General features: G+C 49.0%; 1 protein-coding gene and 2 long non-coding RNA genes across 4 annotated transcripts; 2 read left to right on the forward strand and 1 right to left on the reverse strand.

The window, feature by feature from the left end:
• Positions 1 to 17,760: 17,760 nt before the first annotated feature.
• FAM78B (family with sequence similarity 78 member B) lies at positions 17,761 to 106,292 on the forward strand. 2 transcript variants are annotated; one of them, XM_038586212.1, is made up of 3 exons: positions 17,761 to 18,067; positions 93,156 to 94,090; positions 103,165 to 106,292. In XM_038586212.1, the coding sequence occupies exons 1-2, from the start codon at positions 17,805 to 17,807 to the stop codon at positions 93,676 to 93,678; spliced, it is 786 nt and encodes a 261-aa protein (XP_038442140.1). In that variant the 5' UTR covers positions 17,761 to 17,804; the 3' UTR covers positions 93,679 to 94,090; positions 103,165 to 106,292. The 2 variants fall into 2 exon arrangements, with proteins under 2 accessions (XP_038442140.1, XP_038442139.1); XM_038586211.1 differs by having other exon boundaries at positions 93,156 to 94,086.
• On the reverse strand, positions 38,618 to 55,455 carry LOC111094470. The gene is made up of 3 exons (XR_005385748.1): positions 55,179 to 55,455; positions 47,299 to 47,507; positions 38,618 to 44,573 (listed from the first exon to the last, which is right to left on the reverse strand). It is a non-coding gene; the product is annotated as an uncharacterized LOC111094470 (long non-coding RNA).
• Positions 46,969 to 57,664, forward strand: LOC119868054. The gene is made up of 3 exons (XR_005385749.1): positions 46,969 to 49,512; positions 53,362 to 53,556; positions 56,066 to 57,664. It is a non-coding gene; the product is annotated as an uncharacterized LOC119868054 (long non-coding RNA).
• Positions 106,293 to 143,656: the final 37,364 nt, after the last annotated feature.

Raw genomic sequence — 143,656 nt, forward strand, 5'->3', positions numbered from 1 at the left:
AACTATACTTCAATAAAAATATGCATTTTTTTGAAAATTGTGTTTTTAGCCATAGCAAAAAAGGGGGGGGGGAAGAAAAGAAGAAAAGAAAAGAAAAAAGAAAAAAAAGAAAAGAAAAGAAAAGAAAAGAAAAGAAAAGAAAAGAAAAAACTGCTGTTTCCTTCCCTGAAAAGAGATGTCATGGCCTGAAACAATCCTTTCTCTCTCCCTCTCTCTCATTTTTTTTCCAAATAATTTCCTCACCCCACCCTCCTTCCTGTAAACACCTTCCATTTCAGGCAACTCCTCAGAGTATCTCTCTACTTGCTGGGTGGGATGCTGCCCAGTTCATAAATTGCTTAATAAAGCCAATTAGATCTTCAAATGTACTCAGCTGAATTTTGTTTTTAACAGTATGTTTGGAGTGCACACGTTGCAAGGAAGCTTCCAGAAGCGAGATTTGTGCTCACTCCTCCCAGGGTGGTTTAGGACCTGCTCGCTCATTCTGACCCAGCTCCTGTGGGGAAATCACACCTGAGGACAGAACAAGAGAGTCCCACTTTCGTTCACATAAGCCAGAAGTGTTAGCCCTAGGTTTTTCAATCAGGTTTTCAGGTACACATAACAGAACCCCCTTCAGCTGCCATAAGCAGGAAAAGAATAGATTAAAGAATACTGGGTAACTCAGAAAATGTCTGGGAGGGTGAGAGGGCTAGGTCTAGGGGCCACATGACCCGCCCAGGTCAGACTAGAGCCATACTGTGGATGGCTTCTGAGGAGATGCTGCTGGGGGACCTGACAGCACACAGTTCACACTCCCGACCCTGGAGGCCCCAAACTCTGCTGCCCCCAGCAGCCAAGTGCCCCTAGGTTTCCCTCAACAGAAAGCAGTTTCCAGCACCTGCTGCCAGAACTTGGATCTGTGAATAAATCCCAGCTACAAGGAAGGCTGGAAAGACTTTCCCTCTGGGGAGGGAAGGCTTGTGTTGCAGGAAATACCCCAAGCATAAAAGGGGTTTAGGGCATGTGATTAGGAAACAGACAAATATTAGCACTAGAGGGCTACCATGTGAAGAAGAAGCTGGAATTAAGTGCTCTCTTCCTCCTGGGCTTTGTGAGTCAAGGATTTTGCAGACATTACCACTTTTTACTTTGTGCTATAGTTCTTTTCCTCAGATTGGAAAACCCCCTGTGGCAAGTGAGATGTCATTGTCGGTTTGGGGTGCCACATTGTTGATGCCACACACCCAGGAGGAGCTCATCAATGTGTCTGTCTCCAATGACAACTCTAGAACTCTCTGTGCTTACTTGTTCAGAGAGTACTTGTTCAGAAAGTACTTACCGTGTGTCCTGATCCGTGTTAGTCACTGCAGCTGAGTCAGCAGATGTGCTAAGCACATGGGTACCCACACCTTGTAGTCCCTGGGACTTCTATACAAAGTGCGCAGGGATGACACCTGACGTTTGTCATCACTGTGGTCACCTATCATCCTTATAGGAACAATCACAGTTTTCCCTGGGAAAGAGGCCTTCCTTCATCATCCAGGGAGGAGAGAGCCTCCTTTGGCAGGGCCACCCTGGCTGCACCTTCTTGGCATTGGTTTCTACAGACACTGCCTCAAGAGAAAGAAACCAGAAGGAAGAAGTACTGGGTTCCAAGGACATATAAGAAAAGCACCTTGTAGGTCACCTAGTCTTTGAAGTGAGGATTCTAGGCCTGGGGGAGAAGCTTAGCCATCTGATAACTCTGTTTCAATCTGTCTTTCTGAGAGGAATGCTGAAGGATGCTCAACCATCCATGCCACCGGTTCTCCTGCGGCCCAGGGAGCTGCCCGGCTCTTATTCCTCACCCCAGCAGAGCCGCTCCACCCAAAAGATCTGAATTACTATAGGGAAAGAAAGTCATTTATCACAACTCTGCCACAGAGTTCATCATAATCCCAAAGGGCAAAAGTGAGGCCCTGGGCAGATGGCTTCACTTCTCAGTCTTGAGTTTTTGTGTTGAGGGGTTAGGAGGCCCCGTGGGGTTATGGCCTGTTTCCCTGGAAACACAGGCAGAAATAGTCTTCAAGGAAGCCAAGCAAATCCACTGTGACCAGGGGCCCAGGCCCGACACTCTTTGCAGACTTCAATAACTTCCAGTAGATTTGAGCGAGTGCGTTCACTGGAATCAAGGGTAAGGTCAATGCCCCAGCTCCCAGTGATAGTGGGGACTTCTATATCTTGCTTGAGTTAAGCTTTCAGAAGGGTAGAGTGTGGATTTCTGATTTGAGGCAGTGTAGAACCAGTTATACAGATTTTAGGCATTTTGAGATTAGTCTCTTGCTCCTTACCATACGCCAGGTGTTCATGCTCTAGGTTTTCATGACCATGGCACTATTTCTTTGGATCTGAGCTTCTTAAAAGTCAAGTCTTTAAACAATCTCATTTTAAGTTATTTCATGTCTACTTCAGCTTCCAAATAAGACAGAGTCAAAATGACTGAAGTTACTCTCCCTCCTTGAAACAGCTAAAAAACTGGACAAAGTGTATGAAACAAGAGGTTTCAGACATTGGACAACAGGCTGTAAGGGACAGGGTTCCCTGAGACAGGAGGAACAAATGAAGAAGCCCGATGGTGTCCCTGATTGATGTCTGGAAAGAGTTTCCGGGATATAGAACAAAGAGAAGAGACCCAGGCAAAGAGTCTCCCTGAATTGAGAGATGCAATTGGGAGATTAAGGAACCCAAGACAGCTAGAGTTCACAGAATCAAGTGTCAGTGGAAACAGACCTGCACAGAGAGAAAACTGCAGATATCTTCAGAGTGTTCCCTTAGAATCTTTGGCTGAATACCGATTAGTGCTTACACGTGAGGAATCTAGCTAAAGCAGAAGAAAGATCCACCAGAAGAGAGAAGGAGAAATAATTCTCAAAACTCACATAGAGCAGGGAATAGTTTGCAACAATTAGAGTGAAGAAACTTGAAATATGTGGAATATCGGAAAGCAAATTTGAAAGACGATTGCCAGACTATCTCTACACAAAAAACTATCTGGTATCACTCAACAAAGTTCAAAAGCAAGCCTCAAAAGGACCATGCTGTTTTTTCTTAACTGCATTCCCAGGACAGAGCACAAAGGCATGTAATGGAGTATCAATAATTCAGCACCCAAAAACATAAAATGTAAATTTATCAGGCATACAGATGAGAAAATATGTATAATCTCTCACGAGGAGAAAAATCAATCAATAGAAACAGACCCAGAAATGGTGTAGATGAAAGAATCATTAAGTAAAGGCAGTTAAACAACTATTATAAATATACTCTATATACTCAAGAAGATAGCACAAATCATGAGCCTGATAAAGAGAGACATGAAAGATATTTTTAAAAGATCCAAATTGAACTTTTATGGGTGAAAAAAAGCACTTAAGATGGAAAAAAATACAACTTAGATGAAATGGTACAAATTCCTTAAAAGGTATAATCTACCAAAGCTCTACTGCAAAGAAGTAGATAACCTGAACTGTCTGAAAGCTATTAAAGGCATTGATTTTGTTAAAAAAGATCTTTCAATGAAGAAAATTCCAGGCCCAGAACACTGCTCTGGCAAATTCCACCAAACATTTAAGGAAGAAGTAATACCAATTTGACACAAACTCTCCCCCCAAATTGAAGAAGAGCACGGTAGGCAGAATAATGGTTTCCACAGATGCCCGTGTCCTAATCCCTGGAACCAATGGATGTGCTACCTCACATGGCAAAAGGGATTTTGCAGATGTGACCAGACTATGGGTCTTGAGATGGAGAGATTACCCTGCATTATCCTGGTGGGCCTAGTATAATCACAAGAGTGCTTGCAAGTAAAAGAGAGAGGCAGGAGGATTAAAATAAGAGATTGGAAAATGCTGTAAGATCTCTTGGCTTTGAAGAAGGAAGACGACGCTGTGAGCCAAGGAATGTGGCAGTCTCTGGAAGCCAGAAAAGGCAGGGAAACCAACTCTCCCAGAGCCCCCTGCAGGAAGTCAGCCCTGCCAATACCCTGATGTTAGCCCAGTAAGATCCACTGTGGACTTCTGACCTCTAGAAATGTGAGATAATAAATTTTCATTGTTTCAAACCATTAAATCCGTGTTCATTAGTTCAGCAGCAAGAGAAAAATAATACGGGGAACACTTCCAACTCATCCTGTGAAGCCTATATTATCTTGATCCCAAAACCAGATGATGACATTACAATAAGCCACAGAATATTGACACTTTAGGTCATTATCAAATTTAAGCAAATCTACTCTAACCATATATAAAGAAGATAATTCCTCCTGACCCAATAGTTTTACCCAGGAAAGCTATTATGGCTCAATATTCCATTGTTTTTCCAACCTGCTCCAAATCCCTTTAATAGATCTGGCCTCCAGCAACCCATCCTATCTCATCCTCCACCTTTCCCCATTCCACTCTTCACTCTGGATTTATCTGCATCAGCCTTCTTGGCATTTCCTAAATATATAAAGTATCTCTGTATGCTCAGGCCTTTGCTCATGCTATTGCCCTGAAAACACTGTCCTCTCTAGTCTTCTCGCAGGGGACACTTATTCACCCTTCACATCCTAGAACAGATCTCTTCCTGTGCTCCGAGGAACCTTCCTCTTTGAACCTCAGGCTCTTCCACCCCATCTTCACCATCTCCCCACAGCACTCTAGGGGGCCTGTCTTATAGAACCTCACCTTCTGTTATAATTCTTTCTTTCCTCCCAGACTGTGAGTTCCATCAGGGCAAGAATGGTGTCCAATTCATCTTTGAATCCTCAATACTTAGCACAGTGCCTGCCACGTGTGAGGCCCTTCATAAATTACTGATCAATAGACACTTTAATAGAGAATAGTTGACGGTCACTTGAGACACAGCCTAGTGTTCTGTGGCACAGAGGGAACTAGTGCACAAGGAAGAAATGAGCCTCAGAGATTGGAAGGGTTCCAAAAAGAAACACATTGTCTTTCCACTCAACATTACATCATCTAATGGACATGTGTTCAGAGCCCTACCACGTTGAAGCATTTATACATATGATATTCTTCTTGAGGGCCATAAGGAAGATGTGATTAAGCCCATTTTTCCAGCAGGAAACTGAATCTGAGGAAGGATAAATTATTCACCCAGGATTATGGAGTGAGATAGCGGCAGGGCAGTGAGATCCAGTCCCAGGTGGCTCGCAGTACCCCATGTTGTCTGCTCCTCTGAGCATATGCCACAGTTGCCCACCCTGACCTGAAGGAAGAGAAAATTAGTAGGGTCCTGTTGCTGGAGTGTAGGCATTCCACCTGCAGGTCTGAGCTGCTGTGCTCTGGATGATTTCCACTGTAGGTTAAGATGCTGGAGGTCTCCCCAGCCTGTCAGCAGCCCTGGTTACCCCATGACCTTTAGACCTTCTAGATATTGCTCTTATCTCTAGCAAAGCACTTAGAACACTAAAAAAAAATGGAAAAGAGAGTATGTTTGAATTGAACATAAGTAGGAACAGCCCAGTGAGCTTCTCCATTTTACATCTTAGAAACCAGGGAATCACCCAGATACAGTCAGCCTGCTCCACAGCCATGGCATCTTCCACCTTGGGGTGTTGGGGGTCACCCACCATTCTAATATACCTGAGAGTGGTCCCTTTATTCTCACTTGACATGTATTTTCTCACACTAACTTCCCTAGTTGGTCTTTTGGTTTTTACCATGTGTGCTCATATATCTTCAACTTTACATATTCTGCTCAGCTACGTCCTCGTCCCCATGAAACTCAGGTAATGTAGGTAAAACCTCTTTTGCTTTTATCTCTACTTCTCACCTTGGGAATCTCCTTTCCATCCCCTCTTTTCAGGTCCCATCACTCTATGTAGAAAAGGAGCTGAATTCCTTCCCACTGTTCATTCATTTTTTTGTATGTCTAATGTAGTATTCTAATCTCTTCCTCTCTGAGGAGAAAATGGCTTAGTCTCCTTATACCTCTGCAGAATTATTCTGTTGTGCATTCATTTTATTTTGTTGATTGTTTATTTATTTGAAAGAGAGAAAGAGCACAAGCACAAGCATGAGCGAGATGGAGAAGGAGAAGCAGAAGCAGACTCCTCCTGGAGCAGGAAGCCCGAGGCAGGGCTCAACCCCAGGACCCCAGGATCATGATCTGAGCCCAAAGGCAGATTCTCAACCAATTGAGTCATCTAGGCACCCCTATTTTGCATTCATTTTAGTTACTACCATAGCATGCTCAGAAAGATGCTCTCCCTAGGGAGTGGCTCTTTATCTTCAACAACCAAAGAATAAACAATAGCCCTTGTGTGATGCTTTCCAGATTGGAAATTGAGTCACAAAATTTAGAGGCACAAGCAGAGAGGGCTTTAAGTCCCTATAGTAGTTGCAGTGGTGGTGGTAACAATATCTGATGAGGACAAAGCCTTTCATACTCTCTGACTGCTGGCACTCCTCAACTCTTAACAACCATGTAAGTAAGCAGGGCAGTCTCCAACAATATTAAAACAAGTGCTTACTCCAATGGTAAATGCTCACAAATATTTCTGCCCTGGCGTTGTGTTTATTTTTACCCTTTTGCATGTGACCTGGCATTCTCAGGTCTTCCTTCTTCTTGAGAAAGACTGGATTAGCTCAAATGTTTAACCCATGCCCTCAGAAAGTTCATTCACTCTTGCAAGATTTCAAAGCCTCCTCCGACTCTGACTTCATGTTACTCCTCAACTGCTGCTCTCCACAATAACTCATACAGTTGTCTGCCTTGTAATCCACCCACATATGGAGCTCAGCATTATTTTTTTAATTCACATACACACACACATACACACACACAGTCTTCATAAATAAGGGAGGCTCCGTTAAGGGTTTGGGGACACAGAAGAATGGGTCTTTTACATGAAAAAAATTAACATGAATGAACCTTTTAAAATTGGATATTAGATTTCCCTGTTCTAATGGGTGGATCTCCCTAGCCATCTTGGTAGGCCCTCCACTCTTTCCTTCTCTGTCTTCTCTTCCTATCCCCCAAATTTACATTCATTTTTGTGCAGAAACCAACCAACATCTTTTTACCAGGTCTCAAGCTCCTTGTCGAATTCTCATCTTCTTCCCCAAGCAGTTTATGAAGGTATTTCCCAGAACAAAAACAGGAGGAAATCTGGAGTCAGTCCTGAAGATTGGCTTTTTGGAATTACCAATACAAGCAAGGAAACTGAAGTTCAAAGGCTTTATGTAACCTGCCCAAGGTCAGTGAGTTGATATCACTTCCAATCTTCCATTAACTGAAACACACAAAGCCTCAGAGACATAACTTTCCAATAAAGCTCACTGTGCCAGGCTGTGAGCTTATTTTAAGATACAATCAATTGTACTTCGAACATTTTAGGGAAACAGTATGGTCCTCTTCACCCAGCTCCATGGAGGGGGTGCTGTGAAATGAAATTATGATGTGTGGCCTGCTCGATGCTTGTCTCATGTTGCTACAGGATTGTGGGTGTTGCCAACTGCCTCAGGAAGTGTAAACACTAATGTTATTTTGCTTCCACTGTGTGTGGTTCTTACTGAGAGATACAGATAGAATTAGTTTCTATTCCAGTAAACACAATACCCAATTTAAAGAGATTCTCAGGCTTTCTCCTTCCTTTTTGTACTGTTTTCTTCCTATACTGCTCATTCCCTTTATTATAATGTGATTTGGACTTGCTTTCCATTCATAAATCAATAGTTTCCAGCAGTAATAAATACAAGTACTCATTCCACTGGTAAATGCTCACAGAAATGTGTGCCCTCGTGTGTGTTTATTTAGCCTGGACTGAGGCCCAGGTTGAATTTTCTGAGTAAACACAACCACACGCTAGAGTTCCTTACACAGTCACTCCCTGGGGATCCTCATGCCAGCTCCTCACCACCTCCTGCTGTATCTCTAGACACATGTCTGCACCTCACATTGGATAGGGCAATCCAGGAGGGGTAGGACTTGGAGCTTAACATGAAAATCCCAAAGAAGGAGCGCCTAGATGGCTCAGTAGCTGAGTGTCTGCCTTTGGCTCAGGGTGTGATCCTGGGGTCCTGGGTCCCACATCGGGTTCCCTACAGGGAGCCTGCTTCTGCCTATGTCTCTGCCTCTCTCTGTGTGTCTCTCATGAATGAATGAATAAAGTCTTAAAAAAAAAAGAAAGAAAAAAATCCCACATTGCTGAGAGAAACATGTCTGGTCCTCCAGGTACAGCACAGTGTCAGGAAGGCCTGACCTCAGGACGATAGAAGCTCCTGAAGTGACACATGCATCCTGGGAGGAGGCAAAGCTGTAACAAAGCAGAGAGCAGGATGGAAGTCTGTGAGCAAGTACCAGGTTCAGTCATCAAGGCAGAGTTCAGGGATCCTCTCCTACCCCTGGGGCTGAGGGACTACTGCTGACATAGGGCAGCAACTCTAGAAGGACTGGGATACTGGGCAGGTTACCAAAACGAGGCTCCCAACTCATCCCATGAAGATTTGTGAATCTGCCACATATGTGTCAGATACTGCTCTGACGCCTGGGAAAACAGCGATAAAATTAAACATGGTTCCCACATTCATGGAGTTTATAATCTAACAAGGAGGAGAGATCATAATAAAATAAACACAGAAGTGGTTAAGTAACTCCTATTGTGAGAAGGGCTGTGAGGAAGCGGTAGAGGGGCTGTCCAAATGCACAACAGTGAGTCCTCGCTGGACCTGGGTGGTCACAAGCACTGCTGAGGGGGTTGGACATTTAGGTTGAGTCCCAAGGACTCATGCATTTGCTACGTGAATGGCACCCAAGTGAGAGAAAAGGTAAATGCTGAGCCTTCATGCATTTGATGTTTATATTCTGGGAACCACAGTAAGCATTTGGGATACATTAATGAACAAAAAGGTAAAGATCCTTGTCCTCATGGAGCTGGCACTTTTATGGGATGTGGGGTAGAAACTATGTAGGCCTCAATGTGGCTCCATGTGATGGGGAGAACTGCAGATCATGCTACAGGGTAGGAAGGGGCCAAATTACAAAGCCTTCTTCATCCCCAGGGAGGAGCCTCACATCCCGGTATTTTGTGTCTCCCGCGTACAATACCTGCCTGATGGCTGTTGCTCAGCCCACGGATGAATGAATGAAACAATACACAAATGGACGAATGGCTTCGGACAGGCCAGGGAACAAGGACAAGGGTGTTTTGGAAAGAGAATTCTCAGTATAATGTCAAAGAAGGGATTGAGTGAGACAGGAAACCAGCTAGAAGTTGCAATTGTCTAGTTCAATGATGGCCATGCAGGTTTGCTTATTTACTTACTTATACATTTGTATATGTGAGCACCATGGCACTGATTGATAGGTCCATTAATACACCACACACAAAAATAGAAATTTTGGGGCACCTGGGTGGCTCAGTCGGTAGAGTGTCTGACTTTTGATTTCTTTTGATTTCAGATCAGGTCATGAGATCGAGCTCCACATCTGCCTCTGTGCTCAGAGCAGAGTCTGTTGTTCCTTCCCCTTGCTCCTCCTCCTGTGCTTTCTCTCTCTCTCTCTCTCTCTCTCTCTCTCTCACTTTCTCTCTCTCAAATACATAAATAAATAAATAAACACATACATACATAAACTCTTCTTAAAAATAGAAATTTTAACAGGAAAAGCAGAAAACAGAAATTCCATTATTTTCTTCCTCTGCTCCAGTGGAGATCATTTTGGAGACCTGCGCACTAGACACTGTGGGTGGATGGTGGAGGTGGTGGAGATGAAGAACATTAGCGCCCACGAGGAACCAGCGGTGGTTCTGCCCTCCACACGGCAGTGCGAGAGCGGGGCAGCCAGCCCTGGGGAAGAGTACCCGCCCATACACACTGACCCTGAGATGCTGCCCCAACACCCTACATCAAAACTCCACACTCGGACCCATGTGGAGGAATGAAACATGCCTCATCCAACATCAGTCTGTGCCTGGCAGATAACCCAATGGTGAGGTAAGAAGGAAGGAGAGGGGAAGGTGTCTAGAAGAAATGTGACTGAATCCAGAAAAAATCCAGAGAAGGTGACGCCTTTTGCTGAGGGTGTTCACTGGCCTGGGTCTACCTGCAAGTGGGTACCCTCATGCGTGCAACCAATGTACGGCCTATCCCCTCCAGTCTTGAAACCAAAACAGAAAATGGAGAGGCTAAAAAGCCAGGAGCCCAACCACAGTGATGATCTGTCCCCTCCTGAAGTTCCTACAGGCAGGGATTATGTTTAATCCATCTGCGCAGGTTGACCCTGGCATCCTCTAGAATGGTGCCAATGCTCACTGCCATTTACTGAACACCTACCATGCACTGAGCATTGCATGAGATTTACATTTAATTAATGTTCACAGCAGCCCCACGAAGTAGACATTGTGTTCTCTCTAATCCCATTTGATAGACACAGAAAATGAAGCTAAGGGACACTGAAATTTTGCAGCTAGTTCTGGTCTAAACAGAGATTAGAACCCAGGCATGTCTGACTCCAGCTGCGTTAGTGCTTCACTGTACCTCCCTCAGCCTCATATAGACCATGGGAGCTGCAGGCCCTGGTCCCAGCTTCCCTCTCTGGCTTCCTCAAACCCCATGCCCATATCCCGATGTACTATGTCCCACTGCCTCCTAAACACCATCCTTTCCATCATGCTTCATGAACTTGGATGCCAATGCTGAGGGTCCTCAGATCCCATTTTGAGTAACAAGGACTTAGAAACTCACTACAGATGCAGAGTCTCAAGCCCACCCAGACCTACTGAATCAAATCTGCATTTGATCAAGATCCTCAGGGGGTGCCTATGTATAATTTGAGAAGCACTGGTCTCAACCTGAAATGCCCTTTCTCTTACTCCTCACCAGGCTACCTTTTACTCAACATCACTTGAGCATTTACCATGTACCAGGCACTGTGCCTACAACCAAGGAGACAAAGTCGAATTAAATAGGAGACACAAACTCAAGATGATGATAATGTAGTCATGGGAGAGGCATGTAAGTAAATAGTATTTTTAAAAGTGTGAGTGCTATGAACAAAGTAGGAACAGGATGGAGGATCTCATATGCCTCACTGTCTCCAAGCAGCATCATAATACCAGGCACCAGGAAAAGGCTTAATGATATTTCTGGAAGAAAGTAAAGGAGGGAAGGTAATGCAGAGAAAGGGAGGGAGGGAGAAATGAGAGAAGGAAGGAATTACACTAAGCTATAGTTTCTAAAACGACAACTCAAACAAGACGCTTCCATCGGTGACTTCCCCACTCGAACACTTGGATACCCTGATGTCAAGGTTGCCATAGCCCCCAACCCACCAGACTATCCCCTTTTCCTCTTCTCATGTTACCCACTTGGAAAATGGTGTTTTCATTCTTTTTTTTTTTTTTTTTTGGTGTTTTCATTCTAAGTAGTTAGTCTAATAATCTTAGATTTCTCCTTGACTCTTCCTTCTCCTTTGCTCTTTTGATAAAGCCATTCTAAAATCTTGTTATTCTGTTCATTCATGTGTGAGTTACTCAGTATCCAGTGTGTGCTCTGCGTAGGAGTTCAGGGGTGAAAAAGATCATTTCTGGCTGAAGTGCTCACAGTTTCTATGAGTCAGAGGGTCACAGTGTGTGGGCAGGCAGAGATCTGAATCTCGGCCCAGCCACTTACTAGTTTGACCTGGGGGCAGTCCCTTACTCTCTTTGCACCACCAGCCATAGAGGAGGATCGCACCAACTCAGACTCATCTAAGGACTCAGTGAGACATACACGGTTGCCGCCATCATTATCATCGTCATGGAGCAGGGTGGGCTTTGAACACGCAGTCAAGGACTGAGCTTAAAGAAAGATAGGGATTTGGAAAGGATGAAGCCCTGTTGAGAGAATGGCAAGTCATCTGCTCAGGCTGAGGCCTAGGGTATTTTGGAAGCAGAGACTAAGAAGTCTCAAAATGCTGCTTGGGGTGACATCATGGAGCACTTCAACACCAACCCATGAGACCCCTGGTGAATCTGCAACAAGAAGACACTGGAAGTTTCTACAATAGGGAGAATCATGATTAAAATTTGCTTTTCCCTTGATGTGTTGGATGCTAGTAGCAAAGCTGGAGAGGGAAGAGCCTTCAGCCAGAAGTGGGGTAGTCAGGAGGAGACACTGGCTTGCAGGGAGAGAGGTGCCAATTCACTGAGATAAAGAAGATGGCAGTACTTCTGAATGGAAACTACTAGATGGATGAATGCGCTCTCCTTGAATTGAGGAAATGTTTGGGCTGGAGGGACCAACATGGAAGACGTCCATGGAAAATAATAGTTAAAACCAGCAGCATGGGTAAATGCCCTGAGTGAGTTCATGTAGAGGAGGAGAAACCTTTGGGGAGACAGGGACGCAAGAGGTGTCTGAGAGGCTAGGAGGAGAGTTGTGAGATCAAAAAAAGAGAAGGGAAGTAAACCCTACAGATAAGGACCGAGAAAAAGACTTTGAATATGGCAGACACAGGCTTCAGTGACCTCCAACATGATGGCTGAGGAACTAGGGCATCCTTCTTCACAGTCTTTGTAGCCTAAGGTAATGTGATACTGTTGGGAAAGGCTTGATAGATATTGGCTACGTGAAGCAGCTGTCGCATCTCGGGCTGAGTGCCTTCTGCAAAGAGTCCATGGCTACGGTCCACCTCGTGTCAAGCTTAGCCTGCTCTGGAAGAGAAATTGGTTACTCTGACTTGAAATGGTGGAAGCTGGAGCTCACACCCAAAAAGCAGAGTTGTTTCTTTAACTCTGAACTCTTGCACCTGGAGGATTCATTTACCCTCTTGCCTGTCTTCAGGACATCTAAGCTAGGTGGAAATTAATCCCCATTTTTTACAGCTCCAGAGGCAACAACTTGTGGTTGTCTGTTCTACAGTTTCTGAAAACTCTGGCCAAGGTCAACTCGAAAATAGGCCCTGGTAACCCAGAGTTTCTAAAAAGCACGCTTGACAAATTAAGTAATGAGTCAACCAGTAGGAAAAATAAAGTCAGAGATCGCCCCACTTCTGGAAATTCTGAGCATGGGGTCATCGGAGGCTGAGGGAGTGGACTGTAGAGGAGGTGCAGAGGCCAGCATCCCGGAGAGTGTGCTCTGGGGCTCTAACTTGGGGGAACTGAGGGTCTCTGTCATGTACAAGACCATCAAAAGCATGACATACAAAGAAGCATTTGTGCTGTGCCCCGAGAGTAAACTCGAATGAGCTTATTCACAAGGAATGATTGTCATCAACGTCTTGTCAGTGAAGTCTTTCCCTTTCTTGGTGCCTAGAATGGATAACCCATGAACTGGTGTATAGTGCTCAGAGACAAAGGGTATCGCTTTCCACTGAGAAGGTGGATGGTGAGGAAAGTGGAAAGACAAAGAAGTACCACGCAGGAAGAATTAGGACAGAAATATATGCTCACTGGAGGGAAGATGACAGAGCTCAGAGTTAAGTTATGGTAGATAATATTTTATCGTATTAAAAAATAATTTTAATCATTCTAACATTTGTTGAGCAGCTCCTAGGTGGCAGGCCCTAGGCTGGGCAAGGACATGGCGGATCTCCTTCAGTGAAGCTGGTCACTCTGGAGGTGTGACCAGCTTCACTGAAGGAGATCCGCCTGAGCATTCGACTGTGAAATGGCACAAAAGGGGCTAAGAGAGGCAGGTAAATGATGCTCATGGGGCAGGGACTCTCACTATACCAGGAAAGAAAGAGGAACTTGGGAGAAAGAAAGAGGAATTCTTCCTTGGGAGAGGAATTTGGGAAAGAAAGAGGAACAGCGTAGAGACCTCGCAGCACTTTGAGGACTTGCATTCATGCTCCGTGGAGTAGTCCATTGGCCTTTGCAGACTGAATACTCGTGGATGAACAGTCTCCACTGAGTGGTCTGAAAGGTCCCCATCATGAGGTAATTGTTGAGACACAATTTGAATGGCCTGCCAGGGTGGTGGAGTGCACTTGCAGCCACTTAGCTAGTGAATGGACCACACCCAATGCTTCGCATTCATGTCACCGCACGGCTTAGCTCTTCTCTTCTCCTTGACATCTGTGTAGTAATTCTCCTACTGTGGCTAACATTTCTTTTTTCTTTGCAGAGCCAGGGAAATGTGGAGTTAATAAGGTCCAGATGTAATGAAGTAAGAGTTTATTTTAATGGCAAAATTTATTTAAGTCGCTTTAGAAATCACCTTGGTCCCATATTTATAGAACCATTAAGAGTCTAAGAGGATCCCTTACATTTTTCACACTTTACTGCTTTTGATAGTGGAAATGATATGTCATGGTGACATTCATGATTTTGGAGACTCATGAAGGTCATGGATGAACCCTTTGAGAATGTCAAGGGTCCAGGTCTATGAATAATGAGTTATATTTTACTAGCACTTGACTGGCTATAACAAGGCCTTGTTTTAAGTTTGGAAAGAAGGTATATTCTCCTCTATATGCTTTCCTATAACTTGGAGAAGGCTGCTGTTGCTCTGCCCTGTTTATGGAGGCTCAGCATGTGCTACCAGAAGATGAAGGATGCTACCTGTCCACAACACTACAGCCTGACGAGTCATTCAAACCAACAATGATTAACTTAATTCCCCCAATTGAGTGCTTTTCTCTTAGTCTATTTCCTGGGGCCTCAAACCACTGAAACTCAAACTCTGGCCCCCTCCCCAAAATACCCTCCATGCACCTCCAACTTAGCATACCAACACACCACCTCAATCTGCTTCCAATTCAGTCTCGTTTTGACTATTAGAATCAAATGTATTTATTTGAAGCCAGGAAATTCAGAGTTGGCCAGACTCTTTCCCCAACATCTAATCAGTTACCAAGTAAATAGATTTTTACCTCTTAAAAGACTCTCAAATGCAGCCAGGCCTCTCCAGCCCCATGGCACCACCCCAGCTCGAGGCGCATTGTGACGGTCATCACAATATCCTGACCCCCTGCCTCTAAACTGTCCTTGCTCTGTCCTCCAAAACGATACCAGGTAATTTTTCTCAAAATGCAAATCTTGCACTCTCCGGCTTCCCCTGAAGATCAAGACAGGTTCTGTCAATAACTGGTTCCTGGCCAGTGATTCAGATGCCCACGGTCTGTACAGACCACTGAGAAACACCTTGACCGTGAGCTGTTTATCAACCTGAACACGCCACGGTCTTTCATACCTCCACGCATTTTGCATTTGCCAGACTCTTGTCTTACACTGCCCGAACACTCTCCTTTCCCTGGAGAGCCTCTTTCAGTACCTTCAGCATCCAATTCAAACGTCAGTACTCCGAGAGAGCCACGTACGTGTGTGTCTCTCAGTGGCTGCCTATCTGGCCTCCCCCAGTCCTGGATACACACCGCTATCGAAGTATGTGTCACAGTTTACACTAACAACTTGTGAACAGGTTTGTCTTCAGTGATCCGTGACTCCTGCTCATCTCTGAATCCTAGTACGTCGTAGCACAATGCTTGGCTCCTGCCAGGAAGTCCGTGAGTGAGTGTTTCCTGAATAAAAGGACCAGTGACGGAGATCTGTAGCTCTGTGGTAAAATGACAGAAGCATATCATCAAAGGGCAAAAACTGCTTTTTGGTTAACTATAAAGTGAATCAAGGTGCCAGAGAAGTTAAAACAAGGATGAAGAATGCTTTTATCTCAACCGATTTTTAAATTACTCATCACATCTGTCCTGGCTGAAGACTAGCTGTAGTCAGCCTCCTGCAGCCTGTTAGTTGGAGTGTTTCTCACTTGGGCACCGGATCCTGCAAATGTTCAATGATCACAGAAGAAATACTTAAAGAAAACCTATTGGCTTTTAAATGTAAAAAGATGCCCCGTAAAGGGCCTTTGTTAAAAAACCTTTCTGTTTGGTACATTAGACGGCAATATCAGACACATGACTTGGGTCATACTGTACACAACATCCAGTATCTATGGTGGCAGTTTCTGCAGGAGTGACAGTGAGGCTGTTCTTTCTTTACTCCTTCATTCATTCACAGACAACAGGCTGGTCAGCCCCGACACCCTGTGCTCTGGAGAAGCAAAGACCAGACTGGGCCCCGGAGATCCCAGGCTTCCTACGAGGAAGGTGGCTTACTACAAACCGGTGTCCCGGGCTTGCATCATTAAGCGGTTACCGTTTTGCTGTTTTGTTTTATTTTTTTGTTTTTGTTTTTTGCAGTATTGTCATTCTAGTAATCTAGTCTTTTTTTAAAAAATTTTTATTGGAGTTCAGTTAAGCGGTTACTTTTTATTTTATTTTTTTATAAATTTATTTTTCATTGGTGTTCAATTTGCCAACATAGAGAATAACACCCAGTGCTCATCCCGTCAAGGGCCCACCTCAGTCCAGCCTGGTTCCACTGAATATTCTCCAGTTCCCCTGATACTTAGCAGGTCACAGGTTACCTTGGGTGACATGGGGGGGGGGCGGTGGGGGCTAGCATTCTAATGCAGCTAGCCGGTCATGCACAGCCCTCCTGCAGGACGCAGCTCCCTGTTCATGCACAGCCCTCCTGCAGGACGCAGCTCCCTGTTCATGCACAGCCCTCCTGCAGGACGCAGCTCCCTGTTCATGCACAGCCCTCCTGCAGGACGCAGCTCCCTGTTGGGGGGGGGGGGGGGTAAGCCCACCTCGGCTCTGACTCCCCGGTGTGTGGGATTCTGCTGAAAGAGCATTTTCTAAGAAGGAGAGGATCTGGATGAAGGTAGGCGAGGAGTAAAAGCTGAGCTGGGGGGGCCACAACCAAAACTCCTGACATTTCGGTGACGTGGGGCGGGGTGGGGTGGGGGTGTTCTCTGGGCACCCTCCCTACGTAGGGGTAGGGCGCTTGCAGGAAAAGCTCCCACAGCAGATCCGGCGCATTCCGAGCCACCGCTGGAGGCTTCCTCAAGACAGGGTAGCAGGGGAGCCTAACTCTAACCCCACAAGCCACGTGACTAGCGCCCGGCCTGCCCGAGACGCGGCCGCCCTCCCCGACCCCGCGCAGCCCCGCCCCGCGCCGCGCCTCCCCACGTGCAGGGCCGCACCCCGGCGCCCGCGGCCCTTTAAACACCCCCACCCTTGCACCGCCCCCCCCCCCCCGCCGCCCGGACGGCAGCCGGAGAGGGACAAAACTCCTGGCGTTCGGCCAGCGCCCTCCGCGGACCGCGTCCCGGGCCGCCCGGCCCGCGGGGCCCTCCTCCCGCGGCCGCGGCCCCCTGGCGCCCCCACCGGCCCGCGGCGGCCGGGCCCGGGAGTGCGGGGCGGGGCCGGCGGCCGCGCGGGTCTCCGCCGCCGCCTCCGCCTGCCGCTCGGGCCGCCCGCTCGCCCGCCGCTGGGTGCGCTGCACGCGGGGGGCAGCCGCGGTGCAGAGGTTCATGCAGCGGCGGCGGCGGCGGCGGCTGCTGCTGCTGCTGCTGCTGCCGCCGCGGAGGCAGACCGACCGGGCGCCGTCGCCGCCGCCGCCGCCGCCGCCCTCCCCCGGCTCCATGCCGCCGCCGCCTCCTCCCCGGCGAGGGGCGGGGGGCTCCGGCCCCGGGTGGGCTCCGCTCCGCGCAGCGCCGCTGCCCGCTCTGCCCTCGGCGGGGGCGCCCGCCGCCTCCTAGGAGCGCACGCTCGGCGCGCCCTGCCCGAGAGAGGGGGCGGGCGTGGGCGGGCGGCGGGCGGCGGGGACCCCGCGCGGCGGCCGGAGGAGGGGGCTTCCCCGGAGGATGCCCGGCGGCGGCGGCGGCGGCGGCGGCGGCGCCCGGCTCCCAGGCGCGAGCTGAGCCGGCCCGGGAGCGGCGTGACGGGCGCCCCCGGCCGCCCGCGCGGGCCCCCGCGCTGCCCCACGCCGCGCCGCGCCGGCGCCGGGCGGCAGGATGGGCTGTATCCAAAGCATCACCTGCAAGGCGCGGATCCGGCGCGAGAACATCGTGGTGTACGATGTGTGCGCCACCATCGACCAGTGCCCCACGCGCATCGAGGAGACCTCGCCCATCGTCCTGCGCTACAAGACCCCCTACTTCAAAGCCTCGGCCCGCGTGGTCATGCCCCCCATCCCCCGCCACGAGACCTGGGTGGTGGGCTGGATCCAGGCGTGCAACCAGATGGAGTTCTTCAACACCTACAGCGACCTGGGCATGTAAGCGACCGGCGGCGCGGAGCCGGAGCGGGGTCCCCGGCCCTGGCCCCGCGTCTCCTCCCCACCGCGACCCTCCTCCTCCCCGGCTCCTTCCTAGCGCTCGCCCCATCCTCTTTCTAAACCTTCCTCCCGCCTCCTCTTCCACTTCCCTCCTCCCTGCGCTTTTGTTTCAGTGACAGGGCGGGTGTAGGGAGGCTCCTCGCGAAGGCATCTTCTCGTGGTTTGCTCCCGACTCCCCGTGAACGCGAGGAGGACGGTGCGCGGCGGCGAGAGCGCGGCGGGGAGGGCTCGAGACACGGGCGTGGGGGCGGCTGGCGAGCGCTGCGAGGTTTCGGGGCGCCGTCTGGGCTTGATGGGGCTGCCGGGGGCGAGTGCGGGGTGACTGCGGAGAGAGGAGCGCAGCGGAGTGCCGGGGGCGCACGGGCTGGTGCCGTGCGTCCTTTGGAGAAGCCCCGGAGGGCTCGCGGGAGACGGCCCCGGGCATCCGGGCGGGACTTGCTGGTTCTGTCCGGGTCCCCAGGCCGGGGAGCCTGCAGGCGCTTCCTTTCGGAGCCGCGCACCCGGCGGAGCCGCTCCCTGGCCCGGCGCCCTCTGGCCGAGCGCGCGGCGGTGGGGAGCGCGAAGGCACCTTGTGCGCGCGCGGCCTGGGGGCTGGCGCCGCGCGGGGTTTTCCTTGTGCTCCGGGGAAGTACGCGTCTCCTGGCTGTCCGGGGTCCTCACTCGCTCCAGAACTTTACGAGCTGCGGCGCTGGGAGGGATTCCCCGGCGCGCCCCCCCGGCGAGTCCAGGCGGCGAGCTGGGAGCTCTCCAACTTCTTTCAGCAGCGCCGCTCGGTGCGCGCGGGGCTGGGCGGCTGCGGGGAGACCCGGCATCTCGGCGACCCGGAGCCCGCAGCCTGTCCCTTCCAGGACTTTTTAGTTACTCACTTTTTTTTTTTCTTTTTTAAACTCCCTGCCACCCTCCTTGCAGAAGCCCACTCTCAGCAGTCGGCGACTACAGTGGCTAAAAGGTTTGGGGGGGGGGGGGGCGCTGCGTTCTCCCTGGGTTAGCGTTGATCTAGAGCACCCTAATTAGCCCACAGCCTATAGAGGAAACCCATTTCTGGAAATCCGGCCTCATTTCATTTATTAACGGAAGACTCTAGAGCTCCCAAGGTTCATCCGTTGAATATATGGGGCAAGGGAGTTTCTCTTTCGAAAGGCCAAAGTATCTTTTTAATGGCAGTTTTGCACGCTTTTTATTGCACTCTGTGAGCATGTAAGTTAACACTAGTCATAGGTGCTAAAAGAAATCTTGACAGGTTGTTTTGTCCTTGTCCCCCCCCCCCCACTTCCCCCTAAAGGAGTTGGAACTTTCCTCTTCAAGCATAAAAAAAGCTCAGTGCAGGAGAAAGCTCTTTCCCAGTGAAGATGTGTGAGAGCCTAGTTGCTTCCTATGTGACTGTTTGCTGTGTTATCTTTCTGGAAGACAGCTGATTGTAAGAAATGGGGGACATGTTATTTTGGGTGAATCATGCCGTTTAAAAAACAGACACACCCTCCAAAGGATGATTACATCTGCACACATGGGACTCTCAAAGCTGTCTTTTACAAACCCATTATTTCCCATGGAGTCCGGAGAAAGCCCCAGACCAGGCAAAAGCCTTCCCTTTTGTCTCCCTGCCCTGGCCCTGGTGGCCGCTTGCACCTCGCCTGGGTGGGTCAGGGTGGGGACCCTGCAGAGGATGCTGGGAGGGACCTAGCAGAAACAGCCAGGCCTCAATGTTGCTTCGTGTCCCTTGTGAATCAGTAAGTCAAAAACAAATACATAGATCATTTCTTTCCGTAAAAGAAAATTTATTCTACCTCAGTTAAAAGCCAAGCTGAGAATCAAACAGACACAGTAGTTGAACTTCCTTAAATCTGTGGGTGAGTGTGTCCACAGCGGAACCAACTTTAATGGGCATGAACTGGTGTTGGATCTGAGGGGCACTTGCTCTCTGACTGAATTCTTGCCTTTGGGGCTTGGAAAAGAGGTTTGCTTTTAAACTGCCACTATCTGGGATCCCTGGGTGGCGCAGCGGTTTGGTGCCTGCCTTTGGCCCGGGGCGCGATCCTGGAGACCCGGGATCGAATCCCACATCGGGCTCCCGGTGCATGGAGCCTGCTTCTCCCTCTGCCTGTGTCTCTGCCTCTCTCTCTCTCTCTCTCTGTGACTATCATGGGTAAGTAAAAATTAAAAAAAATTAAAAAAAAAAATAAAAAAAAACTGCCACTATCTGTATTTTAAGATTCTTGGTGTTCATACTGATGCAGAGAAGCAAAATAGTGCCCAAGAAATCATGAAGCTTTTATTGTAGATCTGTGTCCAGAGTCCACCTGTCTTCATGGTTGCAACAATTTCTATGTTTAAGGATACCTTGGAACCCAAATTTGATTGAACCAATTTCCACAAAAATGTTTATGCCCTGAAAACTTAGCCAGAGCGGACTTTTTAATGAGATGTGATAGTGCATAAAAGTCATCACAGTCTGTTAGTTATTATCCACTTTAGCCAGTATCGTGAGTTGGGGGGGGGGGGGAACCCACTGCAAGTTGAATTTTCATCCTGCTGCAATGCTCTTGTTACATGAAGCATGAAATGATCCCTAGTATAGGTTAGAAAGCTGCCTTTTTAACATTTTAAAAGGGACTGCCAGGGGAAACCCACAATTTAAAATGGCAATAAACTTCTAGTGACAAGTTTAAAAGAAAACATGAGCTTTTGTGGTTTAAAGTTTCAACATTTCCAAGAAGGAGTAGGTTTCTGAAGGAGCATTTGAAATAGTTGGTGACCATGATGGCCAGAGCTTAATTTGAACTTGAACTCAAGTGACCTGGAACATCTTCATATGATTGCATAGAACCCAGGCTGGCGAATACTTACGTCATCTACTTATTTCTCCTTTGGCCCTGGTGTACCCCGCTGATGCAGCCGTGATGCAAGTCTTCATCTTTCAGGAATGAAGGGCCTCTGGTTTCTTTCAGTCATCCCATCAATAAACAAATATTTATCAAGCGCCTCTCTCTGATACGGGCGCCAGCAAAGAAAGCAAAGGACCCAACAGGCAGCTTCAGTGTTCCTCAGTGTAGGGAGGAAGGACACGTGCAGAACAAGCCATTGCTCCCAAAGTGGTGTAGGAGAGATTGCTGGAGAGACTGAAGGAGGGGGGAGGGGGGCGAGGAGGAGGAACAGGGGCAGGAAGGTGGGGTTTTCTAGAGGCAGAAGGCCTGGAGCTGGATGTGAGGATTGGATAAGGTTCAGCAAGACAGCGAGGGGGACTAGTTCCAGAGGGGAAAGAACAGCAAATATAAGGAGGCAGGAAAATATAAGGTGTTATAAGAGAGCGTAGGTAGGCCTTGTGGAGCTTTCAAGTAGGAGAGCAGTGGGAGATGAGGTCCGAAAGCGGGCCAGGGTCTGTTGGGAAAGGACTAGGACAAAGAGAAGGGAAGGCTGAGATCAGGTCTCCTGAACCAGACAGTGTCGAGAGGCTCTTGATACTTTATTCATACCTCTGGGGCGTGCGGGGGTGTTTCAACAGAGACGTAAACCTCTGTGATGGGACACTTCGGAGTGCTACAGCATGCCACCCGAGAGGTTTGAACAAAGAATGGGGTTCATGTGTCAAGATGAATGAGGTGAAGCTGGGGTCAGGGGTAGAATGGCAATGGCTAAAGCTCCTCTCCACGCCAGCCCACGTACATCATCTTCTGGAACTATAAGGAGATTGTGGTCAACCCAGGGCTGGGACAACCTTGGCCTGAGTGAAACTTGAGGAAGTCAGAGCTCACTCCTGCCTGTCTCTACTCCTCCTTCAGAGCGAATGGTAATGAGGATTTGACTCTACTTACCCACCTTTGTTGCCTGTTCAGTCCAGTCCACGCTGGTTTCTATCCATTCCAGAATTGTTCTGGCTCAGTTTGTGATTTCCATGTTACCAATCCAGCAGATGCTTTTGAGAGACACTTACTCTTTCAGCAGTCTTCCACAGAACCGACAGCTTCTTCCATCTTGAATCACTCCCATCTTTTAGCCTCGTGCTATTCTTCTAGCTGTTTCTCTGCCTTACCTCGGAGTACAGTTCATCAGGACGTTACTCATCTGATCCTCTCCCTGGGTAATTTTATCCATCCCAGTGGCAGTAGAGGCTCTGTGTGATGTGCGGTCACCTGCGGTAGAGGGGTGTGTGCATCTGTGCACAGTTTCCACTTGGCTGTCGCAAAGACATCTCAAGCTTACCATATCCAAACCGGAACTCTTGATTGCCATGACAGCTCCCTCCCCAAATCTGCATCTCCGCCCTTCTTTCCCCATCTTGGTAAAAAGAACACCTCCAGCCCCCCTAGCAGCTCAGGCTGAAACATCTGTGTGTCATGCTAGGTATTTTCCCATGAGTCCAGTTCATCCTCAGACCCTGCTGGTCCCATCTCCAAGACAGCTCTGTAATCCGTCCACCAGTCTGCATCCACTCGTACCCTCCCAGGACAGGTCACCATCAACTGCCACCTGCTCCAACAGAGGATCTCTAGCCAAACCTCCCACCTTCATTTTTGCCCTCCCTCCAGTCTCTTCCCCACACGGCGGCCAAGTGATATTTTAAGAACATAAATGTCATCACTTTCTTGGTTGAACTCTTTTACTGAGTCTTCCATTGTAATCAAGGGGCAATGGAAAGGCCTCTTCCCAATCTCTGAATTTCTATCCTTAAGCCATGTTAGCGAGTTTCTATTTCATAAAAACAAACAAACAAAACAGCTTCATCCCAATTCAGAACTTTTCCTTGTGCCGCTTAATCTGAAATGCTCTTCTTGCCCAGTCTTTTCTAGCACATTCCTGCTTCTTATTCAGGTCTAAACCATTAGCTCCTCAGAGGCCACCTGAATTTCACAGTTTAAATTAGGGTCCTTTTGTTCTCTTGAGCGAGACACTATTCTTTTACTTGTTACAGTTCATAAGAACATAATGGCACATTTATTTAACACCTGACCCTTCTACTAGACTATAAGCCCCATGAAAGCAGATATTATATCTATTTTATTCTCTATGAATAATGCTTAGCTCCCAACAGATATTATCCTAGCAGATACTCCATAAACATTCCGAAAGAAATTAATGAGCCATTTTTTCAGACCTCAAATCAGAGGTCATCTGCAACAAATCATGTCTCGCTTCAAAATCAGCTTTTTTTCTTTTTTTAAGATTTAGTTTTTTTATTAGAGAGAGTACACAGGGAGGGAGGGAAAGAGAGATTCCGGAGCAGACTTGGCGCTGAGCGTGGAGCCCAGTTTGGGGCTCAATTTCGACCTCATAACCCTGAGATCATGACCTAAAACCAAGAGTCAGACAGATGCTTAACCAACTGCATCACCCAGGTGCCCCTCAAAGTCAACTTTTCATTATTACACCTTGGGCTAACCAGACCAAGCCCTTGAACTCTAGACAAACCTGCTGTTGCTCAGCATACATGCAGTTTAACGCTGCTGTGCTTTTGTGTCGTTCCGTTCTGTGTTGTCCCAGCAGCTCCACTGCTCCTCAGCACCGGGCTTCCGTCTTATCACTTGCTCTGCCCCCATGCGGTGACTGCATCAGGAGCAGTGTCCAGCAAACACCGAAGCCTCACTTTCCCGTCACCTGTGACCAGGTGGCACTCAGGGCCTGCCCAAGGAGAGGTAACATAGAGACTGTGTCATAGCGTTGTTCACCTGCATCAGTGACTGCTGGCCTGAATCTCAGGACCGTGGGTGCTTTAGTACCTCACCCCTTAGGGTCATTTCCCCCAAAGCTAGCACTTCCCTTCGTGTTCATCACTGCATGCTGCCTGCATGTTCACTAGAGCTTTGAGTGTGGCCCTCATCGGTCATAGAGATGCCTCTTTTAGACATCTGATGAGCCCCCAAGCCACTTGCATCAATGCCCATCCCCCATTCCCATTACATCCCTGACATGGGGGACTCATGATCTGGAAAGAGCTAGAGCTGCTCTTCACCAGAAGTGTCTGGGACTCCCAATCTAGAGCATCAGATGGGAAACGGAATCCACTTCCCTCATGAGAGTCCTGAGTGCCCTTGAAGGGGAGCTGGCCTAACCTTTTGCCTCTAATCTTCTCCATCTTAGAGAAGTGGAACAGGGAGGATTAGCAGGTCTTATCAGGAAGCATTAAGCTCACTGGAGATAAAGCACAACTCTGGTGCTGGAGGGGGTGGGAACCAGAGGGGCATCAGGGAAAGGGTTACGAGGGGGGTTAAAAATGAAATATGGCTGGTGTAACCTGGATGCACAGGGTGGACAGGGACAGCAGGGTGTCAGTTACCTTCCACTGCGCAGCAGAGGCGAATGTCTTTGGGGTCAGGTCTGCAGATGCTTCATGTTCCAGGCTAAGGGAGAAGGGCTGGCGATTGGGTAGGGACCTGAAGACTGGTGTGGGGCACAAGATCCCAAATATCCCTTACCCTTTGATTTCTATAGCACTTGGATATTGGCTGACCCTCCTCCGTCCCTGTTGATGTGCCCATCTTCCTGAGGAGGAGACTGAGGCTCGGGGAGGTCAGAGGACTGGAGGGCACTTGCATAGCAAGTGGCGGCATAGGGACTGTCTTCTGACCCTGTACCTCGCCTGTCTGTAGGTTTCCGCAGCTTGGGCCAGCTGCAGAGGGGACCGGCTAGCACCCCATTCATATCAGCACTAGGAAACCTAGCGGTTACAGCTGCCAGGGCCTGGGGCATCACTGCTTCTTCAGTGAGGAGAGGCTTGGGGTTGGGATCACCTGGGTAGGTGATTCCATAGCTCCCTTCTGGTCCAGCCACTTGAGCCACAGATAACAGAGGCGCTGCCGTTTCTGATGTGTTAACACTAAATAGGCCCCAGGAAGTGCCCACTATTTATAAATGACTCTCATGAGAAGAGAAATACCATGAAGTCAGTAGCAGGAGAGCATCCTGGTGAACACTCACAGCTAGGCAAGGCCCACGTGGTGCTGGGGTCCCTGGGAGGGGTTGGGGTGCACACACCAGCCGCAGAGAAACCCCCACAGAGTATTGGGCAAGCTGCCTGCTGTGCTCACCGGTCCTCCCCCATCAGTGACATACCCTGGGGTTGTTGCCATGGGTTTTAGAACGAGGGGGGTGGTGTGTCCAAGTGGCAGGAGAATTGCTGGCATCCAGGAAGGATGATAAGGAGATAGTCTGGTAGATGTACTACTGAAAGGCCGCGAGGAGAGGGGGAATGGTGACATGAAGGGTCTGTGTGCTGAGAGCTTTTCCACGGTGGCCCCCCAGGAAATCTCAGCAGCGAGGGGGGGACTCCCATGGCAGCGGGTTCAGTAGCTAGTCCGGGGCCTCAGGTGGCAAGCAGCCCGACCAGGAGTCCAGGCCTCTGGGTACCATGGACGCACTGCTCCTTCTAACCCACTGCCCCAACTCCTAGGAAGAAGGTGCTCCAAAATCACTCCGCAAAATATTGTTGTCCCTCTGTGGTTTGCTAGTCTTTTCCAAAATGGCCCAAGCTATAGTGATTTCTCTGATTTGCGAATTTCCTCACTCCTTTGGAAATGGAGACAGTCATTCTGAGGTTAGGGATGTGGATCTTTCAGAGCTCTGGCTGACGGTGGCAAAGGATGTGAGCAGTGAGAGCCGAGTCTTTGGAGGGGGGAGCAGAGAAGGCAGCCCCCAGCTCTCGGGGACCCCAAGCCAGCCAGTCTGGGCTGCAAGTTTAGCCCTTTGCTGCCTCCTCCAGGAGCTGCCTCGAGGGTCCCATGTCAGCCCTGATGGGCAGCAGGACAGTCACCAGCAGACAGTCACCCAGGCCCCTCAGTTCCTGCACTTCAGAGTCTGTTTGTCCTTCAGACTCTTCAGACAATCGCTGTTTGGACAGATGACCAGGAAGAGAAGGAAGACCCAGTTCTGGTGGCAGGAGGACCTTTGGCTCACTGGACGGACATCCCTCTGGCTCCTGGGAATTCTAGTACTATTATTCCTTTCCCAAGGCCCCCTTGGGCTACTGTGTTAGCCCTGCGGACCCTTCTCCTTCACTGGGTCCTGGGATGCTAGCCAGATGGAAACAGCTGCTCACTGTGCCAGCTGAGGATACCACCGCTGGCTCCCCAGCGCAGGGGCTCAGGTCGGAAGAACCCAGGTCTTCCTGGGTTCGAGCACCAGTCACATGACCTTTGGCAGGTATCTTAACAGTTCAGTGTCTGCTTTGCACACATGTCATTGGGCGATGAGATCTATTCTATCCTATCTCCATCACTGGGGGGTAGAGACTGTGATGGAGTTCTCCAAATTGAAATGTGCTGTCCACACGTTACTGTTATCACTATGGTTATCACTATGGGGCATGACTCTTGTCACTAGAGGATGACTCTCGATGAGCCTCAAGGAACAGAGAGGTCTTGACTGTGGCCCTGTGGCTTCTGGGCAGAAAAGCATTCTGACTCTAAAGATAGGTCCCAGAGGAATCTGCTGCTGCTCTCTGGCCCCACTCGGACCCGGAGGGGAGGCGGAGAAAGTCTGGCTTTTGCACATAGGGATCCAGGGCTACTTTGCACACATACTCGAGGGGGTGAGGGGAGTGGCTACCCCTCATCCCACCCAGAAGCCGCCCTCCCAGGCCTCCTCTGAGCTGTGGGCTCTGTGGGCAGCATCCAGGACCCCGAGTGCTTCCAGTTCCTGGACAGGACACCTGCGACTCAGCCACGTACTCATGGAGACCCCCACCCTGTCCCAGAGCCCTCCTGAGGTGACAGGGTCAATCGGGTGAGTTGCCTAGGACTTGGGGGCGATGCTAGAGTGTGTAAGCCATGCTGTCCTGGCTCAGGAAGGAGCTGTAGCCGTAGACTCTGCAGCCCGGGGAAGACAGACCAACACCTGAAATGATTTGCATCCAAATTATTATTAATATGTCTGCTGTCATGAATATGCTTTATTCTCTCCGTGGAAAGTGATTTTGTCTCTTTATAAGGAGACCTCACATAATTAGCCTGACGACAGTCATGAAACATCATTAGGGCAATGGTTATTCTCATTTAAGGTAGCTAAGCCGAGGCCCGAAGAGGCTAAGGAGTGTGGTCCAGGTGACCAGGTGACCCCAGCAGGCGTGGGGTGGGTCAGGCCCGGCGCCTGGGCCCTGCGGCTCCTGCCCTCTGGCCTCCCCGTGCCAAGTGCACAGTCAGCCAACCCTGGACAGGGCTGCGGACGAGAGCCGTGCCCGTTGAGCACCTCTGGGGCAGCCAGCATTTGCAGCCTCTAAAGAGAGAGCAGATAGGAACCTCTCAATGTATTCAACAGAAGCAACGAGAAATGTGCAGGCTGTCAGATTAAAGTGGAATAAATAAGTCCGTGGTGTCTGATGCCACCTCAGTGGGGGTTCTGTGACAGGCCCGCCTCAGACAGCCTCTGGCCGGTGCCCTCTCCTGGGGCCTGACCTTTCCAAGCTGGCTCTGGGCCTGTGTCAGGCTGCGGCGCTCAGAGGCTGTCAGAGGTCCAGCTAATGGGAAGCAATAAACCCGCATCCTCGGTCAGCGGGCCCTGCAGCATCTTGGGGGGCAGGCGGGCTGGGGAGGTCAGGGCTTCTGGGCGACAGGACTCGGCAAGGTGGGAATGGCCAAACCAGGCCCATGAGATGTTGCTTTGCTCTGGACGTCGGGGAAGGGGACCGGGGTCAGGCACTGGGGTCTGTGGGGACCGAGAGGCTGGAAGAGGATGCAGACAGGCTGGCTCTGAGAGAGCAGGATGCCGCCCTCCTCTCCTCCCTAAGAGCCACCGGCTGAGCCTCCGATCCCAATGGCATCCTCCACACCTGAGGCTGGGGGACTCCATTCAAGACCAGATTTTTTTTTTTAAAGGCCCGCAAATAATTGAGATTCTGTTTCCAACTTTCATGAATCACCTTCACATTTTTAAAGAAATTTGTGTCAGAAAACTGTCTTCGTGGCCTTTGGAGCCTGGGAGCCTGTCTGGTGCTGGGCCCCACGTGCGCTTTAGGGAAGGAGCAGGTATTTGCCTGCCGTCTGTCTCCCCATGAGGCCGCCGTTTGTCAAGCACACATCTTGTGCTAACTGCACCATGTGCACATCTGTGAAGTAGGACCGTTACTTTCCCCACATTTGAGAAGAAACTGAGGCCCTGGAGAGGTGGAGTAACTTCCCTGTCATTACCCAGCTAATCAGTGATACTCAGGATTAGAAACCAGATTTCCAGAGACTCTGACATGATGCTACCTCATGAAGGGGTGAGCGAATGAATGCACCAATGAATGGATAGGGGAGTGTTCGGGATATTGCCTGAGTGCTTGCTTTTGTCCTCACTGAGCAAACCTGGAGAACAAAGGGTTTAATCAGATTGGAAATAGCCAGCCTCCTCGCCTTTCAGCTGGTTTGCTCAGCTGGTCAGGACATGACGTTAATGAGACCAGGGTCTTGGGGTCAGACCCAAGGGACCCTCCTAGCACCTGAGTTAGCATTTGTTACCCTTGGAGCTACCTGGCAAGTGACCACTACCAGCTACCAGTCATAGCAGAGTCTAGACTAAAGAGAAACACCCAGAAAAGTGCAGCTGAATCATCCATAAGTCTCAGGGTGTTAGTACAATGTGGGCCCCCCTCCTTGCTGCTCATCTTACAGACGGCAACACCAAAGCCCCAAGAAGGGCCGTGACACAGCCAGTGAGTGGTACAACCAGGCCACAGACCCAAGTCCTTCTGACTCCGGGCACCTCTAGCCTGGGAAGGAGGCATTGGGTCACCACCGCCCATCTTTTCATCCCTGCCTCCACCGCCCTATTCCCACCTCGCAGAGGGTCCCCCATTTCTGGGCAGGGATGGCCACCTGCCCAAGAGAGGAAGCAGCAGAGAGTACAGGTAGAGCCCGGCCCTCTGCAGCCTGGGGGAGGAGCTCACATCAGCCCAGGGGACGTCTACACAGTTGCCAGGAGCAGAGAGACCAGCCTCCTCCCGGTGTCCATAGACAGTGATGAGCAAGCAAGAAAGGAGAGGGTCTCCCCAGAGATGCCCATCACAGATGGCAGGAAATGGGAGGGCTTGGCAGCCTGAGGGAGGAGGGATGTGTGGGGAACCTGAGACTCTGCCTGGATGCCAGCAACTCAGAATCCCTTCCCCCCACCTCCCAGCCCCCTCGCACCCGGGGACTGATGCCGTACACGGGCTCCCTGGCCCGCTGCCCACACACAGGCAAGGTAGCTACATGGCCCCTGGCGGCTCCAGAAGAAACAAGATCCAAGTGGTGTCAAAGGTGACAGATTGTGAGGGGCTGGGGGCCCTCCCCTGACAGCAGGGCTCAGCTGGGAGGCCCCTATGGAGCAGAACAGATGGGGGAAGTCTGAGAGGGAGATCCTAGCAGCCTGGAGACTCTGTTTCTGTTGTGGCTTTTGGTTGGGTTTCTCCACTTTTTTTTCCCTTTATTATTTTGTTGTCGTTGTTAACTTGAGGCATCATGACCTACGTGTGCTGTCTGCTTACTCTGAAGAAGGGAAGGATAGGGGGAACAGAAGCAAGCCGGGCAAGGCCCATACAGTTTGCCCTTGGTGGGATTTGAGGGGGTCCGCAGGAAGGACTGCAGAGGGGGCAGCGTGTGCCTCCGAGCAGCCTGTCACCTGGGCTGGTCTGGTGGCTCCAAAGCTCTTTCTCCACACCACTGCAGGCTGCCTGTCGTGAGGACTCTGGAAGTTCAGAGCAATGTCAAGTGGTCTGCCCCCTCTTATACGGTCCTGTTCCAGCCTGGTCCTCCCTCTCAGCACTTGCACTGGGGCCCAGCTCTGGCCCAACCTGAGGGAGAGACGCCTTCAAATCTCCTGGCCTAGTTGGGCTCCTCACCGTCGTCCTGTTGGCCTGTGTGGCCTTGTCAAGTCTACCACGTGTTGTGCCATCTCTGCGTCCATGTCCGCATTTCCCTGCCTGGTTTCTGGTCCTCTGCTTATCTCGGGCCACCCACCCTGTCAAGCTGCTGGAATTTACCCAGATGCCTGCCCCTACCCCCACTGTTTTCCTGGGTCCTCCCTGTCAGTCTCCCTCTCTCTCTCTGAGGTAGGGCAGAAAAATGCAGAGGGAGTCCTGGCCAAAAGAGCCATGCTGTCCTTTGCCCTGGGAGCCCTGAGCCACCCTCCTCTTCTTCGTACCCTTGGAGCGTGCACTGGGCTGCCTTCCTCTCATGGAGGATGGGGTGGGGATTTCAAAAGCCACGGAAAGATCTTTATAAAGAAAATTGTTTGTGACTTACAGAGGCAACTAAAGTAGAGTTTTGGAAGTCTGGCAAGGCAACTGAAACTCAGGCAAGATCGGAGGACTGGGGACATCGCATGGTGGGTGGGACAGGGAGGGGACAGATTGATTGTCAAGCCTCCAGGGCCAGGCCACTCACAGAAGTCTGTAGCAGAAGGATGGGGAATGAGAAAAGTTTAAGAAGATGGTTCACTGCCCTGTCCTCTTGGCGACCATCAGGAAGGCCTGGGTATCAAGAGCAGACCCTAAGATGTGGGAAGGAGGACAACTGATGGGTGTGGACAGGGCCCAGGGAAGCCACAGCCAATCAGGTTCCTGCCCAGTGAGGCCAGACAACCTCTCAGAGGTCATCTTTCCAGAGCCTGGAGCCCACAGAGAATCTCACCATCTGGTGCATCCATGGGGCTGCCCAAGACTTTCAGAGATGGAACTGTTGCATAACGAGACAAAGGGTCAGACCTGAGGGTTGTCTAGAAGGGGCCATTGTGCAGATTTGGAGCTAAGGGCCCCTTTCTCCTGCAGATGCCACTGGGTCCTCAGCCTAGAATGGAAGGGGTAATGCAGCATCGGTCCACCTGGTAAGGTTTTCATGGAAACCGTATCTGTCAACCTTGAATCTGCGGATCTGTGCAGATTTTTCCATTAAGCAGCCAGTTCTCTGTAGCCAAATGGTTGAGGGATGGCGGGCCCAGAACTTGAAGCTGAGACACTTGGGCACAGCACCCTCTGGGGATGGATTGTGAACACCTGGATCTTCAGCTGGTTTCCTCTCTACTCACATAGCGCCACAGTTTCTGTGGTTTGTGGCAGTGACTCAGGATGGAGAAGTCATAGGCCAGGTACCCCCACAACCAGACAAGCAACCACGGAGCCCAGAAGAGGAAGTATGCTTCTGGATCAGGAGACAGGTGTGTTTAGGTCTTCACTCCGAGAGAGAAACCCATCCTTACTTGGAGGCTGAGAGGGTTTTTTCTAAGAGGTGCTCTCAGCATCTGGTGCTTCTTGAAACGTCTGGGCATCAGAGTTAGAGTCTAGAATTTCACCTTAGTATTTACAACTTGCCACAGAAAAGGAAAAGCATTTTGGAATGCTTTCATGCTATTCCAAAAGAGCAAAGACATTGAAAAAAAAATATTCTGTTAGAAACATCTCCGCTTAAATGGAAGCAGAGCGACCAGAGAGAAGGAAGTGGGTAGGTGGCGAGGCGGTCTTCGCTGGGACAGGTCAAGGGCTAAGTATATCTAGAGTTCAAGAGCACAGACCTGTTTACAGGGTAGCATCAAACTCTTGAGCTGTTACAGCTCTACCTGCAATCGTTTCCATTCTGGAGGGTTCAGCTTCTGTCCTGCCCTCCCTGTTTGTCAACATTTTGATACACGCATGACCCGGGATGGAACTGAGATGGATCACCCTGACACTTGGCTCCTTGGCAAGAACCAACTTCCATACAAGCTCAGAATCTTAGTTCTGGGGTCACTCCATCCAGCTTCTGAATAGTCACTATTTATTTCCCTAAGATCAAACTTGTTAGTTGTGTTGTGCAAATGTTCCGCGTTCTTGCCAAGTTGTATCTGCTCGATCTATTAGTTACTGAGAAGATGTGTTGAAATTTCTCTCCGTGCTGGTGCGTTCATGACTCTCTTCCTGCAGGGCGCTCAAATTTGCTTTAGATATTTCAAGGCTGAGCCAGCTCACTTCTTTGGTTTTGCTTCATCTTCATTTTGGACCTCTGGGGAATCTGTTTTGCAAGCTCAACCATGGATTCCATGAGAGATTTGTAATGGAGGGTTTTTCAAGATATTTATTTAATTACATTATGACTTCCGTCCTAGGTTCTTTTGTTCCATAACTACAGGCAAAAGTAAGGCAAGAAAAAAATAAGCTTTCAGAGGCTACTTTTTCTGGTCTGAAGGAATATCTTTCAAAGCAAGATATTTTACCCTTTGGTAAAAAGAGCTGAGGCTTCTTAGCACCTCACCATTGGGGAGTGGAGAGAGGAACCAAGGCACAGCGAGGATCTTGGGTTGAGGGAGTCTGGCAAGACCCCTGCCATGCACTGGACACAGGCTTACTGCTGTCTCAGTGACTCAGTGTCTCTGTGGCATCATAGAGATTCTGTGATTCTGTTCAATGACTACGGCGTTGGTCCCCATCGGTACACACTTCAGGGCCCCAAGGTCTGCTTTGACAAGCCAGAATGTTCTGCTGGAGAGGAAGCTGCATTCTTAAGAAGCCTCGAGGCCCTCCCTGAGCACAGCCATCCTCAGCATCCCTCGGTAGCATCAGGAACTCAGAAGGAGTTACAGCAGGTTTCTCCGCTCTTCTCTTTCCCTGGGCCTGACCCCTGAGGCTCATTTTGTACTGGCATTTGGCTTCTGGCAGGTGGTGAGCTTGTTTGCCTCCTTCTCTTCCAGATGGCTCTGAGAAGGACCAACAGGAGGAGGGAGGGGGCGGGGAAGCAAAGCTGTCTGCTGTTTGGAAGGTGGAACCAGGGACCCTTGAGAGGGCACACAACGCCTGGCATTGCCTGCATGCCCCTTGGGCTGGCTCTCTCAGATGTGGGGATGGGGATGAGGATCCCCTGCATCGAGCTACTCTGGGGTGTGGGGATCTCAAGGCAGTTGGGGTCACATAAAACTACAATCCAGTAACAAAAGGCGAGGCTGGAACTGTAGCATTTACCAAACTGCTTTTCCATAGTTACTTCTGCTGAGGCTCAGGCTTAGTCTTTGAGCTCGTGCTCTCATTGTCTGTGGAACAAGGGAGAAAACCAAGGCTCCGGAAACAAGTGATTTGGCAAGTTTACACAGTTAGGAAGTGGCCACACTTGCCACCTGATTCCAAAACGATTGCTCCCTTAAGCAATTGCTAAAAAAGAAATGGCTATTGAACTTTAGAAGCCAGAAAGACCTTGGAGCTCCCCAATCTGACTACTCTATTTCTCAGGTTAAAACAACTGCACAGATGTGCAACGAGGTAAAGGGAATTGTCTACAGTCACACAAATAGCTAAGAGGCAGACCAGCTGAGATCCTTCAAGGATTGAGTTTATTGTAACACATGTCTGTTTTTATCACAATTCAGTGAGTTTAATTTTTTATGCAAACGTTATCATTCCCCCGAGAAACACACTGTGCAATGCAGTGATGGTCGGCAGGAATCACCTAGCCTGGACAGGTGCTATTTTGGGAACATAGGGTCTGAGCCTCCTCTCTCAGCTGGGCCTCCTGGCTCCGAGGGGCAGAATTAGTTGTTTCCTACATTGTGTGCATGTGGTAGCCATCAGAGAGCTGAGCCATACCTTGCCCATGTGACTGTTATGCAGTCATCCATTCCTTCATTGATTCGCTACCTGATAGGCATAGGATGAACGTGACATCCTAGAGCCTTCACACAAATGTATCTCATTACAACTCGCTTCAATTCCTGTCATCTCTGTTAGACACATAAAGAGACGGAGGCTCTTCAAATCATGTGATTTGCCCAAACCAGTGCTAGAACCACAATTGAACACCAGGTTCAAAGGACTCCAAAGCCATGCTTCTGACCACTAGTATCAGTACAGCATTACTAGGACTATTGCTTCACCTAAGAGGAAATTAACCTTAAGATTCCAAGCAGAGGAGGCTGGGAACAGCAAATAATTTGAACACCTGATCACAAAACTATTTATTGCAAACATTCTTACCAAACTGCAAGTACGTGACAGGTAGTCCAGGATTTTTCTGTAAGCCAACAAAACACTCTTTAAAAAAAAATATATCAAGGAGTTGTGCTTTTTATGTTACTAGCTCTTTAGACCCCTCACACCCTACTTTGCATTCAGCTGGGGTTTCCATGTGGTGGAGTTGGGTGAAGCTAGAGATTTGTTGTCATTGTTGTGGATGAAGCATTAAATTTCCAGGCAGAGGGTGCCACGGTGGAGAGGGCATGGGGTTCAGAGCCACCTGTCTCCTGAAACTCACTGCCCTTAACTCCTCTTTGACTGGAGGCCACAAAACATGAAAGCACGGACTCTGAGCCTCCATATGGAGGCTCTGTATGTAGCTCCATATGTAGCTCTTACTAGCTATGTACGGCAATTCAGGCAGTTCAGGTGCCTCTCTAAACCTCTACTCCCCCCATCCATAATGGGGGCACCTACTCCATAAAGTTGTTAGGAAGCGTACATGAGTTAACATTTATAACATGCTTATAACAGTGCCTGATGCATTACAGGCATGCCATGTTTTTGTTTAATGTTTTTAAAAATGGAAGAAGGGCGCCTGGCTGGCTCAGTTTGTTAAGTGTCTAACTCTTGACTTCAGTTCAGGTCATGATCTTAGGGTCATGGATGGAGCAGGCTTTGTGCTCAGCAGGGAGTCTGCTTGAGATTCTCATTCTCTCTCCCTCTGCCCTTCCCTCCTCCCTTCCATTGATGTTCTCTCTCTCTCTCTCTAAAAATAAACAGATCTTTAAAAAACATAAATAAAAATTTTAAAAAATTAAAAAAAATAAAATAAAAAATAAAAAACATAAATACAAATGGGTGAACAAATAACTAAATGGACAAAATATTTGTTGAATACATTTGGACAAAATATTTGTTGAATACATGGTAGATGCCAGGAGCTATGCTAGGAAATCTTTCATACTGTGCAGAAGATCTTGTGGTTGTGTATAAACCCTTCATACAGCTAAATCAGCCAGCTGATGTTATTATGCACCTGGGTGCTTGGCACTCAGCGGGGTCCACTGTGGGCTTTGTAGTCAGGGAGGCCTGCCCAGAGGAGGTGGAACTCAAAAGACTGATAGAGACCACTGAAAGACCACCATAAGTTGTTCTGCACGCAAAATTATACCAGGTCCCTAAAGTGTCCTTACGGGTTCAAACTTGCTCATCCTCGGGACTCTTGTTCCCAGAGAAAGTCTACATGAGTGGGCAACAGCCACAGGAGGACTTCCCATCTAGGCATTGTTATCCTCGCATCATGCCTGCTTTGTTTGAACCCCCAGAACCACAGGGTTCCAGTAAAAGATGCCAGTTGTTACCCTCAATAGAGGCCCTAGGACTGTTCATCTTTACCTCATGCAGAGCCTGCCTTCCCTGTGCTGGTTGTCAGCAAATTTCCCTTCCTCCTGTCCATTGCTGCACTTACTAGGCTGCACTTTGCTCTTTCCTGACCACATCTCCCAGAATGGCTTTCTCTCTGCTCATCAACCCCTGGATCTGGTGTCTCCTAAACCCCAGACCCAGAGCTCAAAGCCCTTGGATTAGATTAAGAGCTCAGAAATTTTAGGAACCCTGATGGCTTTATGTGCATGCTTGACCAGGGATGAGACCTACAGCGACTGAGTAGAGGGGTCATTATCACAATGTCATCAGCTGAGCTCGAGCGCTGAATACTGACGAAGGCAAGGGACCCAAAGCTTCAAAGAGGAAACTCAGGATAACTGCAGGCCCTATGAGCCAAAATGAAATGCATGCTAATGCTCAGGAGGCCGTTTACCTGTGCTGAGATAGGCGGAGATGTCCCCTGAGCCTCATTCCCCGCGATTTGTCCACTTTACTATCCTACGGGCTGTCTGGGTTCTGAATTTGAACATCAACTTAATGTGCCACCCTGACCCAATAATCAATAACTTTAATTCACAGGTACAAAAAGTGATTCAGACAGGATCCTAAATAAACATAATGCTCTGTGGTCCCAGATGTCATAAAACCCTGAGCGGAGAAGCTAGAAATTGGCCCTTGAGGTCAAAAGCCTTTTCAACACAGTGTCCATGGCAGTAACTCTGAAACATCAGTCCATTGTACTAAAGGCCCAGAGCATTCCCATGAATTGCCCTCAGGGAAGATTCTAGACCTTGCAGGCCATGTTAATAATAACCATCCTTCATGTTGGTAACAGAAACTCACAAAGTGCTTTTGCTCATAACATTCCCTCTGCCCTCAACATAGCTGTAAGACAAAGATAGGGAGGTAGGCTCTCCCCTTTATTTTATTTTATTTTTTATTTTTGCAAATGAAGAAACCAAGACCTAGGAGAGTTATGTGACATGTCCAAGGCCAGAAGGCAAGAGATATGTCTAACCAAGCTTCTTCTAACCCATGGTGCACACTTTGTCCACTTTGCCATCCTTCTAGCCCTTGGGTTCTGCATTTGAGCATCAGCTTGATGGGCAGCCACCCAAGAAGAGCCAGTCACCTTTCATTTGGAAAACTTGCATAGATGGGCTCCATTTGGTGCCAAAAATGTGTCTCACTTGAGCTTGTCTTTTGACAATATACAGATCCAAAACGAGCATTTTGCTGACTTTTGCCAAGATAATGCTTTGTGGCCTCTCTTAAAGTCACAAAGCAGCTGAAAGGGGATTTGAGAAAACATCTGACTCATCGTTCCCTCTCCCCCAGGAAACTCAGAAGCAGGTGGGTGTCCTGTACCACACAGGCCCTTCCACACCCCTCCCTTGCCCGTTGAAAAACCTCCTTTCCCTTTGGAAGCCTGAGCAAAGTGCTGATGCCATGGTGGCATCTGGACCCAACCTGCTGAATGCCCTGGTAGGCAAGACACCAGACGCACTCTGGGACAACTCTTTGCCATTCAGACAGGTTAGTGAGACAGGTAGAAACATCCAATATGTCAAGCCTCACCTTGGTTCCATGGTTAGAACACAACTGTGATTTGGAAAAGCGAATGTGCTGGAAACAGTCTTGGTGGAAAAGATGAGAGTCTGAAGTAGGAATGGTGATTCCTGCAGTCCTTGGGCCGCCTGAGTCTGTGGATATCAGACAGGGGTCACCTTCTTCATTCCAGGGCCCTCTAGGGGGCACATCCTTTATGTGGACTTAGATGGATTCAACCACTGGGGGCCCCCTAGCACCTGTCTTTTTTGGCATACTGTGAGAATCAAGGAACTAACGTGTGCCTTGGGCCTTTGAAATGATAGTCAAGCCTAGCAGATGGTGTTGAGCCCTCCTCCTGCCCATCCCATGTCTGGCTTTTTCAAAGAAACTCAAAACTTCTCCTTTACATAGGCAGGAGTTGAAATAGACGATTGCTTTTTTTTATTTTTATTTTTTTTTGGTAGGAAGATGAAGTCCCAGAGCAGCCTCTGGGTGAGGTCAGGGAGGGGAAAAGAGAGAGGGTTTTTTTTTTCCACAAAGAAATGGCAGGTCCCTCCTTCAAGTGCGGGCTCTCCACTTTGATGTCCTCTTTCTCCCTTGAAGCTGGAAATTCTGCCCCGAGGAAAGTTAGTTTACACCTTGTTACTGAAGAAAATAGCTGAAGTTTGAGAGATAAACAGCCGCCCACTGCCTGTCTGTCAAGAGCCGGCACAGCTTCAGATGAATGGGAGACCTCTCTCTGCTCCCCCCTCCGCCGCCCCTTGAGGCTCTGATGCTTGGTGCTGAGGACAGCCAGCTCCTCCTCCCCATCCCTGCCTCCCACCTCCGGGAATTGAGCTAATCCTTTAGGAAATATTTAGTGTTCATAGGCCTCTCTTGCATAGAAGCAGTTTAAGGGTTCTTGTGATCCTGGATTTAAACCCGTCTCTTTCATTTCCTACAAATTTATTGCCATCTGTTGATTTCATTCCTGTGACACCCACATCAAGATCATTCATAAAGAGGAGCAGAACCACTCCCAGACCCTTCCCTTACTCAGCACTTTCACCCCAGCTGAGTGAGCGTGCCTGGGTCTGTGAAAACATACTCTCCCTCCCTGCTCCCTCTCCCCCTCCCGTTCTCCTCCGTCATCCTCTATACAGACACACACACACACACACACACACACACACACACACACACGCACACACACGTTTGACAGACTATCAAGCAGTTTTGAGTTCTGGTGTCCATTTCCTGAGTAATGAGAAGCAGATACTCAACAGTCCCTTTATCCCGTGGGAGCCCTGGATGCTGGACCTGCTGATTTGGTTTCAGGATCTCTGCTCTGCCTTTTGTCAGCTATTTTGCCTCATGTCACTCATTCCTTCGGGAAGTCCCCTTTCTCCTTTATTCTGGTCCAAGGTAAGGTAGCAGGTTGTGTCTCTTCTGTCTTGCAGCCCCTGAGGGCTCCCGCCCACCCTACCCACAGGAGGCTTGGAGGGTTTGGGGAGGAATCGGAGCCCAGCGCTCAGCACAGGCCTGGACTTGGTTCAGGGCTCCACCCGAATTATCGCTGGTGGTGTTTGAGCATCTGCCAATCCTGTCCCTTAACCTAATCTTTCTCACACCTGCCCACCTTCTTCTCTCCACCTGTTCGTCTCCCCAGAGAGCTTGTCTGGCATCCTCCCCCAACCCCAAGTCTGGATGAGGTCTCCCTCCCCGCCCCCTGCCCCCAGCCTCTACCACACATTGATAGCCAGCACGCATGTGTTTCCAGATATTTCATATATCTCAACTCATGTAATTCTCGATCCAACGATCCTGGGAGCTGTTATTATTATGGCCACCTCTAGATGAGGAACTTGAGACAGAGAGAAATTGAAGTATTTGCTCAAGATCACATATCTCTTTAGAGTTGGGATTTGAACTCCTGATCTGGCTTCAGAGTCTGCATTTTCATAACCATTCTGTGTCTTTCATACAGGCTCTGTGGCCTCCTGTACTGTTGATTGAACCATAGCCCTTTCTGGATTGAGCTCCTTGACCTGAGAAGCTGTGTGCTACTCACACTTGAATCCTGGAACTGGCCATGTGGCCCAGCTCCAGGCAGGACCACATCTCTTTGCAGTTAACCCTTCAGCCGGTCCATCCTTCTAGGCCTATGGGACTCTGATTTAAGACTAATCCACTTGATTCAGCCAGTTGCCCACCCATCACTCTACAACAGGCCTAGAATGCCTTCTATTAGTTAGAACCATGGGGTCAGAGACTTAGAAGACAAAACCTCCACCCTTGGGGCACTTGTGTCTTGGTTGAGGAAGTAAACAAGATTATACACAAACCTAGAGTAGGATAATTCCTTAAATAACAAACAAAGCCAGTTTCTTTGATTGATGGTCAGTCCTGACACAGGGCCTCCCCATTGTCCCAGCTGGACTCCAGACCTCTTGAAGAGAGGGACCAAGTAAGTACCTCTCCGTGGGCTCAAGGCTTCTTGCCACCCTGTGTCTTAGCTTCAGTTACATACTCTTCCCAGAGCTGGATGGTAGAGGTGACTCAAAGGAATCAGTCATCTGGGAGATCCCAGGTTGGAAGTGGATTTCTGGGGGCAGAGCCCCAAAATGCTATAGACCTGAGTTCAGGAGACTAGAACCTCCTTTAAGCATAGTCTGACACCACCTCCCCGACAATTACTTTCCATCGTGCAATGTGTCCTACTGAGCTACCTTTGTAGAGATCTCTAGGCCATGGTCCCCTTCCATGCCAGCATGCCTCGGGTCAGAGCAGGACTGGCTGCCACAGTGCCACTGACCCTCACCACCAGTCTGATCAGAGGAGAACTGTGTCCAGAGCAAGGAAACTGGGATGCAGAGAGCACCACAGCTTGGTAGGACCAGCCCAGCACTGGAAGCCTGCCTGTTCCCCCCAGTCTCCACACAATCCAGCCCAGAGCAGTCTCCCTCCTCCAGAGTCCAGGACACTTGCAGACCATGTTTGGCATGTCCAGCTTTGCATCCGTCAGTGCTTGCAAAAGACAATGCTGTCATGGGCTGTGCATCCAGTTGCTGCCAGCTATCTGTGGTTATCCTTTGCCAGGCCCTATGTAGATATGTACCTGTCCTCACCTCCAAGTGGCAACACACTTCCCTCTTCTGTAAAATGGGGCTAAACATGCTTACCTTGTAGAGTTTTTGTGAAGATCCTGCAGCTACTTATCTAACAAACAGTTGTTGAAGACCTATTATGGGCCCAGCTCCCAACACAGAGTAAACAGTCACAACAGCTTTCAGAAAATCTGTCTTTGGGAGTTTCAAAATGATGTGAAAAATGTACAGGTAGAAACACTCCACTGTCTTCCTTCAGTTATTTAAGGCTCCAAGGATGTTCAGAGAGAGGAATGTCTTGCTCAGTCACCAGAGTAAAGCGCACAGAGCAAGCCTCTGGTGTGTTCATGATAGGGCATCGACGATTTATCTCGCTAGGATGTAATTGCACGTTGACTTATCCATTTGTCCCACTGCAGACTCTGAGGGCAGAGACCATCTCCATGCATCTTATGTGTTCTGTTGGGACTACCACAGGTGAGCCCTTTGGGAGTTCTCCATCTGTTTACTGGCCCGGCCCTCTATGTCAGGGGAGCACGGCCCACACGTGAAGACGGCATCCACTTTGGGAGTGCTTCATGCCCCTCTAACGTAGCTGCTTTTGGTTACAAGGTGGCGAGGCAGCCTGGGCTTTGGTGTCCAAAGACCAGATCATAGCCTGTAGAATGACAGCATGGGCTAGCTGGGGAAATTCCAGGTGTCCTCCTTGCTTTGTGATTCTGGAGCACATTCAGAGAACATCCCGAGGTGGCAAAGGATCAGGATATTCTTCAGGTAACGTTCAAGGGACTGTAAGAGCTTAGGGAGGGAGAAGACATGGCAGGTGTCTTGAATTATTTGAGACACCATCATATAGCAGGCAAAAATGTTTAAGCTCTTTTGAAAGACCCCAAAGGCTAGAAACAAAACCAATTATTAATTAATTCAACAAGTATTTATTAAGTACTTGCCACATGCCAAGCACTATTCTAGGCATTGGAGATGCAGTAATGAATAAAATAGACAAAATTCCTCATCCTTGTGGAGTTTACGTTCTAGCTAGTGGAGACAATCGAAACATAAACATGATGGGTGGGAGCTTCTTGGAACCCCAAAATGGGCTGCGTGGGAGCTAGGCAGGTCTCTGTGTTCAAGGATACTTTTAGGACTTATGTGGTTGACTAGACAAGATGAACATCCTAGTTCCTTTCAGCCCTACAATCCTATGAGTCTGAGGCTAGTTAAGATGGGTGATCTCCCTTTTTTTCAGACAACTCTAGGCCGAATCGTGACCTCCACTCTCCAGCAACTCCCATCCTATGAGGAGAGATGAGGCGGGTGCAGGGACTATTTTTATGCGCAACACCAAAAACCACTACTGGAATATGCATGTGGGGAAGGGGAGGTGGTTGCCTTTCCTTGAAGTTGACATGTTGTTGAGCCTGAAGAGAACCACAGAAGATGGGCAACGTGGTTGGACCAATTAGGGTGTCAGGAGGAGGGAAAGACAGGATTGAGAGCAGTGGAAGCTTACTTACTCCTTAGATGGAGACTTTGATGAGGAGGGAGCAGAAGAAGGAGACAAAGGGGAGCCCGCAAGTGGAGACCCAGGACCTCCAGCCCCACTATCCCCAGGCCCTACTGTCATCATCCTCTTTTGAACTGCAGCGTCCCGGGTTCCAGGAACACCGCTCAGTGTGGTGACTAGGTCTGGGACAGCCAATCTGGAGGGCAGGACAGAGGGCTGAGAGGGATATGAGAGGATGCAGCTTCTGGACATCCCCAGAAGCAGCTGCCCCTGGGGAGTCGTCAGGGGGCGGGGGTGCTGCCTCCATTGTTAGCCTTGGTTCTCTTCCGTTCTCCTCCTTCCTGAGCTTCTGCATGTGGGGCTGTGGAGAGAAAGCCACCAGGTGTGGAGCAGATGCAACTGAAGCAGAACCTAGGGCTTCAGACTCCTCGCTTCCCATACTACTACTCTGCATTTTTAGGGCCGCTTCTGCCTTTCAGTGTTTTCATGTCTATTGATAGCAACAGGGTGCAGCAGCAAGAACACGGGCCTGGGAGCTCAGAGTGCTGGGATTCTGGCCTTTTGTTTGATTGCCAGTAATTCTGTGAGATGGAGAAAACAGGGATGATCTCCTCTAATCTGCAAGTGAAGAAACAGAGGCAGGGGAGAACCCATGCATCCACATTTATGGGAACATAACTGGTATTAGGACCTGGACAGCATGACATAGTGAAGACGGTACTGGACTTGTAGTTCAGAGGCCTGGATTCAAATCTCGGCACAGCTACAATCCAGCTGTATAACGTAGAATAGATTAATTTTCTGATGAAATTTATTTAATTGGCTACAAAAGAAATAGGAACACTGGAAAAAGAAAATACAGCCAATGGATGACATCGTGGTGACATAGTGACATCCTGGTCCCATCAGCTCTTACCATGTCTGGGGCTGACATGGCTAATCTATCACAGCACACTGCCCCACTGAGCAGCCCCAGGGTCCTCCTGGCTCTTGTCGTAAGGCCACTGCTGAAAATCGGAGTTGGCATATAAAAGGAACTCCCGTGCCATCTCTCCGCTAGATCTCCAGGTTCCTTTCTGGCCATCCTGGGCATCAGAACCTGTTCTTCCCACCTGCACCCCATGCTCTTTTCACCAGGTCAGACCCTCTCTTTTCTGGAGATTAATGAGAGTAACAGAATGGGAAGATGTAGGTGCACGTCCCTCCTCTTGCTCTTTGTCTCATGTTTCACTACAGTGTCAGGGCCCCTACTGGCCCCTACTGTGTGGTAGTTATGGGGAGTGAAGGGGAGAAAGTCAGCAAACACTTTCCAAGCCGGAGAATGCGATGCAAGTACGACCCCATAGCAGACACTCCGGGGTGCGCCCTGAGCCAGGCGCTGTCCTAAGGCGCAGGGGTGGGCACTGTTCAGTTTGCTCAGGCCAGCACCCTGAGCTCACCACTAGATATCTCCATTGTCTTCCCATACGGAGGCTGAGAAGGGAGCCAGGCCCGTTGATCTGGAACAGACACACCGCCCCGTTTTCGGGCAGGGGAGCCCCGGGGCCAGGGACAGAAGGCAAGACTCATGCTCCGTGAGCTCATTGCTTTTTTTCTTTTGGCAGATCTTCCCGTGGCCCCTTTCCCCCCTTATCCACTCTTTGAAGTCTCTTATTTTGGCTTATTGCTTATCAGCAAAGTCAGGCTGCTGTAAAGAGAGAAAGGTGAGGGTCACGGTTTGTAGTGACCCCGGCAGGAGGGTTGGCAGCAAGGGCAGCAACGGAGCGGAAGGAGGAGGCATGAGGATAGGGCTGTCCTGGTACCCGCACCACCCATCGGCTCTCTGGGGTGGGGGGCGGGGTGAGCACACCCTGAGAGGTCTGCCTCCTCAGCCCCACACCCCTGCCCCTGCGGCCTCCGGCTTTCCATTCCCCGGGCTCTGGGAAGATGAATGTGTCATCTGGAAAACACTCAGCGCTTCTCGGAAAAAAACATGCTGTGAGTTCCGACATTGGTAGAAGACTGAACTCTTATCAAATCTCTGCCTTGCTCTGTGCATCAGGATTCTTACGACCTCGCTCTGTTACATCCTCTGGGTCCTCCGCTAGTTCCCAGCTGGTCCCCTGGACAAGCACATCGCTAGCAAAGTTTGGTGAAGACTGCACTTAGCCCACCTAAAAATCCGGGTGAATGGCAAGTCTCCCTCAAAGGGGCTGTTTGAAAAGATTTACTGCTGAGGCTTTGCCATGTTTCTTCATTTTTCCCCCTCTCCACCTTGTGAGTGCAGGAACCCCTAGGGATTTCTGTGGTCTTGGGAGACTAGATCTCTCCCTAATAGCAAAACCAACTTTCAGAAAAAGGGTTTGGTCTGTACTGACTCTGAAATACCTTGGATGATTAACCTTTGCGCTGTCTTTGCAGAGCACACTCAGAATGTGACTCTTCAGGGGAAAGAGAAACTCATTTAGGCACCGACCACCTCTCCCCTCCCCAGTTGACAGGTGCCTTGGTGTTAAGTGCTGTGTCTGGGCCTGTGCTGGAGAACCCTGGGCCCATGATGGAAATTGTTCTCTTTGGGATTCCCCCTGGCTCGGGTGCCTCTCCATCTCTCTCCTCGGCTGGCCACAGAAGGAGATTCAGACAGTGCCATCCATCTGCCCTTTCTTTGAATCTTCAAGGAGAATGTCTTTACCCAGCATGTCTTATACCATTGGACTGAATAGAAAAGCAATGAAAGCTTATCCCTTATTGATAGTGAAACAGACATGGGGTGATGCATGCTTTCATTATAAGTGGTGATCCAGAAGGATTCAGGTAATGCAACCTGAAGCTCCATCGGGATGGTGTTTCCTTTGCCATCCCATCTCCCAGCCTCAGCTCTTGGAGTCATTCCCAATACACTCTTTGTTCAGAAGTGAAAATTTTGGACTTTGAGAACAAAAGAATGTGTTTTTGAAGATTTCATTGCTGTTACACTGTAGTTGGAGATTATATATCCCTGCCCCTTGGCTGACTTTTTTTCATTTTTCCTCTGGGGCAGCCATAAATCATGTCCACGTAGGTGACTAAAGAAAATTCCTTTAAAAAAAAAAGAAAAGACAATTCTTACCAAAGTAGGTTCTACCTGGAAGTCATTTGGAGAAGGTAAGGCCCGGTAGGTGGCCTGAACTCTTTTAGGGCACTTGTAGGAACCTCAAAATTGACCTAATTAATGTTTTTGCATAGTAATATACCTGTTTTCATTGTAGACTTAATTAGCTTCTTTAAAAATAATTCTTCAGGTGAAAGATGTTAATGACTTCTCATCCTGCCCTGCTGAGCAGAGCCAGAGAACTTGATAGTTTTAGGCCAAATAAAAGGAAGTAGTACTTTACGCTGTAGGTAGTAAATGTGCAAGAATCCTTACTCCAAGAAACAGTATGGGCTGAAATTATAAATAGATTCCAGGAATGAACTTTCAGAGAGTCATGGATGACAGATATAAATGGGGTTATTAAATGGAAGTTAGGGGACATTTCCTAAGTGCTTAAAGTTAACATTCTAGATGTGTCTCCCATATTTTCCCATGATCCTCTGTGATACCACTGTCAAGGGTTCCCTGTAAGGTGGGGTGAATGCTGGTCTGATCTACTGAGGTGTTTTAAATTTTCATCCTCCACTCTTGTTAAGCCAGTTTAACCAGTTTAATCTAATTATTATTATTATTATTATTATTATTATTAATTATTTTATTTTCACATTCTGGTCCCTTTCAATTGGCCACTTCTTCAGAATGCTTTGACATGATTTGGAAAATATAGGGCGTCCTAGAGGCCAGCTATGAGATGGGAAACCCCTGAGCTCTGGTCCTGCCTCTGCCAACTCATTGCCTGACCCTCGGGTGTCACTGTACCTCTCCTGCCTGGTTTATCATATCACGAAGAGAGGGAGTTGGATGCAAGCTCCCCTGAGGTCCCACTGGTGGGAAGATTTAGAAATAAATTCAATATGCACACTCATTCCGGGAGTGCCTGGAATGAAAGAATAGGAGAGGGTGGGGGGACTGCTTTGCCTTATTTTTCAAGAGGGATCAAGTAGAGGACTTCCCCCTTCTGGGGGGAAAGGAGCACCATGGGGACAGCACCAGGAAAGACCTGTCAGCATCAGGGAAACCCTGGTATATTCCTCTTCTTTGAACCTGGTAAAGGAAGTGGGCGACATGCAGGGGTGAGCCTGGTATGTGGGGGTTGTTGGGCAAGTCCAAGTTTGGATGTGGCTCTGTCACCAGCTGAGTCCATCTCTCACTGGTAAGACAAAGATGATAATGTAGAGCTTGTGGGATTGTGGCGAGGTGGCAGTGAGCGGCATGAAGTCTTGTCCAGTTCGCGGCATGAAGTCTCGTCCAGTTCCTAGTATAAAGGGAGTGCTCAGTACATCATAATGCTCACAGAAGGTGGCAGAGGTTCCGAACAGGATGATTAGGGTGGCAAGCTCCTCCACGCCAGTGGCCAGCCAAGAAACAGCAGCCTGCAGCTGTACAGAACCCACTCCAATTAGACAGGCCTGGGGTTTGCATCAGAAACCATTTCTAACCAATACAAATCAGATTTGGTGTTCCACATCATATCCACGGGGTTCTATATTCTTTAAGATTTCTCAGCTTGGTGGATTTATGTTGCTTTAAAGTTGTATACATTCTCCTAAGTCCATAGAGATAGCAGAATCACACCTGTGGGGTTTGGGGACAGATCTCATAGGAGGTAGCGGGTCTTCCAGTCTGGGTCATGTGGCTGTCACCTGCCAGCAGAATTTGTAAATTGCAGGTTTTTTGTTTCACTAAAGATCTTGTGCACACCTCTAGCGTGCATCTTTGGGAAGGTGTAACTCTAAACCTAGAATTCTGAAATAACATGCATTCTCTCCCTAGAATTTGCATAACCTACCCTTGCAGAAGACCGATGGGGGCCCTTGATAGTAGGAGTTTCAGGCACTGCATGCAGCTGCTGGATCAAGGCAGTCAGCTCTGCGAAGCCCTGCCCTTGTTCCCCATGCAGGAGGCCAAGAGAAGAACACAGGTGCAGACTCCAGGAGGTATCCTATCCTCAAAGAGAAGAGGAGGGCCACTTGGCCATTCCCAGAGTCAGCAATGCCTCCTGCCCTGCCAAGATCCTGCCAGGTTCACACACACACAATTCGTACCTCCGCTCATCGTTGGCAGTGCAAGTTCTCCAACAAATTCCCAGCACTGCTGGTGACCTGAGATCGGCCCCAGAGATTGTTTCCATATCCCAGAAGGTATAAGTAGCACTGTGGACACCCCTACAAACTTCTCTTACTGCTTTCGCCATGGTTCACGCAGGAAAGCCGGCGGATACCACAACGCATACCACAACGCATTATTTGATCACACTAATAAGCTGGCATGGTAACTTGAGCCACTGCTTATCTAGTAATACTTCCGGGCAGTTAGCAACCAAGTGAACCACCTGGTTCGCATGGTTGATGCAATATATATATATATGAAATATATTTTATATATTTATATAAATGTATGTAATATATATATATAAATATATTAGAGTGGTTCCTTTATGGAAGGCAACTAGAAGCAAGAACTTGGTCGACTTCATCCTAACATGAGAGTCCTTGTCTAATTAAGTAGAACAATTTGGCAGGAGGGAACAACCGTGAGGTCAAGAATCCTACTACACTGGAGCGGTGGGGGGGGATCTCCTGCTGCTGTACCTTATGGTGGTACCCGGGAAAAGAGGTGACATATGGGAAAGCCCTTTGTCACGAGGGCTGACGTTCACCAGCCACTTACCGTGCGCAGACCCTGTGGCAGGCAAGTTACAGTCATCTCGCTTCATCCTCAACTACTACCCCGCCAAGGGAAGTAGGAGTAGGAGTATGCCCCCGTGACAGGTGAGGGAACGGCCACGTGAAATTTCAATGACTTGTCCAAGGTCACGCTGTTCAGTTGCGGTGACAGATTTTGGATGTCGGTCAACAGCCAGTGTTGCAGTCCTCACCCTGTTGAGTGTCGGGGGTAGAGCAGAGATCCTGAATTATGCCCTCTAAGTAGCCAAGTGAGAACAGAAAACCCAAGCAGCTTCCAGTTATACACGTGAACTGCTTCACCCCCACGTAACACAACGGTCATGATAACACTGAACATCCCATATTCGTTTTATGAGAAGTTTTATTTAATAGCGACAGCTACTACGTGCCCGGGCTTCACAGCCTGTTGCTCTCACTGTAGAGACATCTGCTAACAAATTTTAGAACCTGGAGAAGACCGTCCATAGGTGAGTGATTATGGCCTTCCTGACTTTCAGCCTCGGATTGAAGGAGTCTTTCTCAACCGAAGTCGACGGCTCTGATCGGAGCACAAGTGATGCCTGTCACTGTCGCTGGGAGGCTGAGGTCTTCTGCATCCAGCTGAATGTCTCCTGTGATGTGGGGCTGAGTTTTTCCAAGTCCTGCCTCCCATCCTAGGCAGCCATGCTGCTGAGGCTCAGGCCCTGTAATCAGCACACAGCCACCACCTTTGCATTTTCCTTCATCAGACATAGAGGATCTTGGAGGTATCCGGTTAGGAACTTCTTGAACATGCTTTAGCAATCACACAGCTTACCCCTGATCCCAGTGACATGGAACTTCATGTGATTTTATACTGTTGTCCTCACATTGTGCCCAAATCTGCCCAATGTTGTCTTCTCCAGGAATTCAGCTGTGTCCACTGGAGCCCCCAAGATAATCTTGCCAGGCGGCCCTGCAGGCACTTTCTGAAGTGCTTGTGCCCCCAGATGCCCACTGCCCATCAGTCTTCTTCAACCCCTTTCCATCCCATTGCTTCCCCACAGATGGCAGGTTCTGGGACATGGGCCCAAATACTCAGAAAAAGTGGCATCTGTGTCTGTTGGGCCCCTCCTCCTCCGTGCCAGCATGCTGCCCTTCTGCTCTCTTGAGTCAAGGAATCTAGTAACCACGGCGTCATGTGGGGTTTCCCAGCATGGCATTCCCACCACTGGATGCCGACTCACCATGGGCTGCTTCTCAGGCTTCATCACCATGCTTAGAGTGAGGAAAGCCAATCTGGATGCTCTTGGGTCTCAGCAAAGCCACTGCGTCGTCGAGGGCTTAGCTCTCCAGGGACAGGAAAGGGAGGAGGTAGCTTCCTTTCCCTGACTCGCTTCCCAGCATGGCCCCGTGGAGTCGCTTCAGTGCCAGAGCAGTCTGGCTCTGCCTACTAGGATGAGGATTCGCTGCCCACTGGACCTCTTGTTTGGCTTTCCACTGTCTTGTGTAATTTAGAGGGACTCTAAAAAAGCATCCTAGCTCCGGAGAGGGGTTGATGGGCCAAATTGTTTGACCTTGCCCACATCCCTGCGATCACTTTAACATCTACCAGGCTTAGTAGCAGCAGTCTCAGTTGGGTCCGGTGCTTTTGAGTTTGTGCCGTGGTGTCTGTCTATGCAGATAAGTCAGGAGAAGGGACACAGCTGGGAATCAAGGAGCCAGGGGGTAGATCTATTTCTGCTACTTAAATAGCTGTGTTATCTTGGGAGAGTCGCCTGCCATGTTTGTGCCTCAGTTTCTTTAGCCCCATCATGGGGTTAATAGTGCCTATTTTACAATAGTTCAGGGTTTCTAAACAGGAGCCTTATGGACACTTTGGCTTGAATGATTCTTTGTTGTGGGGGCTGTGAATTGTAGGGTGGTTAGCCCCCTCCTGGGCCTCTACCCACTAGATGCTAGTAGCACCTCCCCATTGTGACAACCTGAAGCATCTACAGACATTGCCATGTGTCCCCTGGGGGGCAACATCGCCCCCCAGCTGGGAGCCACTGCATTAGCTCCTAGGATTACTGGGATACACAGAATAACCACCGGTGTAAATGCAGACCATCCTGGTGCCACCATCAGCATCCGTTAGCATTTTGGTCTTCTCTGCTCTGACCATAATTATGCAGAAGCAGAAAGAAGAAACCGCGTATTCTAAGCCAGGCCCCTGTGTGATCCAGCAGGAAATGTGGTATGTCTGTCTGTGCTTTACCTTCGTGCAGTTCAAGTGTCTTTCTTTTCATGTGTGTAGTATCTACTGTGTGTGAAGTGAAGAGCCGAAAAGATGAGGAGCAGTGCCTGTTTTCATGGGTGATAAATTCTAGTGGGAGGAATTTTTCAGCAGAGAAGTGACTGGAATGCAGAGCTCCCTTACCTGAGACCAGGAAGAGGTGCTCAGATGGCAGAGAGGAAACACTTCATGGGAGAGCTGATGTTGGGGATGGGCCCTGGGGGTTGAGTAGGATTTCAGCAGGCAGGTGTGGGACAGCAGACACGGGACAGCGCAGCCGGCAGGTGTTCTGAGCACAGGGAGCAGTGTGATGCTCCTCAGGGCAGAGAACCACAGAGGATGAGAGGACGAGGCAGCCAGAGATGAGACCTGGTGGCCAGCTTCTGAAGGCTCTGCACATCAGCTGTGCCAGCTGCCCTTAATGTTGAGAGTGGGGAGCTATGGGAGGTGTCTGAGCAGTGGAGTGGTGCAGTCAGAGCCGTGTTTCAAGCATTTGGTGGCAGTGTCTGGAGTAGACCGGAGTGAGGGGAAGCCGAGAACCAGATGCCTCGTGGCCTGAATGAGAGTGATGGCCGTGGGAGTGGGGAGCAGAGGGCGAACGAAGGAAGAGGGACAGGGAAGCAGCAGGACTGGTGACTGGTGAGGGAGGGTGGGGAGGAGGCAGAGGGACAAAAATGTGGACTCTGGATCCCTGACAAAGATGAGGCCGTTAATAGAACAGGAGGGACAGAGGAAGGACCAGGAATCAGGAACCGTGGGCCCTGGCGAGGCGCCGGGGAAGAGCATTAATCATGTGAGTTTGCCAGAGGCTTCCACTCCCGTGCCTGGGCCGGGCTCACACGCTTCCTGTGGGAAAAAGCACGTGCTTGTTTGCTCAGGGCTTTGTTTTCTTCAGTGGGGATGGGCTTCTCAAATCTATTTATAATGTTTTTAGGGACTATTTACGTGACCCTCAAAAAATAACATTCGGTGAGAGAAAAAGAGAAGAGGTTCAGTCTGGGGCCTTCGTCCCTGTGCAAAGCACCTTTTTGTAAGCAGAAAGAATCAGAGTTTGGAATTAACTAAGTTAACAGCAGGAACAGAATCGCATGCGGAGCATGTGCCATATGCTGTTTTTTCCGAATATTCTAACAATACACCAGGACGCCCTGAGTCTATATACACTGTCGTGTGCCCACAGCAAGCACTCTGAGCCCGAATTGGTACCGCTGGGCTTCCTGCCACTGCTCACACCACCAGGCAGGAAAAAGGAGCTGGGACTCTTGGAGCACGAGCAGGGTATCCCTACCAAAGGCTTCTGCCCTCCAGGGCCACCTCAGCCACATTTGCATCGTGTCCTCTCCGCAGGTGACCCGATTGGTGTATTTTTCCTCCCTTGGACTTTGCTTTACCCCTCCCTAGGCTTTTTATCATTTTGTTCCAGCTCTCTGTAATTATCACGTTGATCCTTAAATGTGTCCAAGGAGGGGCAATCAAAGCGATGGCTCCCAGGACACCCATCCATCATCCATCCTACATACATTTTTAGTCATTAATATTTATCTGCTAACCAGCCACAGGGATGCTGTGTGCTTCTCTGGGGCCACCACAGGGGAGAAGGCGGTCTTGGCTGACAGCCCTGGCCCAGGTTTGCTCCCAGTGGGAAAACAGGAGAGGCCCAAGGACCAGGTCCCCCAGGCTCTGGCTCGTGGATGTGGGCGGTGGGATCCTGCTGGAAACCACCTCTGCTCTGTTCTCCAGCTGATACCTGAAAACAGTGGCTTCCGTGTGTGTAGCTTTCCACAATTGAATGAACTTTTTCATCAGTATGAGCCCAGGCTGTTGCTGTGACGGAAACTAGCGTGGGTATTAAGCCCATATTTCAGGGAAGACTGGGGTGCACAGAGGTACATGACTTGCCTGATACACTTTTGGTGGCAGCAAATTCCATTGCACTATTAGTAACAACAGTAACAACCACTTATCGAGCACCTATTGCGTATCCAATGCTTTGAGCAGAACTCTGCGTGCATCCAGCAGGGCTCCAGCTGATGGAAGAGGAATAGTAGAGACTCAAGACTGGGGGCCTCCGGGGCACCAGATCCCGGCCCTCAGGGAGGACAGTGCGCTTGCCGTGTGTGGGGACAGGTGGGGGGACAATGCTCCACATTCCCAGCAAAATCCCAAGCTCCGCCCTTGATTGGTGGCGATTGTGTGGAACCTGCTGATACAGATCCTGTCCCCATCCGGGGCAGGGTGGAGCTCAGACATGGTCGTCAGTGACTGCAGCTCCAAGAAGCAGGGGGAGGAGACAGGCCAGGAAAGGGGAGCTGTCGGTACTGTCACAGCCCTTGTGCACACATCATTTCATTTAATACACACTCCCTCCAAGGAGGGGTGGATGTCTGCATTTTGCAGATGAGGATACCTGTCCTATTTGGATATCCCGTTGCCCAGCAGGGTAGGAGTTGAGGCCTCTGTTATTCTCCCCGCGGCACCAGAACTGGATGAGATCATCTCTGGGATTCCTTCCAGCTCAGACTTTTCTGAGTCTTGGGTCCCCTCAGGCCTAACTTGGTTGACATAGGAGGACATCAGGAAGCTTTGGTGTGGGGCGCCTGGGGGGCTCGGTCAGTTGTCTGACTCTTGGTTTCAGCTCAGGTCATGATCTCGTAGGTCGTGAGTTCGAGCCCCACATCGGGCTCCACACTCAGCAGGGAGTCTGTTGGAGATTCTCTCCCTCTGCGCCTCCCCTCCATGTGCTTGTGTGTGCTCTCTCTTATATAAATCAATCATTAAAAAAATAAAAATAGAAACCAGCAGCAGCAGTTTTGGTTACCATGTGGAGGGAGGGGGGGTGTCTCTAGCATCAGGATGGACACCTGGGCTCTGATGTAGAGTCCTCCCTGCCCCTGGGGTCAATCTCAGCTCTGAAACTTGCTACTTTTAGGTCACATCACATTTGGCATCATCTTGCTCTGCCTCAGTTTCCTCTTCTATGAAGTGGCTTGTAACTGTGACCTGCAAGAGCCTGTGTGATGTGGCCCCTCACTACCTCTGCTGCTTATCTTCCCAGTGCTCACACCTCCCCCACCTCCCGAGCCTCCTTGCTGCGCCCTGAGCACCCCCTGGCACAGTCCCACCTTGAGGCCTTCCCACTGGCCTTTTGCTTTGCCCAGAATCTTCTTCTCCCATTCTCCACGTGGCCAACCCCCTCACTTCCAATAAATGTTTGTTCAAATAGCATCTTCTCAATAAACCCTAGCTAGACCATCCCCCCCGGCACTTCCGGCCACTCACCTCTACTGTTCTACCCGTATTTCCCTAACCTACGATGTGGTTTACCTTGTAGTTTACTCGTATTATGTCTACTGCTTGCTCTCTCTATTCAAGTCAAAGATCTTTGTTTTGTTCTCTACTCAGTCCCAAGGACCCAATGCAGAGTCTGGCATAAGTGGGTGCTTGTTGTACCGTTGAAAGGATTGACACAGATTTACAAGGATTAAATTAGATGGTACTTGTTAATAGCTTAGCTCAAAGCCTGACCCATGGCAAGGACTCAAGAAAAAGCCGCGCTCATTGTATCTGACTTTCATATTAATTAATTTGCTGCCATGTTGTAGTTTGAATTCAGGCCCTACCAGAGGGAAACACTTGCCACATGTAGTGACCCGTCCATTGTGGTGGCAGCCCCTCCTTGGCCACATGCCTTGCTAGTAGAAACAAGTGTACCCTTTTACTGGGCCCCGAGGCCCACTGAGGTGGGTTAATAGGGTCAGCTTCATCACAACTGGAGAAATCAAGTCAGGGCACATTTGATCACTTATTTAGGAGCAGCAATGAGTTACCACTGGGCCAGCACCTGATGGAAAGCAAAACTAAAACAAGGAAGAATGCCCTGGCTCCAGGTGAAAATCTCCAGGCGAAAAATCACTGCACACCCCAACGCTGGCCTTATCATGTTATGTTAAGGAAAAAACACAACTGTGGGAGCTCAGTTGTAGAAGCCTTCGTTCGTGCCATGAGGTAAGCCTCCATTAACCACAGAGAAAACCAAATTCACTTAAAGAATATAGACACAAGGTGCAGAGAAAGTGTGGCCGAGCCATCCAGAGGCGTTTGGCAGAAATAGGCGGTGGGCAGCGGGGCTCTGGCCAGCTTGTGTGGTTTGCCGGGACACGGGTAGTTTGGCCTCTGACTCCATTCCTTCCATGGGTCTGCAAAATCCAGCTCCATGGAGTCTTTTCTCCTTCCCTCCTCGTCCGCCAGCCGCCCAACGGAGAAAGTTCTATTCAGTTCCATCAGATCCATCAGACGGTATTTTGTTAGTGCGGACTCTGTCATAGCCAGGAGTGAGGGTGACTGTCGCCATCCCCGCCCTGGAGGGCAGACTGCAGCCCGTGAAGCCTTTTCTGGGCACAATAGCTAGGAGCACAGGCTCAGAGTCATGGGCCCCGGGTTTGAACCCGGCTCCGCTGAGTGCTAGCTTTGCGATCTAGCTTCTGCGCCTCGGTGTCTTTGCTTCATAAAAGGAGGATGAGCAGTATGCCTGCCTCGCAGGGTTGCTGTGAGGAGCAAATGGATTCAAGTGTGTCACTGCCTAGAACAGTGCCTGGCACGTGGCAAATGAACATTATATAGGTGTGTCTTTGCTGCTATCGTTATTGTTGTCCAGGGACATTCTGCGGTAAGCCGTAAAGGTGCGCAGGTGTGCCAGGAGCTCAGGAGGGACATCTGATCTACCCCAAGGCTCTAGGAAGGATTCCTGGAAGAGGTGACAAAGCACTGAATCTAGGAGGATGAGTAGGGGGGATCCCCAGGTGGCTCCGCAGGTTGAGCGTCTGCCTTCGGCCCAGGGCGTGATCCTGGGGTCCCAGGATCGAGTCTCACGTCGGGCTCCCTGCATGGAGCCGCCTTCTTCTGCCTGTGTCTCTGCCTCTCTCTCTCTCTCTGTGTCTCTCATGAATAAATAAATAAAATCTTAAAAAAAATAATACAAGGATGAATAGGCATTATCCATGCAAAGAAGGTATAGACGGTCCAGGAAGGGGGTGTTGAAAACCCTGAGCAGGAGACAGGCGAGCACGAGGGAGTGCAGGAGGCTGGTGTCGCCAGAGCGTACGGTTCCAGGAGGGACCCTGAGTAGCGAGGCGCTAAGCTGACCGTGAGCTCAGATCCTGGGGGGCTTTGGTCTTTACCCTTCTGACTTGTTTTTCCCCCAGATCCCACTCTTCTCCCCGCTTTGGTAGGCCCAAGAGTGGGGCTCAAACACCACTGCGGCCAGAGTGCAAGAGGGATGGAGACAGGTGACCCGAGCTGGCCAGTTCTCCCGGCCTTTCACCGGAACCGGAACTGGAACCAGCTGGGAGCGGGGCGCTTGACCCCCCGGTGCGTGGCTGGAGGCATGTGCTTCCGGGGGAGCGGAGGCCACGCCCCATGGAGGCATGTGCTTCCGGGGGGGGGGAGGGCGGGGGAGGAGTAGAGGCCCCGCCCCGTGGACGTGTGTGCTTCCGGGGGAGTGGAGGCCCTGCCCCCATGGAGGCGTGTTCTTCCGGGGCGGGGGCGGGGGGGGGGGGGGGAGGCCCTGCCGCATGGAAGCATGTGCTTCCGGGGGAGTGGAGGCCCCGCCCCGTGGAGGAGTCACCTACCCTGGTTCCCGTAGTTCTTCCTTCTGGGCTGTGAAATTCCCCCCCTCCTGCCAATAAACCCTTAAAAAAACAAAAACAAAAAAAACAAGATCTCTGGTTGGTCTGTGACATTTGCAGAGGAAGCAGGCCTGACTGCTGGGCCGCCCTCGGGGGGGCCGGAGTTTCCTCGTCTGAGCCGCGAGTTGCTGCTGAAGGCGTTCAGTTGGGGTCGGCCGTGCGTTGGGGGCCCCGGGCAGCGCGAGGGGTCCAGGGGGACGCGTGGGGTCCGCCCCGGCGGCAGCGGCGGCGCGGGGGCCTGGCCGGCTCCTCGGGAGAGCACGCGGCTCCTCCCCTCGGGGTCCGAGCTCGAGCCCCACGTCGGTGGGTGCAGACAGGCCTCCAAGTAGCAAGAGACAAGGCAGCGGATTCTAGAAACGCTGCGGCGCCAGGAGCCCCCGCCACACCGACTCGGGCTGCGGAGCGTCCGGTCCGCGCTCCTGGACCCGCCCGGTGGGAGGGGCCAAGCTGGCGGGGAGTGCGCAGGCGCGGAGGGAGCCCCCGCTGGGCCCCGCCCCGCCCCCGCCCCGCCCCCCTGCAGCCGCCCTGGTGCCGGCGGTACTGCTCTGCTGTCCCCGCCCGCCACGGGGGACTTCTTTTATTTATTTATATATATATATTTTTTAAGATTATGTTTATTTATTCATGAAAGACACAGAGAGAGAGGCAGAGACAGGCAGAGGGAGAAGCAGGCTCCTCGCGGGGAGCCCCATGCAGAACTCGTCCCGGGACCCCGGGGTCACGCCCTGGGCCGAAGGCAGACGCTCACCCGCTGGGCCACCCAGGGCCCTGGGACTTCCCCCGGGACTTCCTTGAGATGCTTCTGTCTGGTTTCCCACCTTCCTTTAGAGCGGCTCCTGATCAAAAGCAGACCCTGCCCTGTGCTGCTTTTGTGCCTTCCTCCTGGGCCTCTCAGCTGGACCTCGGTTCGGTTCCCCACCTCGCGGCATCCCTGCAGAAGAGGGCCTCCCGCAGCTGGAACCAACATGAACCTTAGACCCTGCACCCCGGACCCTGCACCTGAGACCCTGGACCCTGCACCCTGGACCCTGCATCTGAGACCCTGGACCCTGCACCCGAGACCCTGAGCCCTGCACCCAAGACCCTGCACCCTGGACCCTGCACCTGAGACCCTGGACCCTGCACCCGAGACCCTACACAAAGGACCCTGCACCTGAGACCCTGGACCCCAGACCCTGCACCCAAGACCCTGCACCCTAGACCCTACACCTGAGACCGTGAACCCTGCACCCGAGACCCTACACACGGGACCCTGGACCCAGCACCCGAGATCCTACACCCGGGACCCTGCACCCAGGACCCTGCACTTCGCAAGAGCACAAAGGCTCCCAGGAGGGCCTCAAGGTGGGGAAATGGCATGTTGTCCAAGCATGTTCTATGTCCCAGAGACTTTACAAATGTGACTTCACTGAATTCTCACGGTGACCCTGGGAGATACTTTTCCGTTGCTACATTACGGGCTAGAATGCCAGGGTTCAGAAGGTAGAGTGGCACACAGCTACTAAGGGAGAGTGGGAGCATTTGAATCCAGATCTGTGATGCTTCTCACCTCCAGACTGATTTTTTTTTTTAACCATTTGCGAGTGGGTCCCAGCTGTCTCTGTCCTGATGTCCGTTATGACCTAAGATACCAGCCTGTTGACACACAGTTGGATGACACACTTTACAAACATACGTAAATATCACACTCATGGGGTTTTTCTTCCCCTTCATTATCTGATTCAGGTAGAGGTGGGTCGGACTTCTAAGATGAGGTGTAGTAGCTTCCTTTTCTTTGGCTTGGATTTTCCCCCAGTTCAAGAGTGGCTACCATCACCAGCTACTGGAACCCTCGATCATCCACCTTCTATGTCTCATGCTTCAGGTGGACCTGGGCAGTGTAGCCTCCTCCCGGTTATCAGCTGTGGCATCAGCCCACAAGTGCCCTCCAACTGGGCCTATCCTCTCCCGTAGGGATGATTCCATTCCTTATTCCTGGCGGAGGCACACACACCCCATCCGCTAACTCACTACCCGTGCTTCACAACGATGCCTCAGCAAATCTCCCTCCCAGGTCTGGGAATTAATCTATGATTCAGCAAAGCAGAGAGATGGGGGTGTGGGAGAGTTGTCACAAGCATTCTGGCCTCGAGTATACAGCAAGCACTCTATCGTGCCTCATTGGGAGCTGTCTCGTGGCTCTGTGTCTCTCTGCAGCGGCTGCTGCGTGAGCCTCACATGTCCCGCAGGTGAGCTCTTCCATGTGAGGAGGGGGAGAGGGGTAGTTGATAGGGCAGCCAGACAACCTGGCTCCGTCCATCACTTGTTACCTTGGGCATGCAGTGGCTTCCCTGCTGTGTGTCACAGGGTCCCCCTCTGTGGAATGGTGATAAGAATAGTACCTATGTCCTGGAGTTGTGAGAATTAAATAAATTAGCCCATGTACAATGCTTGGCTTGCCTGTTAGTATGTGGCACCCCATGGGGGTCAGCGAAGGGCGTTACCACTCTTGCACCCTTGTCCTGGGCTCCATGCCTTAGAGGGCCTGTGCCACAGGGCATGGAGCTCTGAATGGCCAAGGAGACATAAGTTTCCATACTCCCCCTTCTAAGCCATGCTTCAGGGATTCAGGACCCCAGAATTCCCCACTGAAACTGCTTCAAACCTGCTTCCAGGACCCATGGGGAGCTTTCCCCCCAGGTCAGCCTCCTGTGGGTGGCCTCCACTGCCTTGGGAATCAGAGGCCCCAGGTGGACTTCGATGTCCCACCACGTGGGTGTGGCCCCTCCCTGACCATGAGGTCCACATCCATGGGTGCGCCATCCCTTGCCACCATGGCTCAACCTGTAAATATGTGGACTCTGAAAATTCTGAATTGGAATCTGCTCTTCCAGATAGGAGGATGTATAATATCCCAGGCAGGAGAACAGTACATTTTTTACCTAGCCATTTGTAGGCCTGATTTGTAACTCTTCAATATTTACTGATATGGCCTGTGGGCTTTTTCTGTTCTTGCCCCAGACCCTGAAGATTTTCGCGGTGGGCCTGGTGGTGATACTCGTAGTGAGGAGTGAGATCAGGAGCAGGTACTCTGAACCGAAGCTCTGGGGTGTGTCTGCCTTACTGTGGTCACTTCCATCCTCACTTCCTCCCTCCACCAAGTGTGGGCGAATAGATGGAGATAGAGAGGTGTTGGAGACTTAGCTGCAAAGGACAAGAGAAATGGCATTTGCATACGTGGCCGGGGGATCCAAGAGTCAGGCTGACCCCTCTGCCCCAGGGTGCAGCCACTCATCCGGGTTACCTGTCAGCTCACGGTGGAGGTCTTCAGCTCACCGCCCACCTTTTCTCTCGGAAACAGCTCTCAGGTCCTGTCCTCACCCGCCTACCTCACTCCAGGTGCCACTGGAATCTTGTGCTTTTGCTGTCTTCGGCAGCCCTTGCAATGGCCCTTGGGGATATCCCTCCTCTGTTCAGGAGCCCCTGGGGCCCAAGTGAGCACAGTTGTCTGTACATCTGGGACTCTCACCAGCCAAGATCAATCCCAATAATTCACACTAACATACACAATTGTATTTCCACACAAATCGGGTTTGTTCTTCCCTCATTTCCACCCTCTGCCCTCTCCTCTCCAAACGACCTTCAGCTTTCCAACACCCTGGGCAGCACATCCAGTGAGTCTGTGTCTCCGCCCATGTTCCTGCAGCCGCTGGGCACCCACTGGTGGGGTGATGCACAGCTGGCCAGCAACCGCAGTGAAAAACAGTCCCCAGGCTTTGGAGGCAGCATGGTGTGATGGAAAGCACACAGACACACACAAGTTCAAAGCCCAGCTGCCTCACTTACTTCCTGCATGTCTTTGGACCAGTTGCTTAGCTTCTCGGAGTTGGCGATGCTGCGTGTATAAAACACGGATAATCTGATCTTCTAGTTATGTGAGGATTTAAATAGGCCATACAGATAGAACCTGGTCCAGGTTCTCAAAGAATGTGAAGGCAAGGACTATCTCCAGCTTCGATGGCCAGAACCCCACCCAGTGCCTGACACCATACATGTCGGTTGTCTTCTTTAAGCCATGAGGAGCTGACTCCACTGAGAAGGGCGGGCCGAGTTCAGAGGGACAAGGAATAGGGGACCCAATGGCTGAACTCCACACGAAGCTGGCTCTGGTGACCGGTCTTCTCTCCCATCCTTAACTTTCCTCCCTTGGCTAGGAAATGTCACTCTTGAAATTCAGACTTGTGTCTGAGCTGCTCAGGAGCTCTCTGGGCCCGGGGAACCATGCACCTGTGAGACGTATGGCCTTGGCAAGGCTTTGGGGTAGGGAGGGTGGGGGTGTCCCTCATGTTGATAGCACACACATCCTTTATTCTCTTGACCACTTATATTGGGAATGCCGATGGTCTTTAACTTCTCCTGAGACTATTCATTGGTCTCTGTCCAAGAGGAATGTGTGCTAGAAGTGGAAATGCAGAGAATGTAAAGGCTTGTAAATGGTCAGGAGGAGGGAAACAGCCCTCTGAGGGGACACAGTTGGGAGGAGGGAGAAAAGGAGGGTCAGCTTCCACTTGATACTCTTCTGGGATAAACGTTAGATCATTCGAGGGGTCAGTTGATCTCATAGCTCTGAGAAATCTCCCACACAGAGAACAGAGGCTCATCGTGGGCCTCAGATTGGCGGTTTGTTCTCTTAAATATGATTGCGGGTAGATAGGGGGCTTTGCCCCTCTGCACCATCTTGTTTGGAGTCTTTTATTTCCAAAGAAGCTAAACATCAGGTACTCATGTACTCTGCTGCTTGTAGCAGATGCCACGGAAGGAGCTGAAGGCGACTGGGTGTGTTAAAATCATTTTAACCCATCAAGGCCACTTGGAGTAATTTCCCTGGAAACCTGTGAAAAGGGTTTTCAAGTCGAACTCCAGACAGTTGTAAATGTGTCCTTTTGTTGGCTAACAGAAGGTGAATGCTAATGCTGAGAGGGGATTGGGGAACCAGATGAGTTCTAGTCCTAGAAGCTCTTAGAAGCTCTTTCTGCTCTCCAGGCCTCAGCCTTCCTGGGAAGGCAGTTGGGAGCCAGCCCTATGGGATGGGAACTCAGGGAGGGAGCCCTATCCTGCGGCCAGGTGACCCGGGGCCCATCAGTTCACCTCTGGCCTTGGGCCTTGTGTCTGTAAAAGGAGCACAAGGTATGACTTGAAGAGGAACTCCTAAAGAGAGCCGCCGGCAGCAGGATGCTGTGAGCCGAAGCTGAGAAGAAACACGGGCCTGGGCCTCTGCTATATGGTTCTTATCCCCTCTCAGCCACCGATTTGCTCAACCTAAAGGAAGTCTCCAGATTATGTCAACCGCAGTTTTCTTACCTATGAATTGGGTGATTAGAATTAGATAGACAGATGGCAAACTTTTTCTCTCAAGAGCCCGGTCATAAATATATTGGGCTTCCTGGGCCATATGGTCACCACCGTAACTACTCAGCTCTGCCGTTGTGGCATGAAAACGGCCAAAGGTTACATGTAAATGAATGCGTGCGGCTGTTCCAATAAAACTTTATAAAAACAGGCCACAGGCCCTAGGTCCTGGATTAGAGAACCAATAAGTTTCTTTTTTTAATTCACAGTATTTTTTTTAATTAACAGCTTTACTGAGCTATAACTGATATATAAAAAACGGCACTTATTTACTTATCATTTGATGAGCTTGGACATCTGCACAGACTCATGAAACACACCATCGCCACAGTCGAGGTAGTAAACATATCCAATAAGCTTCCTCTAACTTAATAAAGTTATATGTTTTATCTAATGAAGGCATAAAACCCATTAGAATATGAAATTGTTGGTTCTTTTATTCGCGATGTAATGAACTGAAATTGTATATTAGATGACTATCTTGGGAGATACTTGATGAAAATTTCATAGAATGTCAGACTCTTAGTGCTCCAGGAGATCTCCAGGGTCACAGAGTGCCCCTGCCCCACCTGCTAGGAGCCCCTCTCCCCCTCCCTGAGCCCTGCTTATCCCTAGCCTGCAGAGGGCTGGTCATCTCGGGCAGCAGCCCCCTCTCCTCAAGCCTCTCCAGCGGTGAAGGCGGACTCTGAGTCCTTGTAGCTTTACCCATTGGCCCTACTGCTGTGCGCTCCTTTGTTCTGCCTTTTTCTGAATTTTCTTTCCCCCTCCTGCCCACAGAGCCTCAGAGGACCCGTTGGGCTCTGCATCCCTCAGTGCATTCCTGGCCTGGCACCGCTGGGCCCCACACCCCTCGCCAGCTCCTTGGGTCTGCTCAGCCCAGCCAGCCAGCCTTCCTGTGAGACCCCACCTAGTTCAACCCCCATGCCCTTCCCAGACAATCCAGAAAGCTCTGCCCATGTCCCTCCCCTGGGCTCCCATTCATCGAAGAAGAAGGTTTACAATATATGAGAACCCCTTGGGTATTTTAAATCTCATTCCCCAGACCAATCAAACCCCCAGTGCCTTCGACCTACTTCTATACCTACAATTGAGCCATTCCTGCCATGAATAAAACAGCCAACTGCCTTCTCGACAGAAATCTATGCTCATGAAAGCAAATATCTGGAGAAAAATCAGTGCCATTAAGACTGGGATAAAACAAGCCCTCAGAACTGCACTTCTCAGGTGGGAGCAAATGGATATGTATGTTATTAGCACATTGGAGAAGCAGCTGCTTGCACTGACCAGGAAATGTGGTATCCGGAGTGCCAAGACCGCAAGGGCTCATCCTCTAAAGGCCCGAAGGCCAACTTGCGATTCAGGGGTCTGTTATTCTGCTGTGGTATCGGGGGCACCAGGAGCAAGCTGCGTGCTTCACAAAATGCCAAGTTAGGCAAGAATCCAACCCAGGACCATGTGTATTTCCCTCAACTGGGGAGGGAAGCAGGAGAGCATGGAAACACAGAAGTCAAGATAAAATGCGGGGACCTTGTAGATCCTGAGCCGGGAGAGATGGCCGGGTGCTACCATTAGAAACTGAAGCTCATCCACCTTGGGGTGGATGATTGTCACGCCCACCTTTTTTTCCAGATAGTCTTGAAGGCCCAAGGGGGTGGTGCTCGGGGTGATAGAACAGAAGCAGTACTTGAACCCAGCCAGCGTCTACCCCCCCATGAGGCAGGGGTGGGTGTCACAGCTGAGGAGGGGAGCTTACAGGAGGGCAGTTCTGCAGAAAACACACACCAGAGAAGAAATATGTAAAGCTCGGGGCTCAGTGAACAGATACCTGTCTTTCCAGAGGGACCTGGAGATGAAGAGCTCTTTGACTTTGGAACGGGGCACGTGCAACGCACTTTGTTCTAACTCCATTTGGGGTTGGTTTGGTGTTCAACCTGGACCGTGCCAGTCTGCTGGTGGAAATTTACTCCTGAATGTCCATTCTTCATAGAGAGCGCAGGCTCTTTTCTTTCCCCGGTTGAGCACCTCTTGCTGCAGAGACATGCAGCTCTGGTCAGAGCCACGCATGGCCTGTGTGGGGACAGCGTTCCCCCCATGGATGCAGATGGATCCGACCAGTGCAGGGTGGCCTGTCTCGGCTGGAGCCCAGGGAGCAGGGGCAGGGTGCTCTGGTTCTGATGGAAGAGGACAGAGAGCCCAGAAGAGAACAGGAGTCTGAACACGTGTTTGAGCAGCTGGGCTCCAGGAGGATGGAGAGCGGCAGGAGCCTGCGCCCTCACACAGAGTCACAACGTGCAGGGGGACAGGAAGCAGCGTGGTGGGATGGTAGCGGCGTCTTACATCCATCTGGGGCTTCACAGTTTTCAAAACACTTTCACACCCAGGGCCTTGTTTTCTCTTTAGAGAACGGGTATTGTGATTCCTGGGTTTTTGTTTTTTTTGTTTTTTGAGTTTTTTTTGCACAAGGAAGGGGAGGCTCAGAGAGATTAGGGGACCTTACCGAGGTGGCAGGTGGGCGGAACACAGCTGACCTCCGGCTTGCTTCGCAGCCACCCCCACTGGCTCTGATGTCCTCTCCCCAGGGAGGCCGTCCGCATGCCCCCCGCCCCCCAGCACTGACCACAGGGTCCCGGACTCCTCTCTCTCTGTTTGCCATCACTCGCTAGATCCTAAGCTGTGTGAAATCTTAGTATCCCCAGGGCCTAGGACACGCCTAGGCACATAGAAAATGCCCAGGAGATACCCAGAGTTCATTGAACATGGCTCCCAGGGCCCACCAGCTCTGTCCCACTGCTGCGTCTACACCCTCTTTGGCATCACGTCCACCCACCTGCCACCAACCGACCTCAAATGCATGAAGTGCTTTCCTACTCCAGTGCCTTTGCCCTTGCTGGCTCCTCAGCTTCCACACATCCATGCATTTCTTTCCCTCCCTTCTTCCAGGTATTTGCTCCAGATGACAATGGGACAACAGTCTCAAAGAGACCTGCCCTGCACTTGTCTTACCCTCATTACCTGGGTCCTGTTTGTTTGTTGTTTATTCCCCCAACCGTCCAAGCTTCCTGAGGGCAGGAGCTTTGTTTGGTTCCGTGCAGGGACCCCAGGGCTTAGAACAGTCTCTGCCACTCAGCAGACATTGTGGAATGAATGAACAAGCCATGTGTTTCGTGTTAAGGCACCGAAAGCTGCTTTCGGCCACGTGTTGAGAGGACAGTAGTACGTATGCCCCTCCTAAATCTCTCACGCCTCATCCTTCCTCCCAAAATTTAAAAACTACCATCTCTAGGCTATCGAATGAGGAAGGCTGAGAGGAACCATTGATACAGAACCAGACTATCTCCCTGGGAGTCAGGAGCCCCTGGTATAGACGTGGGTCAGACACCATCCTAACTGTGAAGAAGGCCGACTCAGAATTGGGGAGGAAACAGCAAAGAACCTACACTATAGTGTAGTTTTCCTACATTTAGGAATCCACATTGTTATAGTCTCCTGGGCAGGCCCCATGTCGCCTCTTCTGTGTCCTTGGAGGTGACTGGCACAGAGCTGGGGAAAGGATGAGTAAAGGTCGCCTTCCCACCCCCACTCTGTTCTAATGCAGGATGGACTAGAGATTTTTTTTTTCCCAAGTCCTGCTGGAAATCTCCTGGCTGGAAACCTTCCCAGATACCCAATTTTCTTGCTTGAAGTGCATTTCTTTTCTCCTTGAAAATTAGCGGAGGAGAATTTGTCTCTGTTACAAACCCCATCCTGGTGCAAAGTGCAGAGGTTTACCCTTTATGCACAAACTTTCTGAATGCTCAGTGTGTGCAAAGCAAGTGCAGGGCCTGGGGCTCCTGGAGGGCGGAGGGGATGAGAAGGCCCCAGGGAAGGGGCAATTCAGACAGAGAAGTTTCTGTGGACTGTGCACTCAGAGGACATATAAACTGACTCCTCCGTGTCAAGACATAGGAAGAACCGTCCACAGGCCTCATAGGGCTCTCCACGGGACACAGAGGGACCGGGGCTGCATCTCATTCCTTATTACCACCGCTTTCTCCTCTCACTCAGCAAAATAACAGGGGGCTTGGGCCCTTCCTCCCGTGAGACCCAAGGGCGTGCAGAATTGGCTCTCCCTCTGTAGGTACAATGACTCAGACCTCAGGAATGTCTTCATACACACACAGGGCAGGAGATGGGGTCAGAACATGGAGAACTTTGCAAGCCTGCTAAGTAGCCCATCCCTCCTTCTGTCAGGGATGGGGAGCCACTGATAGGTTTTGAGAAGAGGAGTGGTGTGGTTGGATTCTCATTTTTGAAAGCGGGTCATGAGGACGTTGGTTGGCTTGGACTCATCCCCGAGGTCCCAAGCCCCCCGAACACCACTTCCCCACCTTCCCCAGCTGGGCCAGTTGCATCTCCGTGTGCTCACGCTACAGCTGGACTTTTCCCTGCATGAAGCGCTCATCCCGCGTGCTAGGCTTGCCTGGTCTCCAGTCCTCTTCCTCCCTAGAATGCCAGGCCCTGGGTCATGCTCAGCATCATTTCCCAGCATCCAGCACAGAGCCTAGAACACTGCCGGTGCTCACGAAGTGTATACGTATACGTATGTGTTTTTAACAGATGTCAAAGGGACGATTGAGGTGTTGCACGGGAGAGGAACTCGGGGTCTGGGTGGGCTGGAGCGCTGACAGCAGGAACGCAAATGGGAGGGAGAGGCTGGATGGTGGGCAGACCCCGTAGCCTATGCAGCAGGACCCAGCCTCCTATTCCTCTCCGGCTTTATACCTATGGTGAAGTGGGAGGTTTTAGCCCCACTCACGGGGTATCGTAGGGATGAAATGAGAGTGTAAAGTGGCAGCTCGCCACCAGTGTGATTATAGGCTGCTAGGCTGCCTCAGTTTCCCCAGGACCCAGTGAGATCAGGCCTCAAACTACTAGTTGCTGAGCAGAAGGGGGTACAAGGAGGTAAAATTTCCCTTTTCTACCATCTGCACCTCCTCCTGCCAGAGTAGCCATTGTCCTGGGGAGGCCGCCCCAACAAAGCTGGCGTTCTCTCCTCTCTCGGGGCCCTGGACCCTCTGGGCTCAACGGCCAGACTTTTCTAAAAAGTGGCAGATCTGTACTAAAATTAATTCCGAAAAATTGTGACTGACTGACAGGTGGCCCCCAAACCTAGCTGTGCCATTGACTCTGAGCTAGAAAACCTTTCCTCCCTGGACTTGACTTTCCCCACCACGGAATGGGCATTAGACTGTGTTTTGTAGAGGCTGGCTTCAAGAATTTGGTTCGGTCATGCTGATGTGAGCACCTCCGGAATTCTAACATGCAGCAGAAGTGTCCTTTTACTGGCACACGTGGTAAACCACCACCCCCTCAACAGGTGTCAGTGTAGAGTGTGCACAGAGGAGGCCTGTAGCCAGTGTTGAAGGGATAAATGGGGTCCATGATGTCGTTACCATCCCACATCTTGTTCTATAAAGAAGTCATATGCCAAAAAAAAAAAAAAAAAAAAAAAAAAAGAAGTCATATGCCAGAAGGTACCCGTGGGGTAGTGGATGCCGTGGTGTCCCCAGTGCCACTGGGCTGCCTACTTTTGGCCACTCTTCGGCCTTCGTGGTTTCGCCCCGGTTTGGATCCTGACGGTGCACCTGCTGGAGGAGCGTGTTCCTTCAGTTTCCCCTCGCATGCGGCACTGACGAGGGCCGGGGCCCCCTGCACACAGGCCCATCTCCTTGTCCCCCTCCAGCAGCCCTCTGGATGGAGCACAGCTGAGGGAGCTTGCAGGGGGGCAGGGGCACCTAGAACAACAGCAAAGGGCCAGAGCCTCCAGTCCTCCCGCCTGCTGGTAGGATTTTCTGATGCCACATCAACACCCCACTCACGTGGGTGTCATCTAGTTTAATCCAATTCCTCTTTTGAAATGCAGGAGGGTAGGGGCGCCTGCGTGGCTCAGTCGGTAACGTCTGACTCTTGACTTCGGCTCAGGTCATGATCTCAGGGTCTTGGGATCAAGCCCCGCATCTTGCTCTATGCTCAGCAGGGAGTCCACTTGAGATTCCCTCTCTCTCCGTCTCCCTCTCCCTCTGCCCTGCCCCGCTCACACTCTCTCACACACACTCTGTCTCTCAAATAAATAAATAAATCTTTAAAAACAATGCAGGAGGGCAAATCCTAATGGTCCTTCACACCCCGATGAAAATAAATTTAGTTATATAATTGCCAGCATGTTACAAGTTTTGTGTTTTATAAGCTTTGACATGTCTTTTGTCATCACACATTTAATTTCATCTTCATAACTCTACGATGTAGCTTCTAGCCCTGTTTCATAGCTGAGGAGGCCGAGGCTGGAGCCGTGGAGTCATCTGGACACAGCGACATACAGGCTCCCTTGGCTGCCCCACAGGGTCTCCTTGAAAGGCTGTGGGGGCAGGACTCTGGGGGCCTGGGAACTCAGGACCCACTGCAGAGGCATCCTGGCCGCAGACAGTGAAACAGGCAGAGGATGACAGTGACAGCCAGCCGGCTCACTGTGGCCCCTGTGCCCACACTGTCCTCCTGCCTGAGGCCAGAACAGAGCATGCAGGTCTGGGGCCACTGACCATCTGAGGCCTGAAAAGACTTCAGACCGGGCACAGCTGAGCCTGGTTCAGAGCCTGGTTCAGTACAGTTCATTTCTGTAGTGTTTTTTATTTCATTAGAAAATGTTTTTCTTAAAAAAAAAAGTTTTTCTAATTTTTTACTGCTTTTTAATCTCTCATCTCTGTAACTTAGACAGTTGAACAATGCAACTTTAGATGGATTTCCCAGGGGTGCCTGGGTGGCTCAGTAGGTTAAGCGTCTGACCCTTGATTTCAGCTCCAAGTCATGATCTCAGGGTTCTGGGATGGCGCCTGCAGTGGGCTCCATGCTCAGTGGAGAGTCTGCTTGGGATGGTCTCTCTCCCTCTGCCCCTACCCCCACTTGCATGCAAACATGTTCTTGCTCTCTTTCTAAAATAAATAAATCTTGGGACACCTGAGTGGTTCAGTGGTTGAACATCTGCCTTTGGCTCAGGGCATGGTCCTGGAGACCCGGGATCAAGTCCTGCATCAGGCTCCCTGCATGGAGCCTGCTTCTCCCTCTGCCTATGTCTTTGCCTCTCTCTCTCTCTCTCTCTCTCTCTCTCTCTCTCTCTCTAATGAATAAATAAATAAAATCTTTGAAAAATAAAAAATAAATCTTAAGATGATAGATGATAGATAGATAGATAGATAGATAGATAGATAGATAGATAGATAGATGATAGATTTTTCCAAGAATACAGACTTCGGAGTCTAGTGACTTGGGTTCATGTCCCAGCTCTGGCACCTGTTAGTGATACGGCCGCAGGTTAATGACCTAGCCCCCCTGGGCTTCAGCTTCCACATTGTGAGATGAGAATAACCCTCATGTGTACTTCACAGGATCGTTGCTAAGAGAAGGGGGGTGCCTGTCCAGAGTGCCGAACGTGGGGCCTGGCGTGTGCAGAGCACTCATGGAACCGTGGGCTGTCCAGGGCCCTGCTGCACCCCCGTCCTGCCTGTTTTGAGGGCAGGAGCTGGGAAACGCCTGCCTCTTGGGTGACGGAGCAGCCAGCGTGTTCTCTCCGCCCCTTGAGGAGGGGGCGTCTGCAACAGGCAGAGCAGACTCGGGGGGTTAGGATGCGCTCTGCTCTTCATCTGCAAGCTCCAGGACTCAGGGTCCCCCTCGCAGTCCTTCCTCAGCTCCTCAGAGGAGGCGATGCCATGAGGGCCTGGAGCAGCGTCTTGGCCGCAGGTGGAGGGCTCTAAGGGAAAAGTGACCTTTCTGGCTCCGTGGCTCCTCTCCTCACCTAATTCACACTCTGGACCCAAAAAACCAGGATTCATGCTTTTATAGAAATTGGGTGAAGTGAGCTGAGGATGAGAAGCCAAGCAACAGGCTGGGCTTCACAGAACCCTCTTTGGGCTCCCACCTGTGTTTTCCCTTGACCTGCCTCTGTTTTGTGTCTGTCTGGGGACCAGAGTTGTGAATACAATTATAATAGAAATGTGATCAGTGACTAAGAAAACTAATCCCTCGTAAATACGTTCTGAAGATGGGAATGACTCAGCTGAAAGGGAATTGCAGAGGCAGTGGAGAGAGACACCCCAAGAAGTGAGACAGAAGCAGCAGTGCCAGGGAGGCCTGACCGTCTCCAGACACGAAACTGGCCGGGAAAGGCCAGGCCGCTGAGACCCGTCTCCTGATGGTATTCAAGTCCGTGAGAACCTGGATGATCATGCAACTTACTGAACTCAATTTATATCCTCGTAGGCAAAATTACTATGACCTGGATGGAAATGTAGCCAGAGAGCAATAAAGAACAGTAAGCCACAGGTAATGAACTAGCCCTGGGAAGCCAGGAGCCCTGCTCTGTGTCTGGTTATATTTTCAATATTCCAGGAAATTAGATAGTATTGAACATTGACCGAGTGCTTATTAGGTACCAGGAGCTGGGCTGCAAACCTTAATGTCCTGCATGCATTGGGTCCCTGCAAAAGCTCCATGCAGAAGGTGTCCCAGACCAGTATCCACTTGATAATTTTCTGACGCGTAAAGACATTTTCTTGGACTTTGTGAGTTTGACTTTTCTCCCACTTCAGGTGGCCAAAAAGCAGTGATAATTCCAGTTGCCTGTAATGAAAGCAAGAGACTTACTACATTTCCAGAACAGACTACAGGTATAGCAGGGACAGTGTACATGAACCTCACAGTCAGTGTGTCCTTGGTGGCTCCCAGCTCTTCTGGCCTCTGTAACAGGAAGCCCTGGACACATCTGACATTTCTGGCTTTCTCTCTGTGTGCTTGAGATCATTCATATCAAGTGTCTTGACTTGATGGCCAACCTCTGAATGCAGAGGCCCATTTATTGGGGTGCAGAGAGCAAATGTGAACCCATTATAACCCTATCCTTCCCATCCCTGCCCATCAGTCTTGGAGAGAGGCCTACTTCTAACAAACTTAATAAATGTGGGATCTGGGACACCTGGGTGGCTCACTGGTTGAGCATCTGCCTTTGGTTCAGGGCATGATCCCAGGTCCTGGGATCGAGTCCCACATCAGGCTCCTTGCAGGGAGCCTGCTTCTCTCTCTGCCTGTGTTTCTGCCTCTCTCTCTGTGTCTCTCGTGAATAAATAAATAACATCTTTTTAAAAAAGTTTTAAAAAATAAAAATAAAAAATAAATGTGGGATCTCCTTGATGCAGAGAACAGCAGGTGCACTGGGCAGGGCCCTCCTGGGACATATCCCAGCCACCTGGGCCTTGCAGTTGCTTGATCTAGGGGACATAGGAAAGAGAAGGCTCAGGTCCAGGCCAGCATTCCTGAGATGGTCTGGAGAACCCTGTCGACAGTGGCCTGTAACTGGTCTTCACACAGCGGCCTTTTACTTTCCGCCCTCTAGGTTTGGTCATCGAAGAGTTGATACCAGTCACTTTGTTTCTTTCCACTGCTGGGTCCTTCTTATTTGCTCAGCAGGGACCCTTCAGGTTTCTTTGTATTTCCTAAAATTTATGGGGCACAGGGCCTCCCCAAGCATAACAGGCTCCTCTGACAACTAATTCCCAGTATTATGTGCAGAGGCCCTTGGACCCTGCACCTGTCCTAGGACGGTGTCATCCCAGGGGCTCTTTGGGCGACTGCCTCGCAGTATCCCGGAGCCCTGCTACGTGAGGTGTCAGAAGCTATGTCTCTCACACTTGGGGGCTGCAGTTCTGCTCTCCCAAACTCCCCCCTTGGGTTTTCTGTGTGACTGGGTTCCACGTGTCATGGAATCTGAAGTGACTGATGCCCAACTCACTACCAGCCGATGTGCATGTGACATGTGCTCCCTATGTCAGTGACTGGCCAAGCAAGAAAGGAGTGAGGGCATTAATGATCAGCTAGGCTTGGGCAGTGGCTCAGGGGAGGAAAAAAAAGCCTCTGATTGCTCCTCGCTTGCTCAGGCCTTGGCCACAGGAAGAAAAGATAATGAACGGTGTCCAGAACAGCCGAAGGAAGACAGCAGTTACAGTCTCTCACCGCCCAACTCTTCAAAGACGCCCAGCTGTGCCCAAGGAGGATGTGAAGTCAGGATTTCATGACACCCAAGGCCTGGGCCAGTGATAAATCCCTGCTCGTTTTCTTTTGAAGACAGCTCTTCATCTTCTCTGGATCCTAGAACTCCAGCCTGGTTTCCCCGGTAACGAGGCTGACGTCCTGTGGCAAAGGTCAGCGTGCGGTGGGGGTGCGGGCGGACCTACCCCAGTGGTGTTCGGGGACCAAGGCCCCCGGGCGGGGACAGGAGCAGGAGAACATGAAAGCAGCCTTCTTGGGCTGCTTCGGGCCAGTGAGAAATAGTCTACTCCTTAGTCTGCATCTGCGATGAGGAAACAGGCATAAGGTGGCCAAGTGACTCTCCCCGGTCACGCGGCTTGGACTCTGTAAAACCAGGAATTAGATCTCTCATGGGGCAGGTTTTCCTTCCTTCCAGAAACCGCTGCCACTGGCCGACCATGGGGAAGTGGTGCCCTTAAAGCTGTTCTCTGGGAGAGCAGGTGGGGGTGTCTGGGGGAGCGGGCCCAGCTCTCCGTCCCCACCGGAGCCACCAGCCCGGTGCCACAACAGTCGCCTGTCCCCAGCAGTGGCTTCCAAGTCACCGCAGAGACTCGAGGGCCCAAAGAGGGACTGGAAGGTCCAAACTTGAGCCCTTCCTACCCGCCAGATCGACTCAGGATGAAAACTTGCTGAGAGCAGCAGAGGCTCCCAGGACGGCTGGCAATTTGAGTTTCTTGGAGATAGACAATATGTTGGTACCAGATGTCATTTTAAGCTAAAAACCTATGGTTATGTTACTTAGATGATCTTCTTTATTTACTCTAACCCATAATCCAGAAGCCATTCTCGATTGAACGTGGGCCGCTGAGCATTCCTGCGAGAACCACAGCTCCGTATTTTTAGGTGTTACCATTCCCAGCTGGGGAATTACATTTCTGTCTGCAGCTTGCTGCATTTAGGGTCTGATCATCTCTGTGTTTATTCTGTCACTGGTCCTCAGGAGTTAGCATCCCACTCCTCTCTGCTGGGGGAGTGTTGCCCCCCCTAAATGGGTCCGAATATGCTCCCCTACTCCAGCCCCAGAGACTGTCCCCTCGGGGGGGTCTGTGCATCGCTCACCGTATCTACCACTTGGGCAGTTCCCTGCTCATTTCCTCCTTTTGGGTAGGGGTGGGGAGGGGCATGACTGGGGAGCCTGAAGGGCCCTAGGGCGGCTCAGGAGCTCTGGGCCAGGGGCAGGGAAAACCCTGACAGTGCCTGGAGGTCCAGGCTGTGTAGCTCCACTGGAAAACGGTGATGGTTGCCTTCCTATCGGTGCAGTCCCTAACCTCCCCTACCCTGGTGGCTCTGACAGCCCTGCAACAGCAGCAGGAAGCTAGGAGGTGCACCCACACCCCCAGCCGCACCCACACCACAGGCTGGCACCAGTGCTTGTGATGCCTGGACGTGCCTCTACCCAGGTCCTTCTGGCCTGGCTTCGCCACCTCTTGTGGGACTGGGTCAGTAAGAGGGCCTGTCATCGAGTCATTCATGCTCAAAGGAAAGGAAGCTACCCCCCAGGGAAGCCGCCTGCACATGGGGCCTGGGCAAGCCCTCTGGGGAAGGGGAAATGTGCCAGCCGGCTAGCTCCTGCGGGGCCGCGCCAGGGCACGTGCAGAGGGCTGGAGCTCACCATGCCTGATGAGGATGGGCAGGAGGCTCTGGAGGGTCAGAGCACCTGCCAGTTTGGCCACCTCTGATGTGTCACCTTGGACAAGTGGTATTAGTGCTCATGTCCTTCTATATTAAATGGATCTAATAATATCCACTGTGCAGAAGGGTAGCCATGGGGATTAAGTGCATCAAAAGCACTATACTCTGTGCCATGGAATAGTATGGAAACCACAGCAAGTAGTCCTGCTGTGCTTCTGGCTGTCACTACAACAGAAGTCTTGTCTGGGCCCCCTCCTGCACACGTCAGCCTCTGCAGCTCTAGGGTTCCCTCCAGAATACGTAGCCACTCTGATTCATGGCAGCATCCGTACGGGGCCAACATGTTCACCTGCAGAAGTAGTAGGGTGCATCCTGTCCCCACAACTGCGGGACACGCCAGCACGGTCCGCCTTCTAAGGAGGGTACAGACTGGAGCAGAAGGGAGTCTGTCCCAACAGAACGAGAGAGCGTGGGGCCGGATGCACCTGAGCCCCGGGGCTGCATGGCCACCTTGCCGCTTTTGGAGTGCAGGTGCCCACATGGCACATGCTTTGCCCGGGAAGAAGACCCGCCGCAGCCTGGGGGCGGCCTCCTTCAAGGAGCACAGGTCACATCTTCCCTCCAGAGCAGGGTGGGGGTCTTCTGCTTCTGGGTCCCCCAGCTCCTGGCTGCAGCTTCCCCCTCCATTGGATCCCCGGCACTCCTGTTCCTGCTCTTCGGGGGCCACCGTCTTTTGGCTGTGACCGCAGGCCCTTGCCTCAGCACTGTTCAACCCACCCCACCTCCCGCCCCGGAAAGCTGCTTCTCTGGGGCTGTATTCAGAGCTTCCTGTGTGAGGTCAGCCCTGATCCCAACCTCTGCTTCCTCCCAACCTCTAGCTCTGTGAAGTGTGGCCTCAACACACACACACACACACACACACACACACACACACACGTTCACATTCCCTGAACACCTCTCCCCTCACCTCCAAGGCCCCCCTTTCCTGTGGCCCTCCTTGCTCCCCCTTTCCCTACCTCTGTTCCCTGTGCACCTCCATCCCCCATACTCCCTCCTGTTCCCTGTGGTTCCCCCCACCCCCCAAGCCGCCCACCTCTGTTCCCTGTGCATCCCCCCTGCCCCATGCTCCCTGCCCTCCCCAGGGAGTTACCACTGTTCCCAGGACCAGCAGTCTCCCCTCCCAGCAGCCCTGTCCCTGTATCATCCCAGCCAATCAAGAGCATCAATTCTTCCCTAAAAATCAATGCCTGCTTTACCTCCACTGCCTCATCTACTCTGCTAATTTTGTTCCTTTCTTTAAAAAAAAATAAAGAACACTTTCCCTGTGACCCCCCTTGCCTGCCAATTCCCGGCCCCTGAGAAGTCTCTGCTGAACAAGATTGCCTTTTTTTCTCAAGGAATTGCTCTGACACACTTTCCTTTCGTGTTTGTCCTCCGTTAATTCAGTGCAGGCTTGATGTCTTAGAGCCTTTACACGTGAGAAGGGACAGAAAGACCATTAATGTAAAAGAAAGCCCTTTGCTTTAAAGTGGGGGTCATACAGGGCCTGGCATGTCATGATATTTTGATTCTTCTTCTGCTTTTGGCCCAGGTAAGAAGAGAACGATCAGACCCCTTTTTTCTTGGTAAAAGTAATGGGAAGGGCAGGTACTTGGGATAGCTGCATAAAAATTAGGATTTATGACCATCTGCATGTTTGTGCTGCCGTTCACAACTGCCAGGTGCAACTGGACTTGAGGTACCACTTAGCTGTGTGTTCCTACCACCTCTTCATGCCCAATACCTCTTCTGGGTCTTTCCCTATAAACTGACATGCCCCACTTTAAGAAACTGGATATCTATTTTTAAAGTAACTTGTAAAATAGGAAAAACAAATGGGTACTCGTTTATCTGTTACATCAACCGTTTTCTGTTCCAAAAGTGCTTCTTTGCAAGGCTCCTTTAATGAATAGCTGCCCCCGTATGTTTATTTCCTGGCATATTCTTAGCTCCAGCGGAAGTTTGCAAGTGGACTTGAAGGAGCATAGGTTTGGGGCTCGGAGAGGTCCGGCTTTAATCTTAGCATGGCTGCTTAGGGGCAAGGTGGAAGGTCTCTAAGATCCAACGTGCTCATCTGCAAAGTGGGCATCGTTGGAGGATTCAAGTTACTTATTTCTTCATTTGTCAAAAATGCGGATTAGTGACATTCCTCAGGGCCTCTTCACTCTCACCTTATCCTGCAAAAATAATCAGATACATGGCACCAAATTGAAGGCAATATGTTTGGGGAGTTGGGTGTGTAGTCAAAGCTGTGCTGCCTACACAGAACGCCCTTTGGGGAGCCCTTCCCCGGGGGCTCCAAGGGCCAGGACTGGGTTTCCAGGTGGGCAAGGCTGGCTCGCAGTTGAGGAACACCTAGGTCTGCGTCCCGGATGACAGGCTGAAGGAAGCCTGAAGCTCAAAGACCAACAGGCAGCCAATAGGCAGAGAACCAGGAGTGAGTCCACAATGGAGAGTCTACAGGACGGGAGGGTGGGAGAGGGGAGAGGGCCGGGGAGAGCACTGACCACCCGGAGGGGTCCCTTTACAGGGGTTCCTGCTGGGGATGGTTGAGAACCGCAGGCAGGTTTGGGAGCACAGGCTGCACCCAGGGCGACCTGTCCAGGATCCCCTACTGGGAGGAGGCACGGGGCCATGCGCCCCCATCACGGGGACGTTTTTCTCACTGCTCTTTATTCTCCATGCCAGTGCTCGCCTCCCCTGGCACAGATAATTAGCACTGATGGCAGCTTATTACCTAATTATTTCTGGCTCATGTTTACTAAGCATATTACAGGCAGTTTGGACAGATAGTCTCCCCGAGAGCCAGGGTTCTGGAAAATTCATCAGAAACATAGAATCTTGGTACGTAAGCCTCCCACCCTTTCTGTGTTTCAGAAAAATGGTAGCTCACCCACGTTAACCCCAGTTTCTGGGTTCTCCAGCTATCCTGCCTCAGTGAGAACTGAGGTAGGCAACGTGCAGAATGCAGATGGAGGTTCGGGACCAGTCTCATCTCATCCACTTACTCGCTGTGGGACCTTAAAAAAAAATCATTTAACTTCTCTGAGTTTTGGTTTCCTTGGCTGTAAAATGGAGAACATACCATATCAACTTCATTGGATTAGTGTGAGGATTAAGTGAGCTCATTGAGGAGTATTTGGTGAAGTGCTAAGCCAGTACTTGGCTACGATGATTTTCCCATCGGGTCAGTCGCCAAACATTTGTGGAGCATCTCTGTGGCAGCAGGAGGTGGGGGTCCACTGAGAATTATGCTCGAGAGCCCACGTCCTTCCATCAACCTGACCATACCGCTGTAGGCGGGTGGGCAAGGCCACCCCCTCCCCTCCCACTCCGTCTTCCCTCACACTTTTTTTTTTTTTTGTAAAAGATTTAGAGACAGCGAGAGAGCACAAGCTGGTGGAGGGGCAGAGGGAGAGGGAGAGAGAGAATCTCAGGCAGACTTGAGGGCACAGCCCGATGCGGGGCTCGATCCCAGCACCCTGAGATCATCACCTGAGCCAAAATCAAGACTCTGATGCTTAGCCGACTGAGCCACCCATCTTCCTTCACTCTTGGCCCAATTTTATGCTCAAGTCATTCAGAGGCCACTTTCTGTGCCCTCTGTGCCCAGGCCACACCTTGAGGCCACCACTCATGCTGCTCCCTCCTCTGCCACTCATTCTTCATCCAGGATTCCACGCGGATGTGTTCAAATCCCGCATTACCCCAGTCTTGTTCGTTCACCTCCCAAACCTCAGGTCCATTTAAAACAGGACAGTGCTACTTCCAACCTCACTGGGTGGTTGTGAGGATGAACAAGTGAATGCGTGTGAAGTGCTGGGAAGGACGCCTGCACAGAGCAAGCCCTCAATCAGCGCTGGCTGTCATTGCAGTCGCCACCTGCTCCTCTCCCCAGCTGGCCTTCACTCTTCTCCTACCTCCCCTAGGATGACATATCTTTGTCCCCAAATATCCCACAGCATATTGAAGTGATCTGCCTCGAAGCCTGACCTCCTCAAGTAATGTCAAGCCTGGGGGTCAGCATCCCTGCCTTAAGTCTGGGTGACCCCTGCACTGAGGACCGTGTCAGGCACATGGCAGTACTGCAGAAATCAGGGCACTGATTTAAAATGAGCCATATCTTTGAGGTGGTTTTTCTTTACTATTGATTTTGATTGGGGTGACATGTCCTTCGGTGGGGCTAGGTGTAGCCGTAGAAGGATGGACTTAACCTGTGAGGCGGAAGCTGTTGTCCTGTTGTCATCATTCACGTGGCCTCCTCCTTTGGCTCATGGCATGTACTTCCCCTGGGACTGACTTTTTCAGGCCAGTCTTCCTGTTGAATAAGGGGTCAGTTTCCGTGGCTGGGCATTGCTGTGCCTGTCCAGGGGCTGGGCTGACTCACGTATCGGTGAATGGGCAGATGGTTGTGTGACCCTGGCTTGGAAAGTGGAGCGAGCGTTATCTCCAGGGTTGTGAGCTCAGGAGCTCTGAGAAGTGGCGCATTCGGGTAGGATTTTCTGTTCCTCAGTTTTCGTGTTGACATCCTTCAACCCACATGAGTGCACAAGGTCAGAAAGTGGGCACTGGGAATGGCAGGGCCTGGGAGGGGCAGGAGGAGCCTTGCATAACTGACCTTGGTACGAACCTTTGTATTTAGAAAGAGCTACTTCTGCAAGTGGCTATTACCAGCTTCCTGTTTGGCCCTCCTTCCCTGCCTCTGCTGTTTGGCTTTACACTTGCCCCCAGGAGGACGGAGAGCCTCACTGCGGCTCAAGAGCGGTGTGAGCCGGGTCTCGCTGAGTCCACGCAGCACTGTTGACCACAGGGCTCCAGCCCATAAGGAAAAGCTGCTGTTCAATCAGCCCCGTGCCTCCCAGCGAGCTCCCTCCTGCAGAGTCCCAGGCATACTTGTGAAATTCCAAGTATCCCTCAGACACCTGGAGGGCAGGGGACGTGGGCAACATGAGCCCCTCCATGGAGCCCTGGCCTACTTCCTGGTCCATTTCCCAGCTCCCTGGGCACTCTGGATGCCTCCTCTGCCCGTCCATCTGGGCTCGGTGCTGTGGGAAAAGGTGACAGAGCCCTCCAGAAGTCAAGTGAGGTTGGATGGTCAAGAAGCACGTCCCAGAGGACTGTGGGGTGGAAATGGCTTGGCCACAGCTGGGTGTCACTCGATGAAGCCCCGAAATTGTAATGGGCATAAAACCTAGCATTCTGCATACTTCCTGTGTCACCCACACAGTGGCTCAGGCGTTACTGTCTGCATTTCACTGCTCAGGCAGCGCAGGCCGAGGGGAGCCAGGGCGTATCTCATGGGGTTTGTACCGCTGAGTTGACAGACCGGGATGCAGGCCCGGATCTTCTGACGTCAAGTCCAATGCTTGGTGTGCGCCACCAGCAGGGTCTGCAGAGAGGGAGATTCTCCTGGGAAGAGAATGAGGCCAAAGCGGAGCACGGCGTGTGGGTGTGACGCCGCGGCTCCTTCTGGTTCACACAGCTCTGTCGGCCTCCCAAAGATAGGAAGGGTCATGAAGCTCTGGATTCCAACTTAACATCTAAAGCGTGTGAGGTTCCAGAGGTTTCTGTTGTGAGTCACCTCCCCTGCTGACTCTCAGGCGGACGCCAGAATCTTCAGAGCAGAGGTGATCCATCCAGGGGCAAGAGCCAGTCCTCTGGGTGTTTGATGGGGGTGACCAGCAGCTCGAGCAGCACTGGCTCAAATCATCTGCAGCCTGGACCCCACGTTGCAGGGAGGCTGACTTCAGAGCCACCCTCCCCAGAGCGCAGGACACAACGACAGCAGACACACGCGCTCCCTAAATCTGCTGTGTTTCTGTGCATGAGTATCAAACGCTCTGAAAAGGAAATTAAGAAAACAGTCCATTTTACAATAGCATGAAAAAGACTAAAATACTGAGGAACAGGTGTCCTCTGGCATCCCCAGCACGCCAGAAAGTTCTCTGGCCCGAGCGCACTACTCACCTTCCTCTTTGCATCGAGGTCATTCGTGTACGGCTTACCCGGCCCGGAGCCAGGCCACAGCCAGCGCTGGGTCCCCTCCTTGCCCCCTTATTGCCTTGGACACAGAAGGGCTTCACAAATTATGTGTTAAAGGATTTAATCGATTAACAAGGAGAGCGGATGGAGGGGTGTCGAGAGCAGATAAATAACGTGACTTTTTAAAATTGAAAGCAGGGTCAAGTGGGAGACACCCAGTTTAGAGGGAAAGAGTGTGGGGGTCTCTCCTGGGTTTAAACCCCAGCCCTGCCACTTCCCAATGGGGACAATACAGACAAGTTACCTAACTTCTCAGCCTGGTTGCCCACTTCGAAAGTCAGGGCTACCGACGCCTCCTTGACGAGGAGGTTAAGAGGACCACGTGAGTTGTTGACTCAGAAAGTACCGAGCACGGCAGGCATACGTAGGAGCGTGAGAAATGGTCATCTCCTTGCATCTCTGGAGAGCTCAGTCCCTCAATTCGGGCCACAGAGGCGACTGGGGTGTGAATCCTGGCTCCATGGTCTCCTGGCCGCCTGATTCCCCGGCGTGACTCCATCTCTCTGTGGCTCAGTTTCCTCCTTTGCACAACAGGGTGGCTAATTGTGGCCATCCGGCAGCGTTGTAACAGGCCAAGCAAGAGCAGGTGTGTGAAGCGCGTACCTGGCTGCTGGCTGAGGGGCACCCCGCCCGGCCGCGCGCACCTGGGCAGGTGTCTGGGCATCTCTCTGCCCCTGCAGGTGGGTAACACCTCCGTGAGTTCCTTGGCGCTCACAAAATGTGCCCACGTCCACTGCCCGGCAGACGTGCCCCCTTCTGTGTGCTAAGCAGGGGCCTGCCTAATAAAGCATTTTCATGGCCCTGCCACCGGGACACACGCTGAGCTGTCGCAGCCTCGTGCCGTCTGCCCCCCACGTGGCTGGTCCCCACAGCTGTTGCCCTGCTCGGCGTGCAGTGAAATGTGGCACGTGAGGAACACTAACGCGGAAAGTTAATGAAAACAATAAACTGGTTTTAAGAATCTGTGGCGCTAGGCACGCTGCTTCCGTCCTCAGCCTCGTCCCTTCCCCAGCGTCTGCCTCCCTCCCCTGAGTAGCTCCGGGGGCCTGGCCAGTGCCGCACTCTGCCCCCCCACCCCTGCTTGGGGGTTACCCCGGGAGAACTGGGACCTCCATGAAGCAGCAGCAGCAGCTGGGAGAAAGGGCGCAGGTTCCTCGTCGGCCTCGTGCCAGCGAGAGAGGACAGCTCCCAGCAGCACCTTGCAGAGTCTTGTCCCCCTGCCACCACGTACCCACCCCCCCGCCCCACTCCCAGGGACCTGCCTCAGCTGCGGCATCATCTGTACAGAGAACCAGTGCCTTGGGATGGTGGGTGGAGGGAAGCAGGTTAGGGCACTCAGCTCAGTACCAGCTGCCAACAACAGCCTTTGGTTCTGAGCTGCAAGTGGGCACAGGTGCTGGAGAGTCGGGGTCGGATGAGGTCGGCTGCCTGCTTGGCTTTGTGACTTTGCCCAATGATTTGAGCTGAGCCTCAGTCCCCTAGTTGAAGAAAAAAAAAGTTGAGGGGAGTAACCTGGGCCTGCTCTGAGGTTGCTGAATCAAGTATTTAGTAGAGAGCTTGGCACACAGGAAGCCCCTGGTAAGTAGCTGCCACTTTCGCGGGGAATAGCAGTACGAGTAATACTTTTGAGAGTCCCCTCCGTCTGCCTTGATTCCTACCTTGTCACCATCGCTGTTGTGCTCAGTCTGGCTCCTTTGGTCTTGTTCGGGTTCCAATATCTTTGACTTAATTTTCTAGTTTCCAGCCTCTATGCCCCACAAGAGCGCTGAGGCCAAGGAGGTTGCACCCCAGACCCTGCATTGACACCCCCCACTCCTAGTACCCATACCCTTGGGTCACTCCTGAGTCCCACCCTTGGCTTGGTGGCCCAGACCAGCATCTGTCAGCCTCCCCCTTGGTCAGTTGGCCTTTCTAGCTACCTCTCCAGGTCTAACCCCCAAAGTGGCCTGAGCCCTGTGGACTGGTCTGTTGGGCTAGCAGATGGGGTGGGCGGACTGGGAAGTGGCTCTTCCAGCTCTTCCCCAGGCTGGAGTCAGTGAGGCTCAGACAGCTCTGGAGTTGGTGGTGCCCCTGAACTCCTGCTCAGACACTTGTGCCTGAGAGCCCTGCTCTGGTTCATCCGTTCATTCATTCCTTTTTTTTTTTTTTTAAGATTTTATTTATTCATGAGAGACACACAGAGAGAGGCAGAGACACAGGCAGGAGGGAGAAGCAGGCTCCCTGCAGGAAGCCCAACGCAGGACCCAATCCAGGGACCCCGGGATCACACCCTGAACCAAAGGCAGATGCCCAACCTGAGCCACCCAGGTGTCCCCATTCATTCATTTAGTTGTAAATATCTAGTGACTTCCTATTCATCTTGGGGAAGATTTAGCAAGTGCATCATTACCAGTATCTCCTTGACCTTGAGGAACTGTCCTCCATGATTGTTCCCAAACCAGATGGGAAGGAATCACAACTACTGTCTAGGCCAACACATATGAAGAGTTCAGAGTTCTGGCCCCAGCCTCCATCAGCATTAGGTCCAGATGTCAGAGTGGATGGCGGAGAGGCTGTCTCCTCCTCGGAGCTGCCTGGGCCCCCCGCCAGCCAGCCTCAGTGTTCCTTGTCTCTGTTGGACACACGTGCCATCATTAGATTCAGCCTCCAGAAAACCAGTTGTGTCTTTATAAACAACAATAAAAGCTGCAGATGTTCTGTGCTAAAAGTGAGTGAGACTGCAGAGCATGCAGGGCCAAGCTGTTGGTTCCTGAGACTGCAGAAATGGGAGGACCCCAAGGTGCCCTCCCCCAGGGACCCACCAGAAGATTCTGAACTAGGACTCTTACTTGAATAACACAAAAATAAATAAGCAAGCCACACTTCCTCCCAGTCAGTGATGGAACAGGAGGAGCAATTGAAGAAGCAAATGAGAAGCAAGGGTTTGGGTGCTCACAGGGTCAGAGGCCTGTCATTGTCCCGGGAGGAGATTCTAGATCATAGGAGTTCCCGGCAAGCCTGGCCTGGGGCTGGGACCAGGCGGGGTGGAGGTAGGAACCATGTCTCCTTCTGCCCCAAATGCACAGGTTGGAGGAGGGCAACCAGCAGATCAGAACCACTTGTCAGGAGCCGCAGCGGCTCCCCCACTGCAGGTGGTGTCAGAGACCCAATCAGGAGGCTGGTGGAACCCTAGAGGGGAGAGTGAATGGGGACCCAAGCCCAGCTTAGATCCAGGGCAGCCACCTGGAGTCCCCAGTGTCTTTGGAGCCCTGGAAACTGTGTGGGGTCCTGTGTTCTGGGAGGAGCAGCTCGTCCCTCAGGAATACCCACTGCATTTCTCTCTTCTGAAATTAGACTTCTTCCCTTTGAGCCCCTGAAAATCCCACTAGCCATCAGCATGAGTGCCTCAATGTGACAGCACCATCCATGAGCTTCACCCCAAGGCACTGGAAGAGGCTGGAGGGGGTGGGGGTGCTACACACTCCAGCCATGGCAGTCAACTGAATCCCCTGCTTTCATCCCTAGAAGCCAGACAAATGATGGACAAGAGGAGAGGGAAAGTGGACATAGGTTTTCTTCCTCTCATTTTGGGATTTTGCTACTACAGATGGATTATTTGTTAAAATTAAGAAAGACATTAGATGGATACACCAAACTGTTAAGAGTAGTTACCTGTGATCACAAGATTATGGGTATTTCCTTTTATCTTTATTTTGTTCTCGTTTAAAAAAAATTAATTCTGGGGCACCTGGCTGGCTTAAATTTTTTTTAAATTTTTATTTATTTATGATAGTCACAGAGGGAGAGAGAGAGGCAGAGACATAGGCAGAGGGAGAAACAGGCTCCATGCACCGGGAGCCCGACGTGGGATTCGATCCCGGGTCTCCAGGATCGCGCCCTGGGCCAAAGGCAGGCACCAAACTGCTGCACCACCCAGGGATCCTTTTTTTTTTTTTTTAATTTTTTTTTAAATTTTTATTTATTTATGATAGTCACACAGAGAGAGAGAGAGGCAGAGACATAGGCAGAGGGAGAAGCAGGTTCCATGCACCGGGAGCCCGACGACCTGGCTGGCTTAGTTGGAGAAGCATGCAACGGGTTGATCTTGATCTCGGGTTGTAAGTTCAAACCCTGCCTGGTATAGAGACCACCTTTAAAAATAATAATCGTTTGTGTTTATTCTGTAATAGGAAGTGATGAGTTATTTAACAGGGTTGCAAATCATGAGTGTGATGTATTTTGGACGTGAGCTGAGCAGGCTGAGGGGTGGGCTGCCATTGACCTGAGGAGGCAGGGCAGGGTGGGGGCTCACACTGACCTGTAGGCAACTCTGGACATTGTACCTGCAAACCAGCCAGATGGTCTTAGAGCCACAGCATGAACTCAAGGCTACATCCCTGGGGCAGCCTTCGAGAGTGGGAGGCAAAACCGTCATTCCAAGGGCAGGAGGAGGTGAGGAACCTCTGAGTGCAAGGAAGCTGTGAGCACTGGAGGCTGGGCACAGACCCCCGCCATGCCTAGCACAGTGCCTGTGCCTGCACAGAGGACACCCTGCTGGCTCGGGACACAGCCTGCACCTGCATACCTGCCCCACAGACATAGGTGAGGACATTCGCCATTTCAGGCTGCCCTGGCCTGCAGCCGTCTGTGAGGAAGGGCGCTTTGCTCCGAGAAGCTCAGAATTGTAGTCGGAGGAGACCCATCCTCACACAAGACCCAGAAGCCTGGCCACTGACCTGAGACTTCAGGCTTTGTCAAATATGGACGAGCCAGCAGAGGCCTCCGAGAACCCAGCTGGGCTAGGGGTCCACCAGAGAAACTGACCTCCAAATAGTGAAGGATAAATAGGTAATAAGAAGGTGTCCCCAATGCTAGTGAAAGCCAGTCTGAGCAGAACATGAGTGTGGCAGCAAGAGAAGCGTTTCACTTAAACATGGAGCCTCTCCCAACACGGAGGCCTCTTTAAAAACACTGGAAATTGCCTTTTCTGCTGTGGGAAAAAATACCTCCCTGCGTGCCAAGAAAAAAGGATGTGGTCAGAAAGGAAGGGGCGGAGGAGGAGGTGGGAGGCTTCTTGGAGTCTGACATAAACAGTGCAGAATGAGGAAAAACCTAATTTTAAAACTTACTCTGTAATCATGGTGCAAACCATCTGAGAATCGGGACCCATGCCAGGGCCAGGGCTGGGACTGGTGTCTGAACAGGCTGAGAGGCTGCCTAGAGGCCGTGGGCGTCTGGACTCACCAGGTGACACGGAGCATTGACTTTGAACTCCTCTTTCCCCACCTCCCACCACAGCCCTCTCCCCAGCCCTGAGCCCTGCCCCCACCTGCTCCTTGGAAGAGGCTTCTCTTCCTTCTCTCCTCTCCCTTAACCCACCTGCCGTGGACTGTTACTTCAGCTTCTCGTGTGGAGGGGCTTCAGGGAAGCAAAGGTGCTGGGCACTGCCTCTGCCAAGTCAGAAGTGACCCTGAGCCACAGACTCTCTGGGACGTGGCACATTGCTCTCCCCAGCCCTAGATGGAGAAAAGCCTGAATCCTCAGAAAGACATGACATTCTCTTTAATTTTCCACATTCTCGAGTGGTAAGGCCGTAGGTCTGAGCCATGAAGAGAGAATCAGGAGCACCTTCCCACCATCAAAGTGCAGTAAAGTTCACCCAGCAGCCAGTTTCCTGTAAGAGCAGGCTCAGCGAGGTGGAGAGACCACAGACTCCCAGAGCAGAGCGTGTGCTATGATCAGGGCTGCTGTCCAGCCTTGGAGCAGGAGCAGGGTCTCCGAGGTCCTCTGTCCTGCCTGCTGCATTAACCCTTTGGTCAGTGGACTTCAGAGATATATATCCAGGCCCCCAGGCAGGAACCTGGGTAGCTAGGGAGGAGGCACTTGGGGAGGGTGAAGGGTGTCTGTTTAGCAGTTATTTAAAAAGGCATTTCAATATTTTAACAACTGGTGTGGTGATAGCGAGCGTCTATCAGATAATATCACCCATGACTATTATTATCATTTTTTTCAGAGCCTTTGGGCCACTGATTTAGTACCAGGGAGTCATTGTGAGGAAAGCATGTGATTTTGAATCAGATCCTGGATTCGCAACTCAGCTCTGCCCATCGCTAGCTGGGTGACCTTGAGCAAGTTCGCTATTGTGTAGTGGAAAGTAGAATGATACCCACTTCATGAGATTGATGTAAGAAGTAGGTGCAAAGCTATTTCTGAGAGTACTTTGTAAATGTTAAGAATGAACAGATGTGAGTAAAAAAGCAAAGCATACAAACCAAAAGAAAATGCTGGTTTGGAGCTGTCCGGGGTTCTGAAGCTCTGGGTCGCCAGCTCTCCCCTCCTCCACTGTCCCCAAGCATTTGTTAGGTCCAAGGCAAGGATGCAAATATAGGCCCATATGCCTTATTTCTAAATATTAACTTTAATTCTAAGTAAACTAATGAAAGCGAAGGGCGTAAGTCAGACTAGCAGTGCTAAATCACATGAGGTCTGTCCTCCTACCTTGACAGATACACCTTTAGAACCGCCTAGAAAGCAAGGTTCAAATTTCAAATTCTTGGACTCCTCAAAGTTCTGTACTGGAGTGTAGCAGCAAAGGAATAGCCAACCCCCAGCTGGCCCCACTCCTCTTCCCGCCCTGGCTCGTTACCCTTTGGAGGGATATGGACCATCACACATATGCATGTGGATGCTTAACACACATGTCCGAACTCCATGCGCACCCCCAACAAACAGCGAGCTCTGGCTCGCACCGGTGGAGTGGACTGCTCTTAGGAAGACAGACCAGGGGAAAGGCCTGCATCAACCCTGGAGGCATGTTTGGGGCCATTTGGACTGGGAATACTGAGATCTCAGATACCTAGACTGGTCCAGAAGGAGGGGCACGGGCTCCAGGTGGGCATGTCTTCTTAGCCCCACAGGTCCCTTGCTCAACGTGGACTGGCATTACCAGAAGACACCAGAGTGGGTCCCTTAAAGCAAAGCTTAGGGCCAAGCAGGGGCTCCTCTCACCTGGGCTGAGGGGTGGTGTCATCTTGGATCCCAGGGCCTCCCTGGGAGCTTGAAACAGGCTTGAAACCACCCATCAATCAGGAGACATCCATGTCAGCAGTGCCTCTGAACACCTGCCTCTCCCTGCCCTCAGAAGTGCTGCTGTTGTGCCCCCCTCCCCCCAGTGACCACAAGGCTTCAGAGAGAGCAAAATAAGGCTCCTTCAGAGAGGCTGCTCTGCCCCTCATGGGCACTGGGAGAACTGGCTGGGTCTGGGTGGAATCTGGACCTCAACCCAGGGACCACTTACTTGAATGAAATGCTTCCCATGAGCTTGTTTGAATAAAATTTGCCTTTTTCTTCTAAAGATTGGGATGCAGAAAGCATGAAGGTTGCAAAAATCGATGTGTTCATTATTAGCTCCATTGGTGAGGCCATTAGCTGTGAGCTTTGGGTCAATGACTGATTGTCTAAAATGAAAACACCGTGTTTATCACTGTGAGGAGAGGGTTGTAGAAGGAGGGGAATGAGAGGAGGACCTAATGTGGACCTAGTGTGTTAGAGTTTACAAAGTATCTGCCCGCATACCGTCACTCCATTTGATCCTTGTAACACCTCTGAGAAGGAAGAGGCCTGGAGTTACTTTCCTTCCCATTTTACACATGAGGAGCCTGAGGCTGACCGGAGCAGCCTGTCTGAGCCCAGCCAGCTGTTACCTTGGGACTGACACCCGAGCCCCTGAGAGCAGTGTTCATGCATGCTCCACTCACCATGGCCAAGACTTCCAAGAGAAAAAAAAAATGAGATCAAGAATTTATTTAAGGTTAAGATTAAGGAGCTTTCCCACACGTTTGGTGAAGGAGAGAAAGTAGGCTTTGAGGTCAGAGAGACCTGACCCCAGATCCTGGTGCTGCCCTTCCTATCGATAGGCCCTGGTACGTTTTACTCTGAGCTTTTTTTCCTTGTGTGTGACCAGCGTAATCATCATCCCTGCCTCACATGGTTGCTGTCAGGTACTTGCCAATGGAAAGGTCAATGGTTGTTAGTTTCCTTCTTTCCCAACCCTGCCCCCATCTCTCTTCCTTACTGATACCTAAAGTCAGATCTCAATTCCTTGTGCCACACGCCATGCTCCATACTTTGCACTCACTACCTTACTTAATGCTCACATCAAGTAAATCCTATTACTGTGCCTGTTTTGTAGACAGGGGGACTGGTACAGAGAGGGCAAATGACTTGCCTAACTGACACAGCCAGTAGGTGGTAGCACTCGGTTTACAAGCCAAGGCAGCCTGGCTCCAGAAATCCCTTTCTCGGCTACTCTGCCCAACCAGTTCTCCACCTCACTCTCCTCTCACCTTTGTTGCCCAACTTCTTGAAGGAATTACCTGAACTTCCAGTTTTTTCTTGTGCCTGTCCATTCCCTCTGTAACCCCTTACAGGATGGTCTCTACCAGCAGATCTTCCCTGCTGTCTTGGTAACTAACAAATCTCTTCAGTTCATGTAGCTTTTGACAACAATGACTTCCTGAAATTCTCTTGACTTTGGAAGTGAGTTGTCCCCATTTGCTGGCTCTTCTGCTTCTTAGATTCCTCTTTGTCTCCTGTCCATCTGAATGGGCCTCCTAAGGTGTCTCTTTCATCCCCAGTGATCTCACCAGCACCATCAGGTCAGCTGATCCTCTCCATGCAGATAGTTGCCAAATTGACACCTTTAACTCTGACTTTCTCCTAGGCTCTAAGACCCAACTATGCAATTCCACAAAAGCAACGCCTCCCCGTTAAAACTCAGTCTTTTCCTGTCTTTCACTTAAGATCATTTCAGTACTTACCTATTCAACAGATAATTCAACATAATTTTATGTGCTGGGCACGGTTCCAGGCACTGGAGATATGTCAGTGAATAAAACAGGAAATTCCTGCCTTCTGTGGAGTTACATCTGGGGAGTAGGGTGATAGGAGAGAGACCATAAGCAAAGTAAGTAATACAGTGTATTAGACAGTGGAGAAAAATAGAGTCAGAGGATGGGGAGTGCTGGGGCAGAAAGTTGTGATTTTAAATATGATTGACAGGAAAGTTTGCACTGAGAACATGATACTTGAGCCAGGAATAATGCAGGCAGGCAAGGGAGAGCAAGCCCTGAAGAGCCTGAGAGAAGAATGCTTCAGATAAAATGAAAATAAAGTGCAAACTCCCATGAGGGGGGAGTTGGCCTGGCATGCTCAGTGGGCAGCACAGAAGCCAGAATGGGCAAAGTGAGAAAAGTTGATGGCCAAGAGGAAATGGAGAGCCAGTTCATGTAGAACGTGGGCTTTTCCTGAGTGGCTTAGGAGCTGTGGAATCATTTTGGGCAGAGGAATGACATAATTTCACATTTGTTTAACAAGATCACTGTGATTGCCATGTTGAAAATAGACCAGAGTAGTAGAGCGGAGGTTTTAGCAAGGAGACTAGTTAGGAGGCTAGGGCAGCAATCCAGGAGGGACAGCTGTAGCGTGGATCAGGGTAGTGGCAATGGAGGTGATGGATGGGCAGGAGTTGAACTGTGGATAGATTTTGATGGCATCAACAGGATTTGTCAAGAGGATGTGGAATGTGAGTATGGCCAAGAGTGATTTCAAAGTTGTTGGCAGGTAGACAGCAGGGTATGTGAATCTGGAGCTCAGGAGAGCAATCTGGACTGGAGATATAAATTTGGAGATCATCAGAATGTAGATGGTACTTACAGTCATGAGGCTAGGTTCACCAAGGGAACGTAAGTAGATAGAAAGAAGAGGACCAAAGACTGAGACCTGGTGCCCTCCAAAGGTAAAAGGTTAGGACCTGAAGCAGAATCAGCCAAGGATGGTGAGGATGAGATCATGAGACACAAGGGCAGCAGGAGTTATGTGTGTGCTACACATCCATGCCCATGCCACCATGGGCAAGGATGCAAAGACAAACATGACTCCATCTTCACACCCTCATGGAGGAGTCAGGATTTTACACTCTTAAATACCACTGTGGGCAGGTCCAGGGATGGCTGTGGAATGACGGAGGCAGTGAGACCACACCTTCTTACTTCTGAGAATTATTACACACACACACACACACACACACACACCAGTCGACTGTGCGTGGCTCTTCTGCGTGACTGTTTTACTTTATCCTATGTGATAGGCAGTCAGTTACCAAGCCATAGAGTATCTACTTTTGCAGTATCTCTTATATATGGCCCCTCTCCTCTGTTCCTTCCAGCCTATATGGAAGCCTCACTACAGATCACCCAGAATGTTGCAAAGGCTCCTGAACATCCTGGATCCCTCCTGCTAGTCCTCTGATTTTCCTTCTTACATCACTCTTCTTCCTGGCACATGGTCTCCTGCTCAAAAGTCCCACCACCCCTGGGATGAAGCCCAGAGCCTAAGCCCATTACTTAAGGCTACTTCACAGACTGACGCTGCTCTGCCCACCCAGCCTTGTCTCTACTCTTCCCAGGTGGCCCCTGTTTCCTGGACACTCCATGTTCATGCTTACAGCTAACACGTTTGCCCATAGTAGAACCTCCAACCAGGGTGTGCTTTTCTTTGCTCCCTACAGCTCGTAGGCCATTTTCTCAGCAAAGCTCTCCCCCTATAGTCTGCGTGGATGTCCATGTCTCCAATGTCCCATATCACTCCAAGTCTGTGTTGTCCATTTTTGTATGTAGGTATATGATGGCATAAACAATCACTAAATATATTTATATTCACCAGTTCATTCATTTTTATCTGTGTGTAGCTTGTCTGTATCCCCCTCAAGGATAAATAACTTTCAGTGTTAAGCATGGTGCTATTCTAATAATAAAATACATGAATAGTAGATGTCAGGGTTTTTTTAAGGTGAAGGAATATATAAAGGGTAAAACTGTGATAAAGCACCTTGTTGTATACAAGCTCCAGGTAAATAGGCATGAAAGTGATTAAAAGAAAATATTCATTCCTTCAACAAAAATGTATCAAGATTTACTATATGCCAACAATGTGCTAGATGCTAATGATTAAAAAATAAGCCACAATCCCAAGCCTCAAGGAAATCATAATCTAACAGGGAAAACAGACACATAAGCAAATAATTATAATATAAACTGGTACCTGTAAAAAGCTGGATATATCCACGGGAGCATGGAAGAGAAGGCTTCCTGGAGGAGATGATGCAAGTAATGATTCTCAAAGGACAAGTAGAGCCAGTGTGACTTTAGCAGGGGAAAGAATGTTTCAGGTAGTGGGCATGGCATGAGCAAAAAAGGAAGAGGTGAATACAGCATGGTGTGTGGAGTGGGGAGACCAGACCATGGAGGGCCTTATTTTAAGAAAATTGAATCTTATCATGTGGGTGATGCCAGGGATGCCGATATAGAGGAGCTCTTGAAGGGTGTTAGGTGTAGAAAGGACAGAATCATGGTCAGAATGTTTGAACACTAGAGCAGCTAAAAGATAAATTTGAAAGGGCTCAAAGTTGGATACAGAGAAGGCAGTGATGGACCATTATCAGTAGACCAGGTGGGAGATGGCAAGGGCTTGAATTTAAATGAGGGCAGTAGGCAGCCCAGGTCGCTCCGCAGTTTAGTGCTGCCTTCAGCCCAGGGCCTGATCCTGGAGACTCGAGATCAAGTCCCACATTGAGCCCAATGTGCTCCCTGCATGGAGCCTGCTTCTCCCTCTGCCTGTGTCTCTGCCTCTCTGTCTCTCTCTCTCTGTCTCTTTCTCTCTCTCTCTCTCTCTCTCTCTCTGTCTCTCTCTCTCTCTCTCTGTGTCTCTCATGAATAAAGAAATAAAATCTTAAAAAAAAAAAGTAGTCCTCTTAAATGGTCACAGAGTGACTCCAGAGTACTATGACTCTTGGAACTTATCAGGGACTTCTTTGACAACCATTACCAAAGCCAGTTTATCAGCTACATAAACCAGTCATGCACTGTATAGGCATAACTCTTTGGGGGGAGACCAAAAAAACACCACTACCTTGAATGCACATTAGTACCATTTTTCATAAATCAAAAATGCATTTTTGAAAAAGAAACCTATTCACTAGACTTAAGTCATAATCAATTTTTGTTACTTCCAAAACCAAACCTTCTCTTAATGATGGAGTCCTTTGGTCCCTGGGGCTGTGGGAGAGAATATGCTTCAGACCCAAAGGATTCCCAATAGAGCAGTGTCAGAAGTCACAGCAGTGCAGATGGACGGAGTACGTAGGCTCCCAAGATCACCACGCCCATTAGCTACACTCAGCTAGGGGCCTTTGTTTTCGATGTGATGATTAAGACGCTTGTTTAATTTCTCTATTCCACAGAATCCTCCAAGAAAAGGGTATCTTCCTTCTCTCTCAAGACAGGCACAAGAGTGCCACATACTGTATTATCTCTGTTTGCAGAAAATCTGGGACCAAGCTAAGCTTTGTAAATTTCTCACATGACTGACCTCTAGAACCCTAGGCTTAAGTCTGCTCACATAGCTCTAGGCAGGAAGGTGGGGACAAAAATATGAACTGTGAAAACTCTATAGACAAAGTATCTTCATCAACCAGCAAGATAGCCAGTCCTGAAAAGGACAGTGTTATAACGGAATCAAAAACAGAATCAACCAGAATGAGAAAATTCCCCAATGCAATATGCCACAGTTGGCAGTGTCTAAGAGAGGAGAACAGGTACAATTTTACACTGCTGAGAATACTTGCCCTCCTGCCCCCCAAAGGAACCCAAAGCAGGCCCGGTCACTGTAACTTAAAGGGAAAACAGAGTTGAGGCAACACAGAAAGTAAATGCCTAGTGACTTACTAATTGTCTTCACACTTTGGCTGGGGGCAACAAGCTGACTCCAGTCTGGCCATTTCCTCAACCCAATAAGCTGATTGGGTCTCACCCGACCTCTGACCCATATGTCATTATCTCCTGTTCAAACAACATTTACACCCTTTTGTACAGGAAGACACAGCTGTGGCATTACTGGGGGAGCTACTCATCAGTGTGGCTACAATGAGCATGTGCAGCAAAATGGGCTCTCTCTGACTTTCTGCTTGAGTTCATTTTCTTCTTCTTCATTTCTGCCAATCATGATACATTGCAGTTACTCCCAGCAGTTACCAAGGGCATGGAGACAGGAGAAAAGGTTCTTGCAGCTGTGGGATCACCTCCTCTCCAGGCAGCCCTGCCTTCCTTTCTCTTCAGATTGGGGCTGACTAGCACAGGGAGTGCTGTGGGGATGAGCCAGGGGCAGCAGTTAGTATCTCCATGTCCCGGTGTGATGATCAAGGATGCTGAGACATTTCAGCATCAACTTGACAATGCAGCTCTCTCTTAAGCTATTCTTATAAAGCCCTGTAGGACCTTCTGTCACTTCCTAAGAGGACAAACTTTATATCAAACAAGGCTACCACGTCGTAGCTGATGAATGGAGCATCTCATTTTTTTAAATTATTAAATTCTTCTGCAGTGTCACTGAGAGTCATTCCCAGTCCCAGCAGTGGATATTTGGAGAATAAATAGGCAGGCTCAGCTGACTAAACTTCTGCTTCTATCTGGGTTCAGTCCAGCTCCCTGTGGCTGCTCTGGGAGCTGCAAGCACACTGGACAGCCTGAGTCCCCTTCACTCGGGTTTTCTCCAGAACCATGAAAGGGCATTTCAGGAGTGGTAAGGTGTAGTGGTCAAAAGCATAGACTTTGGAATCGGATAACTCCCAACTCCAGCTCTCACAATCTGTAGAACCCCTGATGTGGACCTTAACATCTTTATACCTCCATCCTCTCATGTGTAAAATGGAAATAGAAATTCATTCATCTTGTGGAATACTTTGTATATTAACTGAGATAACATAATTAAAGTACTTAGCACGGTGGTTAGAATAAAGCAAGTGCTCAATAAGTTATCAGCAATGATGATGGTGCTGGTGCTAGTGGTGGTGGTGATGGTGATAAATGATGAGCAGGAGTGGATAGACATGGGTTAATACATGCGCTAATGTCAGGGGCAGCCAGGAGTTGCAAAATATCCAGAATGGCAAGTTTGCTAACCTAAGCAATTGGACTTCCAGGCTGGACCTGAAGTCAGTGGGAGAACAGCACATTACAGTGTGTATGCCTGCCTACGGCACAACATCCGCATTGAGGTGGTTTCCAAGGTGACCTAAGTTATCTCCTTGTATCATCAGTTTCAACGTCTATTTTCCAAGTGCTAGATGTGTCTAGGACTAGAATTTAAGCAACCTTCTTTGTTGAGTAGAAATTCTACTACTCTGATTTCCTGGGAAACTCTTGTAACCCTTGACTTTGCCTCCTTTTGCCCTCCTCTCCACCTGATGTTTCCTTCCAAGTACTTAAAATTGTCACCATCTCTTCCCAACAAACAACCCTTACACGTACTCATAATTCGCAAGAAAGTGGTTCTTGCAGTGGAATGCCTCTAAAGAGCTGATTACAGTTAACACCATCCCAACTAGTTGATGCCTCTGTGGGGCTCACAAATGCCTCTTTGAGCTTCCTGTTTCTAGTTGGACGAGCTCCGATTTTATTTAACTTGTTTCAGTATTGCTTGTTAATCTTTGTATTGTTTAGATTTGCCCCTCTGTAATCTCGGAGCAGCACAGCATAGAACCTTCTGACCTGAATTCCCCTCTGAGCTTCCCATTTTGCCCAATTTGACTGTGTTAGTAAGTGGTGGGCACCTCTCCAGCTTTTGAAAAATTCATTTAGCCTCTTCTTTTCTTGTGCATCTCTTCTGCTTTGCCAGGTCAAGCTGGGAACTACCTGACTTGAGGGAAGGGAGAGTAAAAGCCATCAGTGACTCAGATGGGGTGAGCTACCCTTGGTACGGGAACACCACAGAAACTGTGACTCTGGTTGGTCCCACCAACAAGATCTCCAGGTTCTCCGTCAGCATGAATGACAACTTCTACCCAAGTGTGACGTGGGCAGTGCCAGTGAGTGACAGCAATGTGCCACTGCTCACAAGGATCAAGAGGGACCAAAGTTTCACTACCTGGCTGGTGGCCATGAATACCACCACAAAGGAGAAGATCATTCTACAGACCATCAAGTGGAGGATGAGGGTGGACATTGAGGTGGACCCTCTTCAGCTCTTGGGGCAACGGGCCCGGCTGGTGGGCAGGACTCAGCAGGAGCAGCCCCGGATCCTGAGCCGGATGGAACCCATCCCCCCCAATGCACTAGTGAAACCCAATGCCAACGATGCCCAGGTCCTCATGTGGAGGCCCAAGCGAGGACCACCTCTGGTTGTGATCCCTCCTAAGTAGAAGCAGACTGGCCTGACTGTGTGTGGAGCACATGACGCTATGACACGCAGTGAGGTTGCCAGGGGTGGCAGGAGCCAAACTGAGTTTCTGAGCCAAAGCAGACCTCTTGGTTTGCCAGCCTTTGCAGCCACTTATGAAGAGTAGGGCTGCTTCTTGGGTGGTAGAACCATAATCCTTAGGAAAAGTCCCTTCTTTTTAGGAATAAAGAAATCACTGATATGACAGACTTGCTGTGATTACCATGCAAGTAGCCATATTTTGGAGCTGACCAGGATGATTCTTTTATCTGAACTATTGACCATTTCTTTCCTGTGAGATGCAGGGGATGGAAACAAAATTAAACAGTGCCTGTGGCAAATGCTGCTTCCCAACCAATTAGAAGTGGGAGTGAAAACATCTACACCAGGTGTTTGTAAGACAGACAGTCCCATTGTCTGACGGGAGGGTGCTCGGGGAAGGGGGTGGAATGAAAGGTAGTGAAGAGAATGGGGAGAGGAAGGAATATGTTGTTATTACAAATTAATACCTATGAACTTATTAGTAGACAATCAGACTTTCAACATACTCAATGGAATGAAAGGTACACTTGGAGAACTAGAGCCTCCTGGGAACTGTCCAAGGTTCTGATGTGAACAGACAGGTGGTGCCTCGATGGTTCCATCTACCCACCTCTTCCCAAAATCTGATTGTTCCGAGTATCCTTAATCACAGTATTTGGATAGACAGTTCCTGTATTCTGCAGAAGCTATGGTATTTGGGGCCTTCACCATGTTTTTAGTGAAACCTTATTTGTGATTTTGTTTACAGCTGCTTATCCTGTTCCCATTACCAGCCCTAAGTTTACAAAAAAAGATAATTGTTTATAAACCTTGGAATCCACGTAGGATTTCAAGAACATTTGAACAAATAAGATTACTATTTTCATTCTTTTGGGGTCTTTTTAGCTTCTGAATGATGTGAAGGTACAGAATGCACATATGTATATTCATGCACACATGCAAGCATACGTGCCAGGCTGCTGATAGCGTGACTAACACATTTGCCAGCAGTACCTACATATGTACTTGTGGCCCAGTACACATACTTCCTATATGTTTATTTTAGCTCGGGTTTCACAGAAGCTCAACTTTAACTGCATGAGCATTTGTGAGGAAGTGCTTCATAATGCTTAACTTCAGAGCTCTTTAATGAAAATCTGAGCTGCTCACATTGTGCAAGACTGTATGGCTGAGATCCAACCAGCAAGGATGAGAGACCATATTTCCTTTAGTCAGGCCAATATCATAAGTTTTAAAGAGTTTCCAGTCTTTATAGTAAGGATTTTTTCCAGCTCTTCTAGCTTACATCACCCCAAAAAGAGCCTTTCCTTTTATTCCCAATCATGCAAATTGTGATACACACACACACACACACACACACACACGTATGGTTTCTTCATTCAAAATCCCCCAAGCAAAATAATTATAAAACTGTCACAATGTCATTGTGGGTTTTATGGATGGATACTGGCATCCTAATTTCAGAGGCCAAAGAGTAGAAGTTCAGAGGAATTATCACAGCCCTATGGTTGGCTCCAGTGATGTCTCCAGAGTCTAAGAATGGAGAAGGAAAAGCAGAAGAACCTTTTTTTATTATTTTTATCAAAAATGCAATTAAGTCTAATTTCTCTCAGGTTCCTGTCCCAGGGGATGGTGCTTATTTGCAAGAGAGGGTTCACAGATCCACTTGAAATCATGTAGTGTTAACCTCACACCCCAACCACCAACTCTTCTCTTATAGATTAGTTATTGATGGCAAGCTGAGCTATTTATAGCAGCACATTAATGACACATCAGTGACTCACAGAAGACCTGGAGACATTCCATTTTAAAATAATTCAGCTGTTACATTTGGATTCCACTGTCCTTCCCATGCTTCCTCACTTTTTATGGGAGCTCCAAAGAGCTCCATTGCTGAAATAAAGCTGCCTATTTTCCACTCTGATGTCCAAAACAACAAACCCTCCCTCGGATTGATTTAGATGCCACCCTTATGGGATGCTGGGACACTGATCCTGGAATCTCACCCGTGGGGCCCTATCCTGAGAAAACCTGATATTTAAAAATCCAAAATTGTAACAAACAACTGATTAATGAGAAATGATCATTATAATTACATAATCTGACACAATATTTCTGTTTTTAAATTCCCCTTGCCCATCCATTAAAACAAGATATGACTTCCACAATCATATTTATATATAGCATAACTTTTTCAAGGGCGTATCTGTATAAAGCAAGGGATAGCATACACAGCTAGACTTGTCCCTGCTGAAAAGAAATGACCTGGCCAGTTTTCTGGAAAATTATGTAATAACAAAATGAGAAAAATAGCGAGGAAAGTGCTTATAAAAGTTAACAGCCCTTGGGCAAATGTACATTATGATTATTGTCGGTGATACTGTTGAGAGCTGTGCAGTTGGGTCTCTTGGTTCTGGAATGATCCTGGAAGAATGCTCCATTGCCCCGCAGCTGATTATTTTAAAGTTAAAGTGGTTTTACAATGAAACAATCCCTTTTATTTCTGTGATCCTTAGATCGTTACCTTTCAGCTTAGTCAGGATATTGCCAAATGAAAGGCTGTCCTCCAAGAGAGAATTCACCTTGAAATCTCTGTTGGGGTCACCCCACCCTCCCAACAGGCTTTTCTTCCCCTGAGAGTCCCTGGGTCTGATGCCAGATGCCATCAGTTTAGAGAGGTTCATTCGGTGCCTTGATCAGGTTTTAGTTGGTGGTCTTAGGACTGTACTTGAATTCTGAACACACACATATGCAATGGTCTCTGGTGGCACAAGAGCTTTTAATTCCCTGTGGAAAAGAGCATTTTGTCAGGTAATAAATCTTAAATGGCGTCACCTTTGAGATCTTTTCTTCTGCAATCTCAAGGAAATTGAGGTCCACTTAAATTAGCTCATCTATTCAGGGTCACAGACCTAATTAGCAACAGAGCCAAGAGAAGAACCTGGGTCTCCCAAATCTCCTAGCACAGCCTGGGCACACTTACCAGAGACCCACGGTCCTCTCCTGTCTCCATCCCTGAACCGTTTACCCTCCCAGCACTAGAGACGATTGAATTCATCCTTTAAAAAATAGGGTAAGATCTTTGTTACCATTATGTCAAAAAATGAATATTCCAGACTCCCTTTTTTCCATGACAGCTGCTTTGAGATTGAACTCTTAATCCAGGCCCTTTGCAGCATGGGTTTTATATTCCCAGGTCAGTGCCTTGGTCCACAGCCCATTGGAAGGCTGGAGGCTAGTCCTCTCTCCATCCTGTGGGCCTTTTTACAACCCCCTATCTCCTGGTGCTAAGAATAATATCTCATAGGTCAAAATCATGTTCTAAGCAGCAATTCTGAGCAGTAAAATAAAGGAACTGTGATTTATATTTATGAAAGCCTTCCACTTGCATCTTCTCATCCCCAGTCTTATGGCGAGTGTAACATTGTTGTTGATATTACTATCTCCATTTTACAGACAATGAATTGAGATCCAGAAGAGTTAAGTGACTTATCCATGGGTACACAAATAGGAGAAGTTAGGAACTAGGATTCAAACTGGGATATTTGGCTCCAGATCCCACGTGAGGACACCGTACTGCTCAGCCTCCCTGGGTGTTCCCTGCCTGGAGGGCACAAAAGAGAACAAAGCAAGGGAGAAAGCAAGTCACTTGCACCTACACGGTCCTGTTGTCCCTACCAACTATTAAGTGGATATATTAAAAATAAGAGGATGAACACTGTTTTCTTATGCAGAGAACTTGGTAATCCCCAGGGAAACTGGCCTCCCAAAAAATGCCTGTTAGGGGCTGCAGTGTGGGGGCACTGCTGTCACTTGGTCGCTTCTAGCACAGCATGGTAATTAGTAGAGTAGGAAATGTGCTCTCCTGGTCTCAGAACCCCTTAAACACCCTGTAAGCACAAAAGGAGGAGGAAACTATGCATCCCGCAGCTAAGGGTCCCAGCTGAGCAAGGCCCGGCCACCCGCCACTCCTCAACGCAGCAGGAGCAGCCCGTGGGGCGGAAGCAGTGCAAACAATGGTTTCTGAGCTCTGGTTGGCACACTGAGCCATTCTTGTTAGAACTGAGGGCACAATTAAACATTACCAGAGCCAGCTCCCAACTGAGTTGCAAAGAAAGATGTAAACACACACACTCGCACGGACCCACTACACTCACACACTCCTCAAGCTGAAAAGAAAATTAATCAAAAAACCCAATGAACGCCTGAACTCTATAATTAAGCCTAAATGATCCTCAGATAGAAAGGGAGCTGAGTGAGCAAGCTCAGTGCACACAGATATTTTTACCCCAGAGTCTTACTGCCATTAATTTCTTTTGAGATCTGGAGTACATCTGGTTCCAGTTTCCCTGGTAGGACATCTGCCTATGGAGGGCCTGCAGGAGCATTGCCAGCTCAGTGGCCGGAGGACAGCCAAGGTTGTTTGGTCATCCTCAAACACTTTTATGGGAGTGCGTCTGGGGCGATGAGCGCCATTGCCCTCGGTGAGCAGCCCTGCTCCCTCCCACGGTGGATCCAACCCTAACTTCAATCCTGCTAACAATCCCTTCCAGGTGCACCATGCTTAACAGCTTACAAAGGGTTTTTACTGCCCTTTACACAAAGTAAAAAAAAAAAAAAAAAAAACTCTGTTGAAGACAGGAAATCTTAGTTTTAGCCTTATCTTTCTATCCTTATTATTATTAACAACATTGATTCCCATTTGATTTGATTGACTCCCATGCTACACTTTGCACAGCACCAACACAAACATTCTGTCATTTTGTTCTCAATTACCCTGTAAGAGCTGCCTTATGTCCCCATTTTACAGATGAGGGATTTGAGGAGAAAGGTCAAGTGACCTGTCCAAGGTCACCTTGATGTTAGTGCGTGGAAGACTTGAGCTTCAGTCTTCTGGCTGCATATTTTTACTCCATTCTTATGGAATATTCTTTCCCTTGTTAAATGCAAGCATTTTTCTGTTTGTGTAGTTACTGCCGTTCCTTGGGCAGGGTTGACTAACTAGGAGATGGAGTCTTTGCAGGGGTGCAAAGATTGATCCTTTTTGATTGATCTCTGAACTCAGTTTGACAAGACGGAATCAGCTCACCTGAAGGGTCTGGGTTCAACTATTGCAGGCTCTATGGCTTCAGGGGATTTCCCTCCTATTTCTCATCGGAAGGGAGGCCCATTTGGGTGCTCTGATGTTGGAGGTCAGAGCCCAGGACCTCAGCGTGACTCGCGATCCAGCTGCTGAACTAGACCTTAAGCAAATCATTTAATTCACCTGGGCTTCTGTTGCCTTTTCCGTTAACTGAGCTACTAATACCCAGTCAACATCACAGTCAGGAAGACACAGTAGGATGATATCTGGAAACACTCCCAAAATTTCTAACCTGATGCCTGTTGTAAGGTATTGTCACATCGGCAGAATCACACAGCCCAGAGCTAGCTGCACGATCTCAAGTTTCATCTACTGGGAAGCCCAAAACCATTTTCAGGAAACCCACTCTTCCTGCCAAGTAAGCCTGACCTCACTGGAGGGTGATGGGCTTTGAGCTCCCCCTGCCCCCAAACACTTTGCTAGAGAGGCCTGGACCCTGGCAGTCAGAAAAAGAAAGGAGACCACTAGGTAGCCCTGCAGAAAAGAGCTCCGGGCAGGATTTGTAGCTACAACTCCAAGAAGCCTTTTGGCAAGGAAAGGATGCTGAACATCAGATCTGGGCCAGACTTGAAATCCCAGCACACTTTGCCTGGTTTAAGTCTCCTGGAGAAGCCAGCCAGGGGCAGTGGCATTTTTCCTGTTGTGAGCTCAGGCAAGAGACAAAGGCAGAAAATGAGAATAATAATTTTACACACACACGCACACCTCTTTTGTGAGTTGCACTGATACAGAGGCAGAAAGTAATTATGTATATAGTGTGTGTGTTGGAGCTGGGGGGGATCAACACACACTGGCCACTGGCCTGTCTACACGGTCTCCGATGCCCCAGATCTTGGCTAGGACTCCACAGTTTGGAGGTTGCATTACAGATTTGGCCCTGACAGTACACATAAAAAAAGGTTATACTTCTCCAAATGTTCCGCCCCCCCAGGCTGTCCCACCACGTGGCAGGCATGTTTGTAATGGCCCTTCTCTCTCTGCCCACCCTGCCTGCTGTGGCCGCACGTGGACCAGCCACACAGCTTGCCTCAGGTCTGCTTCCCAAGGCCCCTGGCCCCACATGCCACTGCGCCTCTCTCCCAGCTGGGCCCAGCAGTACAGGCCCCCTGAAGAGAGAGGTCATCTTGCACCACCGCTCCCCTGCCGCCCCGGGGAGTGGTCCAGAAGAGAAGCCACCCACTCTTCTCACCAGGATAAAAATTAAGCCAGGCCTCTGGGCAGCAGGCCACATGGCCACACACAGGAGCCTGTCCCGGCCACACACAGGAGCCTGTCCTGGCAGCCAGGCTCCCAGGAGTCCTTAGCTACCCAGAAGATGTGGCTCAACCCTTACAGCCACAGAGTGCTGCGTCAGAAGTGTCCAGGAGAATGGAGAATAGACATTAGCATTATAGGCAGGAGGCCGGACTACTTTGCCTCAGGCCAGGGCCGGGGTGAGGGTGAACCAGCCAAGGTGCCCAGGGTACCGAATCTCAGAAGGCCCTTGATGCGGGTTTGTACAAAGGCCGACTCCACACCTGCTGAGAGTGAACGCCCTGCGGTGTCTGCCCGGGACACCTGCTTCCCTCACCCTGCTCCCAGCCCTGCTCTGCGCCACCGTCTACGCAGCGCTGCTTTCTTCACAGCAAGGGTGGGTGGAGGTGGGTCCCAGGAAGTCCCTTGGGACGCCCATTCTTCCAGCATCTCCTGTGAGCCGAACTAAACAGAGGCCCTGCCCAGAGGGAGACGAGGCTCACAGGAAGCTCTGGGCACCACTCACGTTTCCCTTCGGTGCCACACATCACAAGGAGCCCCAGAAGTTTAGCAAGTGTTCCCCCAGTCAGCCTGTGAAGGGAAGTTGCCTTTCTGGCCTGAGGACTCGATGAGGACGGGTGAGGTGACAGGCAACATTGTGTCACGTTGTTTGATCTCTTCCGAGCAAAGGCACTTGGGAGGACTCACAGCCTCATCCCTACAGACGCGGGCACTGGAGACCGGAGAAACAGCTGCTTATCTCTCCATCTGCTCTTGTCCCGTCACCCCCACCCTTCAAGCCAATTAGAATATTCCACACAGACATGATCCAATGAAATGTTAATTGGAAAAATAACAGGAAAGATAATACATGCACTTCAGGCTGAGAACTATTTCATTAAACTGGGCTTTGAAAGCAAGACAGCCAATTAAATTATTTCCCACTTCACTCCCTCACGTACCAGAAACTATAGAAAGCTATTACTTCTAATTAATTAGGAAAGAAAGAAGGGCCCTGCATATGCATATCAGATGAACAGGGACTGAGGAGCTACACCACTTAGCTGTTCGTGGGCAGTGCACACACGCACACACACAGACACACACACACACACACACACACACACACACACGCCTCAGGGACTGAGGCTCATCTGCTGTCTCACCTGAAGAATTTCATGGGTCTTCTGAAAACAGCAAAAAAAAAAAAAAACACCTGCTCCTCAGAGTCACTCACAAAATCAAAGGGAAATGCCTTCCTTCTCTGGGCACATTCATCAGAAAGGAAGTAGGGCCTTTGTTGCGAGAGAATAAGCAGCTCTAAACTCAGCTGGATTCCAGACTTTTTGCAGGACAGATCTTGTCTTTTCCTCTTCAGGAAAGCAGTAGGCACGTCCTAAGCCAGCTCCCTCTTTCAAATGCTCAGGGTGGTGGCAGGAACCAGGAGACCGGAGGCCCCCCTCCCCGAGCCTGCTTTAGAATTGGCATTATTATGCAGGTCTCTTGTGCAAGAGGTCTCTTCACTTCTCCATCTGTGAAATGGGAGGTAGGCCTGTTCTCGGTGCCATAATCACCCCCTCAACGTTTCTAAGCTTGTAACAATGCACCGACAGAGCTGCCTTGGGGAAACAGAGAGACAGAACTCAAGCACGCAGTTCAAAGATTTCCTGTGCAAAAATTATGCTAACCCAAAGGCACCCCTAACTGTATAGTAAGTTTAATGCCATTAACAGAATATGATTATTATAATAATGAATATAGGGGTCCTATAAAGCAATCGTCATGATGATGTGACTTTTGCACACAGGCTTCTCTCCAGTATGGTCCATGAGCAACAGACAGATCTGGGCTTGTCCCAAGGCTTCTGCAGACATGTGCCCACACCGTGCCCCATCCTCCCCCATCAACCACCTTGTCTGTCATTCTGTGCCATGCAAGGTAACAAGGGCTCCCAGAGCCTGGCATCTTCAGTGCCTCTGACCACTCACTGCATGACAGGGAACAGACATTCGTTGACCCTGGAGCATGGCAGCTAATCCAGAGTATAGGGTGGATGGAGGAACCATTTCTGGAATGGCTTTTAGGCTATTAAGTCCCCATTTGTATGTATAATGAGGTTGTTTGCACACTGCAAACAACTGGAACAAGCTTATTTGATAATCTATGTAAGAATTTGAGATTTGTTTTCTTCCTGAAATTGAAACCACGCATAAAAATCTGAAAATGCAACGGTGTTCGTTTGTTAGCATAGAAACTTGTTCTGCCATAATGGCAGTGCACCCCCATGAGCAAAGCCAGTATCTTGAAAACCCAAAGGCACAAAATGAAAAAAAAAAAATGATCAGGGAAGAAGGAGGAGGATGCCTGGTGCTTGGGCTTTACCTCAGAGCACTCCTTCCGTCCTTCCATGCATTCAAAAATATTCTTTTCATTTGAAAGATTCAGTTTGCCCCCTTATTTAGGACCATAACTTTTACATAAAGCCATATATACAGATATCTATCCCCAGCACCCCCACAATGAAATAGGGGCAGCAAGTTTTTAAAAAGAAAAACTGACTGACAACTTCCCGTTGAGTAGTGTAGACCCACACTCAAGGAATCCTAGTGCAGTTGGAGTGTGCACACTTGCACAGGAAAGTGGGGTAAGCCACAGGGTTCTGGTCCATCAGCGATTGTTGCACATCTCCTTGTGTCTTCAGCTGCTGGGACACAAGGCTGTGGGGTGGGGGGTGGGCATCTGGAATTCCCACCTGTTTCTTAAGATCCCTTTAAGCCTTGCTGGTGGGTTACACCTATTGATGATCGGGGATCCCTTAATATTGTTAGTTTTGGTAATTTTTTTAAAGACCTGCATACATGCTATAGACCATCTTTGCAGAGAAATGCATATGTAAACAAGTCCCAGTAACTCTGCATAAAATGTCAGGGTCGTTGTCCCCTTGAAGTCTTTATGAAGCCCAGATTATAAACATCTGCTTCTAAGGAATGACATGCGTTGGCCACTGTCTTAATGCCCATTTTGTTTACATGTTTCCATGTCCACATACAGGTCACCTAGTAGGACAAGGCACGTCCAGCAAGCAGAACCACATGGCAGAGACTAAAGAGGAGGAAACGAGCCATGGCTGGTGGCTCTAGAAGCTGAAGACCTGGACAGCTGATTTCCCATTAAAACGAGTGCCATTATACCTGTCTCCTCACATCCTCCCATCCTGTGATGTGCACCCCCTCCTGCCCCACCATGTGTCACGCAGCACCCCCCATGGACTGGCTGGGCTGGCTGTTTGGCTCTCGGTGGGCTGCGCTGAAGTGGGAGCTATGCCTGCTGTAGCTTTTTGTGTGGAAAGATTGGGCCCATCCATCCAGATCTCAAGTCCATCCCCAACCCTCTAAGTGAAGCCGCCCAGGGAGAAGGAGCTGGTCAGCCTGGACTTGAGACACCTAAAATTGCCCAGCCTTGGTTCCCAAACTCTGCCTTCCCTTCCCTACACTTGTGGGTGGGAAACAGAGGGAATGCGTATCTATCCTTTACCTCCTTTCTCCACGTGGGTAGCCAGTGTTGATAGTTTCTCGCGATTTCTCTGATCCTTGGAGCCAGGGCCAGAGCAGTCCCACTTCTCCAGCATGACCATACTAGGTGTCTTCAGGTGACCAAGGGCAAAGTGTATGTCAGCAGGATCAGTGGGGTGAGGGGAGAGCCACCCTAAGAGGGCAAAAATGGTGTGTAATGTTTTATTTTGGTTTATTGATTGGCTTGCTCACCAGTTGATTCATTTATGAAATATGTATTTATTATACAGCAGAAAACCCACTCCCACCTTTGAGGCACCCAGCCCCAGAATTTATCTTCTTGGCCCCAAAGAGCACAGTGAGTTACTCCTCTCTGAAGCCACAGAAAACAGAGGGTGGAAATTCCCTCTGTGCCCAAATACTTCCACCCCAATCAGATTTTCAGCCAGAAATGGGGTTAGAAACCACCAGCTACAGTGAGGGGATAAAGCCACACAAATCAGCAGAGGTTCAACTGCCCAAATGGAAGCTTCCAGCATCCGGCCCTCCCTTCCCCCTCCCAGCAGCACCCCCTCCACCTCCCCTCCTGCTCTGTGTGCTGGTGGGGCAGGGGCAGGGAGGGGGGCGCGGCGGGCAGTCAGCTACAGCCTGGCCACCGCAGAACCAGACTTCTCCTTCTGCTCTGGTACCGCCTTCTGAAGGCTACATGCACATTAGACACCCGAGGAGCTTAAAAACCATCCAGACCCAGTACCTGCCCCCCTTAGCTCATTACAGCAGAATCCGGGGATAGAGCCTGGGCACTGGTGTTTTTAAAAGTACCCTGGATGATCCTAATGTGAGACTAGGGTTGAGAAGCACTTCTAGTGGTTTTTCCCTTCGTCCTGCCCACCCATCCACCCACCCACATCCTTTATCCTCTCTACTTCCTGAGCTTTCTGCCAAGAATGGGAGAAGCCACTGGGGAATGAGAACTCTCTTCCCATTTCTCCAGCTCCTCCTCCTCACTGAACCTTACCCATCAGGTCAACCAACCTGAGCAGATCCCTGGAGAGTTGGCAGGTCCCACCATTTGCACCCTGAGGCTGATGTCTGCACCCAGCCCAGGGGCTCTCAAATGGTGTCCAGCTTTTCTAGCAACAGAAACCTACTCCTTGCCAGATGCTCTCTGCATCTGCCCTAGACTCCCCAACTCCAAAGGTTTAAAGGGCACTTGGTGACATTTATGTCTCCAAATCCCAATCCTGATGGGAAGGCCCAGGCTGAGTCTTGATAACCCAAGCCTTGGCTATTTCTGCAGAGCCACCTGAATTGAATGGGGGTCGACTGGGAACAGAAGGAGTCTCATTGCCCCAAGCCAGTTCTTTTCCCAACAATTGCACAGCATCCAAATCCCAAATGGCTGAGAAGAGACATCTCCCCCTTTACACTTATGAGAGCTCCAGAGCTGAGTGTGAGCAAACACGTGTGTGAATGTGTGTATGTGTGTGGTGTCCATATGCTGCATACAAACCACCGAGATCCATAGAGATGTACCATGTTTATAATGGGGCCTGGTGAATTCCATATTAGATATACACACAAGAAGGTTATAATATACACAAACTGTCAAACACACAAGAGGTTTTTTTAGTATTTGACTTCCCTCATCTGAGTAATTTCCTGGGGCAAGTGCTAGTTCACACACACCTCTGCTGCCAGCCTGTCCCCTCCCGCATCCCATGCCACCAAGCCTTCTTTCCCCATTAGTTAGAATGTCCCTACCCCATGTCCCATCTCTCAGGGTCCTACTCTCTGATAGGTGACAGACGGTTCAGTCAGTGGGTGCTAAAGAGTTGAGTGTTACCCCTCCCAGGTGACATTTATGTTTTAATTGGGGCTACAGATAATGCCTTAATCCGAAGGAGTGGCTCTAATGGTGGGTATCTCAGGCACAGCCTTGGGCCAGTAAGGGAGATTATTTTTTATCGGGGAGCTTCTTAGGGCCTCCCCAAACCATACCTATCTCTAAGATCAAGCCTTCCTAAGTACATGAGCACAAGCAAGCACACTTACCTACATACACTTTCCAGGATTTTGAGACACCTCCCTTATATTGGCCTAAACTTTACAAATGAAAAAAAAAGAGAGAGAGAGAGAGAGAAGAAGATGAAAAAGAAAAGGAAGGAACAGCTAAATTAATTTAAACCTCACTGGGAAATGTAGCCTATTTTTCACTGGCCGCCAGCCATCTGGCCCACCCCACCCTGGTCCATTTACCTTCTGCTCCTTCTCTTTTCTGCTACCACCCCATCAGTTAATTTACTCAAAAGCATCCTCTCTGTACCCACCCCCACCTCTGACAAATATATTTCCTTCCTTCACTGTTTCCCATTTGGAATTGCGCTGTTTTTCGGTGTTGTCTGGACAAAGAACAGGTTAAAAGCATGAGCATGTGTGTATCGCTTGGAAGAAAGAGAAACCAGGTATTCTGCTGCAGTTTGGAAAAAAAAAAAGCCACTGGAGGAAGAGACGAAAGCTGGCTCTGCAGAGTGCCTTAAAAATGACTTTAATTAGGAAATTCTGAGTCGTCAGTCTTTGGATGTTACATAAACTCAAACAGATGTTGCATTTCACTTCTCTGGGATTAAAAAAAGTTAAATACAGTATGTATTCAACAACAACAAAGTATCTTTTCTCTTTAATTCCGTCATTAAAGATGCAGTGGCTGGTTTCCTAAAAAGCCTGGGGGAGGCTCCAGAGCAAGCATCTCGGGGACGTACAGAGGGCACATGCAAGGATCCTGCCCACTAAGGACAAGGCCAACTTAGCGCTGCAAAACTGGGGAAAGGAGAACATTCTAGAAACACAGAGGGCAAACCTTACCCTTCACCCACTCCCCATCACTCCTCCTCTCCAGAGCACCCTTTGGCCAGTTTCTGCTTTGCTTCCGCTAAATGATATCCCTGTAGCTCAACACTTGCCACTTAGGATTCTACTAAAACAAGATCATGTGAAGAGTCTGCATACTCGAAGGTAGTTAAGGCTTCTGGGGTATTGCCTGCTCTCCCTCAAGGTGCATTTTTTTTTTCAAAAAGGATTTTCTTTTTTAAGGTTTTATCCATTCATTCATGACAGACACAGAGAGAGGGCCAGACACACAGGCAGAGGGAGAAGCAGGCTCCCTGTGGGGATCACGCCCTGGGCAGAAGGCAGATGTTCAACCACTGAGCCACCCAGGCATCCCACATATTTTAATGGTCAGTTCTTAGCAACGGTGGGCAGCGTAGTTGGGATGGAGATCTTGACGTGCACGTGGATTCTGAACACTCTGCGGGTGGGAAGGAAGTGAGGGACACAGCTGTCCAGCCCTGGCCCTCCCCCAGCCCCCCTGCCTCTCTCGCCTCCTCCTCACCCCACTTTCCAGCCTGAAGGAGCACCTGGCTGGCAAGCGCAGGGTGTCAGCCGGCCACAGCTGTTCTCTCTCCTGGACCTTTTATTCAGAGCCATCATGGCTATTTGCCACAAGCTCTCCTGCCACTCTTCTGAGAGGTCAGCAGTTTTAAGAAGGCTGGAGTTAAAAATGCATATTCATTCTCTCTTTCTTTCTCGGACACGGACACACACACACACACACACACAGACCGTTCAAAAGAGGAAAATCAAGAAGGAGACTCAGATACTTAGAGTGGTTTCCACTATTGGAAAAAAAATATTTGTCTATCATGCAACTCATGGGGCAAGGAGGGTTCATTTGTCAACAGACGGATTTATAACAAGGACACCCCCCTCCCTTACCAAGTGAGCTGAGCAGCACATTCGTAATTCTATGGGCAGCAGCCTTACAGGCACATTTCAGAAAAGGGATTCCTCTAGCTTATCCATTAAAAAGCATCATCTGAGGTACACACTGTTGTGGCAATTGGCACATTTTTCCTAATTAATTTAAGAAATTAACAATGTGCTGGTGATGGCTGAACATGTGTGTGTACATGTAAAAAGCTCAAGTGGATGAATGAGGGTTGGGAACATAGTGACAGTTAAAGCAAACTTGAAAATAAGTGGCATTTCTTTCTCACTAAAAGGAACCATAAAATTCTATGTTAAACTCTGTGATGGTTTGGAAAAGGAAACAATGATGTATGTGATTTAAAAAAAATATATATATATATACACACACACACACTCTTAAAGAAGAAATGTGGGGGAACAAATACAGAATATTCAAATCGAAACTACATATTTATTGTTACCTACATGAAAAAATGGAACAACCTGCCTTATCAACTTAGGGGAAAAATATGGTCACATTTCTTTTATTTTTCAAATTAATTACATGAATTTTCCTAAGAAGTCCCTGTTAGCAGAGAGTATGATAGTCCCTTTTGAGGTCCCACAGCCCACCCACCCCCAATTCGTCAGGAACCCTGTGTCCTGAACCCATCCCAAAGAGAGCTGAAACACCAGACAGAAAGAACAGGGTCATATTAATCCATTCCCGCAGAGGATGCCAATTCCCTGCTGCCAGGACGCCCAGGACACAAGCTGTTACCTTGGTACAGCCTTGGACACCATACTTTGCTCAGTCACTGTTCTCAATGAACAGCGATGCCAACGGTGCTGGGACTGGAAGCCTTTCTAAAATCCATCCCATGTTGTGCTGACACCACCTTCAACAAATTTCTAAACCTCTATGTTACACTCAGTTTAACAACCTACAACCCTGTCCTCTCCAGGTCAGTGACCTTACCATGCTTCCTGCTCTAAGCCCAGGTGTGGGTCCCCTGGAGTGCCCCACAGGCATCCCTGCGGAGAGGAATTTGCTCTCATTCCCTGTCTTACAGAAAGGCCCTGGTTCCTCTGCTGTGCTCCCTCCCTGAAGCGCCCATGTGCATAACTAAGGAGACCACTGGAGAGATCTGCAGAGCAGGAGATGTATTATTTCATGTACCAGACACTATTCTAGATGCCGAGCATTTCTCAGGACCACACAAACACCCATCCCTTCTGGAACTGCCATTGTAGTGGAGGGAGAGATAGACAATGGACATAATGAATAAGGAAATGATATGTTATGTGGCAAGAGGGTCAATGGGAGGGGAAAGGGTTCAGGAAGATCAGCTTCCAGGTGCTTTTTGGTCTGGGCCATATATGAAGAAGCAGCTGTCGATTGCATTTACTAATAATGACAATAGTAATTATGGCCTCTCCCATTTAACCTCTGCATCAGGAGGCGTCCTGGGCCATGGAAGGCTTGAGATCTACACTTCACACATTCCAAGGCAGTCTCAGGTTGATTGTCTCCTATCTTAAGCAATGCATGAAGCCTTCGTTTACTGCTGCTTAGAAAGGTGAAGTGACCCCAAGAGCCACATGGCTGCTAAGTGTCACGGTGAGGACTCTAAGGACGCCCTCGTGACTCCATTGTATAATTTTCCTGATGCACTTGTAAAGAGCACAAGACATGAAGCCAGAAGATCCAAAACTGAGACCCAGCATTGCCTCTTACTAGGTGTATGAAACCTCAAAAAGTTCCCTGCAAACAGAAGATGTGACTGGATGTGAAATTACACTATAAATCAGGAGGCATGGTACCAATGACGCTTTTGGGCAACTCTGCAGGCTGCCTCAACACTCCATTTAGCTACTATCTGTGTGATTCATTAAGTAAATAAATATAATTAAAAGGAGTTATTTTTATAGCATTCTGCACACAACTCCCAAAGCAATCTTTACTCAAGTTGGAAAAATTAAAACAGTATATATTTTCTGTCTGTAAACTAATTATCTGATTCCAATTGGATTCAAAGCAAGCCCACTTGAAGGTATTCTAGAAAGCACACAGATGACCGCACTACATGAGTTAAAGAAGCCCTGGGACGTGGTCTGTGTCCGGAGCTTCTGAGCACTGTGTGTGGAGAAAAGGACATTTGTGTGACGGATACCAGGGCTGTGGGTGTGGCCATGAACAACCAGTTGGATTTATTGTCCCATTCAGGCCTCTGGTCTCCCTCTGTTGCGCCGGCCGTTGGAGAATGCCCACCATGGAGCAGAAAGAAAGTGTCACACTGGCCTGAAAGGTAGCTGGTACTGAGGCCATCAGTCTAAGATAGGAAGGAAGACTGAATTCAGCTTCTGGGAAAGCTTAGAAGATAAAAACTAAGGGCAGGAAGCTGCCATGCACTGAGTGGGTCCTCCAACATGTGTAGGTTGAAGGGTTAATCCCCAAAGTTGATGGTATTTGGAGACTGGGAGGTAATGAGGTTTGGGGGTATTTTAGTCTTGGGGAGGTGATCAGGTTTGGATGAGGTCATGGGGAAGGAGCCTCCTTGACAGCAAGATGCCCTTATAAAGGGATGAAAAGACCCCACCTCACTCCTTTGCATGTGCTCTCTTGCACGGGCTCGCTCTCTCTCTCTCTCTCTCTCTCTCTCCCTCTTTCTCCTCCATGGGAGGAAACCAGGAAGGACTCCCTCACTAGAACCTCACCATGCTGCCACACTGATCTTGAACTCCCAGCCTCCAGACTGAGAAATAGACCGTTGTTGGTTAAGCAATCCAATGTATGGTGTTCTTACAGCCATCCAAACGGGGAAGGCAAGAGGCACATTCTCTTCTGAAATGGTTCGTGGAGTCGCCAGATGTTGCCTGCCCTTCCCTTCCCACGGGCTGGGTGAGAGACTTTAGAACAACAAGGGAAGACTGTAAGTAGCCTCTTCACCTGTCCTCCCAGCTTGGAGGAGGCACAGAAGTGTCCTTTCCCTGCTTCTGTGGCTCCTCGCCATCAAGATGCCAAGGGAAGCTGGACAAAACCACCCAAAACACAAAGACACTTGATAAGCCCAGGGTCATGATGAAGGACACGAGCAAGTCTCATTTCTGTTGGGAAGGGTAGTGAATGAACACAACAGAAGGTGGAACCAATCCCAGAATAAGCAGGAAGCATGTGGGAGATGCTAGAATCATGATGCCCATAGCCCGACAAAGACACAAAATAGTTTAAATAGAATCTATCCGCATAGTTCTGGAATTTGTCTGTGTCTCCACCCAGCAGCATCTTCTGAGGTGGAGCAATTGTTCACTCTAGAGAGATTATCTACATTGAGGATGATGGGAACCAATTATGTTCCTATCACTGAGGAAAGACAGAGAGAAATGGGCTCCAACCGGAGCTGCAGGGACCTTTTGCTAAGATTCTGAGAGAGTGAAAAATGGTCTTTGGTGGGGAACCAGTTCTTCCCTTCCTAACACCCCTCTCCCACGCCATATAGAGAGGACCATACGGCAGCAGCGAACACAGCAGGCTGGCAAGTTTGTCCCCAGGCATTTCTGAGTTGACTTGGGCTATTTCTTCTGAATTCCAACGTATTAAACTGATATCTATAAAGACAAATCCCCCAAATCCCACACCCACGATCAGTGCCCCTTAGTAGGATATAGAGCTTGGGAATGGGGGGGGGGGGGCTCTGGGATGCTGAGTCGCTCAGTAACCACACAGCCTGGGGTCCCAGGGGCAGGGAGGCTACCACCAAAGCTGTGGGAGAAACAGCAACAAAGCTGACCAGGGACCCCAAGTCCATACTGCCTCCTTCCCCTCTAGGGACGGCTCTCCCTACTGGGTCCTCTCTGAAAGAAGACAGAGGCCGGAGTCAAGGGATCAGGGGCTTGGAAACCAAGCAGAGGAGTTTCCCAGCGATTTCTCCAGCAGTCTGCAACCACCATGCAACACCCCCCAGCGGAGGTGCAAGAGGAACCTCCCTTCGGTCCAATTACTCAGTCCGCAGAAATACCCATTTCTTCGCTACTTATTCAACAAACATGTCGGGCACACCTGCTCTGTGCCAGGCACCGTTTAGGGTGTGGGAGACCCAGTAGTGAACCAGGCAGGCAAAACTCTGCCTTCCGGAGCTTACATTCTAGTTGGTGGCTGGGGAGTGATAGATGATAAAATCAGCAGGCAAAATAGAGGCTATGTTCGTGATAAACGCTCTGGAGGAGAATATGGCAGGAAAGGAAAATAAAGATTGATGGGTTTAAAAGAGGATGGTCAGGGAAGGTCCGCGGAGAAGGTAGCATTTAAATATAGGCTTGAAAAAAAATAAACATAGGCTTGAAAGAAATGGGTGTCAGGGGGAAACCTAGAGAAGTTGCTTATTAGGAAGAGGAAACCAGCAGTGAAAAGGCCCTGAGGCTGGAGCCGGGTGTGGACATGATTGAGGAACTACAGAAGCCCAGTGGGATTAGAGTGGAATGAGCCTTGTCTTTCACATCCAGCTTGCCAGGAGCTCATTTGAGTGCCCTACGGAGTCTGAACTGGCCCTGTCCACTGGTCTTCATCAGAGGTGAGCATGTCCTGGCTGGGTAGCCAATTTCCCCGTGGAAATTCTTCAGTAGTTCGCAGGTCTTTGACGGAGGTGAGTTCGTACTGGGAAAAAGAAGGAAGGAAATAATAAGGAGAAGCAGGTATAGGACACATGGGGTCATGGAAAGACCATGGACGTCTAACCAGGGCTATGAACAGGTCATGCTATTTCCTTGGCAGCTCTGCACCAACTGCCCCTGTGCGAATGCCCATCCTCCCCTGCCCCCTCTCCTGCACCTGCTCAGTCATCCTAGCTACTGGCACGCACCCCTACGCTCACATTGGGTGCTCTGCAGTTGGCCTACTGTGAGTTTCTTGAGGTCAGGAGCAATACCATAATCCCAGGACCTCAGAAGAGATGGTCCCTGGGTGGATGAATATGAGATTCTAGGATCCTTGCTTTCCTTAGAACCAAGGGCTCTGAGGGCAGTTACTGCAGCCTCATGGAGGGAGCATCTACACTGGAGCAAAACAGTTCCTGTGCAGAGAAACTCTCCTATTGCATCTGTGAGCTGGCATACGGGCCTGCATGAGGGGAACCAGTCAGTCCCACTCCCCATCAGCGGGGGCCTGGAGATCCCTGGGGTGAGGGCTGAGTCTCCCCAGAGCTGGAGTTCCTGAACACAGCCCAGCTCCCAGTCTTCATGAGGCCCCAGAGGGAGTCACATGGCTTGGCCCTTCCCTGGTGGGGACAGGATCAAGCATTTGGGGGCTGCAGGGGGTCCCATGACTGGTGCCAAGTGTGTAACCCAAGCAGGACTCTACATCAATGCCATTTTTAGGGGCCCAGAGGGAAAGAGGTAATTGTCACTGGCTTTGCTTGCCTATCTTTGCCAAAGTGAGACTTTAGCCATGGCATTTGCTGCTTCAAGAGCTCAGGGTTTACTCATGAATCACCATGAGTTTACCCCCATCACCACAGGCTGCTTCACAGGAGCCCATTGATTACCAGTGCAGGTCACGATGCAGAGAGAAGGGGCGGTGGCCAGGGTGCAGGTGCAGCCACAGCTTCCCACCAGCCCACTCCCACGAGGCGCTTGCTGTTCACACCTCACGCCCCGGCTCCGGCCTCACGGCCACCGTGCACAAACACACCAGCTGCCGGTCACGGTGCCAGCGAGGCAGATGTATCTGTCTGGGGCACCGGGGTTTGAGGAAACAAATCCTTTGTAGAACAAATGTGGAGAACACTTATTCGTGTGTTAAGACATTTCAAATCATGTTTTCTTCAAAACTGGCTCCCAGACAAGCAAAGCTGCATAGAAAATCTTGGAAGTCGAGATGAGTTAAGCCTAAGAGGGAAGTAAGGGGAATCCAAAACACAGCCGTCTCAACAGAGAGCGAAACTTGATCATCTCTAGGGTGCCAATGTGGCCTTCAGCTCAGGTCATGATCCTAGGGTCCTGGGATCGAGACCCGAGTTGGGCTCCCCTGCTTCTCCCTCTTCCTCTGCCCCTCCTCCTGCTCATGCTTGCTCGTTTAGTCTCTCAAATAATAAATAAAAGCAAAAACAAAAAAACAACCAAAAAAACCCATGATCATCTCATGGGAGAAGGAACAAAGAAGAGGCAGAGAAGGAACCAAGAAGAAGTGAAGAAGGGAATCTATTTTTGCATAATATCCTTTAACCATATTTGATTTGTTTGTGTGCATAATCTCTTCAAAAAGTTTTTTCCTCATCATATTTAATATATATAGACCTTCCCACATTTTGCACTGATAGTCACCCCATTGCTATGTATTTCCTTTTCAAGAAGCATTGAAAAATATACTTATCAGACTTATCAAGTGCCGAGCGCCGAGACACCCCTTATTCCGCCTTCACAACAACCCTGCCAAGTCATGGCATGATGCTCTACATGATGAAGTTGGGGCTCACTGGCACTGAGGACATGGTACCCCAGAGCACATGGTAAGTGGGAGCTCGATGCTGCGCTCCCAGCCACCTGACAGCAGGGGTGGGCTAGGCTACCAGCTTGCCTGCTATATGCATCCTGAAGAATGGCCGAGAAGGCTATGGAGCATAGGTGCTCCGTTGAATGCTGGCTGAGAGGCAAGATGAGGAAATGGACGATCTCCTCCCGCCTCTGACCTGAAAATAGTTCTGGTTGTCTCCCAGACTGTGTGGACAAGACAGCAACTAGCTATTCTCACCTACAATGAGCTCCTTGGTGCTCAAGTCTCTCTCTCTCTCTCTCTCTCTCTCTCTCTCTTCTGCAAAAAAACTTTATCATTTCCATTTGGAGAGGGCTCCAAGGCAGTTAAACAGCTGCCTAGTGGCTGCAAAGAGAGGCTCAGGCACAAGCCCTGGTACCAGAAGGGTGCCAGAGCGGCCCCTCATAGCTTGGTTTTGACTCAGATCATGGTCTCAGGGTGGTGAGATCGAGCCCCGGGTCCGGCCCTATGCTCAACACAAAGTCTGCTTGAGATTCTCTCTCCTTCTCCTTCTGCCCCTCCCACTCATGGTCTCTCTCTCTCTCTCAAATAAATAAATCATTAAAAAAAGAAGAAGTAAGGCCTTTGGGAGGTAATTAGGTCACAAGGATCACAAGGGTGGAGCCTCATGAGTGGAATGTGTCCTCTTATGAAAGAGGCCCCACAGAGCTCCTTGGACCCTTCCACTCTGGGGGACATGGCAAGATGGCTGTTCCTGATGGCAGGAATCAGCCCTTATCAGACTCCAAATCTACCAGCACCCTGATCTTGGACTTTCCAGCCTCCTATGAGAAAAGAATACTGTCATTTATAAGCCACCCAGCCTATGGTAATTTGTTAGAGCAACCCAAGCAGACTGAGACACCCCCCTAAAAAAATGCCTATTCCCTACCCCCAGTGGGCAAAGCCATGACTTCCTTTTGCATGAGGCTTTGATCCTATTACAATACACTGGCCCCTGGAAGGGCAGCCTGGGGTAGTGGTGAAGGAGCCCCATCCCCACCTCCCCTAGGGCTGCTGTATGCTGTACACTACACGACTCTAAGGGTGCCGTTTATATTAGAATCCTCAGGGATTTTTTATATTTTTGTGACAGTTTTCTGGCAGATAGCAGGCAAATGTCTAGGACTAGTGTCACCACCACCACCACCAGGACAGATCCCACTTTATCCAGACCACCTCACTGCCTTGACTCACTGGAAGGGGAGCAGGTATCGTGAACCTTGTCTGCCCTGGTCTACTTCTTTCCACCAGGGCTTGTGCTCCCTCATGGTTGTTGTGAGCAAACACATGCGCACACGGCGGGGGTGGGGGGCAGAGGGAGACAGAGAATCTCAAGCAGGCTCCATGCCCAGTGGAGCCCAACGCAGAGCTCGATCCCATGACCCTAAGATCATGACCTGAGCTGAAATCAGAAGTCAGACGCTTAACCGACTGAGATACCCAGGCGTCCCTCTTTCTGCATCTTGATGGGACCAGTGTCCTACTCTTCACAGGAGACTAGCTCGGGGACTCCAGCCCAGTCACAGGAAGGGGAGAAGGGGTCGGGGAGAGCAGTCAGATCCAAGGGAGCTCACACTGTCTCCTCGTTGACCACCATAGTCTCTGGCTGTCAAGGCGCTCCCACTCCCCAGCCTGAATGCCTTCAGCTGCTTCTGCAATGTCCCCAGTGTCCCTGGCTCTTCTCATCACCACCAGACTTGGATCCATGGTTGGATGACCGCAGTTGTCCACTCAGACAGGGCTGAGGCTCTGAAGGGCTCTGCCCTCACCTGTTACAACTCTCTCTACTCTTCCAATGGGCTCTCTCAGCAAACTTGGGACATGGCCCAAGACCTAAATCAAAGACATTGGTAGGGTCCCCACATTCCCACCCCAAAACTGTCCCACCTCCAATCAATCCATCCCAGGACAGATCCAAAGCACCTCTACTCTCTGTTGTCCCAGGGTGAATTCCCAGACCATCCAGGTCATCCTTGGGAAAGCTGGGGTCTCCTCTTCATCAGAACATCCAGTGTCTGGAAATTCATTACCAGCATCCTCTTCACCCATGAAGTGCTTTTCTCCTGATAAGGTTGGTTTGTTTAGTTTTACTTTAAAAAGGCCCTCCTCGACCCTCCCCTACTTTTTCCTATGTCTGTGTAGATAGCAACATAACCCAGGAAGTCCTTTGGACTTGCCTGGAGATAGGGTCCTTGGCAGGTGTCTAGACTCCCTAGGTAGGATATAAAGCCAAGCCCCACCTCCAACTCCTTCACTGGGGCTTCCCCCTTTGTTTCTCTCTCACACACACACCCCACCCTACCCCTCCAGGGAAAACAGAACATCTGTTTAGATGGGGCACATGCCTCCAGGGCACCTCTTCCTTCAGGCTTTGGGGGATTATTATTTACAATTCCTTAATGTCTGCTTTCCATGCCTGGCTTCCTAGGAAGCAATAAAATGGGAGACACACTTACACCTGCTCTAAATGTTCACCTTGCCATAAACAATGGCTCCCGGTGATTTAGGTCTCACCCTCTCAGTGGGCCAGGGCAGGGGTTCCCACAAGTCCTGTAATTATGCTTCTTGTTCCAAAGGGATCTGAGGCAGCCCTTTCCAACTGTCTAAAACAGCGTGGTATATTTATGTGTAAGCAAGCCAGCAAGCAAGCAAGGGCAAACCCACCAACCTGGGAGGGTCGAGGGCCCAAGTGTATGAATTAATCCCAGAGCCTGGCAGCACTCAGGGCAGGCAAGCCATCAATAAAACATCAAAGGCCGATGCCATTAGAGGAGGGAAAGCAGGATATTTTATTCATGACTGTATTTTGAAGGGGCTTGCTCATGACTCACAAATTATTCATGAGCTTCTTTCTATTTTTAAATGCAAATTACAAGGGTGTTTAAAGGGGCAGAAGAGCTACGCCCTCCCCCTAGTACCACTCTAGGCTATTTTGGGGAAAGACTGTCCCACTTCAGGCACGGAGCCACTTTCCTTTCTGGGTCCTGTCCCACAGGGCGGTCACAGTCATCACGGTTTCCCCCTGAGGGCCTCTCCCCGTCAACTGCTTCCCAGGCCCACCTTCTGCCACTCACTGTATCAACAGCTCCCTGCCGACCAGAACCAGAGGCCAGTCGCTGTGGCGGGGACCTCAGCGATCATCTCCTGCCATGTGGATGAACTGAAATATGATCTGGAGATGGATCCTAAATCTCCCAGGGTACACACTCCTGGGCTTCCCTGACTTTCAGAATCACAGCTTCTGGAATGGGGTCTAGGGACCTTCATTCTAAGTTCCCCCAAGTGATTTTTACACAGAGTGCAGTTTAAGGAGCGCTAAGCTAGGCCAGAGGTTGTCAGACTTCAGCATACAATTTGTTAAAACACAGGTGGCTGAGCCCCACCCTCAGAGTTTCTGATCCAGTTACACTCAAGGGAGGTCTGAGAATCTATATTTCAACCAGTCCCCAGGTGACACTAATGGAGTCTGAGAACTCCACTTTGAGAAAAGTGATCTCCTGAAGATTATTTAAAACATGCATCTGGGTAAGACCCAGAAGGTCTCCCAGCAGCCAGGTCTATAGGCCATGTAGACCACCAGGAAGCCAGGAAGACTTGTCAGAACGTGGCCACAGTAGTGACATAATTTAAATATCATGACAGTTTTAAGAAAAATGTGCAAAGTCCTTTTCTTCAATCCACATTTATTGCAGAGGCATCTGCTTGATAGAGCACCCTGCCTGCATTTCTTGATCCAACAAACACCAATTAAGCACTTACTATGTATGCGCTGGGGATGAAAAAACACAGAGTTCCTGACCTCAAAGAAGCAAGAGTACATAGGTTCAAAAACAAACAGTTCTGGGCAATGGTGGCATTTATGGGAACTCCAAAAGAGACACATAACACAGCCTGGGCTGGGGGGAAGGGGTCCCAAGGGAGAGGCAGCACTGGAGCTGAGTCTAGATGGACATAAGGAGTCAGCCCTGGGAGGAGTGAAAAGGAGGGAAGATCAGCTTAAGCAAAGGAACAAAGGTGAGAAAGTATCGGAGCGTGGCAGGTCCAGGAGCATGGCAGGTGTGCTTCTTGGGTCTTTAGTCTATGGTGCTATCATCTTTGACACTTAGAGTGATTTATCCAGACCCTGGAGAGGGTATGATGGGAAGCAAGGAGGTGGCAGGAGTTGGAAGTGGAGAAGTTCCTCAGCATCTGTGAGATGGGCCAAAAAGAAGATGGTGGAGCTGTAAGCCTATGACACTTCAAGAACATGACCTTGAGCATCAGTCTCCAGAGGATCACTGCTCAGGTTGGGAGGGAGTGAGGACTGGGGCTAGCAAGGCTTCTGTAGAGACTTTGCCGCTGGCCTCAAAGAAGCTGGGATCCCTGATTGGCCCTTAGGAGAAAGTCCTACAGATTCACCCACACAATGGGCTTCTTCCACTTTCTGCCTCCCAACATCCAAATTAAAGCCATCTTCTAAGTCCAGCTTAACCATGTCCTTAACCCAGAAGACCTCCCTGTCCCCTCATTTAAGTGTTTTCCCCCTCCTGTCATATGAACTCCTACAGCATTTGATCTGTGCCTCCCTCATAGCACATAAGACTCTCTTATGTGCTTGTCATTTCCTTGACTAGACCAAGATTCTTGAAAGCAAAGGCCATGTCTTATTCATTCATCAGATACATAGCACCTGGCATAATGTCTACCATGTAGTAGGGTCTCAAAAGATGCTGAATAGATGAAGGAATGAATTGAATGAGTAATTGAATGAAATTATTTCCCATGGTGGCCTCATTCCCAGAAAGCAGGCTAGCCACCATGTGGTTGGAATGAATATCCAGGAAAAGCGTACTGTTGATTACTGGGTGTTGCTCATTGACAGCCAGCCTCCGGAAGGAATGGGGCCCTTGCTGAACCTCCCACATGCCAAAGCCCTGAATGAAAAGTTCAAAGCTGTCCAGCCAGAGCTCCTGGTCCTTAACCAACAGGCTAGGGCTGCAGAGCCCCGGATCCATCAGAAGCCGAGAGATCACTTTGTGCATGCTCTGCAGATAATTAGCCGTGTGCACTGGGGACTGCAGGCACTTTGGGAAAATAATTACAACAGGTCAAGGGCTCAGCCAAAGCATAATCAAAATGAAATCATATGGACTGCTGAGGTCAGGAAAAGATGCTCTAGTCTTTGAAATCCCATCAGAGTAATTACAAAAGGAAGGTGGGAGTGAGGAAGAGAAAGGATGAGAGAAGAGGAGCAGAAGTAGGATTCCTGCCCCTGATTAGATTGGGGGGATTCTGGGTAGGTGTGGACCAGCCATCCAGAGAGCATTCCAGTTCTGCCTTCTTCCACAGCCGGGGGGTGGGGGGCATGCAGGGTTCTCCCCTGGTGCTTCCTTCTTCCTTCACACACACAAATGCCCACTCACTCTGGTCTCTCTCCTCCTTGAGGCCAGTCAGAAGGGATGACTTCAAGGGAGATTAGAACCGCAGTGCACTGCTTTGGATGCTGAGAATGGGGAACCACTCCAATAATTCGCTTGCGAAATCAGGCAGTTACTTCTTAAGCCATGACTACGTGCCCAGGCTCAGCAGGGCTAGCTAAAGATTAGTTAAGACTCCTCTCAGCCATCAACGGCTTATGCTTGGGTTGGGGGAGAAAACAAAGGCTCACGCAACAATCAGAGAAACATATGGCAAGCCACGAGGAACCAATAAGCCATGGGTGCGTTGGGGCACCCATGCCTGGGCAAGTGATGAGGCGATATATTGTGCACAGAGGATTTACAAACAGTAGATGGACGAAAAGAAGATCTGCTTGTTGCTATCATCATTGCTGTAACTCTAAACAATAGCTGTCATAAATTATTCCTCCCCAGAGGTAAAAATGGCTCCTACCCATATGCCACCGCTGTGAAGATGAAGATCCCTGAGCAAGAGGAAGTTAGCACGGGTTAGAGTTGTTTGGGAAGATTTCACAGAGGAGACAGGTCCAAGGGTGAACCCTGATGTGTGAGAAGAACTTGAAGAGTGAGGGGTCAGTGTAGGGAATCCAGACAAGATTCCACTTGTGTGTCTGCCACACTGAGAAGTATCCCCACCTTCCCTGACAAAGACTTCCTATTGGTAACCTGTCAGTGAATCAGCAGAGGAGCCCCCCCGATTGAGGCTTGGTGCCCTGGACCTTGCCCTCTAACAGAGGAAGGAAGAGCAAGCAGGTATGTGTCTGTGGTATGTGCAAGGTATGGGCAAGACAAGTGGGGTGTACTAGAGAGCTTATATTGGAGTCCCAGGTCACTGAAATGAAAAGAGAAAGCATTTTTAAGAAATAGAAAATGGGGTCAGCAGCAGAGTTAACTTCCTGACATCTGCCAGAAAAAGCAACAGAAATTGAGCTATCAAGAGAATCTGGTCCTCCAAGCTTTGGGGTGAGGCTGCTGTTCTGAGGAGAACTCTACTACTTGAGGTTCAGAAGCAGTGTCACTTCTCAGCAGGGGGACCTGGGAGGAAGCTCCAAGTAATTGAAAGGCTGTCACGAAGGAGGGAGATGAGTCTAACTGTACAGCTCCAGAGGCAGAATTAGACTCAGTGGGTAGAAATTGTACAGAGGCAGATTTCAACCCCACATTAGCCTGATGTTTTCTTGCCATTAGACATGTCCCACAGTAGGGTACACTGCTTGAGAGGTGGTGAGCACCCAGTCACTGCGTGTGATCCAAAAGTGGCTGAGGAGCTGAGAGGCACCTGGGTTGCTCAATCAGTTAAGAGTGTGACTCTTGATTTTGGCTCAGGTCATGATCTCAGGGCCATAAAATTGAGCCTCATGTCCGGCTCTACACTGGGCATGGAGCCTGCTTAAGATTCTCTCTCTCCCTCTGCCTCTGTCCCAGGTTGCACTGGCTCAACAACCTCTTACTAAAGGATTATAAGGTGCTCTGGGGAATATTTTGCAATGAGCATGGATCTTAGGGGCACCTCTTTAAGTCTGAAATTCTGTAATTATGAGTCTCCTCCTTGACCAAACTCTTGGGTTTCAATCATGCAACGCAATATCCAGACTCACCCGTCAAAGCCACTGTGGAAATATCAGTAACAATCCCCAGGGACACACCTTCCTGGTAGCCTACCAGAGTCCAGCCAGCCATCCCAAGAGAGAAAGCATCTCCACACCTCTCCAAAGTCAACTTCTCTACTTGTGCTCTGGACTTTGTGTGCACTGGAGCACCTTGGTCCTGAAATCATTCTCTCCCTTTCCTGCAAAACCAATTTTGCCCTCCCTACTTAAGGGAGCACACAACATGTGCCAAAATACCAGGACATGATACATGGTATGGATCTGGTTCAGATCCTGATTTGAAGAAATCTATTCCACAAAAACATTTGTGGGACAATTGGGGGAAAGGTGAATTCCAACTAGATGTTTGATAATAGTAAGGAACAATCTTTACATTTTTAGGTGTGATAGTGATCTTGTGATTGTGTGTATGTGTGTGTGTGAAGTGCTTTCCTTTAAAATAATCCAGGGGACTGGAGGCATAGATAGAGTTATGAATGAAACAAGATTGGATATGTATTGATAATTGTGTTTTTTTTAAGATTTATTCATTTATTCATGAGAGACACAGAAAGAGAGGCAGAGACACAGGCAGAGGGGGAAGCAAGCTCCCCATAGGGAGCCTGATGTGGGACTTGATCCTGGATCCTGACAACATGCCCTAAGCCCAAGGCAGATGCTCAACCACTGAACCACTCAGGCATCCCTGTACTGATAATTGTTGACCTTGAGGACTGAGTACACAGGGTTCATTATACTATTTTCTTTGTGTTTGTATATGTCTGAGATATTATTTAACAACTAACGGGCAAAGCTTTCACCACACCTTGGTAGCACCCCCACCCCTCCCGCCTCAGGGTTCCAGATGCCCAGTTGGGAGGAGAGGTGGGGAAGCTCTACAGATAGAAGGACTCACCCCCAGTCCAGTACCCCACTGCTCATAGGCCAGTCCTATAAGCAGAGAAACCGAGATGGGGAGTCCTGAGGTGGCAAGATCTGGAGGACCACCAGCAGGGGGAACAGTCAGGCCTTGTGGAGAGAGGTTCACCAGGGGGCCCCAATCAATGTACCCCCTCTCAACCCACCAGGGTGTCTCAGAAAAACTCCCATTTAGAGCTTTACTGCCTCCTGGAAAAAAAACCTCCTCATGCCTTATCTCATTTCCAATAGCCTCACCATCCCTTTGAGGCTGTTCTCAACCTCCTTTATTTTCTTGAAGAAGAAACAGAGGCTCAGAGTGGAACCAACACTTGAACCCGTCTTCTCTCTACAAAAGTCATATCTTTCCCTGTCTACTCATTGCGAATTCCTCAGAGATAGAAATACTTTTTAGTCCTTTAATCTCAACCACAAGAAGCATTCTGGATGGAGCATGGGAGGAGCTCAGTGTTTGCTGAATGTAGGACTAGGTGTGAGCTGTGCACCGTGTTCACTGTAGAGGCTTTTTCTCTTAACACGAGTGTTCGTCACAGCCTGTGTTATAGGGATGAGGAGCAGGCCTTGTATCTCCCCTAGTGGGTTGTGAGTTCCCCAGGGGCCAGGAGGAGAGACCTTCCACATTTCTGTGGCTCCACCTTGGCCCTAGACATGAGCCAAGAGGCAGTCTGGATAAAATGGCTCGGGAAGAGAGACAGAGCTTCCTTGGGCACCGTGGTGGTAAGTGTCTCCATAAGAAGACACTCTGTCCATTTGTTGTGTTCTCTCTCAGTGAAAGATTACTGTTTATTGCCATAGAACAAATAGAACCATATTTATTATTCACATGCTGATTTCTTAAACTGTTGACATATATGGCTTTTCTGACTTTCGTAAATTATATTTCCTCTCCGTTATTGAAAAGCCAAATTGATGGGCAGCCCGGGTGGCTCAGCGGTTTAGCGCTGCTGGGTGTGATCCTAGAGACCTGGGATCGAGTCCCACGTCAGGGTCCCTGCATGGAGCCTGCTTCTCCCTCTGCTTGTGTCTGTGCCTCTCTTTCTCTGTGTCTCTCATGAATGAATAAATAAATAATATTTTTTAAAAAAAAGAAAAGAAAAGCCAAATTGAGATGTTGGCAACCACCCACCTGTCTCCCCACAGGCTATACCCACTTCAGGGTCAGACACTGGGCAGGCGAGGACCCTTCTCTAGAATAACATTAGAATCTTCAGAGCCCGTCAATTGGTTGGCAGAGGCTAAATGAATATCTGAATTCACTGAGAAATCCAAGTGCCATGGTCTTGGCACATGGCAAGAGCTGGCACTCCTGGGCACACTCTGAACAGAATCGATGGGTTAGTAGGAAGTGGGGAGGGAGGGCTGGGGAGATGCAAAGTTTAATTTCCTTCCCTGGCACCCTGCCAGCTGGATATAACAGCAGCTGCTAATATATTTTAAACAGCCAGCTTCATGCAACACCGGTGGTGGCAAAGCTGGGTTTTGTCAAACCCTGGGAAGCAAAATTAGTGAACTGTGAGGTAGAAGCCTAGAGCGTCATAGTCCAGCTGGGCATGCTCACAGGCCGTGACCTCAGGAGCTCCAGCTGTTAACAGCTCTTCGCCAGCCCTGGCCTGAGGTCCCCCCACCTGGAGTGAAGTGTCAGAGTGTCTGCCAGGAGCAGCATGTCACCGAAGCTTCCATGCATTTCATGTCATCCTTGAAAACTCCTAGGGATTTCGGAAGCAGAAGGACATCAGGAGGGCTCAGACCCAAACAGGCACTGAGCAATCAGGATTTTTAATAAACACTGACAGGCCTGTGCACCTCCGACCCATGCCTGGCACGCCTGCCGTGTCTGTCCTGGAAGAGGGGTGGGCCAGCCAGGCCTTGGGTGGTTTGCCTGAGACAGCAACCGACACCCACATCCTCCTGAGGCACTCCTCCTCCACGGGGATCTCGGGGAAATGGGTCCCCACACTCCCTAATGCCACTGAGAAGGAGCCTGTGGTGACGTGGAGTCAGGTGAATGGAAAGCCCCTCACCTGAGCTTCTAGCTCAGCCCACCAAGGAAACTGCTTGGCTCCTCGGGAGGGATGGGTCATGATTCACAGAGACAGAAAGATTTCTGTTGACAACGACAGGAAGATGCTGTCCTCCTCCCTCCCCTTGGAGTGAGGAGCAAGAGAGTTACAGGAGAGACCACCCAGAGGACAGAAGCCAGGGCCATGGCTGTTGGCCTCCGCAGCCCAACCCCAACCCAGGTGATGCTCATCCCCAGCCTTAACCAACCAGCATCCACCTCAAAGCACATGAAGAGGCCTCTGTGGGCTTTAGTTCTGGATCTCTGTGCTCCCGCAGAGAACGTCCAGCTGCAACATAGTAAACACAGTGAGAAAGTTTTCCTGCATACTGCCTGGGTCCAGGGCTGCCACCCATCCTGAGGGACTCCTAACGTGCCCCAGAACCACAGCAGACAGATGCCCAAACACACCCCAAGCATTCATCCCTTTCCGAAGTCCCTCGTATGCATATAGGTTCCATCTCCATCTCCTTGCTCTAAAGCAAGCTTCGGGGAACCACTTTTGGAATCAGATATGTGGCTCGACTCCAGAGGCCTCAACCTTGACTCTGGGCTCCCAGGGACCCATCCCTAGAACGCAAAGCATGCTGGGTCTACATTTTCTTGGGGGAAAGGGTTCATTGCTTTCAGCAGATTCTTGAAAGGGAATGTGTCCTCAGAAAGGTTAAAAATCACTGATCTGCAGGCAGACGTCTTAGTTTACAAGCAGGCCCAGCGGTCTGGCAGTCCTGCCCAAGTACAGATTGATGCCTTGTCCTCAGATATGGACGATAAATAAATTAGAAGCAGTTTTCACTGCCTTTGTAATTCATTAAAACTGCTAAACCTGATCTTCTCACCAGAAGCTCTGGGGGGGTTTATTTCATCAGCCAGTTTATTACAGAGGCTGGTGACTTCACATCTGCATTGCAAATAGCTCTTCTCTGTTGACATTTCATTTGGTCTTGAAAGGCCCAAATTTGGGGTGGGTTAATGGCTCCCATTCTGAAAGGACCAGATATTCTTGTCCTGAAAATCTAATAGAGGGGTGCTTGGGTGGCTCAGTCAGTTCAGCATCCAATTCTTGGTCTCGATTCAGGTCATGATCTTAGAACCCTGAGATCAACCTCCCACATTGGGCTCAGTGCTCAGCACAGAGTCTGCTTGTCCCTCTGCTTCTCCTCCTCTCTCCCTCTTTCTCTCTCATAAATAAATAAAATCCTTTAAAAATATATAATAGATGCTCAATAACTATAGTTTGAATGAATAAATAAGATGAATTAAAAGATAAGTTTGCCACTGCACAGTAGCCACATACATGCAGGTGTTCTAAGCATTTATAAAGTTTAAGAGCTTTGCTTTTAATGAAAAGATTATATTTATTTATTTGAGAGAGAACTAGCAGGAGGGAGGAGCAGAGGGAGAGGGAGAAAGAGCCTCCCCATTGAGCAGGGAACCGGATGCTGGGCTCATCCCCAGGACCCTGGGATCACTGCCTGAGCCAAAAGCAGACATCTAAGTGACTGAGCTACCCAGGTTCCCCTAAAAGCTTTAATTTTTTAAAGTAAATACTCATTTCACTATTTATTCACCCACCCAACAAATGTTTTTTCAACACCTTATTTAACTCCATGATAATAGGAAACCCAAGACTATTTCATATTCACCTCGTACATATGAAATGCTCAATAAATATTTGTTGGGTGAAATCAGGAATTCTGTTTTTTTTTTTTTCAAAGAAATGCCAACATATTCAAGCTAAGAATCTGATTTATGTACCTGCTTCTGAAAATAAGAGTGAACTATTAGCAAAGAGGAAGCTTTGGAAGCCCTTGGGGTACTTGGAATGTATAGATACTTGAAAACTGTAGCAACCCTTCATATGTTAATCCAACTCAGACTTGTTAAGCACCCAGCGCTCCACAGGCACCAAAGATACAGAAGTGAGTCTGATCTCTGTCTCATGACAGGTACTTTCAACAAAGTTTAATCCATGGAGGGAGGAGTAGAGGGAGGTTGGCCCAGTCCAGGTCTGCGAACAGTTTCCCAGGGGAGTGATGTGTCACTAGGATTAAAGGATGAAAGGGACCAAGGGCCAGGCAACGGGGTACAACTGGAGGTGTCACAGGACACACCTGGGGACACTCAAGCTCTAGCTGGAGAGTCTCCATCCACAGCTCTTCAGACAGCCGACACCGGGGAGGCCAACATCGTCTACAACCGTGTGTCTATTGAAGGCCTATGAGTAGTTTGAAAGGAAGAGATAAAACACCTTGATCTGATTCACCTCTACCTGCCTCTCCCTTTCTTTTTCAACAATAAGCTCCATAGCAAATGCTGAGAAGGGGCTAGACAGGGGAAGTTTTCTTTGAGGAGGGAAAAACATGCATGAGGCCTGTAGTACAAGATGGTGGGATCCACCAGAGGGACTTAAAGCAGCTCAGTAAGAGGCAGGGGAGAGGTGGCTGGAGAGGCAGGCAGAGGCAGAGCCTGCATAATCTTCCATTCATGTAAGGAATTTTCCCCAAATCCTAAGATCAAGGGAGTCACAGTTAAGCAGGGACATGATGTCACTGACATTTGTACCTTTAAGATATCTCTCTGACCTCAGAGATCACATCAGGAAGCCCTCGTCCAACTGAGCGCTGATGGTGACCCAGGCTGGGGGGTGGCGAATGGAAAGATGCTGACGATTTCAGGGAATATTTAGGAGAGAGAACACAAAGAATTTAAGGATTCTCAGAGCATTTATTGAGTTCTTGCTGGATGCCAGGCAGGAATGATCTTATTTACTTCCCACTTCCCCCAACAATCCTCTTGGATTGTTTCTATTATTATCTCCAGTTTTCAGGAAGAAACTGAGACATGAAGGAGAACAAATTGCCTCGGACCACCCAGCTTGTAAATGGCAGGGCTGAGATTCATCCCAGGGCCAGATCTTGATCATGGCACCATAGCATTTGGGTGTCTGGCTTGGGCAAGAGGGAGAATGGCGGTGCCACTTACTGAGGTAGAAGACAGGAGGACCCATGAGTTTGGGTGGGAAGGTAGTTACAAGATGGGTTTGCCACCTGCTTGTGGAACATCCAAATGAAGATGAGCAGTAGGTGTTCTAGGAGCTCAGGAAATAGGTTCGGTAGGGGGCAGGGCAAATAGATTTGAGAGTTATCAGCAAAAAAGCAGCAATCACACTTCACAGGCTTCCTCTGTGAGAATGATGCTGAGTTGGGGAGCAGATTCAATGTGTTCGAAGTGCAGAGGAAGGGGGGAGATGTCAGTCATAATGAGCCCCGCTGGTCATGCCCAGTAGCCACTCAAAGGGCACAATGTCAGGGCCCGGGGTTCTGAAACCTCAGCCTTCCCAGGCAGCCTTTTGATACCTGCTTCATGCCTCTGCCACAGGAGCTGCTTTTTAAATACTGATTAACTCCTCCTTAAAAAAGTCACGTTTCCACGCTGCCTGCCAAAACGGTAACAGACAGATAATGTACTGTGTCATTAACACATCCCTGTCTATTTAAAAACCTCCAGAGAAGCAAGCAGATGAGCCTTGGAGTTAGCTCAGCGGTGGGGATTATTGCTTGGCTAATTATAAACAGCATTCTCGGAACTCCAGAAGACACTAAGGGGGGCACAGCCCCTGTCTGCCCTGAGAAGCCTGCGGTAATTATGGAATCATATCAACTCAACACGCAGGACCCAGGAAAGTAAGAGGGGACATGACACTTTGGCACAATGGTGGACCTATAAACAACCTCATCCATGAGCTTGTGTGCCAGCCAGCCACCAGTGATCCTCACCTCCTAGCCTTTATGCCCCTGTGTGGCCCCCTCCCTCGGGGAATCAGGGCTGGACCCACATGGGCAATAGTACACAAGTGGATGGTTTTCAAAGCTAGATGGTAAATAACAGTGCAGAATCCACTTTGGTCTCTCGGATTGCTCATTCAGATACCATGCTGTAAGGACACTCGAGGAGCCCTGTGGAGATGCCCATGTGGTCTGGAATTGGGACATATTCACCTTCACGCTGAATAGCCCAGCCTCGATCAAGCCTTCAAATGATACAGCCCAAGCTGACACCTGATTGGGAACTTACGAGCCCTCAGAGCCACCCAGTGAAGTGGCTGCCAAGTTCCTGCCCGACGATATCTGTTATTGGTAATAAATGATTATTGGTGTCCCACACCACAGAGATTTGGTGTTGTTTGTTACATTAACTAATACAGCAGATAAAAGATTAATTAGGGAAATGAAAGATAGTAACTGAACTCCTACTATTATATCTCAAACTACCATGCCTCAGGGACTCACATATATTATCTCATTTAATCCCCACAATATCCCTATGACGGAGCTATGAGCTCCATTTTACAGATCAGAAAACCAAGGCACCAAGTATACAAAATCTGCCTAGTCCCACAGCTAGGGAATGCAGAGCTAGGGTTTGAACCATGACCTGCCTGCTTCAAAAAGTTCCAGGCTTCTATCACAATGTTCTTCCTCCCTGAAAATAAGCAGACTCGGACCCTGGTTCTAGCTCTGCTACTAAAGAGCTCAGTGATTTGGGAAAATTGTTCACTCTCTCTAGGTTCATTTTCTTTCCTGTAAAATAGGAAATTAGAGTCTTTAGCCCCCAAGGTCCCAGTTAGCCCTAATATTCTTTGACCCTGGGGCCCTATCTCACTGTGTCTACCTCCCTTCTAGGACAGGTTATTCTCAAAGACTTCTCTTTGGCTTTAGTTGCTCCTCATCTCCTCATAAGGAACCAGCTTCAATTGTAGCAAGAGGGTCTTAAGTTAGCCTTAAGAAATCCTTGCAAGTTCTGGGAAACTTAAAGTTACCGAGAGAACATAAGAAACTTTCTTCCCTGGAGGCTTTTCAAAAAAAAAAAAAAAAAACATTAATACCTATCTGTCTAGGAGCTCTTAGGCTAGCTGAACAAATTAGAAAGAAATGAAGCTGAGTCTGAAAGAAACCAGGTGATGAGCTTTGGGTAATTTCTGTCTTACACACAGTAAGTATCTCAAGGAGAATTTGTGGAAGGAATAAATGAATAATGGGCCTTTTCTTTTGTGTCAAGTGGAAATGAGCTGTGTGACAGTGGTCAGGTTATTTAACCATGCTGAGCCTCAATTTTCTTATCTGTAAATAGTAATTAGCCCAAAAGGATTATAATAATTATAAAACACAATAATGCTTATCAAGCCTTTAGCAGAAGTCTGGAAGAGAGGATGTGCCCAAGAAAAGAAGAATCACTACACTGATTCAACAGAAGGGACACTTCATCAGTATCTCGATGGTTGGAATGCAGGTTCCTTCTGTTACTATGAACCCTTCAAAAGCATTGGCATCTGTGGAAGGGGAACTTCGGAAGCAGAAGGCCATATGGTAGAGTCAACAATCCCTCCCACCCCCCTCCAACTGTTTGATATTTGCCTTGGCAGCCCCTCCCCACCGGAGCTCTCCAGCTCCAACCCTCACTTTTGCCATGTCCACCCCCAGAATCTGCCTGTGGCCCCACCACTCAGTGTATTGCAATACCACCACTCCCACCCCACGGTTGGAAAATCTCTTCTTCCAGCCCTGTAAGGAAACTGACTTCTGACTTCTGGCCACTTTAGGACCTTCCTGCACAGAAGGACTTCCGGCCCCATTAACTGCATACTGTAGCAGCTACCTATGTACCTCTCCCAGGGGAACCTCAAGAGGATTCTGCTTAGCCCCCTCCCTCCTGCCTGTCTCCAGATCAAACCCCCTACACCACCTACACAGAAGGTTGATTGCTGTGGCTACATCCATACAAAGAATTTTCCAAGACTATTAGATCCAGTATGAGTCTCTAGAAGGCAGACCCATAATGGCACTAATTCCATTCTGTCGGAGGATGTCATAACGGCTTTCTTATCACTCACCCAGCACAGGAAAGTGAATGTGGGGGAAGGAAAGGCCCTGGCATTACTGTTATCAAGTGCATGTCATCCAAAAAGAGATCTGTCAGGCTTCAGCAGGGGCTGTTGATGGGCTAATTCAGTTAAAACCTCTCATTTCATTAGGGGGAGGAGACCATAATTATATCTTGAAGCCCATAAGTAAAGGGTCATAATACTTAAATAAGTGAGGAGGGCTCCAGAACATTCAATAATAAAATCAGGTTAGGACCAGAGAGAAAATACGATCATTGGGTAAGATAAGACCCTTGGTTTTCATTAGCCCTCAGTAACATTGCTGGTGGAGACGGTTTGTTTTCCATTCATTTCATTGGGGCTCTAAAGAGTATGCTATTTCCTTCAATACCACCCCCCATCAAAGAATACCATGAAACTCACCCAAGTTTATAAAACCAATGGCAACAAAGACTCGCTTTTGTCAGAAATCTCTTAGAGATGAGGAAACCAGCTGAGTGCTGACATGACCAGGTATGGGTTCGACTCAAACCTTTCAAATCTGTATTGCTCTTCACAATTTACCAAGTTTTGTCTTGTGTTCTGACTTAATTCATCCTGACAGCAGCACGTAGTCCCATGTTCAAGGTGTAGAAAATAAACTTGGAGATGCTTAGTTCAACATTCACTGAGAATCTACTCCCTGTGAGGCAATATATCAGGTGTGGGTAGGGAGGGTCACACAGACAACTGGCCTGTGGTCATACATCTAGCAAGCGGCAGGGTTAGGACTGGAGCCTTGCTCTTCCACCTTTTGATCTGGGTCTGACTTTGACCTTGAAGCTAGGCCAACTGAATCAGCCCCTTTGACTGGGGGAAAGACATACGGTGTTTGTCCCATAGCTAGGTACATATTTGTCTTCCCATAACACAGATCCTCTATTTTGAAAGATCCATCTTAAACCATTTAAATGGAATTAATTGAAATTCTTTCTTTCTCTTTTTTCTTTTTCTTTTTCTTTTCTCTTTTTGCTTGTAAGAAGGATTAGAAGCCTGGAAAGATGAATGGAAATGTTCTGGAAGTAAATGAAAAAATCCCATCATGTGAGCATCAGAATTTTGCAGTGTTCTGCATAACAAAGCTATCTGCCTTCTTTTTTAAATAGTTTTGGATGCCTGGAATTTTCTGGTCCAGGGACCAATTTTTCTCTAAAAAGAATAATTCAATACAACAAGAGCTATGTCTTGGCACCGGTCCTTTTGTTATATGTCTATGAAATTATGTCATAGGAGATAGGGTTTGTCTGACTTAACAACACCACAAATTCCTCAGGACAGCAGCTGTGCCTAGCACAGTGCCTGACAAACATGTGGAGCCCAATCAATGTTCATTCAACTCCGGTGATCTCTATAAGACATCTGTGTATATTAGGACTTCAATTCTAGAACACAGTCAGGAAATTACATTTTCTACATGTAAGAGAGTTTTTCAAGTAACTTGGAAATACTCTTAACTATAGAGAACACACTGATGGTTACCTGAGGGGAGGGGTTGGGGTGGGGGCTGGGTTAAACAGGTGATAAAGATTAAGGAGGGTGCATATGAAGAGCACTAGGTATTATATGGAAGTGATGAATTACTAATTCTATACCTGAAACTAATTATTACCCTGTATGTTAACTAGCTGGAATTTAAATAAAAACTTGGGAAGCCAGGGGAGGAAATATTCCTTTATACATGGAAACTTTGTACATGAAATTTTCCTTAATGTCCTCAGGTGGAATTACCATCCCTTCCTCTCTGCTCCTACTCATTTTATTTTTACCCTATTATTACATTCGATTATAGTGATGGGTTTACAGTGGGGACACCTCAAACACAGCTCTAACTTATATGCTGACAAGGATGCCCTTCTGTGTAAAGGTCTCTTCCACTAAACTGTGAGTGCCCTGTGTCTGCTCCCTTATCATGAGGTCCAGGATAGGGTACATAAGGGCAAGGAGTATGAAAGGAGGGAAGGAATAAATGAAGCAAGAACTAACTGAGTTGCTAAGAGAATAAAGAATCTATAAAAACAGGAGGAGATTTAAATATACCTCTCTCAGAAATGGATAGAACAAGCAGGCAAAAACCAGTAAGGATATAGAAACTTTGAACAACATGTTTAACAAACCGAACCTAATTGACATATTTAGAACACTGCACCCAGCAACTGCAAATTACACATTCTTTTCAGGCACACTCAGAACACTTACAAAAATTAACCATATGCTGAGCCATAAAGCAAGTCTCAACACATTTCAAAGGATAGAAATCAAACTGAGTATCTTTAACTATAATGCAATTAAGCCAGACATCAATAACAGAAAGATTACAGGAAGTCTCCATATGTTTAGAAAGAAAGAACTAAACCATCTAAATAACCAATGAAGAAATCACAATAAAAATTAGAATATAATTTAAATAACAGTAAAAAAAATACTGCATATCAAAACATCTGGGATTCAACTAAACCACTGATGTATTAGAAAAGATACCATACCAGGGGTGCCTAGGTGGCTCTGTCAGTCAAGTGTCGGGCTCTTGGTTTCAGCTCAGGTCATGATTGCATGGTCATGAGATCAAGCCCCATGTCAGGCTCCACAATAAGTAGGGCATCTGCTGGAAGATTCTCTCTCTCTGCTCCTCTCCCCACTCATGACCCCTCTCTCAAATTAATAAATCAATCTTTAAAAAAGATACCATACCATACAATCATTGCAACTTTTCCTCTCAAAAGGCCTCTCTGGGTCATCTCCTGAGCCAGCCCCCAAGCCTGTTGAATGGACCCTGCCACACTCCAGAGCTGGACTCACCATTTCCTGTCTTGAGGTAGCCCTACATTCAGACGTGGTACCCTCTCAAGCAACTTCCAGAGAAAACATGCATGGGAGAGACTATTTCCCAGTCCTTAAGAGTCAAAAAATAATTCTACCTTCATGTTTTACCATTAGTTTGTCAAGATATAGGACTTTAGGTTTAAAATTCTTTTTCCCTCAGAACCTTGAGGACATATCTCCATGGACCACCAACATCTAAGGTCTCTGATGAGAAGGAGATGCCAGGATGTTTCTTTTTTCCTTGTGAACCTTCTGTTTTTGTTTGTTTCTTTCTTCTTCAGAGGCTTTTAGGAGCTCCTTCAGTTTTGAATTTCATGATGAAAAGTCCAGATTTGAGTCACTTTGCACTGATTGTGGTGGGAGTGTGGTGGGCTCTGTTAATATAGAGACATTATTCTTTGACTCCAGAAATTTGCTCCTATTATGTCTTTGACAATTTTCTCTCCTTGATTGTATCTGTTTTCTTTTTGTGGGACTCCTATTAGATGTTGAACTTCCCATATTGATCCACCACGCAGTTCATGTAATTTAACAATAATTCCTGTTTTTTGTTTTTATGTGTTTGTTTCTTTGCCCGAGTTGAGGGAATATGTGCCTTGACACTAAGCATTCAGTGTAGGGAGTAAGGGAGAGGCTGACTTTCTGTATGTAGCTGCAATTAATTCCTGCCCTTGTGGACCCCCACAGTACAACCCCCTCTGTTATGTCTGATGACCTCCTTCCAGGGCCTGTGGGCATCTAACTTTTCCCCTCCCTCATAGCCCCTCTTTTCCTCTCTGATACCCCTCTTCTACCTATTTTCCATCTTCCAGAAAGTGTTGAAATCTCTCTTTATTTAGAGATTTTGTAACTTTTTTGTGTGATTTGATATTATTTTAAGAGGTCTCATGGGAGAGGAGATAGAGCTTTGTATTCAGTCTCCTATCTTGGAATCAAAGCTTCTGTTTCCTTACCTGTTTGCCTACTATAGGGCAGTAAACAAAGAGCTAAGATGTTTTTTTCTTCTGTCTCTAACTTGAGTCCTAATACACATGGCTAAATATCATTCCCTTAACGTCTGCTGAAGTGAATAGGATTGCCCAGTGCATATTATGTATGCTCAGGACACCCTAAGATAATTGCCAAGTCCTTAAGGAAACCTATAAAGATATGCCTATAATAACCTGAGTCTCCAAATTAAAGTCTGGATGAAATTTCTGACAGATTCCAGTGCACCGATGAGGACCACATAAGTGAATTTTTAAATCTGGATGATCCCGAAAAATCCAGCACTTTGGCTTAACCTGCTACTCCTCTGACTCTCCCGCACCTAATACACTGTGTTCTACTTACAAGAAACCCTGTTAATGTGGCCTTTTTGGAAGATAAATGAAGTCAGAAGAAATGTCATTATTGTCAATCCTGAGCATATCGGGCATTTTCCGAGTTGAAAGCAAGAATTTCTTCTCTCAAAGTGAATAACTGCTGAGTATTGTCCCAAAGTTTACTGCTTTTATTTTACTTGAGTTGATAAAACCTCAAGATTTTGATCAATGAATTGGGAGGTTTTTCCAACTTATCAATGATTTAGAATCTGGCTGATAGCTGATGAAAGAGTTTAATTCACAGAGGATTGATTTTCTCGGTATTTACAAGGAAGCAGCCATTCAACTCCCAGAAAGAATTATGGCTCATTTTTCTCCCTTTGTCTGAGCTGGCCAGTAACCTGGAAGAACCAAGGAGCAGCCCAGATTGAAAGGTCAGGCTGGCACTGTGTACTCAACTCTGTGTGAAGAGAAAAGGTAAATCTTTCAAAGTCCTGAGATAATAAAAGCCCAGTGAAAATACAAGTAAAGTCGTGTGGGTCAGAATCTGAATCTCCTGGCTGCCAGTGTCTCTCCAGTAGAGATGTTTCGTGGTACAGAGGAAAAGGCAAGACTTTGGAGATGCACAGACTCATCCAGCTGTGCTACTAACTCTTGATCATGGGGAAGTTTCTTGACCGCTCTGAGCTTCACCTTCCCCTATTGATAAGGCTACTAGAGGAAATTAAATAAGTGAGCAAATGTTAATGAACCTATCCAGTGTCCCCTACATAGTAGTTGCTCAATAAATGCTAATTTTATCCTTCCCTTTATGTCCATGGAGCTTCACTGTGAAGCCACTCCCGTTGATAGACTACATTCTATCACCCCTCTGTTCAAGGTGATCAAAACTGGCAACTCTTTGGTCAGATTTGATACTGCGTCTCCATTTCAGGGCACCCTTCTCATGACTCTTGCTCACATTCTTCTCCATTTTCTCCTGCGTTCTTTCCCTTTCCCCTTCCCTGCCAAGTCCCACGTCATGTGATAAGAAAGGAGATGCAAGGCAGGCATTATGTGGCATCAAGAGAGGGGAGTACAAAGGAAAGGGAGAAAATATAAAGAATACATGGCCATCTGTCTCTTGACAATTTCTTTCCCTCACTCAAGGCACTATTGTCTCTGCTTCTAGTCCATCCGCCATGATAGGCTGATGGTTTCCAATTCTGCCTTCATTCCAGACATCTCTTCTCTAGATAGCGGCCTATCCAACCACCACTCAACATCTCCATTTGTGTCCATATGCTCTTCATGCTTAGTACTTTTAAACTGAACCCATCATTCCCCTACCTGCCTCTCTCTATAAATAAATCTTTTTTAAAAAGAAAAAAGAAACTGTTTGCCGATGTATGTTTTATAAACCACAAAGCAGTATAAAAATTGAGCTCTCATAATAAATGGTGTGATTTAGGGAAGCTATAACCTAAAACCTGACTTCTACCACCGTGTAACTGATGCCTATAGCTGCCACCATGAGCACTGCTCCCTTGGACTGACACAGTATATGATTCCAGGGGGTCACTATTAAAATACACAGGATTCAGGAGAAGGGGTGGGGAAGGATAAAACATGGAGTTATTAGCAGTAACTGATAGAGAGCATTCTCATGGACTTATTATCCAGATTGGCCAGTTCTTTGAAGCTAGGAGATAGAGGAGGTAAGGTTTATGAGTGAGAGGAGGGACAGAAAGATTCCAGGTGGTACCCAGGGAGGGAGGCTCAGGTAAACACAGGATGGGCATTTCCCAGGCCAGTGCAGAGGTAGCAAGAAGGCCAGCACTCTTCATCCTGGAACAGTCCTTGTCTTTCTTTCAATTTTATTTTGAAAGTGGGATCCCTGGGTGGCGCAGCGGTTTGGCGCCTGCCTTTGGCCCGGGGCGCGATCCTGGAGACCCGGGATCGAGTCCCACGTCGGGCTCCCGGTGCATGGAGCCTGCTTCTCCCTCTGCCTGTGTCTCTCCCTCTCTCTCTTTCTCTCTCTCTCTCTCTGTGTGTGACTATCATAAATAAATTTAAAAAAAAAGAGTTTATTTTGAAAGTGTTTCTTCCTTTCAGACAACTACCTTCTGCCCCATAGGGCAAAATAGCTAATGTACGAAAGACAAAAATGAGAAGAAAAAAAAATGCAATCCCTTGTTTCCCCTCAACCTAGAATGCTGTATAACACTTTACTCCCCTATTTCATTTAATCTAAAACATCATCAATTATAAGACACTATAATTTTATGTAATACTATAAAAGAAAATTTGTTTCCAGTTTAAACTATGACATGACATCGATTATAAGATTTGTCCCATTTTCAGAGATGATAAATGTGAGGAAAAAATGTACATATTAAAATCTATGAAGTGTAACACCTATACATTGATGGGGTCAATATGTCTGCCACTGTCTGACATAATACCATCCACCCACTAGAGTGGGGATTACAATGTGAAATTTTCCATAAAGGCGGAGTAGAGAACAGGTCGTTGCTACAAAAGACTTCATAATGATTATGGTGATGGTAATCTTATGCTTCAGTTTCTCCTGGAGTAAAATGGAGGTAAATCCTACATACAAAGGATTTTTTTAAAAGTATACAAATGGTTTTATTCCAAGCCATAAGAAACAAATTTAGTTCTAACCAGTATTTCTGAACTTGAGGCTCAGAACTCTTCTGTAGACACAAATTGCCTTCCCAGGGTCCCTGAGAGCAAGAAGCATCCCAGATTCCATATGAAATCCCACAGAGGACCACTTCAGTCCACAGGCTCTAGAGACCTCTTTGTTACATCTCCACAATAGACACTGGAATCAGAATAAGCAAAATTCCATGGCTAAGGCACCTCCTCCTGTATGGTGCTTGCATGGGCACTGTTCAAAGATTTGCCTTTCATTATTATTCTGAGGCTGTCCAGCCCCCTTCTTTCTTTGGATATGGTCCTTTTTTCCATTAGGTCTTACTCTGGCCTGAGAGGCATTCTGTCTCTTCAACTGACATCCATTTCACCATTCATTCAACAATCTATCACTAATTGAGCAACTACTATGTGCCAGGGTTCAAGGCACTACAGTAGGCACTAGAGGCAGGAGAGTAAGCAGGCGTGACAAGTGTTATGATGGAGGAAGCTGAGAATAGACTGGAGGCACACGGTCTGGAACAGACTCTGGAATGGAGAGCCGCATGAGAAAGTTGATTGGAGGGTCACCTGGAGAAGGAAGGATTTGTAAGGAAGTCACAATGGTATAATTGGGCAGAGAGTTATGCTGACCTTCAGATGATCCTACAGGGAGCTCTGAAATTGAGAAGGCCCTTCAGAGTGCTCCTGTATCTAAATACGCCCTTGACCCAGCACCTCAGGATTCAGTTCCTAGTGCAGTCTTCTGGCTCTTACAGATACACGTCAGATAGACTCTGAAGCAACTTTAACATAGAATCAGTCCCTCTTCTTCTTAGTGGGCCCAGCGTACCCTCTGTCAAGTTGTGCTGGAATTTGGCTCTTGTGATTGGGCTGGTTGCCAGGAGAAGAGCCAGAGGCGGATTCTGAGAGAAACAAACATCATCTCAGAAGACACCTGCCTCAACGGAAGCCTCCACATGATCATTAACATCCATCCAACAAGGGAGTGGGCCACTTCTATGGCTTCCAGGGAATCTGCAAGCTCAAGATGTCGAAGTGCACCTACCCAGATTTTCCCACCTTGAGTCTCAGGCTCCAGCATCTTCTCTATTAGGGCCCTGACTCTGGCACTAAAGACCCACCAGGGCTAGAATTCATCTTTCTCTGAAGATCTGTTCCTCCTACAACTGGGGCCTCAGCCTGATTCTCCATTCTTCCTGCCCTTCTACAGAGATTAGGATTTTCTTAACTGCTGCCAAGGAGGCCTCTGGCTCTCACATTTTGCCTAGAATCGGTGATTAATCCCACTCTGAGCCTGCCATCATCACTCCTTAATGAAACAATGGCATTCAGTGACTGACACCAATTTCATACTCCTCCTAGTTAGTATTTCCCTCAAACTGCTCTAGTGCCCAAGATACTGCATGACCCAGTGTGGCCCCTTCCTCAGGTATCCCATCCTAGTCTTGACAATTGCACTGCTGCACACACCCAAGGCCCTCCTTCCTCCTCCTGCCACCAGTGGTGAAGTCCTCATTGCTAGATGACTGGTTAGTGGGAGCTCCAAGATGGCATTCTAGTATCTTCTTCCCAGGTCTACACCTGATGCCAACTGTCTTAGCTTGGGTCTCAGGGAAAAAGACTAAGATGGACAGGTGTGTACAGAAAGTGAGTAGGAGAGTTCCCACAGGAGATATATGCATGAGAAAATGAGGAAGGCAGGGTTGGGAGAGGGAAAAGCTGGCCAGCATTGAGGCCCCCACCAATTTTACAGGGACCCAGGAGCTGAGATAGCCTTGTAGAGCAGGGTCAAACTGGGGCAAAGGAGTTGAGCCCCTGAGTCCCCAAACCAATTGGTCACTGACTGTGTGCTGCTCCTGGGAAGGGGCATGACGTTGGGGAAGTGATTCCCTGTGGCTCAGAGTAGATCTCAGTGACAGCTGCAGCAGTTGTTGCCATGCCCAGTGTTTGGAGGTGAGTGCACTGACCCCAAAAAGGGGATCTGGGCAGAGCCTTACCAGGTCTACCCCGAGGGATAGGGGACCCAGTCAAGAGAAAGGATCAAGGGAAGGGGAAGAAGGGGAGAAGGGAAGTATCTCAGGCAGGAGGAGCATGTCTCAGATAGGGACAGCAAGTGGAAAGATGTTTGTTGAGGCTGGGATGCAAAGTCCTGGGGGCTGGGTGACAGATGAGGCTGAAGAAGGAGGTGGAGGGAGTGGGGGCATGGTGTGTGTACACAACATGCTCATTCCACTGTTTGATCCTTCAGAGGGCGTTTTTGTTTCTGCCATTTCTAAGTTTTTGTAGCAGTAAATCACCTCATCCCCAAGTATTGACACAGAGACCCTTTGAATAATTTAGGCTCATGGACAAGAATAAGAAGGGCCCAATGCCTGGCAGTATGAATGGAATGACTGGCATGGGTCGAATGCCCCAAGATGCACCATGTAACCCATTTCACCTGCTCTATGCTGTATTCTATGAGAGATGCTGCAATTATTTCCCTGCTTCGGTGCATCCAGAGCCAGAAAACTGGGAAGAGAATTTGCTCTGGTTTCTCTGGGACCACATGGGGCCCAAATCAGCATGCTCCATGAAGACAGCTGGGGACAGGTAAGGGCTGTAAGATAAGAGAGAGAGTGATGTGAAAGGAGCTGGACAGGAAGATGGGTGGACATCAAGTCAAGGCCTGGCTCTGTGGGGCTCTGGAAAAATCCCTATACCTTAGGGCTCTAAGAGTAGGAATAGGTACAGTCCTGTGAGTTTAATGATCCTTTGATTGTATATTTCTGGTAAATATTTTACAACACACTTAATGAAAGCATGACATCATCCTTTGATGACCAAATCAGTCCTTGGTCTTCCTTTCTTTTGGGTGATGTTTGTGATACTGAAAAGAAACCAGGTGACCTATGTAGGGCCGATGGAGAAGTTTTTTCCCCTTTAGATAAAAGTATCAGTGAACCAGAGAAGCATGTAACTCTCCAGTGAAGTGTTCCTCTCTGGACAGCACACTGGCTTTCCACTTTGGCATCCCATCCCTTAAAAAGAGTTAAATTCCCACACCCATCCTCACTTAGCATATCTCACCTAGCAATCAGCAAGCAAATGGCTCTTTCTGATCCCACCTGACTTTTCCCTGGTACATTTTTCTCTACACTCCCCTCCGTTCACCCCTGCCTTGCAGTGTACACTACCTGATTCACAAACAAACAAACAAACAAACAAACAAACAAAACTGAATTTTCAGCCCAGACAAACATGTGGCAGGGCTTTGTTTAAGCAATAGGTAAGAAGGCAAATGCTACATCACAGATTTAACTTTGTAAAGCAAAGATCTAGTATTTACAATCTAGTATTTACAAAGAAGAAGAAATCTACTCATTCCCTGGCCTGAAATAGAGCAAATCTATGCCTTAAACAGTTTGGTTCTCTTAATAATTGTTACTTTAAGATTGGCTTACTGCACTAGGCACCATTGCACATTATCGGATTATACATATTTATTTTACTAATGTATTTCATTAATATATTCAATGAACAATATATAAAAACATAACTTATCTACCTAGCAGGGGTGCACCTGCACCAACTATTCATTACGAATAGTAAATTTGCTTTACAAGAAGGCAAATGCCTCTCACAGTGACCATATATTTCTGGACAATCAGAAGCAACAGCAGATGGCATATCTATTGGTCAAGGCACCCAGGGACTCCCATGTAGAAGATGCTCCCTATGGTGTTTGTAAGTACCCGTCTACCCATCAACAAGCATGTGAGGGACATCTGCTCCATGCCCTGGTTGTGCATTAGCAAGAGATGCAGTGAGAAGCAATGGAAAGAGCTTGGCTTCTGGAATCCCTAAATCCAGATCCCATCCCACCACTGTCTCCTGGGAGTTGCATGAGCCCTGGCAAGGCTCTCTACCTCTTTAAGCTTTAGTCTCCTTGCCTGAAGAATGGGGCTGCCTTCAGTACCGCCATGAGGATTGACCACAGCAGTGAGGTCAATTTGCTGGGAAAACCTGAAAATCATCCTTGGAGGGCAGTTGTTGCTGTTGCTGTTTTTGTGGTAGTTAGACATAAGACAACTTCCACTTTTCCAGTTTCCTATTCTCAACTATGTCACAAGTTTTTCCATTAAAGACTAAAGACCATATTATTGATCTGGTATCTTCCTTCAGTGCCTGGCACACCTCTGACACTCCATAACTGTTGTGTGAATGAGCCTGTTTATTATTAGGGTTCATTTGTGTTATTTCTAGTTATTAAATAGGTTTTAAGTAAAATAATTATAATAATTAATACAAATGATAATTATTAACAGATGGGCCATCGTTTGACATAATTAAAGACAAATGAGATATTATATTGTACATACAGGCATGCATTCAATTAATACATATCAAAGTCTGGGCTAAGTGCTAGGCCCTGTCCTTGGTGCTGAAGACAAGAACAAGCCATGTAAGGTTCTTGTCCTAACAGCGGGGTCTCATAGACAAGGAAGACCAACAGTAAATATACAGATATCAAGATAACTGCAAACAGTTGTAATGGAAGGAAGATATGGTTAGTTTAGAGTGACTTCTCAGAGGAGATGATATTTGAACTGAGATTGGAATTTTAAAAGGGAGCTTGGGTCTTCAAGTTCTGGAATCAATTTTCTAGGCAGAAGGAACAAGTGCAAATGGCCTCAGGCAGAAGCGTATTGTTAAGTTCAAGATACAAACAATAACCTTGTGTGGCTGGAGTGAAATGAAGGAGAGAAAGAATGATGTGCGATGGGGCCAGAATCTGTACCATGAGCTATAGGGAGGATGGAGGATATTAATTTAAGTGGAGTGGAAAATGAACACAGACTTATAAGAGAAGGGATGATCCACTTCACATTTTTAAAGCTTCAGTCTGGCTAATATGCAGAGAAGCATTTGTAGGAGAAAAGAAGCCATTTGAACAAAGTACAGTCTTTGTTTGGGTTCCCCAGAAGCAGTACTTTGGTAGGACTGTGGGAAAGTGATACAAAGAAGCAGAGACAAGCAACAAAGGGCTTAGTATTAACCCATTACCATGTGAGTGGCTGAAGCTTGATCCTTCAGAGAAACTCAGGCAATGATTTAAAACACACCTCAGAATAGTCCCACCTAAAAGGCTAGGGAGCTGGGGTATTTATGCACCAACTCCCAAACTGAGGTTGCTCTTAGGTGGCAGTGAATATTAATTAGCTCCTGAGCACTTCTAGTCTACAGCAAGCAGGCAGAGTGGCCTTTCAGGATTGGAGGAGGGCAGCCTACAGGCACTGGGATACCAAGTCTGAGGGAGAAGAGTGGGCACTGACATCATCTGCTATATCGGGGCAGGTGTAATGATGGCTTGAAATAGGAGATAGTGCTGGAGATGGTGGGAAGTGGATAGATTTGAAGTTGAACTGACATAGCTTGGTGGCTGTGTGTGGGGAGTAAAGGAAAGAGAGAAGTCAAGGCTGGCTCCTAGACTAGGGACCTAATAAGCAACTGGGTGGATACTAGAGCCACCTTATGAAATGGGAATGATTGGAAGAGGCATCAGCTTTGAGAGCAAATAATAAAGAGATTTTCTTGGAGATACCTATAAAAATCAAAGTGGGGGGAATCCCTGGATGGCTCAGCAGTTTAGTGCTGCCTTCAGCCCAGGGCATGACCCTGGAGACCTGGGATTGAGTCCCACATTGGGCTCCCTGCATGGAGCCTGCTTCTCCCTCTGTCTGTGTCTCTGCCTCTCTGTGAGTATGTGTCTCTCATGAATAAATAAATAAATAATCTTTAAAAAAATACAAATAAAAGTGAACTGTCAAATGGACAGTTGGGAACAGAGGTTGAGCTCATAGAAAATGTCCCTGCACTCAGCCTCCCACCCTCACTCCAAGAAGAATAACATGCTTTATACCAACTTATACCCACTCTCTAGGTCGGTCTCCTTGAAAGACATCATCTGAATTAATGATTCTTCCACCTTGTAAGTATCTGCAAAATACCTAACAGTGAAAGGTGAGAGGTGACTTGACTTATCCAATATCACACTGAGCTCCCAGGCTCTGGATCCATGCTCATTCCCCGGCACCATGTTGCTTAGCTCAAGAATCAAGAGCTAACCTTGTGCTCCAGCTTGGGTCCCAGAATTTGGCTGCTGAAGAATTTCAGCATCAGGTTTTAGTCTTTTGCTAGAGACCCACCCAGAGGAAACCAAAAAGGAATGTACCAGGAGATCATTTCCCAGACTGTGTCTGAGGAACAGTGATGACCAAATAAAGATCCCATAATCATCAACTTGAGGAAAAACTATACAACATATCTTTTTCTTGGAGAGTCACAACGCACATTGGAAGTTAACAACATGGATAACACTGTAGTTTAACATAACAAAACCCATCAACTTTTGTGTGACATTTCCCAAATCTGCTCTACCTTTGTACCCTGATTTATGACTGCCCAATCAACATCCCCAGAATGAGTGTTCTGAGGAAGGCTTGAAAATCCCACACGTGAAAAAGTCAGGATACCTTAGTTTTCATCCTATCTCAGCCTGCTAGCCCCTCCCCACTCCACCCATACCCCTACTGCTCTGTGACTTTAAATATTGTGGTTATGCTCCCTGAAACTCAGCCTCCCTATTCTTTGGATGGCATTCACAACTCCTCCATTTGACAAATGTTCATTGAGCTGTGCCAGGCCATGTAATAGGACTGGCAAGTCATCGGTAAATGGATGGGTTCTTGATTGCTTGGCTCCTGGTGTTCGCCTCAGAGGAGGAGGCCACCTGTTGCCCCTAGACAATCCCCAGAGCTTTCTCTTTTATAAGAATTTTTCCTTTAAAAAATAACTTAGATATCATAATAGGTGTGATAGTGATATGCAAGTAACAACATAAATTCATAAATCACAGAAGTAGTATATTGGCATCATAATTTTACATAACACGTTAAATAATACTCTTATTAATAAATATAAATTAAATACAAATACAATATATATTAAACAAGGATAATAAATATAAATTGATA

The sequence above is a fragment of the Canis lupus genome, chromosome 38 (assembly GCF_011100685.1).
Source record: "Canis lupus familiaris isolate Mischka breed German Shepherd chromosome 38, alternate assembly UU_Cfam_GSD_1.0, whole genome shotgun sequence".
NCBI lineage: Eukaryota > Metazoa > Chordata > Mammalia > Carnivora > Canidae > Canis > Canis lupus.

Excerpts from the sequence above, each read along its gene's own strand:
- FAM78B (XM_038586212.1), top strand. The coding sequence starts at position 17,805 with ATGGGCTGTATCCAAAGCATCACCTGCAAGGCGCGGATCCGGCGCGAG. Across the intron at positions 18,068-93,155 it reads ACCTACAGCGACCTGGGCAT|GTCAAGCTGGGAACTACCTG; the intron begins GTAAGCGACCGG and ends CTGCTTTGCCAG.